A 144,179-nucleotide genomic window follows, 5' to 3' on the forward strand; every position below is an offset into this window, starting at 1 on the left:
AGGAACATGGATGGAGCTGGAGGTCATTATCCTTAGCAAACTATTGCAGGAACAGAAAACCAAATACTACATGTTCTCACTTATAAGTGGGGACTAAATGATGACAACATATGGACACAAAGAGGGGAACAACAGACATTGGGGCTTACCGGAGGGTGGAGGGCTGGAGGAAGGAGAGGATCAGGAAAAATAACAAATGGATAATAGGCTTAATATTTGGGTGATGAAATAATCGATACAACAACCGCTGTGACACAAGTTTACCTATGTAACAAACCTGCACATGTAACCCTGAACTTAAAAGTTAAAAAAAAAAAAGAACCAAAGAATCACATGAGCTCTCATAGGACCCCCACCCCTCCATGCCACCCTTGACGCCAGCAGCAGCATGGTGCAGAGCACGTCTCTGGGCACCGAGGGAGGGAGTACACAGCAGTTGTAAGGCACTGAACTCAGTGCTGTTCTGTTAGAGCAGAAAGGAAAACTAAACCAAACTCAGCCAACACTCACCTATTGGGGGAGCATTTAAACCAGCCCTAGCCAGAGGGGAATCGCCTATCCCAGCTGTCTGAGCTTGAGTTCCCACAAACCTCACCACTGAGGGCTACCGTGCTCTGGGACTCTAAAAATCCTTGCAGTCTAGGCCATAAGGACTGCAACTCTTAGGCAAAAAAAAAAAAAAGGAAATTTGATCATACCATGCCCTACAGAGTCCATCTTCATCTGACTCATCTTCTTTTTTTTTTTTTTGAGTTGGAGGCTCGCTCTGTCGCCCAGGCTGGAGTGCAGTGGTCGGATCTCAGCTCACTGCAAGCTCCGCCTCCCGGGTTTACGCCATTTTACGCCATTCTCCTGCCTCAGCCTCCCGAGTAGCTGGGACTACAGGCACCCGCCACCTCGCCCGGCTAGTTTTTTGTATATTTTTAGTAGAGACGGGGTTTCACCGGGTTAGCCAGGATGGTCTCAATCTCCTGACCTCGTGATCCACCCGTCTCGGCCTCCCAAAGTGCTGGGATTACAGGCTTGAGCCACCGCGCCCGGCCCATCTTCTTTTTTTTTTAAGATGGAGTTTTGCTCTGTGGCCCAGGCTGGAGTGCAGTGGTGTGATCTTTGCTCACTACAACCTCCACCCCCTGGGTTCAAGCAATTCTCCTTCCTCAGCTTCCTGAGTAGCTGGGATTATAGGCACCCACCACCACACCCGGCTAATTTTTGTATTTGTAGTAGAGACAGGGTTTCATCATGTTGGACAGGCTGGTCTCAAACTCCTGACCTCAAGTGATCCACCTGCCTTGGCCTCTCAAAGTGCTAGGATTACAGGTGTGAGCCACCACGCCCGGCATGACTTCATCTTCTACCCACTCTCCCCAGCTCCTCAACCCTGATCAGCCTGTAGTTCTTCTGACACAACTTCATGTCCTAGGGCTGAACTGGGCCCAGAGACAGTGGACTTGGTGGGAGAGCATGTGACATACTGAGACACCTGCTGGGGCGTCCCTCCCCTAACTCCAGGCTGCAAAGCCCTTAGCTCCATAAGACACTCCTTCCTTCCTCTTGAGGAGACGAGAAGGAAGAGTGGGGAGGACTTTGTCTTGCATCTTGGATACCAGCTCAGCCACAGCAAGACAGGGCACTGGTCAGAGTTGTGAGGCCCCTATTCCAGGTCCCAGCTCCCAGACAACATTTCTAGATACACCCTGAGTCAGAAGCGAACCTGCCACCTTGAAGGGAAGGACCCAGTCCAGCCAGCATGCATCATCTGCTAGATGAAGAGTCTTTGGGGCCTGAACAACCAGCAGCGATACCCAGGTACTATGTCGCGTGTGGGGGAAAGGAAGAAAGATCAGACTGTTACTGTGTCTATGTAGAAAAAGGAAGGCATAAGAAACTCCATTTTGGCCGGGCGCGGTGGCTCAAGCCTGTAATCCCAGCACTTTGGGAGGCCGAGACAGGCGGATCACGAGGTCAGGAGTTTGAGACCACCCTGGCTAACACGGTGAAACCCCGTCTCTACTAAAAAAAAAAATACAAAAAGCTAGCCGGGCGAGGTGGCTGGTGCCTGTAGTCCCAGCTACTCGGGAGGCTGAGGCAGGAGAATGGCGTAAACCTGGGAGGCGGAGCTTGCAGTGAGCTGAGATCCCGCCACTGCACTCCAGCCCGGGTGACAGAGCGAGACTCCGTCTCAAAAAAAAAAAAAAAGAAACTCCATTTTGATCTGTATTAAGAAGGATTGTTCTGCTTTGAGATGTTGTTAACCTGTAACTTTAGCCCCCACCCTGTGCTCACAGAAACATGTGCTGTACTGAATCAAAGTTTAATGGATTTAGGACTGTGCAGGATGTGCATTGTTAACAATATGTTTGCAGGCAGTATGCTTGGTAAAAGTCATCGCCCTTCTCCGTTCTCCATTAACCAGGGACACGATGCACTGCAGAAAGCCGCAGGGACCTCTGCCCGAGAAAGCCTGGGTATTGTCCAAGGTTTCCCCCTACTGAGATGGCCTGAGATATAACCTCGTGGGAAAGGAAAGATCTTACTGTCCCCAGCCCAACACCCGTAAAGGGTCTGTGCTGAGGAGGATTAGTAAAAGAGGAAGGCCTCTTTGCGGTTGAGATAAGAGAAAGGCCTCTAGTTTTCTGCTTGATGGAATGTCTCCGTGTAAAGCCAATCATTCATTCTATTCTGAGATAGGAGAAAACCGCCCTATGGCTGGAGGCAAGATATGCTGGCGGCGATACTGCTCTGTTACTCTTTGCTACACTGAGATGTTTGGGTAAAGAAACATAAATCTAGCCTACGTGCACATCCAGGCACAGTACCTTCCCTTGAACTTATTTATGATGCAGATTACTTTGCTCATATGTTTTCCTGCTGACCTTCTCCCCACCATCACTCTGTTCTCCTGCCACACTCCGCTTGCCGAGATAGTAAAAATAGTAATCAATAAATACTGAGGGAACTCGGAGAGCAGCGCTAGTGCAGGTCCTCGCACGCTGAGTGTGCTGGTCCCCGGGGCCCACTGTTCTTTCTCTGTACTTTGTGTCTTATTTCTTTTCTCAGTCTCTTGTCTCCACCTGACAAGAAATACCCACAGGTGTGGAGAAGAATACCCCCTTCAATTGAGGGCTTAGGGTGAGCCTCTGGAACTTGCTGGCCTCAGATACCAGCACAGCCACAAATGAGCAAAGCACCAGGCAGGCTCTTGGGGTCACATATTTCAGGACCTGGCTCGTGGATGACATCTCTGGACCTGCCCTGGGCCAGAAGGGAGCCCATTGTCCTGAAGGGTGAGTCCCAGGCCAGGCAGCATTCACCACCGGCTGCTTAAGAGACTTTGGGCCTTAAGAGAACACTGGCGTTAGTAGGGCGGTCCTTCCTGTGGAGTACTGCCTGTGGCCTGTGGTGGTGGTGGCTATGAAGTGAGGCTCCTCTGCCTTTGCAAAGGGGAGGGAAACATGGGAAGAACTGTGTCTTATGGTTTGAGTGCCAGCTCAGCCACAGTGCAATAGAACACCAGGAAGACTTCTAAGGTTTTCAATTCTACTCCCTGATGCCCAGACAGCACCTCTGGACCCACCAAAGGCCTAGGGGAGCTTGCTGACCTGAAGGGAAGGACACAGGCCTGACTGGCCTCGTCACCTGTTGATGGTAGAGCCCCAGGGCCTTGAGAGAACATAGGCGGTAGCCAGGAAGTGGTTACAGCAGGTCTTGGGTGAGAGCCAGGGCTGTGCTGGCTTCAGGTCTGACCCAACACAGTCACAGTGGTGGTGGCCACAGAGGTGCTTGTGTCACTCCACCCCCAGCTTTAGGTGGCTCAGAACAGAGAGACAGATTCTGTTTGTTTGGGAGAAAGTAAGGGAAGAGAACAAGAGTCTCTGCCTGGTAATTCAAAGAATTCTTCTAGATCTTGTCCAAGACCATCAAGGAAGTACCTCTACAAGTCTGCAAGAACCACAGTGTTGCTGAGCTTGGGGTATCCCCCAAAGCAGATAGCTTAGATTACAACACTCGAGACCTTTCAAATATCTGGAAACCCTTCCCAGGAAGGACAGGTACAAACAAGCCTAGACAGTGAAGACTATAATAAACACCTAACCTTTCCATGCCCAAACACCAAAGAACATCTACTAGCATCAACATCATCCAGGAAAACAAGACTTCACCAAACAAACTAAGTAAGCCGACATGGACCAATTCTGGAGAAACAGAGATATGTGACCTTTCAGACAGAGAAATCAAAATAGCTGTGTTGAGGAAACTAAGAGAGATTCAAGATAACACAGAAGGAATTCAGAACTCTATCAGACAAATTTAACACAGTGATTGAAATAATTTAAAATAATCAAGCAGAAATTCTGGAGCTGAAAAATGCAATTGGCATATTGAAGAATGCATCAGAATCTTACTAGCAGAAATGATCAGGCAGAAGAAAGAATTAGTGAGCTTGAAGACAAGCTATTTGAAAATACAGTCAGTGTACAGCCATACCACTGTGAATGCACCCAATCTTTTTATTGTTTGTTTGTTTTGAGATGGAGTTTCACTCTTATTGCCCAGGCTGGAGTGCAATGGCGTGATCTTGGTTCACCACAACCTCCGCCTCCCGGGTTCAAGCGATTCTCTCGCCTCAGCCTCCCAAGTAGCTGGGATTACAGGCATGTACCACCATGCCCAGTTAATTTTGTTTTTCTTTTAGTAGAGACAGGGTTTCTCCATGTTGGTCAGGCTAATCTCGAACACCCGACCTCAGGTGATCTTCCCACCTCAGCCTCCCAAAGTGCTGGGATTATAGGAGTGAGCCACCATGCCCAGCCTTCGAACACACCCAGTCTTGTCTGAAAATACACAGAGACAATAAAAGAATAAGAAACTGGATATCCATATGCAGAAGAATGAAACTAGAACCCTATCTCTCCCCATATACAAAAATAAATCAAAATGGATTAGACTTAAATCCATGAAACTACTACAAGAAAACTTTGGGGAAAATCTCCAGGACATTGGTATGGGCAAAAATTTCTTGAGCAATACCCCACAAGCACAGGCAACCAAAGCAAAAGTGTACAAATGGAGTTATATCAAGTTAAAAAAAAACTTCCTCACAGCAAAGGAAAAATATCAACAAAGTGAAGAGACAACCCATAGAATGGGAGAAAATAATTTGCAAACTACTCATTTGACAAAGGATTATAATCAGCATATATAAGGAGCTCAAACAACTCTATAGGAAAAAAGTCTAATAATCCAATTTAAAACTGGGCAAAAGATTTGAATAGACATTTCTCAAAAGAGGACATACAAATGGCAAACAGGCATACGAAAAGGTTCTCAACATCACTGATCATCAGAGAAATGCAAACCAAAATTACAGTGAGATAGCATCTCACCCCAGTTATAATGGGATATATGCAAAGACAGGCAATAACAAATGCTGGTGAGAATGAAGAGAAAAGGGAACCCTCGTATACTGTTGTAGGAATGTAAATTAGTACAACCACTCTGGAGAACAGTTTGGAGGTTCCTCAAAAAACTAAAAATAGAGCTACCATATGATCCCCCAATCCCACTGCTGGGTATATACCCAAAAGAAAGGAAGTCAGTATATTGAAGAGATATCGGCACTCCCATGTTTGTTGCAGCACTGTTCACAATAGCTAAGATTTGGAAGTAACCTAAGTGTCCATCAACAGATGAATGGATAAAGAAAATGTGGTACATAGACACAACGGAATACTATTCAGTCTTAAAAAACAATGAGATTCAGTCATTTGCAACAGCAAAGATGGAACTGGAGATCATTACATTAAGTGAAATAAGCTAGGCACAGAAAGACAAACATTGCATGTTATCACTTATTTGTGGAATCTAAAAATTGAAACAATTGAATTCATGGACATGGAGAGTAGAGTATGGTGACCAGAGAGAGGCTGGGGAGGGTAGTGGGGGTCTGCAGGGGAGGTAGAGATGGTTAATGGGTACAAAAAAAAAAACAGAAAGAATTAATAAAACCTACTATTTGATCACACAACAGATTGACTATAGTCAATAATTACTTAATTGTTGTACCTTTCAAAATAACTAAACAAGTGTAATTGGCCAGGCACAGTGGCTCACGACTGTAATCCCAACACTTTGGGAGGTGAAAACAGGAGGATCACTTGAGGCCAAGAGTTCAAGACCAGGCTGGGCAACATAGCAAGACCTTGTCTCTACAAAACAAAGGTCAGGCATGGTGGCTTACACCTGTAATCCCAGCACTTCGGGAGGCAGAGGTGAGTGGATCATCTGCCAACGGGGTGAAACCCCATCTCTACTGAAAAAATACAAAAATTAGCCGGCCATCATGGGTTCATGCCTACAATCCCAGCCACTCGGGAGGCTGAGGCAAGAGAATTGCCTGAACCCGGCAGACAGAGGTTGAAGTGAGCCGAGATCACACCATTGCACTCCAGCCTTGGTAACAGAGTGAGACTCCATCTCAAAAAAAAAAAAAAAAAAAAAAAAGAGTGTAATTGGATTTTTTTGTAACACAGAGGATAAATCCTTGAGGGGCTGAATAGCCTATTCTCCATGATGTGATTATTACATATTGCATGCCTGTATCAAAACAATCTCATGTACCCCATAAATATGTACACCTACTATGTACCCACAAAAATTAAAGATAAATTTTTTAAAATCTACAAAAAAAGATAATTTTAAAAATCAAAGACAATCTTTGGTCAGTATGGAAATCAGGCGGGTCTTGGTGGCTTACGCCTATAATCCCATTGCTTTGAGAAGCCAAAGCAGGAGGATAATTTGAGCCCAAGGGTTTAAGACCAGCCTGGGCAACATAGTGAGACCCCATCTCTACAAAAATAAACAAATAAACAAATGTAAATCACCTGTGCAGGCCGGGCGCGGTGGCTCAAGCCTGTAATCCCAGCACTTTGGGAGGCCGAGATGGGCGGATCACGAGGTCAGGAGATCGAGACCATCCTGGCTAACACGGTGAAACCCCGTCTCTACTAAAAAATACAAAAACTAGCCGGGCGTGGTGGCTGGCGCCTGTAGTCCCAGCTACTCGGGAGGCTGAGACAGGAGAATGGCGTGAACCCGGGAGGCGGAGCTTGCAGTGAGCTGAGATCCGGCCACTGCACTCCAGCCTGGGCGACAGAGCGAGACTTCGTCTCAAAAAAAAAAAAAAAAAAAAAAAAAAAATCACCTGTGCAATTTATTGGAAACACAGTGGGACATGGGTATCCCAACTTCCCATTCTGACTCAGAATGTCTGGGGTGAGCCACAGCCATCTTTTTTCTTTTCCTTTGTCAGCAAAACGCTTAGATGATTCTGATAAATGCCCTAATCCCACCTACTGGTGAAAGTAATAATAATATGGATGTGACAGGATTCAATTCGTGAATACTGAGTGCCTGGCACAGAGGAAGTGATCATTATTTCTGTATTCCCAGCCCTAGAACACCTTGCTTGCTATATTGTTCCGGTTGAAAAATAGTAGCTGAATGAACAATGGGAATAGTCCAGTAAAGAGGAATCTAAATCATCCGTGTACACAATAAATCCCTGAAGATTATGAAGAATACAGATCCTTGAGTCCTTCCCATAGACATTTTCTTGTCTTGACTTACCGACTTCTCCCCTCTTGGTTCGTCTCCTACCTCACTGTCTGCCTTCTCAGTCTCTTTTAAGCTCCTCTACCTTCGTTCAATCTCCTAATATAAGAACATCCCAGATTAGTCCTAGGAACACTTGTTCTTCTTTATCCACATACTAGTAGATTTCATCGTGTTCTATAGCTTTAAATATCATGTAAGGGATCCATGAAGTTGAATGGGAAAAAATATTCTATCTTCACTAATCTCTATCTGAAAGTTAATATTTCTTTCATTCATAAATAAAGCAGTGGTACTGCCATATCTGGGGCTCTGTCACCAAGCATGAACGTGTTCATATTGTATTACAGTTCTTCCAGACATCTAAAACTATTTTTATCTTTTTTACTGCTTGCAATTATGTTAGTTATTAGATATATAAATCTGTTATTTAATGTATTAATACAAGAGTTATTATATTACTTTATCACAATTTTTTAATATCTGCTTATATTTTAATATAGTTTTCCTTTGCAATCTTATGTATTTTATTTTATGCATTTAAAAGCATCATTCTGAGAAGGGGGCTGTAGGCTTCACCAGACTGCCAAAGGGGTCCATGGCATTTAAAAAGTTCATCACCTTTGATTTAAATGACAATCAGTCCTAAATTTATTTATTTATTTATTTTTTTTTTTTTATTTGTATTTTTTTTTATTTTTTTATGCAGAGTCTCATTCTGTCACCCAGGCAATAAGGGCAGTGGCCCAATCTCGGCTCACTGCAACTCCACCTCCTGAATTCAAGCAATTCTCCTGTCTCAGCCTCCCAAGTAGCTGGGACTACAGGCATGCACCACCACACTCGGCTAATTTTTGTATTTTTAGCAGAGACAGGGTTTCACCATTTTGGCCAGGCTGGTCTTGAACCCCTGACCTCAGGCAACCTGCCCGCCTCAACTTCCCAAAGTGCTGGGATTACTGGCGTGAGCCACCGCGCCCGGCCTAGTCCTAAATTTCTATCTTTAGCTCTGACTTTATTCTAGCTCTAGCCTCCTTGGCATCTCCACTTGGGTGTCCAGTAGCATCTCAATATTAACAGATGCAGCCCTGGGGCTCTCCCCAAAACTTGTCCCTTTCCCAGTCTCTGCCTCATATCAGCCTCCCAATTGTTAAAGCTCAAACTCTGGATTCAAGTTACTGCACTCCACTTTCACTCACCTTCAGAACAGCATCTGAAATTCTCTAGTCGACAAGCTTTAGTAACACAAAAACACTAATAAGTCAAGTTGTCCTGGGAAAAGTCAATTTGGTTCTTTTAATTAAAATAAGGGACACAAAGTACTGGAATTGCTAAGATGCATCTCCTCAGCAAACCTCCAAACCCTTTCCCTTAGTTGTTACTAGAAATTAATTTTATTTATTTATTTATTTATTATTTTTTAGAGACAGACTCTTGCTCTGTCACCCAGGCTGCAGTGCAATCATGCAATTGCTCACTGCAACCTCAAATTCCTGGCTCAAACGATCCTCTTGCCTCAGCTTTCTGAGTAGCTGGGACTACAGATGTCAGCCATTGTGCCCAGCTTCTTATTATTTTTTTCCATAGCTGAAAACTCAGAAGTTCGTATTGCCTCTTTTGGGGGGACTCTACCCTAGGGTGGGACAGATCAGGGTGGGATAGGCAGATCCTCTAAGATGGGTTTATCACGCCCAGGCGGAAGGACTCCCAAACATCCTCACAGGGGACAGAGCACTCTCGATGGAGAGCTGGGCCTGAATCTGTCATCCCAGGAACCTTTCACCTGACAAAGCAGAGCAGAGCCACAAGGGAGCACAGAGATCGCCTATGGCTTCAACGGTAGGTACAGAGAACTGCATTTCTTTTTCTGAAAACAGGAAAGGCATTTTAAGTTGGCAATCCTGTTTGCTGTCTTCTTTGTGTAACTCAATAAGCATGTGATGGCTCATATTCTGAAATAGCCTGTAACCCTATTTGCATGCTTAACCTTTTTTTGAGACGGAGTCTGGCTCTGTCACCAGGCCAGGGTGCAATGGCGCGATCTCGGTTCACTGCAACCTCCGCCTCCCAGGTTCAAGCAATTCTCTTGCTTCAGCCTCCTGAGTAGCTGGGACTACAGGCGCCCACCACCACACCCAGCTAATTTTTTGTATTTTAGTAGAGACGGGGTTTCACCATGTTGGCCAGGCTGGTCTCTATCTCCTGACCTCGTGATCCGCCTGCCTCAGCCTCCCAAAGTGCTGGGATTACAGGCCTGAGCCACCGCACCGGGCCTGCATGTTTAACCCTAAAAATTGTTCTGGTTTGGGATTAATTGTTGACAATCACCTCATTTAGCAAGTGTTTCTTGAAGGGAAGAAAACTAGCATTTATGAAGTACCTACTATATTCCAGGCACTGTGTTGGTTTATTATTATTATTTATTTATTTTGAGACAAGGTCTTGCTCTGTCACCAAAGCTGGAGTGCAGTGAGGCCATCACAGCTCACTGCAGCCCTGACCTCCTGGGCTTAAGCGATCCTCCCACCTCAGCCTCTTGATTAACGAGACTACAGGTGCGCACCACCATGCCTGGCTAATTTTTTATTTTTAGTAGACACAAGGTCTCACTATATTGCCCAGACTGGTCTCAAACTCCTGAGTTCAAGCAATCCTCCTGCCTCAGCCTCCCAAAGTGCTGGGATTACAATTGTGAACTACCGCAGCCAGCCTGTGTCGGTATTTTAAATGTCTTTTCTCATTAAATCCTTGTAATGAAATGTTGGACCTCTTATTAATCCTGGGCGTTTTTGTCTTATTGAGTCTGTATATCTAGCTTCCTGCCAACTCACATTTTTATCTCCCGCTTGGCTTCTAATTCCAATTATCTTCTTAATGCTTGAATGACCCCATGAGGACCTCAAACATCTCCAGGGCTCCCTATGGACACACAACAGCCAATCTGTATGGTTGGTTATCTCAGTAAGTGACAGCCAGGTTATCTTCAGTGGCTCTGTCTCTCCATCTGTCCCAATCTTCCTTTCCATGTTGCCACAACCCCTGGCCTAGTTATTAAAATCATTGGTCTGGACTCCTGCAAAAATCCTTCTAACTGGCATCCCAACTTCCAATCTGATCCCTTGACCATATCCGTCCTCCCCTGTTCAAAATCTCCCACTGGCTTCCCATGGCTCCTAGAATGCAAATGCCTTAAGGGTCACCCCTGGCACTTTTACTTTATTTTCTGCCGGTCTGTCTGGCCACAAAGCCTTATAGGTTCAAAGTTCCTTCCCACATCAGGGTCTCCTCCACACCCACAGAGATTTAACAAGATTAGTCCTAAGATTTTTTTTTTTTTTTTTTTTTTTTTTTTGAGACAGAGTTCCACTCTTGTTGCCCAGGCTGGAGTGTAGTGGCGCCATCTCGGCTCATTGCAAACCTCCACTCTCCTGGCTCAAGCAATTCTCCGGCTTCAGCTCCCAAGTAGCTGGGAATACAGGCACGTGCCACCATGCCCAGCTCATTTTCCTATTTTTTGTAGAAACAGGGTTTCACCACATTGCCCAGGCTGGTCTCGAACTCCTGGACTCAAAGCAACCTGCCAGCCTCAGCCTCCCAAAGTACTGGGATTACAGCCGTGAGCCACCACACAGCCTAGTCGTAAAACTTTCTTAATATTTAATACTTTATCTTTTCTCAGGCTCACACCTGTCTTGTAGCTTTCAGTTTAGTCCCAAAGATGTTTAAATTTCGTAATCCTTCTTTAAACTTTGATTTATATGTATGCGTGCTTTCCCCCTAATATGCCCACAAATGGGATAATAGTATAAATACTGTTCTGTACCTTTTATTGCCTCAATACTTTCCGAAATACTTTTGGGACAATTCTTACAGATGTGCCTTATTCTGCTATTTATTCCCTCATGGTGTGAATATACCATAATTCAACACTTTCTCTATAAGCTATTCTAATGTTTTTCTTTTATTAATACTATAATGAACACCTTTGTAGCTGTGTGTTTAGGATTTGTGTATTTCTATAAGACAGATTTCTAGAAGTGAAATCTTAGATCGTACAAGTCGTGCATTTTTCTAAGATCATCGGTTTGTCAGGTGCGGTTGCCCTGAACCAAATCCTAGATTTGGGAGAGGTATTAGAGGGCTCATGGCCCAATGTGCTAACAGGAGAGGAAAGCTTGGTGCAACAATGCCTAGGTGGCAACCGGAGATCAAAACAGAGCAAGGAGGAGAGGACGGGGCTAGAGATGCTGACTTGGAAACAGAAGTTGCTGTCATTCCAGCACTTTGGGAGGCTGAGGCAGGCGGATCACTTGAAGTCAGGAATTCGAGACCAACCTGGCCAATGTGACAAAACTCCATCTCTACCAAAAATACAAAAAATTAGCCAGGCGTGGTGGTGCTCACTTGTGGTCCCAGCTACTTGGGAGGCTGAGGTGGGAGGATCACTTGAGTCTGGGAGGCAGAGGTTGCAGTGAGCTGAGATCGCGCCACTGCACTCCGACCTGGGTGAGAGTGAGACCCTGTCTCAAAAATAACAACAAAAATAATTATTAGAAAATGTATTATTTCTAGTTCAGTATTTCGCTGAATCATTCAAAAAATTTATTCTTAACAACAAAAGTTGTTCTCCCTCATCATGAGGGTGGACTTGTATAGTGCTAGGCCCTGAGGAGAAAAATTTGAAAAGTATTTGCTTTCAAGAATTTCATAGACCATCAGAGGAAATTAAGTCTATGGTAAATGCACGGGATAGCAATAGCTTAGACATACCCTTAGAATGACCCTGTATGGCAGATGCACCCAAGTGTGTTCTGAGCTAGGGAATCTCAGAGTGGCCAACCTGAAGATTCATTCCTTGCCTATGAGGAACCACTCAGCCTTCAGCCCACCCCGTGGAACACAGGTCATACAGGGGATTGAGGTCCTGAGTTTTGGGTTACATGAAGGCTGCCAGGTGGGGGTCGTTAGGAGGAGGGTGTTAAGTGAAAATACTGTATAAACTGCACACTGTTTGCAAGCACTTGTGGCTCTCTTGTCCAGCTGCTTCCACTGGACTGTATGTAAGGCTGTGCAGCCCACGGCCACTGGACTCTCTCCCGTTTATGGAAGCCCCTAATAGAACCCCATGCCTCGTTTGCTGGCTCTGAGTCTCCTCTGGCCTCTGAACCTGGTGCCTTCTCTATTGAGGCTAATCGGGTTCAACACAACAGAAAGTAGATAATTGCCGTGAAGTGCATTTACATCTAGGAACAATTCCACCTTGCTATCTGGTTTAATCCTCAAAGCCACAACTATATCTCAGCATGTGATAGTGGAATCGATGAGGGGATGAAATGGAGTCAGCCCCCATGTGAGTTTTAGGATTCTCTGTACATCTGCCTCATTCCCCTTTAGCTTGGAAAGATTTGGATGCTCAGACCTCTGCATCTAGACCTGCCTTTTGTTCCTTCTGTTAATCTAGTTTTGGTTCTCTATACATCAAGTATACTGCCTTGCATAAGCCATTTTGGGTTTCAAGCCTCACTCCAGCATAAAATGAAAATGCAGCACAGGGCCGGGCAAGGTGGCTTACGCCTGTGATCCCAGTGCTTTGGGAGGCCAAGGCAGATGGATCACTAGGTCAAGAGTTCGAGACCAGCCTGGCTAACACAGTGAAACCCCGTCTCTACTAAGAATACAAAAATTAGCCGGGTGTGGTGGCCCGTGCCTGTAATCCCAGCTACTTGGGAAGCTGAGGCAGGAGAATCGCTTGAACTAGGGAGGCTGAGGTTGTAGTGAGCCAAGATCGCACCACTGCACTCCAGCCTGAGCAACAGAGCAAGACTCCATCCTAGGGGAAAAAAAAAAAAGAAAACACAGCATAAATGGGGGTGCGAAGGTTGGAGGTGTGTCTCTGGGTGGGTGCTCCCAGTAAGTAGGCAGATTCCAACAACCTGGCCTCTGTCACCTGGGGCAACCAGGATGACCTCAAAGAGGAGGCAGCCTTAGATGGATGAGGGGATTTGCCTGGTGGGCTGCGTGTGGAGAATGAAGGAGGAGGAGGGAGTCGTGGAGGCAATGTCCCATGCAGAGAAACAGCATGTGCAAACCCTAGCATTATCTAGAGGCCACAAGGAGTTCTGTACACTGACCAAATCATGTTGGAGAATGAAGTAATGAGGTGGGTTTTTCTTCTGTGAGCAATAGGGAGCCGTTAAGCAATGCTGAGCAGGGGAATGGCGTGATCAAATGTCCATCATGTGTGACATACCTTTTGAGCAGTCATGGGAAGAAGAAATGGAAGTATAAGAACAATAGGCAAGAAGTTGGCAAGGAAACTATGACAATGGTTAAGGTGAGAGGAGGTGAGTGCCTGAATTGGGCAGGCACTAAAGGGATGGAGAGGAAGCCAGGGATGAAGAGGTACAAACTGGTAATCGGTTGGGTATAAGAGATGAGGGTAAATTAACAAGTGAGACTCTCCCCAGGGTTCTGCTTTGGAAGCAGAGTGAATGACAATGCCACATACAGAAGAAACACAGGGATGGGAAACTGCTTGAGGAGTTTGTTTTCATTGTAGCCACATTGAATCAGAGGTGCCTGTGTGATATCCAGCTGGAGATGTCCAATGGGCAGTTTCCAAATACAGCTGCAGACCATCTGCATCCTTTCCTCATCTCCTGCCTTCTCTGCACTGGTTCTTACGGGGTCGTGGATACTTAATGATCATGAAAACTCAGGACCCTGTCTCCAGAAAACATGGACAGGAATAGGGAATGTTTGCATCATTTTAGGGGATTCCATTCATGGACCTATGTGAGAAACTCTAAGTCACAAACCCCTGTTAGAGCAAGAGGACACCCTCAGGGACACTAATACTTCACAGGTGGGCAAAGGAAAGGGAACCATGAGGGCAACTCAGAGGGAGTGGCCAGAGAGAGGAGGAGTGGCAGGAAAGGGTGGGTAAGGGTGGGGTCACTGCAACCAAGGCAGAGTCAAGACTCAGGACCAGAATAAGGACTGCCGAGGGCTCATGGATTGGCGTGAAGTCGCTGGTGACTTTAATGGGTGGTGGCTCCACGGAGACATCAGGGTCCAGCAGGTGACTCTGCAAGTGAATCCTGATGAAGTGGATTTAGCAAGTGTCCGATTACAGGTTGGTGCAAAAGCAGCTGAGGTTTTTGCCGTTGAAAGTAATGGCAATACTTTTTGCACCAACCTAATAGATAGATCTGCAGTCATTATTCACAGCACCCTGCACTGTAACTGCTTCTGCCCATTATAAATAACCAGTCACTAATTTTAGACAGTTAAAGCCCCTTTAAAAGCGAAAATCAGGTTTCAGACTAGAACGTAGATATATACTGATAAACTCATTGTCAGTTGAAAACACTGTATGTTGAAAATGCACAGCTGGGCAAGGAGGCCACCTATAATCCTGGCATTTTGGGAGGCTAAGGCAGGAGGATCACTTGGACCCAGCTATTTTAGACCAGCCTGAGCAACACAGTGAGATCCCATCTCTACCAAAAAAAAAAAAATTTAAGAAAGAAAATTTGCTTAAGACACGTAACCTACCGAACATCATAGCTTAGTCTAGCCTACCTGCAACATGGTCAGAACACTTATATTACCCTACAGTTGGGCAAAATAATAGATATATATATATATTTCCATAGAGACAGGATCTCTCTCTGTCTCCCAGGCTGCAGTGCAGTGACACAATTGTAACTCACTGCAGCCTTGAACTCCTGGGCTCAAGTTATCCTCTTGCTTCAGCCTCCTGAGTAGCTAGGACTACAGGTGTGCACCATGCCTAGCCAATAGTTGGGCAAAATCATCTAACACAAAGCCTACTTTCTAACTAAGTGTTGAATATTTCATGTCATTTATTGAATACTAAAAATGAAAAACACAATGGTTGTGTGAATACTCACAGTATGGTTTCTACTGAATATGTATGACTTTCACACTTTCGTAAAGCTGAAAAATTGTTAAATGGAGCCATGGTGTGTCAGGGACTGCCTTGCACTTTGGATAAGGGGTTGAGGAAATCCAGGAGGGGAGTAGAGAAGAAAAACCAAAGGTTTAGATAGAGATGTGAATTACAAAGAGAATTATTACTTCATCTGTGTGGACTCTTGAAATGTTTTCCTTTAACAACTAGAATCTGAGCTATTTGTTCCCCTATGCAAATGAAATCAGAAATTAATCATCTTGGGGAGGGAAAAAGTCATCTCACTTAAAGGCCATATACAAATGAAGTATTTTCTCTCAGCAAAGATAGCAGGAAGCACGTGGTTTATAAACTAATTAAAGGAGAAAGTAACTGTTGCTCAACTTTAAAGATATGCATACATTTAAATAATCCACATTCACAATATGGCTAATCCATGGCACATGTAAGTAGATGATAAGGGCAGCAAATAAACCTTTTTTAAAAAACAAAATTTTGGGGCCAGGTGTGATGACTCTCGCCTGTAATCCAGTGCTTTGGGAGACCAAGGTGGGAAAATCACCTGAGCTCAGGAGTTCAAGACCAGCCTGGCCAACATGGTAAAAACCCGTCTCTACTAAAAATACAAAAATCAGCTGAGTGTGGTGGCACACGCCTGTAATCCCAGCTACTCAGGAGACTGAGGCATGAGAATCGCTTGAATGCGGGAGGCGGAGGTTGCAGTGAGCCAAGATCACGCCATTGCACTCCAGCCTGGGTGACAGAGCAAGACTCCATCTCAAAAAAAAAGTTTCTATTGTATGAAAGGGGATAAAAGTGGCCTTGTGTCTTGCTTCTTGGAAATTGTGCTTCTTGAATATAAATAATTAATTCTTCCTGGAACCACAAGAAAGTGCCTTTTGTTCTGGGGTGTCCTGGTGAGCGAACTCAGGCAAATATCTTAGGGGTCCACATGGTAGGGCTTCCTCCTCTTCTCATGTGCCTCCACACACAAGGCATGTTGAGGGAGTCCTGGGGCCTTAGCAGAACTTACTTGATAATACTTGATCTGACTGATCAGATTTCTATGCAGTTATCAAAATCCTCTGAATCTTTTTGTTGATGAATTTGTAACTAATTCCTTTTTTTTTCTTCTTGAGATGGTGTCTCCCTCTGTCACCCAGGCTGGAGTGCAGTGGCACAATCTCAGCTCACTGCAAGCTCCCACCTCCCAGGTTCACACCATTCTCCTGCCTCAGCCTCCCTAGTAGTTGGGACTACAGGCACCAGCCACTGTGCCTGGCTAATTTTTTTTGTATTTTTAGTAGAGACGGGGTTTCACCATGTTGGCCAGGATGGTCTCAATCTCCTGACCTCATGATGCACCCTCCTCGGTCTCCCAAAGTGCTGGGATTACAGGCATACAGTAGGCGGGCGAGGTGGCTCAAGCCTGTAATCCCAGCACTTTGGGAGGCCGAGGCAGGCAGATCACAAGGTCAGGAGATCGAGACCATCCTGACCAACATGGTGAAACCCCGTCTCTACTAAAAATACAAAAATTGCACGTGCCTGTAATCCCAGCTACTCGGGAGGCTGAGGCAGGAGAATCCCCTGAACCAGGGAGTTGGAGGTTGTAGTGAGCCGAGATTGTGCCACTGCACTCCACCCTGGGCAACAGAGCAATATACTGTCTCAAAAAAAAAAAAAAAAAAAAGAAGGGAAGCAAAACAGTGCACACAGATAAACAACTCTATCAAGTACCCTTTGGCCACTGCCCCAGCCTTCCTTCAACAGTGAAATTCCATCTCAAAAAATAATAGTTTTTAATTTTTGTAGGCACATATAAGGTGTATATATTTATGGAGTACACTTTTTTTTTTTTTTGAAACAGTATCTCTCTCTGTCGCTCAGGTTGGAGTGCAGTGGTGCAATCTCAGCTCACTGCAACCTCCACCTCCCAGGTTCAAGCGATTCTCCTGCCTCAGCCTCCCTAGTAGGTGGGATTATAGACACCCACCACCATACCAGCTGATTTTTGTATTTTCAGTAAAGACAGGGTTCCACCATGTTGGCCAGGCTAGTCTCAAACTCCTGAGCTCAAGGATCCACACACCTCGGCCTCCCAAAGTGTTGGGACTACACCTACAGATTTATGTGTCACATCACTGTTAACTGAATGTGACTCTCACCGAGTGGGACAACTCTTTTGAGGAAGCAGTGCTGCCTGGGGCTCACGCCATCTCTTGCCGAGACTGTGCTAAGCATAGTCTCCATTTCCTGCCCACTTCCCCAGTCCACTCCCAAGGATTGAGGCTCTCAGCCTTGGTCGGCTCCTTTGTGATCAGCCATGCTTCTTTAGACCAACAAGAGAGGCATGCCTGAGAATCTGCTGTGAGCCGCTGTGCCCGGCCATATGATGTTTTGATACAGGCGTGCAATGCATAATAATCACATCATGGAGAATGGGGCATCCATCCCTTCAAGTGTTTATCCTTTGAATTACAAACAATCCAATTACACTCTTTTAGCTATTTCAAATTGTACAATTAAGTTACTATTTAACTAATTGACTATGGGGAGAAAGGTCACCAATTGCGCTATCAAATAGTATGTCTGGCTGGGCATGGTGGCTCGCACCTGTTATCCAAGCACTTTGGGAGGACAAGGTGGGTGGATAACTTGAGGCCAGGAGTTCAAGACCATCCTGTCTCAAAAAATAAAATCGAATTAAATTAAAACAAGTTCAGTAAGGTCACATACTGGTGATGAGAATTAATGTTGGTAAAACATCTTTGAAAATATCTATGACTAGCCTTGAAAAAAGAATAGTATGTCTTATTCATTTGAAATCCCATTCCTTGAACCAGGGATAGACATAAAGATGTAAGGGCTAATAGGGATCTGTCTGGAGAACAGGCGTTAATGCTGAGGCAGGACTGTGTGGAAGAAAATAAGGTAGGCAGAAAAGGCAAAACGTGCTTCTACAAATATTTAAAGAGCAGGACTTCCCTTCTGCTCCTAAAGTTGCCCCATCCATAGATTCCCCATCTCACATGACAGCAATTCCATCCTGGAGTTCAGGGCAAAACTCCTGGCATGACCTTCGGCTCTTTCTCTCGCATTCCACATCCCATCCATCAGGTCAGAAATCTTTGCTTTGTTCACTTATGACTTCCAGGCACCTAGAATGGTGCTTGGCTCATAATCAGCTCTCTGTACATATTTGTTTGGGAGCTGGAGATGCCAAAGGCAGACAGGGCAGTGGGAAAAGTCCACATCTTCAAGGCAGAAAGCCCTAGATTGGGTTATCCACTGCCATAGTTTCTAGCTGTGTGACCCACAGCTCGGTGTTCAACTTCTGAGTCTCACGGGCTAGTCTAGGCCCTGACAGAGTAGGTGTCACATTGCTGTTCACTGAATGTGACTCTCACTGAGTGGGACAACCCTTTTGAGGAGGCGGTACTGCCTGGGGCTCACCCCATCTCTTGCTGAGACTGTGCTAAACATAGTCTCCACTTCCTGCCCACTTCCCCAGTACACTCCCAAGGATTGAGGCTCTCAGCTCCTTTGTGATCAGCCATGCTCATTTAGACCAACAAGAGAGGCATGCCTGGGAATCCAGATTCCGCCTTACTTCCTGTAATTAACACAAGCAGAAGAATTATGGGAAAAACCCTGACCTTGCTGTGCCAAGTGACACATCACACATTATTACATCAGTCCTCTCACCCAAGCTTTTGACAGCTGTGACACTTCCCTGCCCCAAAACAGTCTTGGAAGGAGAACAATGGTATTCGTTTCACAGGCTGTGTACCTAAACCCCATATTTTTACTTCTTGTGGATCAAGATTGTGAAATCAAGCTTAGAGTAAATTTGCATTCAGTGAACAAATCAAAACCCAAGCTTGATTTTTGAACAATTAAACTGATATCTATCAACCCCCTGCCATGTACCAGGACTGCTATACATGCTTGAGCAGTGTTAAGGAACAAAACAAAGTTCCCGCCCTTCATGAAGCTGACAGTCTGTCAGGGGAGACAGGAAACCAATGGCATAAATGAATGCACTATAGTGTTTTACAGGGGGATATGTGCTATGGAATCTATTCTGGAAGAATTATAATAAAAAATGAAAACATTATATTTATCCTTTATAGGATTCAGTAAACAAACATTTGTTCACTAATTCCAGGAAATAGAATCAGGGCGGTTCTCAGTTTCATTCTGGTAAATTTATTTTATTTTATTTTATTTATTGTTGTAACAGTCTCACTCTGTTGTCCAGGCTGGAGTGCAGTGGCGCAGTCTCGGCTCACTGCAACCTCCACTTCCCAGGTTCAAGCGATTCTCCTGCCTCAGCCTCCCGAGTAGCTGGGATTACAGGTGCACACCACTAGGCTCAGCTAATTTTTTGTATTTTTAGTAGAGACGCGGTTTCACCATATTGACCTGACTGGTCTCGAACTCCTGACCTTGTGATCCACCCGCCTTAGCCTCCCAAAGTGCTGGGATTACAGGCGTGAGCCACCTTGCCCGGCCTCATTTCTGTAAATTTAAGAAAAATAGGATTGGTGTATTGTCTACTGAGAGCGGGAACCATCACATTTTATCTTAGCTGGATGGTGCCCCAGGGATTTAGCAGATAGTCACACTGAACAATACCTTCCTGCCCAAGTGTGTATCACCTTTCTCCCCATAGGCCACAGATTTGAGGCCCTGCCCACTTTTCTTCCAGGTTCATGAGGAAGCCCAGGTCCAGAGCCCTTAACTGACTTCCTCAGGCCTTCATGGGTTAATGATGGGAGGAGAGCCTGAAACTTGGGTCCTGATGCCTTGATGGTTCTCAAATTATCCCATGCTGAAAGTCTGGGATATCCCATGGGCTGAACTGGGTAGAAGGGGGAGGAGAGCTATATAGCTATCTATGGCTATTACGACAACAGTATGCATTTATTCAAGAAATAATAGGTGCTGGGTGAGGTGGCTCCCACCTATAATCCTAACACTTTGGGAGGCCGAGGCAGGCAGATTGCTTGAGCCCAGGAGTTTGAGACCAGCTTGGACAATATGGTGAAACCCCATCTCTGCAATTTTTTTTTTTTAATTAGCTGGGTGTGGTGGGGTGCACCTGTAGTCCCAGCTACTTGGGAGGGAGGCTGAGGTGGAAGGATCACCTGAGACCAGGGAGGTCAAGGCTGCAGTGAGCCATGATTGCACCACTGCAATCCAGCCTGGGTGACAGAGCAAGAACCTTTCTAAAATAAAATAAAATAAGAAAAGGAAGAATAGGGCACTTACAATGATAATAGCTAATGTATTGAGTATTGAGTGTTTTAAGTACCCAGCCCCATTCCAACAACTGCACAAGTATTCTCATTAGATCCTCACAAAATCCTAAGAGGCTCTGAGAGTTTGCATAAACTGCTCAAGATCCCAATCTAGAAATAGGGGAATTAAGATTAGAACCAGGCAGACTGACTTCGGCGCGGTGGCTCAAGCTGTAATCCCGCACTTTGGGAGGCCGAGACGGGCGGATCACGAGGTCAGGAGATCGAGACCCTCCTGGCTAATACAGTGAAACCCCGTCTCTACCAAAAATACAAAAAAACTAGCCGGGCGAGGTGGCGGGCGCCTGTAGTCCCAGCTACTCGGGAGGCTGAGGCAGGAGAATGGCGTAAACCCGGGAGGCGGAGCTTGCAGTGAGCTGAGATCCGGCCACTGCACTCCAGCCTGGGCGACAGAGCGAGACTCTGCCTCAAAAAAAAAAACAAAAAAACAAAAAAAACAAAAAAAAAGAAATCAAAATATATATAGACAAAACCAGAAATGACAATATGTACTTTATATTACACCACATCAGAAGTTCATGATATCTGATGAACCCATGTATAGTAAATTGTTGATTTGGATTAGTATTGGCCTGATGCCCTTCTTTCCCCCCAGACATGGTCTCACCCCATCACCCAGGCTGGACTATAGTAGCACGATCATAGCTCATTGCAATCTTGAACTCCTGGGCTCAAGCAGTCCTCCCATCCCAGCCTCCCAGTTAGCTGGGACTACAGGCATGCACCACTGTGCCTGGCTATTTCTTTTTTCAAAGGCAGGGGTATTACCATGTTGCCCAGGCTGATCTCCAACTCCTGACCTCAAGTGATTCTCCTGCCTCAGCCGTGACATCTTTATGATGCTGTTTTCCTGTTTCCCCTGTGGCAATATGTCATCTGCACACTGTGAATTTGGCTCCATATGATGTCCAGCACCCCATAAGCCACCCAACCAGTGATTTATTTCCAACTGATTATCCCTGCTCAAAGGATCACAAAATCATGCTTTTCAAATTCTATCATTTTTATATTTCTTGCTGGCATCGATATATAAGGTATAGCTTCTTCTTAACAACTGGGGCTATTTAGTTACCCTGAATTCAATTCCTCATGAACAATATAAATGCTTATTTTCTCCCTTTTTAGGCTTTTTTCAGAGTTTCCTTTTTTCTTTCTTTTTTTTTTTTTCTTTTTTTCTCTTTTTGAGACGGGGTCTCACTCTATTGTCCAGGCTGGAGTGCAGTGGCATGATCTAGACTCCCTGCTACCGCTACCTCTGGGGCTCAAGCCATCCTCCCACCTCAGCCTCTTGAGTAGCTGGGATTACAGGCACATGCCACCATACCCAGCTAATTTTTGTATTTTTAGTAGAGACAGGGTTTCGTCATGTTGCCCAGGCTGGTCTCGAACTGCTGGGCTCAAGCCATCTGCCTGCTGCGACCTCCTAAAGTACTGGGATTACTGGCATGAGCCGCAGTGCCTGGCCTAGAGATTCTGTTTTTAAGTATCATTATAGACTCATGAATTTTTGAAGGTTTCATATGTCTCAATCGATTATAAACATTGTTCTTTCCCAGGCCACTCCTACATCTTTTGGCTACAACCTTAGGTAGGTTTAAAAACTTCCTTGTTTCTAGCACAAGAAGTCCTAGGTGAAACCTGTGGGGTTCCTTTTAGAGGGGATGGTATTTACCAGCCAGGCTTTCAGAGCTCATAGATACCTACCCTCTGTATTGCCTCCATGCCCAGCCCTATGCCCCATGCAGGAGAGCCCATGGTTCACAAAACAGTGTCCTCTATGAGGGTTGGCTTGGCAACAGGACAGTGTGGTCTGGGAAAGCCTCACTGAGGAGCTAAGATTTGAACAAAGAGAAAGAGCCAGTCCAGGGGCCAGTCCAAATTCAAGTGAAAATGCCCTATGGCCAGAACAGGTCTGGAGGACTTGGAAGATTTGTGAGCCAAGAAGAAAGAGAACAAGATGAGGTGAGAGCCAGGCGTTGAGCCACATCCCTATGCTAACAAAGAACAATGACGCCAATATCTCAGTGTGTACAACCATCATAAGAGGAAGCCAAGAAGTTGGATTTTTTTCTTTCAGTAATTACAATTTATATTTTGAGTGAATGAATAGGATTTACCTGGAATGATTGGTTTTGATAATTTTTCAATCATGCTAATGAATGCCAACAAGGCAAATAAGTAAAACTAAAATTAACAGGAAAGCATATAAACTGAGGTTTTCTTACATAGGTTTACACAGTTTGGTGTATTTGTGATTGTGACTGTTACATTACATATGTAGGACATAGTCCTTTTCTGTTTATAATTTTTTTTTTTTTTGGAGACAGAGTCTTGCTCTGTCACCCAGGCTGGAGTACAGTGGCTCAATCTCAGCTCACTGCAACCTCCACCTCTCGAGTTCAAGCGATTCTCCTGCCTCAGCCTCCCAAGTAGCTGGGACTACAGGCACTCATCACCACGCCTGGCTAATTTTTGTATTTTTAGCAGAGACAGGGTTTCACCATGTTGGCCAGGCTGGCCTCGAACTCCTGACCTCAAGTGATCAGCCCACCTCGGCCTCCTAAAGTGCTGGGATTACAGGAGTGAGCCACCATGCCCGGCCTAGAAATTGTTTTTAGTGCAGTAGATGGAATAGAATTCAATATCAGTATTTCCCTGTGTTCCCAAGTTATCCTTCAACTTACAGATGTTTTACCATGTAGTTTAAGAGCCAAGACACCTCAAGCTTCCACCGGTATATGAAATAATTGAGTAGACATGAATGAGGCCTAAAATATGTAAACTTAAGATGCAATTTGAAACATTTACTTTTAGACTTACAGCAAATGTTAAGGACAACTTACATTTGAGATACATATTTGGGGTACATACCTAAGTTCTTTTTTTTTTAATAATCTCAGACATTGACAATCTTTAAATTTAATGTCACTAATAATTATTCAGCATTTTTATAATTCTGACCCAATAACTTGACCTAATAATGACAAATCTCATTGTTGTGTCAATAAATAAGAAGAAACCCCTAAATACTAAAAAATCTTAATCCTAATAATCTTAATCCACATCAATAGCAGAATTAAATATCTAAACCTTAATCTTCATACTAAAAATCTTAATAAACTAATAATCTTAATAAGCTTTTTTTTTTTTTTTTTTGGAGACAGAATCTCACTCTGTCACCCAGGCTGCAGTGCAGTGGTGCGATCTTTTTGGCTCACTGCAACCTCTACTTGCCAGGTTCAAGCAATCATTGTACCTAAGCCACCAGGGTAGCTGGTATTGCAAGATACTGCCACTATGCCCCGCTAATATTTTTTTTTTTTTGAGGCGGAGTCTCGCTTTGTCGCCTGGACTGGAGTGCAGTGGCCAGATCTCAGCTCACTGCAAGCTCCACCTCCCGGGTTTACGCCATTCTCCTGCCTCAGCCTCCCAAGTAGCTGGGACTACAGGCGCCCGCCACCTCGCCCGGCTAGTTTTTGTATTTTTAGTAGAGACGGGGTTTCACCGTGTTAGCCAGGATGGTCTCGATCTCCTGACCTCGTGATCCGCCCGTCTCGGCCTCCCAAAGTGCTGGGATTACAGGCTTGAGCCACCGCGCCCGGCCATATTTTTCTTTCTTTTTTTTTTTTTCTTTCTTTTTTTTTTTTTTAGTAGAGACAGGGTTTCACCATGTTGGCCAGACTGGTCTCAAACTCCTGGCCTCAAGTGATCTGCCACCCTTGGCCTCCCAAAGTGCTGGGATTACAGGTGTCAGCCACCACATCTGGCCATAATCTTAATAAATTTAATAATCTTAATATACCAAAACTTTTAATCCTTATCAATAGCAGAAGTGTGTGTGTGTGGTTAAATAAATCCACCTCAACTCTGAACTGAAATAGCAACATTTTGGCCGGGTGCAGTGGCTCACGCCGGTAATTCCAGCACTTTGGGAGGCTGAAGCAGGCAGATCATGAGGTCAGGAGTTCAAGACCAGCCTGGCCAACATAGTGAAACTCCGTCTCTACTAAAAATACAAAAATTTAGCCAGGCATGGTGGCAGGTACCTGTAGTCCCAGCTACTCGGGAGGCTGAGGCAGAAGAATCGCTTGAACCAGGAGGCAGAGGTTGCAGTGAGCCAAGATCACGCCATTGCACTCCAGCCTGGGCAATAAGAGTGAAATTAGGTCTCAAAAATAAATAAATAAATAATAACAATAAAGGTATAAAAAATAAATGAAAAACAATAAATAAATAAATAAATAATGGTACACCTCTGTAGGGCACTTACCATGGATGGCACTTACAGGACTAGGGTCTAGGTGAGTCAGTGAGTTAGTGGTGAGTTAATGTTAAGGCCTAGGGCATTACTGTTCAATAATGTAGACTTTATATAAACATTGTACACTTAGGTTACACCAAATTTATTTAAAAGTTTTCTTTATTCAATAATAAATTAATCTTAGCTCACCATAACTTTTTTTTTGAGACAGAGTCTCGCTCTGTCACCTAGGTTGGAGTACAGTTGTGCAATCTCGGTTCACTACAGTCTCCACCTCCCGGATTCAAGTGATTCTCAGGCCTCAGCCTCCTGGGTAGCTGGAACTACAGACGCACACCACCACGTCTGGCTGATTTTTACATTTTTAGTAGAGGCAGTTTCACCCTTCTGGCCAGGCTGGTATATCCTGACCTCAAGTGATCCACCCACCTCGGCCTCCCAAAGTTATCAGGATTACAGGCGTGAGCCACCGTGTCGGGTCTACCATATTTTTTCACTATACTTTTTCTATGTTTAGATACATTTAAATACACAAATACTTAACAGTTTGTTATAATTGCCTAGAGTATTCAGTACAGTAACTTGCTGTACACGTTTGTAGTCTAGGGGCAATGACTATACCATATAACCTAGGTGTGTTGTAGGCTATACCATCTGGATTTGTGTAGATACACTCTATGATGTTTGCACAATGACAAAATTGCCTAAGGACACATTTCTCAGAATATATCCCCATTGTTAAGTAACACATGACTGTGTTATTAAAAAAGACTCTCATCTCTGGAAATCTTCTAGACTCAAGAATGCACTTCCTGGAAGATTCTTGTTTATCCATAAGTTGTATGTTGCCATTACTATAACCCATATCAATGTTTGTTCTTTGCTCCCTTAGTTAACCTCATTCAACCACATGTAATGGTAACATACTTACCCTACTAAACACTGACAGAGCCCTAGAGGCTCAACTCAAGGTTTTCAAAAAACTGGCTACTGACAGGTATCCCACAGACACGTGAGTGTATGGAGGCTGTCTTAGTCTGTTTTCTGCCGTCATAACAGAATACTAAAGAGTGGGTAATTTATAAAAAACAAGTAAGCCGGGCATGGTGGCTCACGCCTGTAATCCCAACATTTTGGGAGGCCAAGGCAGACAGATCACTTGAAGTCAGAAGTTCAAGATCAGCCTGGCCAATATGGTGAAACCCCATCTCTACCAAAAATACAAAAATTAGCCAGGTGTGGTAGCCGACACCTATAATCCCAGCTACTTAGGAGGCTAAAGCAGGAGGATCCCTTGAACCCGGGAGACAGAGTTTGCAGTGAGCCGAGATTGTCCCATTGTATTCGAGCCTGGGCAACAAGAGTGAAACTCACTTTTGTGAGTGAATCTCAGCTCACTGCATCATAACATGGTGGAAAGGCAAGTGAGCACAGGAGAGAGAGTGAAATTCAGGAGAAACTCATCCTTTTATCAGGAACCCACTCCTCAGACAACCACATTAATCCATTTATGAGGGCAGAGCTGTCATGGCCTAATCACCTCTTAAAGATCCTACCTCTTTATACTGTCACATCAGTGATAAAGATTCTAACATATGGACTTTGGGGGACATATTCAATCCACAGCAGATGCTTACGACATGATGCTAGACACTCTCCTTGTGGCACCTCAGTTTATCCTCCTGGCAGACCCATGAGATAGCTATAAACACAAACCTCATTTTTCAGGCAGCAGTAGATGATTTCAGAGGTTACTGGTAACTAGCCCAAGCTTGCAGCTAGTGAGTGTAGAAGTAAAGCCTGACTTGGAAGCTGATCTGAGTTCAGAGCCTGCACTTTTTTTTTTTTTTTTTTTGAGATGGAGTTTTGCTCTGTCGCTCAGGCTGGAGTGCAGTGGTGTGATCTCGGCTCACTGCAAGCTCCACCTCCCAGGTTCAAGTGATTCTCCTGCTTCAGCCTCCCAAGTAGCTGCGACTACAGGTGTGAGCCACCATGCCCGGCCTGAACCTGCACTCTTAACAGCTATGTTATACTCATCTAAAACAAGCCCATAGATTATTCTTGACCAGGTCAGGAGTAGGGTGAGCTAGGCAAGGTGTTTATGATGCAAAATTTAAGGAGGAATTTACTTTCAGGTGCCAATCCTGCACTTGGCCCAGAGAGTGCCCCCTTAAATTTTGCACCCTGGGCTCTTTACTTACCTTCCCCTGGTCCTAGTGTTGGCTCTTGGAGAGAGCTGACCAGTGTAAACTTGTGCTCCCTAGAAACTCATTTTTGGTCTCACACATATTTACTGGGACATATGGGAATGTAGGGATTTCAATTTTCTTCCTTTGTGTACCTTTGGTCAATGAACCTTCAGCCTTGAGCTGATGCTATTCCAAGCACTACACTAAGCACCGGGAGACAGCAGAGACTAACATGGGTAGAAGTCCTGCCCTTCTATAGCTTTCAGTTCTAAGCATTCATTTCCGGTGGAATCAATATGGCAGCCCAACACTAGTGCCTTCTCAGGAGTCCCCTCACCTAAGCACTGGCACACTTTTTGGGGATTTCAAAGTGCACAGATGGATTAAACTCTGTTTTCCTGACAACCCCATATTATTAGGCTTTTACCATTTTATTAGTCTTTTTTGTATATACATTGCTTGTGGTTTGTTTTCCTCACTAATGGAGTGAACATATTGGGGTATTAATTCAGTTGTGCTTCATTTCTTTCCAGAACTGGGCTCTCGACAAGACTAGGTTTCAGAGGCATGGACTCAAATTATGGCTTTACCACTTATGAGTTGTGTTGCTAGAAAAGTCACTTTATCTCCCTGAGCTTCATGTGTTTCATCTGTGAAATGGGGATATTAATACCTCATGTGAAGACTTGTTGTGAGGATGAAATGGAAACAATATAAGTACCTTAAAGGTATGTTGCAGCATTCAACAGTCACTAGTTCTCTTCCTTCATTAATAGTCTATTTTTTTTTTTTTTTTTTTTTTTAGACAGAATGTTGCTCTGTCTCCCAGGCTGGAGTGCAGTGGTATGATCTCAGCTCACTGCAGCCTCCACCTCCTGGGTTCAAGACATTCTGCAACCATGCTCCTGGGTTCGAGCTATTCTCTTGCCTCAGCCTCCTGAGTAAATGGGATTACAGGTGCCCACTACCACATCCGGCTAGTTTTTTGTATTTTTAGTAGAGACAGTGTTTCACCATGTTGGCCAGGCTGGCTTGAACTCCTTACCTCAAGTAATCCACCCACCTCAGACCTCCCAAAATGCTGGGATTACAGACATGAACCACTGTGTCCCGCCCTTCCCAAGATTCTCACTAAAGTGATACAGACAGCCAAATCATCCTTTAATTGCAAACAGGTATGACCCATGTGGCAGATTCTATGGCCAGTCTTTGGCTGGGTTAAGTGCTCCGGCTGGCCATTCCTAGTATCTGGTATATAGTGTAAATGTCAGGGGAAGAAACCTAACTGCAAGGAGAATTTTGTTGAAAAACAAATCCTGAAGCATTTCCTATGTCAAATACACATTTTCATTGCTTTCCTTTTTCCCCTCTTGGATGATCTGAACAATTACAGTTAATTAGATTAAGCCTTGTAAACCTCCCAGGATTACATTTTTATTATTAACGTTAACATTATTTGATTTATTTAACTACTTCAAGTTGTATAGACAAAGGTTAATCTGCACTACATGAAATGTTCTTCAGGGAGGAAGACAGCAGGAGTCTGTAATACATAACACATCATGCTCAGAATAGGACAAGCGTTATACACAATTTAAAAAAATTTTCACTTGACTCCTTTTGGAAATACCATCATCAAGAGTGACTTCACTATGGAACTGCATGCATAAGGCAAGAAAAACAATCTATTGCCATGTAATTACTTTTTTTTCCTTTCACATTTTAATAAAAATGGAGGGCTTTTATGTTTTGGTTTTCTTTAATGAGCTTGTGTATAGATAGTCCATCAGTTTACAAATTTTTATAAGCTGAGTTTTAGAGAACAGAATGGCATATAGGAATTATTTGACTGAAAAGTCTAGTGACTTGGTTGCTACACAATGGCTTCAAAGTTTAAAATTGAGTTTCAGTGACAATGTGATGAAAATAATTCCGAGGAGTTAAGAGACAGATTTTTAGTTCTTGGTACAAGCTATTTCTCACAAATAATGACTCTGCATGACTGGGGAATTGTTTAAAATGTAGTCTTGTAAAACTGAAAAGGCCTTTCACCTCATTTTCTGATCACAATTTCTATTTCCTAATTGGACAAAATGAGCCATAGCTTCTACCAAGGTATTACCACTTTAAATGATAGCCCCATAAATCAAACTAATTCTGGTGCTGCAAGGAGTCCGAACTTTCATCGGTTCTGAAACCTCTTTAAAGATAGGCTTCAGAAACATACAATTTTAAATGACAAGTTCTCTGGATATGACCATTGTTTTGGCATTTTAGTATCATGGTTGTATATACAATTTACTCTAATGAGGTGTCAATTTTTCCTGCTGGCAGGTACAGTTGGAGGATGGATGAGGGAGGTCACTGTATCTTTTAATCGTCACTGTATCTTTTAATCAACACTGTCTAGTACTGTGGCTTGCACAATGATATGCTCCCAAACGTTGTTGCATTCTTTTCACATTTTGTCTGTAGCCAAGGAGAAGAAAACACATCGTTGCATTTTTAAAAGTTCCTACAGCAGTATCTGCAAGACTGTCAGGCACTGGAGTCACGTTTCTGCAATTAGAAGCTTTAAATGATAGGATGAAGATTTCTGTCTTTTGCTCCAGAAAGTAAGGATCGTCCATAACCTTCAACTAGATTGAGTCTTGAGTTGGTGAAGGTTTTAATATCAGGTTGCACCAACTGGTTTCTTCCAACTAACAATTTCTCAAGGAAAGTTTCCCAAATATTTGCTGTCTATTTATCTGTACTCCTCTTGCTCCCTTCCACTTGGATATTTTTTTTTTTTTTGCCTTTGGTAACACAATGACTACTAATTATGGCACACTGCAATGATGGGGAAGAACTAATGAAAATCCTCAAGTCTCATCAATAAGAAGCACTAAAGAGCTAAATCATAAAATTTGGGTGATGCTGAATTATGTGTCAGGCACATAATATTCCCTGCATATATTAACTCATTTTATCATCTCAGCAGTGTTTCTAAATGGGTATGTCGGTGAAAAGAGTTGAACTCTGTTAAATATTTGAAGATATTTATTCTGAGCCAAATATGAGTGACCATGGCCCATGACACAACCCTTGGGAAGCCCTGAAAACACGTGCCCAAGGCGGTCAGGGCACAGCCTGGTTTTATACATTTTAAAGAGGCATGAGACATCAAATACATTTAAGAAATACATTGGCTTGGTCCAGAAAGGCAGGACAACTCAAAGCAAGGGGAGGAGGGAGTTGGGCTTCCAGGCTATAGGTGAATTTAAACATTTTCTGGTTGACAATTGGTTGAGTTTGTCTAAAGACCTGGGATTAATAGAAAGGGAAGATTCAAGTTAAGATAAAGATTGTGAAAACCAAAGTTCTTTTGAAGTTTTATAGTGGCTGCCCTTAGAGACAAAGGATGACAATCTTTTCTTTTCAAAATATGGCAAAGAAACATGTTTTAGGGTAAAATATTTTTATTTTCTTCCTTGTCTCATAATGTTCTGCCAGAGTCAGGTTGGAAAGCAAGTCATGATATATACGGTTAAATAAAACCCATCTGGGCTGGATGCGGTGGCTCACGCCTGTAATCCCAGCACTTTGGGAGGCCAAGGCAGGTGGATCACTTGAGATCAGGAGTTCAAGACCAGCCTAGCCAACATGGTGAAACTTTGTTTCTACTAAAAATGTAAAAATTAGCCGGGCATGGTGGCATACGCCTGTAGTCCCAGCTACTTGGGAAGCTGAGACAGGAGAATCGCTTGAACCCGGAAATCGGAGGTTGCAGTGAGCTGAGATCTGCCACTGCACTCCAGCCTAGGTGACAGAGGAAGACTCTGTCTGAAAAAAAAAAACAAAAAAAAAAAACCCATCTCATGAGAATTTATGATTTGTAGGGCATGACTCCCCAGACCCCTTAGAGAGTAATTTGAGCAAGATAAAAAAAAAAAAAAATCAGAGCTTAGTCCTCAGGTGCTATTATCTCCATTTTATGGAAGAAGAATCTGAGATACAGAGAACAAAGTTACTTGCCCAAATTCCCATGGCCAGTAAGTCTTCCCACCTCAGCCTCCCAAGTAGCTGGAACTACAGGCACGCACCACTACACCTGGCTAATTGTTGTATTTTTTGTAGAGACAGGGTCTCTCTACATTGCCCAGACTGATCTCAAACTCCTGGGCTCAAGCGATTCTCCTGCCTTGGCCTCCCAAAGTGCTGGGATTACAGGCATCAACCAGGTAGTGGATATTTTGTCTTTGAGCCGTGTGGTATTCGTCACATCTACTCAATTCTGGCTTTATGGGATGATAGTAGCCTTAGACAATACATAAATCAATGGCCATGTTTCTGTTCTGACAAAACTTTATTTATAGACACTGAATTTGAATTTCATATAACTTTAATGTGTCATGAAATATTCTTCCTTTTAATTTTTTTCAACCCTTTAAAAATCTGAAACCCATTCTTAGCTCTTGGGCCATATAAAAACACCAGAAGGCTAGGTGTGAGCCTCAAGCTGTGGTTGACTACAGTTATGAGGTAGAGTCCAGGATTTGAACCCAGACCACAGGTTCCTGCAAGCCTTTAATCATTATGTACACACTGTACAGTCTGTATCATGATAACAAGAAAAGAAAAATAACTCCCACAGTCTGAGCTGTGTGAGATATGCAAAATCTATTAGGCCCAGAGAGACTGAGCCTCAGTCACTGATAAAGAGAAAACAAAAATAACTCACACGGTCCCAGCTATGTGAGCAATGCAAAATCTATCAGGCCCAGAGAGACAGAAGCCTGGACTTTACTCACCACCCAACCCTGTGCTCAGGGGCAATTTTTTTTTTTTTTTTTGAGATGGCATCTCGCTCTGTCACCCAGGCAGGAGTGCAGTGGCGTGATCTCGCCTCATCGCAACCTCTGCCTCCCGGGTTCAAGCATTTCTCCTGCCTCAGCCTCCTGAGTAGCTGGGACTACAGGCATGCACCACCATGCCTGGCTAATTTTTGTAGTTTTTAGTAGAGACGGGGTTTCACTATGTTGGCCAGGCTGGTCTCAAATTCCTGACCTCGTGATCCGCCCACCTGGGCCTCCCAAAGTGCTGGGATTACATATGAGAGCCACCGCGCCCAGCCAGGGGCAATTGTTTTAAAGGCATTTTGTTTCTGACTGGCTGCCTTTCTGTTCCTAGAATGTGTGATACAAATAACGATGTATGGCCAATCAATAACTTATGTTATTTTAATGTAAATAATTGGTAAACAACTCAGAAACTCCTTCTTTTCCTTTAAAATTCACTTGTGGCCAGGCACAGTGCCTGTAATCCCAGCACTTTTGGAAGCCAAGGCAGGTGGGAAGATTGCTTAAGCCCAGGAGTTCAAGACAAGTCTGGGCAACATAGTGAGACCCCCATCTCTACCAAAAAAAAAAAAAATTTAGCCATGGGCGGTGGCACATGTCTGTAGTCCCAGCTACTCGGGAGGCTGTGACAGGAGGATAGCTTCAGCCCAGGAGGTCAAGGCTGTAGTGAGCCATGATTATGCCATTGCACTCCAGCCTGGGCAACAGGACACACACACACACACACACACACACATGCACACACACACGCACACAAAAGAATCTACTTGTAACTGCTACTAAGTGTATATTCAGAGCAACTTGAATATGTGCTCCCAAGTTGCAATCTCAAACTCAGCCCAAATAAACTCTATACTTACATTAAGAAGAAAAGAAAGAAAGAAAGGAGGGAAGGAGGGAGGAGGGGAGGAAGGGGAAGGGGAAGGGGAAGGGAAGGGAAGGGAAGGAAGGGAAGGGAAGGGAAGGGAAGGGGAAGGGGAAGGGTCCTTTTCTGTTTTGTGCACCACAAGAGTTTTCTCCCCAGGAGTGCAAATAGGATGCCAAAAACGGGGATAAAGGAAAAGATTAATAAAGTGGGCGGGCCAGCACTAGATGCCTCCACCCCGCCAACCCGCCCGCCTCTCTGCCCCACCCCAACCAGGTATCAGCCCTAGTCATTCAGGAGGTTATTGCAGAAGTTTCCAAAATGAAGCAAGCAGTGCCAAAGTCCCTATAACAGCAGGTGGCTTTCTGACATCAGCAGAGACTGGTGCTTTTCCCCAGGTACAAAGGACCTCCAGACCAGAGCCAGCCAGAAGCAAAAACAGCATGGAGCTGAGGAGTACGGCAGCCCCCAGAGCTGAGGGCTACAGCAACACAGGTTTCCAGGTGAGCAGCGCTTTCCTCTTATGTTTAAGGCCAAGTCAGTGGAAATGCTGCCCTTTCCTTAGCACCTTGGCAAGTTTCTTACCTAAGCAGGGAGATTATCAGGACAGTAAGACTTTTAACGGCACACTTTAAGCCCATTATTTTTTCTTCTTGGGCTCTTCTGGGTTGACAAACCTGAAAAGTCTCTTTTAATCGATGTGTTGTGATCCCTATGGTCACTTAGAAACAAGATAGCCTTCTTCTCCTGCCTTTTTTCCCTTCTGCCTCACAGCAAGGGTACATTATTTATCTTCAGGCACCTTTCCAAAGAACTGGTGAGAAGGGAAGAATGAGGGAATTTAGATCCCGGCTGCGGTAGTGCTTCAGGGTTCCTTTTACTCAAGCCAAGTCCCGGACCCCCTGTCAGATGGCCCAGGTACCTGCCCCAGAGCAGCTGGATTACGCAAATCAGTCTCACTTCATCAACCAAAACTCACTGAGTGATTAATGCTGCTCAGCCCAAGGCTAGGTGCCCGCAGACACCCAGAAGGAGACCTGTCAGAAATACCTGGGATGGGGATTTCGAGGGCTGTTTTTAGGTGTGGTTCCTTTCCTGAGCTGACACTCAGCATGGGCGCTCTGGAGAAGATGGGAAGCCTGCACGAGCAAGTGTGAACAATCCCTCAGGCTTTATGAACTGCTAGATGGGCAAAAGGAAACTTTGAGGTGCTAACCAAGAAAGGAAAGAGGGAGGTAAAAGGACTTGGACAGGAGTCCGGACTCCAGCACCCACAAGTTCCTGTAACTTCCCAGAGCCCCAGGTTGATCGTCTGTCCCATGGTCACAGTGATGCTCATCTCCATGAGTAGGCATTGGGTTACCACTTACAGGTCACAAATGTAGGAGAGGAAACAACTTCCTCTACCCTTTTAGGCGGAGTGCCTGAGGCCCGCGAATTAAACCAACATAGGCCGGGCGCGGTGGCTCAAGCCTGTAATCCCAGCACTTTGGGAGGCCGAGACGGGCGGATCCCGAGGTCAGGAGATCGAGACCATCCTGGCTAACACGGTGAAACCCCGTCTCTACTAAAAATACAAAAACTAGCTGGGCGAGGTGGCGGGTGCCTGTAGTCCCAGCTACTCAGGAGGCTGAGGCAGGAGAATGGCGTAAACCCGGGAGGCGGAGCTTGCAGTGAGCTGAGATCTGGCCACTGCACTCCAGTCTGGGCGACAGAGCAAGACTCCGCCTCAGAAAAAAAAAAAAATAAAAAATAAATAAACCAACATAAAACAGATTAGCAGGAGAAAAGGCACGCAAATTTTATTCATATTTAAAATCTCACATGTGGCCAGCAGCAGGGCCTCATGCCTGTAATTCTAGCACTTTGGGAGGCTGAAGCGAGCTGATCATTTGAGGTTAGGAATTTGAGACCAGCCTGGCCAACATAGTGAAACCCCATCTCTACTGAAAATACAAAAATTAGCCAGGTGTGGTGGCACATGCCGGTAGTCCCAGCTACTCGGGAGGCTGAGGCAGGAGAATTGCTTGAAACTGGGAGGCGGAGGTTGCAGTGAGCCTAGATCATGCCACTGCATTCCAGCCTGGGCAACAGAGGGAGACTCAGTCTCAAAAAATAAATAAATAAATAAAATAAAATAAAATCTCACATGTATGAGAGCCTCACAGAAAAGAAGTGGAAAAACCTAGTAGACTCAGGAGCTTATATGCCATTATAACAAAGGGCAGCAAATTGTGAAATGACTAGACAAAGGAAAGGAGGGTTAGGCTTTTAGGGGCAATAAACTGGGGGTGTGGGGTGGAAGTAATGGAAGATAAGGGTTATTTTATCGAGATTTGTTTGTGCAGATTCATCTTAGTGGCATCTCTGTCTCTGGCGATAAGGGTCGCTCTCTTCCTTGCATGAGGGAGCAGGACACCTGTGCAAGGGAAATATCAGTAAATGTGCTGCTTTTAGGAAGATTGGGGATGGGGGAGGGCAGAGAGCTCTTTCTGTGCCTGCTTTCTTTTTCATAGCCTTCAGTTCAAAATATTCTTGTGCCAAAATGGTGGCATTTGGAGGGTGGCACATCCTGATCTCTTCTCTAAGGGCTAAGTGAGGGGGAAAAGCATAAAGCATGGGGCCCAGTCTGATTCCAGAGAATGGAAGGGATGGAAGGGGACAGAGTCAGAGGAAGTATGGCAGCAAGCAAAGATATCTGCAATAGAGAAGGTCCATGTCACAGCAACTGGCTGCTCTCAGGGAGGAAGGCACACAACAGTGGTGATCCCTCACTGTCTTCTAGCAAAACTGCTGTTTTGTGGGGGAAACATCCCCCTACACCTGCCCCAGTAAAAGGAAGGAAAAATGAAAGGAAGATTCCTCCTAGTCCTGTAAAATGTCCTGTCATCCTTACTCATTGGATTGATTTAAATTTGAATTTCTACATTTCAAAATCAACACAGTGAAGACAATTTGTCTTTCAAGAGAATCGGAGGCTTCATAACTCCTACCAAGTTAATAAGCATGAGTCCAGCCTTGTTTGACATTCAGCTCTCTGGCTACGTTATCTTCTTTAAGAAAAATTAATTGATTGTAAAATATGTGCTACTTCACTCACATTATTAAATATGCATTCCCATACCACCAGGGCTTCCAAAGAAGTTAGGATACTTACTTATTCATCTTGTCCTAGTCTGTGAATTGTTCTAGAAATTCATTTTTCTTCTTCAGATGTTAAGAGTGCCCTTGGTAGACCAAAGTTCTAATTTTACTAAGTAGAATTACCTTCACAGCTTGAAAAGCTGATGTGGGTTCCCAAAAGGCCTGTGCCTGCCAGACTCGGTGCAGGTACAATGATTACATCTGTCTATGGATTACCTGGACAGGCTCTCATCTGGACTGTTTCTCAGAGAAGTGAGCACCAATTGCTGTTTTCATGGAGCCAGTACTCCGGTGGGAAAGGTTAAACAAGAGCACAAAGTCAGTGATATGGGTTATAAGAGAGAAATGATCTCACATCCAAGAAAGGATTTCACAGCTAGAGCACATTTCGTACATGAGAGAGGATTTTGTAACCAACAGTAGAAAAGAATGTTTGGGGTTTTGTTTTGAAACTTTTGGGGTTTTGTTTTGAAACTTTTGGGGTTTTGTTTTGAAACTTTTTTTTGTTTTTTTTTGGTTTTTTTTTTTTTTTTTGAGACGGAGTCTCTCTCTGTTGCCCAGGCTGGAGTGGTGCAATCTTGTCTCACTGCAACCTCTGCCTCCCCAGTTCAAGCAGTTCTCCTGCCTCAGCCTCCTGAGTAGCTGGGAATACAGGCATGAGACACCAGGCTCTGCTTGTAGTTTTAGTAGAGACGGGGTTTCACCTTGTTGGCCAGGATGGTCTCAAACTCCTAACCTCATATGATCCACCCACCTTGGCCCCCAGAGTGTTGGGATTACAGGCGTGAGCCACCATGCCTGGCCATCAGCTCTCTGAGATTCACATGGTGTTGCGTGTAACTGCAGCTCATCCCATTTCATTAATGCATAGGATTCTGTCATGTAAATATTCCACAACTGATACATTTTGCTGCTAGTGGACATTTGTGTTATTAAATTTGGGGGTTTTGGAGCTTCTACAAACATTGCAGCTAGGGACACTGTTATCCATGCCAGGGGAAGTATCTGTAACAAATTTACTCTGGGGTTGTACTTAGGAGCGGAATCGCTAGGCCACTGGAATAAACATATGCTTTCAGCTTTACTGATAGTGTCAAATTGGTTTCCTAAGTGATTTTACCAATTTACATGTCCATCAGCAGAGTGAGTATTCCCATTTCTCATCATTATTCAGCTGGCCTTTTAATGTCAACCATTCTGGTGGGTGTGTAGCAGTATGTCATTGAGTTTAATTAAAATTTTCCTCTTATTGGTTGTTAGATGCCAACTTTTTAAATACCTGCTCAACTTTCTTGCCCTTCTCTACTGGATTTTTTTTCCATTTTTATTTGAAAGAGTTCCTTAGATATTCTGGTTACAAGCCTATGAAAGGAAATTAAATTTTGGGACCCCAAACTCATTTAGCCAAAGAGAAAAGTCAAGCTGGGAACTGGGTCATGCAAACCTGTCTCCCCAACCTGTCTCCCCCTTTTGGTTCCTAAATAAGATGGCTACAAGATGAAAAGCTACACACTTCCCCATGTTTTGCCCGCAAGGAAATTCCTGGTGAGTTGTTAAAACTTCACCATGGCAATGTAAATTGATAACTTATCTTTACAGGTACAGTCACCCCAGATACAAATGCATATCTGATTGCTCCCCTACCCCATTTTATCTGTATTATCTTACATAAAATGCAGATGCTCCACATTTTTCCTTTGCCCTCTTTGTTTACGTGAAAACTGTGTGCTTCTCAATATCCCTCCCTTTCTCCTTTAAATTTGGAGCCCTCAAAATCATCTTTGGAGAAAGGCATAGACCTGTCTCCCAGGCAGTTCCTTAACTTTGGCAAATAAATCTGCTAAAATGATTGAGACTTGTCATTTTCCTCAATTGACGAGCCCTTTGTCAGTTATGATTTGTAAATATCTTCTACCACTGTGAAGCCATCTTTTACTCTAATGGAATATTTTGAGGAACAAAAGTTAATTATACTGGTCCCATTTAGGAAACATTAGGACAAAAGTTAATTACATATGGTCCCATTTAGGAAACATTGCTTCTCTTTCCTGCATCTTGTCTAAAATATCTTTTCCAACCTGCAAAATCATGAAGTCTTTTTTCGAACAAGTGTAACTCTTTATTACGATAAAATTGCTTTTATTAAAGAAATAGATAAAAATGGTTAAGTACAATCAAATGGCTCCAAAAGCCTTACAATGAAAACAACAGTCCTGCCAGTTGTTCTTTCCAGAGGCAAGCACTTTTCATTCTCTTAGTTTTTCCTTCTGGTAGTTACCTTCATGGGTTTTTCCAAATTATTATTTTTTTAGTTTTTCAAGTGAATGCATATATTAATACATGACATTTTAAAAAGCCTCTTCAGTTTATAATGCATCCTAACAGTCCCCAGTGCCATCCCTCCTAATCCTCCAGAGCAATGACTTTTAACTCTTTTAACAATGTCTTCTATTTTTTCCTCACATAATTACTTAGTCATTTCTTGATCGTTTTATACATTATATAGTGACTTCTTGATATGACAGATGAGAATTTAGCTCTTACACCATCACTGTCTTCACTTTTCCTCCCATATTGTCCCAAAGTAGTTACCAGATTTAGGGGCTAAGCAGTCACCACATCATCATGACAATGTACATATTGCTCATTGTTGAGAAAAACAGTATTATGCTGTAAAATCCCGAAGATATTTTCTAAAAGCTTACTCTTTCATTCACATTAAGGATCTCTATTCCTGCTGAAATTGAGTTTAATGTATAGTGTAAAGTAGGAGTCAAGTTTGCTTTCCACATGAACATCCACTTATTTTGGCATTATTATTATTATTATTATTTTATTTATTTATTTTTTGAGACGGGGTCTCACTGTGTTGCCCAGGCTGGAGTGCAGTGGCATGATCTCGGCTCACTGCAAGCTCTGCCTCCTGGGTTCACGCCATTCTCCTGCCTCAGCCTCCTGAGTGGCTGGTACTATAGGCACCACCACCATGCCTGGCTAATTTTTTTTTTTTAATATATTTTTAGTAGAGACGGAGTTTCACCGTGTTAGTCAGGATGGTCTCAATCTCCTGACCTGACCTCGTGATCCACCCGCCTGGGCCTCCCAAAGTGCTGGGATTACAGGAGTGAGCCACCGCGCCCGGCCGGCATTATTATTTTTTTAATTTACTTTTAACACCACTCAGTGATCAACATTGCTTTAAAAAAATGTATTTCCCCCATTCCACAAATATTTTGCCACGTGTTCATATTTGGGAGAGGTTTTTTGGAACAGGGCAACTGAAAGATTTTTCCAAACTCAGAGGAGATGGGGAGGAATCCAAAGAGATGGAAGTTAACAGCAAGAGAGGTCAAATACAGTTGAGAATTTCTAAGAGGAAAATGCAGGAATTTGTTTTAACACATTTATTAAAGGGCATCTCTTGGAATCCCAACTCAAGTTTCCTCCTCCCTGTGAAAGAAGCAACCAGCCTTGCCACAGGTGCTCTCAGAGGCACAGAGCCCACGACTGCTCTGAAGTCAGTTGGGTAGAACCCACTTACCAAAGTCCTGAAAGTCCTGGGAGAGGACTAGGCTGGGGAAATGGGCCTCACTCTGCACGAACACACAGGAAAGGCTGAGTTACTCCATGAGGAAGCCAGTCAAGCAGGTTTGGATTCTTTGTTAAATGGAGGTCATCATTTGGGAGATCACGTAAGTGCAAGCCCCATTACGGATCCAAACCTGCTGGAGTATGGGCATAGACTTCTTGTCAAGCAGGTACTTTGAATACCAAAGTTTTGAGGTGGGAAGTAACTATGTTACATAGGGAGGAAGAATATTGTTTCTCCTTAACCCACTAGCCTGGGAGGCCAACATGAATCACATTGAGTACTTTTTCACATTGCTCAAGAGGTACTTGGCTGGAGCTTCCTAGATCCAATTAAAACACACACACATATACACACACAAACACATGACAATAATTTGCTTTGGGGAAGGAGGTTAAAAAAAAAAAAGCATATTCTCTACTTTTCTTCAAATTTGCATGATCACACCTAGACTTACTTTTAGGGGAAAACAGTGTAGGGGATTATAAACTAAATCACTTCCATGGCATCTCAGAGAGAGGATATAACGATTTATTTTTTCCTCATTCAAACATTCCTGAAGAGGTTCCCCTTAAAACTGAGGAGCCACTTACTCATCAGATTGACTAGAGAGTAAGATTTGTTTTTTGTTTTTTGGTTTTTTTTTTAATCCATCTGTAGGCCTAGACAGATTGCCACAAGGATGTCATGTCAGGAATGATTGGAAAAATCCCTGATTCAGCCATGAAGCCACAGGCTTTAATTGGCTTACAAGGCAATATGTCCTGCAAGCATATCCCCAACCTTCAGAGAGTAGGCTGCAGGGAGGTTTCGGAAAAATGCTCTTGCTTCAGTTAGGATAGAACCAAGACTAGTTTCCAAGCTCTAGGTTTTGTTTTTGTTTTTTTCTTTTGATAACCTTGGTACCAATAGGCTCCGGTTTTACTTTTTATTACTGATGATACAACCTCCACTCCAGTTAATTACTTTAAAACAATGGTGGTGATCCCTGCCGAACCATCTCATTCAGACACTGTTGATGTTGAATGGAGAAGCTGGGCCAGGATACTTCCTGAGCTCTTATTTGTCAAATTAGAAAAAAAAAGCTCAAAGGTGAGGGTCTCTGGAATTTTACATAGAATAGAAATGATTAAGCACGAACTCCAAATCTGTATTATTCCACAGAAGTTTGGAACTTGATTGCAGATATAGGCAGACAAAAACACAACACAATTTCCACTCAAAGCCACAATTCTGGATCTTTGAATAGCTGCTACTTCTACCCCACACAAGGACTAGATATTTAACTGTGCCCAGCCGGAGATAGCGATTTCTTAGCAAAATGCTGAGTCACCAGCCTAAGGAGTCACCGGTCAGTTTTCAGTAATGAAGGGGATGATTACCAGGAATGGGTGAGTCAGGAAGCCAGGAAATGCACCTGAAGACTTCGCAATCTTCCTTCTAATATCCTGGTTCAAAACTTTGTTTTGTTTACATTTTCTCTGAAAGCCAAAACTCTTTGACATAAAGTATGGCAATTATTGATTCAACAAAAAATTTATTGAGCTCTGACCTTGTGCCAGGCATTATGCTAGGAGCTGGAAACAGAAAGCTAGTTTGGTTAAAATTAATTAAACAATGGTAAACCAGCACAGCACAGTCTGTGAAAAGTCCCATTCATGGCAAAAGGTGACCTCACCTACTTTGACAGTCAGGGAGTCACTCCATTTTCCAAATATTCCAAATGAACATTTATTTTGTATGCTTTTATTATTTCATTCATTCATTCAACAAAGTATATTGAGCAACTGCTCTGTGCTAGATGGAAGGAAAATACTAGGTGGGGCACAAAAGATATAATTCCCCAAGCTACCATGTCAAGCACTGTTTTTTTTTTTTTCATGTTACATTATGTGGAGAAATCAAGGCCCAGAATGAGAAGGTAGGATTCCAAGTTAGGACTCCATTAAAACTAAAATAAAATAAAAGGTAGGAGAGGCATGAGCTGGGAGATAGAAAGAGTAGTAAAGAAAGGCAAAAAGGAGTAGACGCCGGTTCTCCTGATTTACCTCAGGGATCCTCATTGACTGCAAAATCTCAGTTCCTCAAATCCAAAAACAATGAGAAGTTAAGCTTACAACTAAATTTGTAAATTATATGGACTCAGGAACATTCCGGAATAAACTAGCCAGCAACCTCATAAGGGGTTGTAACTAAAGTGAATGGTAAACATTCCTCCATAAAACATGGCCCTAAAGCAAGCCATTAATGTGAGGCAAGGTTGCTTTACACCATGGGAGAGGGTCAGCTATCGCCCAAAAGGGGCCAAGACAGGCAAATCTGCTTATTTAATGATCCAGTTGCCTTACTCTCCTGACGCGCTCAACTCTGACAGAATACCAAAGATTCCGAACAGCACAACCTATGAAGTTGCACAGTCATTGAGTGATGGGTCCTAGTCCCCTGTCAGTATCCCTGCCTTTCAATCGCATCACTTTACAGTTTCACTAGCTTTTAAGACTGTTGTTTGTTTGTTTATTTGTTTGTTTGTTTTGAGACAGGGTCTCACTGTGTCACCTAGGCTGGAGATGGAGTGCAGTGGTGTGATCTCAGCTCACTGCAACCTCCGCCTCTGGAGCTCAAGCAATCCACCCGCCTCAGCCTCCTGAGTAGCTGGGACTACAGGTGCATACCACCATGCCTGGTTAATTTTGGTATTTTTAGTAGAGACAGGGTCTCACCGCGTTACCCAGGCTGGTCTTGAACTCCTAAGTGCAAGCAATCCACCCACCTTGGCCTCCCAAAATGCTGGGATTACAGGTATGAGTCACCGCACCCAGGAAAAAGCTTTTTTATTTTTCTAATTTAATTTACTGAGCCCTGATTTTCACATCTACCAGACTCCATCAGTTCAGAAACATTTGCAAGGAGGAAGTTGGTTAGAGAGTACTGGCCTAATTTGTGCAGCCAGGGAGGTTTGAGAGAAAAATTGCTTAATCAAGGATCTGACCCATACAGATAAAACAAGTGGCGAGCACAGGTCTATTTACATGATGTACTGGCTCCAGCAAGGAGGGGATAGAGAGACAAAGTTTCTCACAGTGACATGTTTAGAAGCCAGCAAATGTCAGGCTTCCTGTTGGCCCATATCATCACTTCCTTGTTCCCCTGCAAAGCATGAGGTCCTTTAGGTCAGAGAAGAGGAAGAAAGAAGCAGGGGAGGAAGGATTGAGAAAGCACAGGAGTGGGTAGGAGAGGTAGCTTGTAATGCTTCTAGCACTGACTGTACTGTACATGGCCTACACCTTGGCGAGAGATCAATGGCCTGTCATTAAGGAGGACATGGGAGAGGGAGGAAAGTGATGAGCTTCTTAAAAAAGCCAGATTTGGAGGGGCGGGGGATGTCAGTGGGGAAGGTCAAGGGAGGGTGATAGATGAGGGATGTTAAAAATCAAGCACTGGGGCTGGGCACAGTGGCTCACGCCTGTAATCCCAGCACTTTGGGAGGCCGAAACGGGTGGATCACGAGGTCAGGAGTTTGAGACAAGCCTGGCCAACATGATGAAACCCCATCACTACTAAAAATACAAAAATTAGTTGGGCACAGTGGCACATGCCTGTAGTCCCAGCTACTCGGGAGGCTGAGGCAGGAGAATTGCTTGAACCCAGGAGTTGGAGGTTGTGGTAAGCTGAGATCAGGCCACTGCACTCCAGCCTGGGTGACAGAGTAAGACTCTGTCTCAAAAAAAAAAAAAAAAAATTCACGTACTGAATCATAAAAATGACAAAACGTAGGTTCTTCAGGTGAAGAAATGAGGCTTCAGTCAGTCGGCCTGGATTTTCCAGGCCTACCATTTAGGTAACTCATCTATTTCTCTATACCTGTTTGCTCATCTAAAAATAGGTATACTAATAATCCACATCATATAATTGCTGGGAAATTAAGGTAATATACTGGTGCCTAGCAAATGTTCAAATATCAGCTATTAATCAACTATTTAGTTGCGGATGCTGGTACAGGCCAAACCATATCTTGAAACCTAGATGTAAAATCTGCCTCTTCCTATAGCAAATACTGCAATTCATTTATGTGAGGCCCGTGGAAGTTGCCAGCGTGCCGCTCTGAGTTGTCATCATGTCAGTAAAATAAAAATAAAAAATAAAAATAAATTTTAAAAACTCAAATCCCTTAGGTCCCTGCCAGCCCAGGAGAGCTTGGCTCTCCTTGGCTTGTCTCATCAAAGGACTTTCTAAAGTTATTTTTCTAGCATCTTGAGTCATTCTGATCTGTTTCCTATTTATAGTCAAATGCATTTCTTAAATGTTTTATATACTGTGAACTCATTCGGTTTTTTTCTTTTTTTTTTTTCTGGAGACACAGTCTTGCTCTGTTGCCCAGGCTGGAGTGCAGTAGACAATCTTGGCTCACTGCAATGTCCCCCTCCTGGGCCCAAGCAATTCTCATGTCTCCCAAGTAGCTGGGATTACAAGCGTGCACCACCACACTGGGCTAATTTTTGTACTTTTAATAAAAACAGGGTTTCTCCATGTTGGCCAGGCTGGTCTGGAACTCCTGACCTCAAATGATCCTCCCACCTCAGCCTCCCAAAGTGCTGGGATTACAGGCATCAATCAGCCACTGCGCTGGGCCTCATTCTCTGTGTTTCTGATTTGAGTAATTTACATTTATTTACTTAGCACACTTTGGAAAGAAGAGCTTGATGGTCAAGGTGATTTTAGAAATCACCAAAAAGTAACTTTTTTCCAAATGCAGACTTGAGTTCGATTTCACTGAACATGAAGGAAGATCCCAAGTTGTGATACGTGCTGCCTAAACCAATGATAGCAGAAGCAAAACATGTCTTTGAATTAGCTTAGGGACTATTCAAGATGTTCCAAGATGATGGTATCATTAATGAAGTCCAATGTCTCTTGACACTACCTTTATCTCTCCCTCTCTTTTTCTTCTTATTCTATCTTATTCTAACAATAGAATTTAATAAAGAGCTGAAGCCATATTTCCTGCTCTTGAATTTAGAAGTCAATCATTTCATGACCACTCTAACCAAATTGCTTCACAGACAGGTGTTGTTATCCTCTTCATATCTTTTTCTGTGCTGTAAATAATATGTAGTATATAATGTTTCTTTTGTTGTTGTTGTTTTTGTTGTTGTTGTTTAGACAGAGTCTCACTCTGTCTCTCAGGCTGGGGTGTAGTGGCGCAATCTCAACTCACTGCAACTTCCACCTCTTGGGGTCAAGCAATTCTCCTGCCTCAGCCTCCTGAGTAGCTGTGATTATAGGCGTTCGCCACCACACCCGGTTAATTTTTGTATTTTTATTAGAAATGGGGTTTCACCATGTTTGCCAGGCTGGTCTCGAACTCCTGAACTCGTGACTCGGCCTCCCAAAGTGCTGGGATTATAGGCATGAGCCACCACGCCCAGAAGTGTATAATGTTTCTTAATCTCACAAATGTTGAGGATCAGGAACCCTAAAGGAAAAAGACTTCCCACTATTGGTCTAGTGTGCCCCTGGTGAAAGCATTTTTATAAACAAAAAACAATCTATAATCACCTTGCAGTCTGAATGTTGATCCCTTCAGACAGACTAGGAGTTTGCCTATTAAAAACAAATCAAAGAAGCAAATGAGAGTAAGAACAATCTTGGTTTCAACTGACAGATTCAACGAGATTATATCCTTGTTCATCTTCTTTCTCATCTACTGGAAGGTGTTGTGCTGGTGAGAAGATTTCCAGTTCACCGTCACTAAACAGGTCACACATCTTTAGTACTTCAAACACAGTGGACTTTGTTCCAATTAATTCCTAGAAGTAGTATCTTGAACTTTTTAGTAGTCTTTTATCACAACTATAATTAAGTAATCAATTGTGTAGCTCATGGTTGAAAGCTTTTCTTTCTTTCTTTCTTTCTTTTTTTTTTTTTTTTTTTGAGACGGAGTCTCGCTCTGTCGCCCAGGCTGGAGTGCAGTGGCCGGATCTCAGTTCACTGCAAGCTCCGCCTCCCGGGTTTACGCCATTCTCCTGCCTCAGCCTCCCGAGTAGCTGGGACTACAGGCGCCCGCCATCTCGCCCGGCTAATTTTTTGTATTTTTTTAGTAGAGACGGGGTTTCACCGTGTTAGCCAGGATGGTCTCGATCTCCTGACCTCGTGATCCGCCCGTCTCGGCCTCCCAAAGTGCTGGGATTACAGGCTTGAGCCACCGCGCCCGGCCTCTTCCTTCCTTCCTTCCTCCCTCCCTCCCTCCTCCCTCCCTCCCTCCCTCCCTCCTCCCTCCCTCCCTCCCTTCTTTCTTTCTTTCTTTCTTCTTTCTTTCTTTCTTTCTTTCTTTTTCTTTTGAGGTGGAGTCTTGCTCTTGTCTCCCAGGCTGAAGTGCAGTGGCACGATATCAGCTCATTGCAATCTCCGCCTCCTGGGTTCAAGCGATTCTCCTTCCTCAGCCTCCCTAGTCGCTGGGATACAGGCATGAGCCAGCACGCCTGGATAATTTTTGTATTTCGAGTAGAGACGGGGTTTCGCCATGTTGGCCAGGCTGGTCTCAAACTCCTGACCTCAAGTGTTCCACCCTCCTTGGCCTCCTAAAGTGCTAGGATTACAGGTGTGAGCCCCTGCACCCAGCCGACAGCTTTTCTTCTAAACTCCCTGAGAATAGTGACCATGTATGCAATCCCCCACACCCAAAGCAGTGTCTGTCCCATAGTAAGTGCGCAATAAATATTTGTCAGACAGAGCCCCAGGGAAGCACATGTAACATGCAGAGTTAAGTATAAAAGGCTGATACAGCACAGGAAAGGGAGGAGGAACAGTTTAAGTGGAAGGAGAAAACTAGTAAAGTGTGATATCACGAAAGTCAGGGACAGATCATTTTAAAGAGGAAGTTGTCTATGGTGCATGATGAAAACTGAATTTAGGGACGTGGAAATCATTGTCTTTGGCAAGGGCGATTTCCATGGAGCAGTAAATATGCAGGCCAGACCAGACACGGTGGCTCATGCCTATAATCCCAGCACTTTGGGAGGCCAAGGCAGGTGGATTATTTGAGGCCAGGGGTTCGAGACCAGCCTGACCAACATGGCAGAATCCTGTCTCTACCAAAAATACAAAAAAAAATGAGCAGGGTGTGGTGGCGTGTGCCTGTAGTCCCAGCTACTCAGGAGACTGAGGCACGAGAATCGCTTGAACCCGGGAGGTTGAGGTTGCAGTGAGCCAAGATCATGCCACTGCACTCCAGCCTGGGCAACAGAGCGAGACTCTGTCTCAAAAAAGTGCAAGCCAGGCTGGAATGAGTTCAAGAGTAAACATAAGTAAAAAGTACAGCTAGAAGATGGAGAAAGGACACTTATCTATGAATTATTGGCTGCAGGGTAATAAAAAACTAATAAAGGTACAAATATTAGCGTTCAAGGGGGTCAGGGGTTAAGTCATGTCGTATATGGGAAAGCACAGCACCATGGCTGGCAGAGTTGGGAGTGAAGGCGTGGTCACATTGCTCTCAGGACCAGCTTCTCCACGGGTGACTTTAGACTTCTCTGGTCAACCTCCCAAATGCATAGGAAGTTCTTATGGCAGTGTCTTTCTCTGCGCAAATAAATCAGCCTAAGTCAGTAAAAGGCAAGGAACAGTAGTGGGAAACTAGAGCCAGTGTGAAATAGTCACACATTAACAAACACAAACGATCAACACAAATATCAAAGCAACAATAAGAGCGAAAGATCACCCAGCAGCCGCAAGGGTAATGGTGTCTTGGAGTGGACAATTCTGCATTTGTGACCTTTTACAAAATAATTTTTATATTTTTATTTGAAAAAATAGAGCGACAAAGCTTCACCATGTTGCCCAAGCTGGTCTCAAACTCCTGAGTCCAAGTGATCCGCCTGCCTCAGCCCCCCAAAGTGCTGGGATTACAGGTGTGAGTCACCCGCGCCCAGTTCATGATGACTTTTAACTAGCCCCCAGTTCTGGAGACACTGTATTTAAGGAAGAAATAAAAATATACATCAATGCATTTGGAACAATTTAACTCAGGCCTTTTGGTCTTATTCTTGATATGGTTAATGTCATAGATAAATAAAGCTGAACACTTGTTAAAGTGGTGAAGACGGATTTCAGTGAGTAATAAACTATTGCAGTAGGGAAGAGGGTCCAGCGTGACCTGAAGTAGGAAATTGGCCTACTTATCCTACCTCCTACCTTTTCTTTTCCTTCCCCTTCAAGTAGCCTTCTAATGAGTTTTTCTACATTGGCAGAGGATACAATGTTTATAATTTGTTCCAGAATCATAATCCCTGGAATCATCTTAGATTTTATTATCAAATAGATTCAAAATGTACTAACCCTCTTTTTGTCATAATTTCTCCATTTATCATTTGTATGGCTTCTTCCTCTAGCAATTACTTCAAGAAAGCTCATGGAAACCGTATTCTTTTTTCTTCTTCTTTTTTTTTTTTTCTGAGACGGAGTTTCACTTTTGTTGCCCAGGCTGGAGCGCAATGGCACAATCTCAGCTCACTGCAACCTCCACCTCCTGGGTTCAAGAGATTCTCCTGTCTCAGCCTGCCGAGTAACTGGGATTATAGGCGCCCGCCACCACGCCTGGCTAGTTTTTGTATTTTTAGTAGAGACAGGGTTTCATCATATTGGTCAGGCTGGTCTCGAACTCCTGACCTCAGGTGATCCACCCTCCTCAGCCTCCCAAAGTGCTGGGATTACAGGGCTGAGTCACCCGCCCGGCCTGGAAACCATATTCTATGAGTACTCACATGTTTAAACTTTCTTAAAACTCTTATTATAAATGTTCCGTTAAGTTTTCTCCTTCGGGTACAGCGCTCTCTCTGTCTTTCCCCTTTCCCTGACATTCTTATACATAGGGGTTTCCTCTGCCTCCTGGCTCACAAAGTTCCCAAGGGGAGAATGTTAACAGTATTCTGAAGCCATAGACGTTGCTAGTGTTACAGCCACTCACAGCAACATACAGACTTGACTTCTTGCACCCAATGCAAAGATCCCGCAGCATTAAGAGGTAACAGTGAGCCCCAGGCCGCCCACGTGTGTCTCTTGCCACAGGTACTGCTTGCTCCTTACCTGGCCTCTAAACCCACACAGGCAGGCAGGTGAAACAAGAACATCGCTGGGGAATGGTCTAGCTAGTGCCCATTAACTCACAATAAGGATTTTGCACACCCAAGACTTGAGCCAGAAAGTTACATGAACCAAGAGAGTCAAGACCAATAGATAAAGATCAAAGACTTCTAAAATACAATCTTTGAAAATGCAATCATTCCTAGGCAAAATCCATGCAGTCAAAGAATAACATTTAGAGAAAGGGACTTAAAACATTTGACATTGGTAGATGGTAAGAGTAAAAAAAGAGTTGAGGTGGGGGATGACCCCAAACAATTTTGAGAGATCAGATTCACCAAACAGATGTTGATTTTGATAAGTCTAAGTTCAAATACAGAGGACAACATGACTGTAAACGCCCCAGAACAAGTGAGAAGCAAACTAGACCATGAAATTAACTTAATAGGCAACGAGTACTTACTATGTGTGCCATTGGACGGAGCCACTCAACTTTGTTAGGTAGGTCCTGCCTCCATTCCCACAAGAAGCAAGACCACTGAATGACTGCAAGACCACTCATGCAGTCAGAGCAACCAGGCCAGAGCAAATTCTGTAGTGAAGAAAGGCTCTCCTAGCACAATGGTGGTGCCTCTGCAGCAGAAAATCCCCTGCCGCAAGAACTGAGAAATGGAAGCCAGGCTGTGTGATTACAGCACAGTGCAAGGGAGAGGCTGAAGAATGTGAAACCAGCCATGATGACAAGATGTGTCCACAGAGGCAGGAGTCCCCACCCATGTTACTCAAAAGATATATTCCACTTAAAACCAGCGTACAGGGCAGGAGGGCCACTATTATGGCTTGAGAAATGACCACAGAGCCTAGGTGTAGCTAAAAGTGGCCACAAGCTTCTATAATTCAACATTTCTATAATTTCTACCTTTGCCTTTTAATATCTGGAGATCAAATCAGGCTTTCTAATCCTAATTTCCAATAGGAATTTAATTCCTAGGCAGACTACTATGTCTTTTGATCTTCGCCAGGCCCAAAGAATCACCCCTCTAGAGGCACAAGATGATCCGGGGAGGGACAGTCTGGGTTGAGATCCTACCCCAGCCATTTCTGGCTATACAACCTAAGTCAAGTGATTTACTTATCTTTGCCTCAGTTTCCTCGTCTGTGAAAATGTGGATCATGGTACCCACCTCACAGGCTTCTTGGAGTTTTTTTTGTTGTTGTTGTTGTTGTTGTTTTGAGACGGAGTCTCACTCTGTCACCCAGGCTGGAGTGCAGTGGCAGGATCTTGGCTCACTGTAACCTCCACCTCCCCAGTTCAAACGATTCTTCTGCCTCAGCCTCCCAAGTAGCTGGGACTACAGGCGTACACCACCACGCCTGGCTAATTCTTGTATTTTTAGTAGAGACGAGGTGTCACCATATTGGCCAGGCTGGTCTTGAACTCCTGACCTCATGATCCGCCTGCCTCAGCATCCCAAAGTGCTGGGATTACAGGTGTGAGCCACCAGGCCCAGACAAGAGTTTTACACAGGGTCTCCTATCTGCTAAATACTGTATCATTTGGTGCAAAATAAAAGCAAAAACCAAAAGTAACAAGGGAGAAGTTATTTTCATCCCACTAAAGATGAGGTGGGTGGTACAGAGCTGGGGGTGAGCCTCCTGCTCAAGGCTTCCAGGGACCCACGTTCCTCCCAACTCAGCACCTTGACATCATGAGGATGTGGGCCTTGTATCCATGGTTCAGTTGGAATCAGCCTCACACTGGGCAGCAAGACAGAGGAAAGGACAAAAAGGACCAAGTGCACCTGCCAGCCATCCCAGCTGACCCCGACAGGGCACCCTTTCTACTTTCATTTCGTTGCCAGAACCTAGTTGCAAGGGAAGCTTGGAAATGTAGCCTTTTGCCTAGGTGACCATGTGTCAACTAACATTCTTTGAAAAGGAATACCACAAATAGAAAGGGGAGTAATTTTAGAAATCTCCAGTGTTCTAGAAATTATCATAGGTTTAGAAAGTGAATGAAAGGAAGACAATAAAAATGCCTCTGTCCATCTGTGCCTCCCTGTAATAGCCACATAGAAAGTGCAAGATCAAAGAGATGGTGGGAAACAAACCCCAGACACAATGTATTCCTGGTTACTAGGCTGTCCCTTCAAAGGGGGCTCAATCAGGACCCTCATCGTTTAGCACACCTAACAACTAAAGTTAACTAGAGAAATTAAACGTGGTAAGCTGTAAACGGCCTAGACATACTCACAACACAATTCCCTCACCTTTCTTACACTTTCAACAGAGGGATAGATTTTGCCATGAGAACGCAGTCATGGTTGTAGGGTGTTAAGTGTGCAAAGGTATTTAGTAATGTGAGTTGCTAAATAAATGGAAAGAAACAACGGGCTAAGACATTATCTGGGGCCCCATATCACAGCCCCATGACTCTAATTTGAAAAGTAGTAGAAAGACAGTTGTCTTAATGGTCATTTCCAGGTACCAGTAAATATCCACAATAACCCCATTAATTCTGCTGGGAATCTTCAAGTGGGGGACATTGTTCTTCCAGAAAATACTAAAAGGCCAAGGCGTATACTCTGCTGGCGGCAAAAATAAGACTATTACACAGTGAAAAACAAAACCACAGGCGCCCTTGTTGCCACTTAAAGAAGTGCCCACTCTATCCCTCAACACACACACACCTTCCACTTTCATTAACTTTAAAAACGAAGGATCCATCCCTGTGTTCCACCAGTAATTTTCAGATCCTGCCACCAGGGGGCAGGAGGAATCAACGTCAAGAAGCTGAATCTCGGAAAATGTCAGGATTCCGGAAGGATCCACAAGAGCTCCAAATCCAAACTGTGTTGTATGAATGAGGGAGTTGAGACTTGAGAGAGTGTGACCTGCTCAGTAGGGACCCTAAGGACTAGCCCCTTAGTGACCTGTGTCCTGTTACTCTACCAACTTATGCTTGGTTTTATTTTTAACTTATTACTAAGGAAAATTTTAGCATCCACCAAAGTAGGAGAATAATAAAATGATTCTCTAGGTACCTGTCAGCCAACTTCAACAATTAGCAACATTCTGTCATCTTCCCATACTATGTATATTTTTTCCTTTCATGCTTTTTTGTTTGTTTGTTTGTTTGTTTGTTGACTGAGTCTCGCTCTGTCGCCCAGGCTGGAGTGCAGAGTGGTGCGATCTCAGCTCACTGCAATCTCTACCTCCCGGGTTCAAGCAATTCTCCGGCCTCAGCTTCTCAAGTAGTTGGGATTACAAGCACATGCCACCACGCCCAGCTAATTTTTGTGTTTTTAGTAGAGACGGGGTTTCACCATGTTAGCCAGGATGGTCTCAATCTCCTGACCTCGTGATCTGCCCGCCTTGGCCTCCCAAAGTTCTGGGATTACAGGCATGAGCCACGATGCTCAGCCCATGCCGTATTTTTATATCAAGAACCCAGGGGTACTACACTCCTGTGCTAATGCAACATTAAAATCACTGTAGGTCATTAATTTAAAAAATTGTTAGTGTCTGCTATATGCAAAGAACTGTAGAATATAAGCAACTGTAACAAAAGAGGAAGTATGGCACAATACTTTGATGCATGAATCTTGTGCTGTAAGGTTTTTGTCTTTTTTTCATGTTTATTAATTCTTGTGTTTCTGTAAGTGGAAAATGCAGTACAACTCGGAATTGCAATATTTGCTGGATTCCTGGGGCCAGTCAGAGATCAGAGTTAAAATCAAAGTCATGCACTTGGTCTTTGAAGACGCAGTCATAGCACTTGGGCTAACAGAAGGCATTTCCTGACACCGTTTATCCATTACCTCACTCTGGAAAAGGGCAAGTTGAAATGAGATGGGAGAAATACTAGATACCCCAAAAAGATAAAAGAGACAGGAGACAGGTCCGGTGTCTGTCACTTCTGGAAACAGCAGCTGAGGGGTCCCGACAGCCCTACGAGAGCAAATCTCATTCAGTTCCTTAAAGTAAAATCAAGACAGCCTCACACACACACAAAAGGGCATTTTTCTTGTGATCATTACTCCCAGAGATTGCTTTAAACCAAATAAAACCCGTTTCAACATTTCACAAATCTAACATCTAAGAATAAGGTTATCCAGCCTATGGTTTACCACATTATATTTCATTTTATAAGGTGAAAATCAGTGTAATGTGATAGAAAGGAGAGTGGAAACCTGCCCCCAGTCCCAGCTCTGCCTACTGGAAAGTTATCTGGCCTAGATAAGGGCAATTGTCCTCACTCCTCTCTTCCACCGGACCACCTTTGTATCAGAACAAAACACAGCAAAAGTCATCTGTTTCTTTACTTTCTTTCTTTTTTTTTTTTCAAGTGGAGTCTTGCTCTGTCGCCTAAGCTGGAATGCAGTGGCATGATCTCGGCTCACTGCAACCTCTACCTCCGGGGCTCAAGCGATTCTCCCACCTCAGCCTCCCAAGTAGCTGGGATTACAGGTGCACAACACCATGCCCAGCTAATTTTTATATTTTTAGTAGACACGAGATTTTGCCCAGGCTGGTCTCCCCTCCCACTTCAGCCTCCCACAGTGCTGGGATTACAGACATGGACCACTGTGCCCAGCTGATCATCTGTTTCTTTACAAGCCCAGGATTTATCAGCTGTTTGTTGAATCAGATGCTTCACCTGAACACCTATTCTTTGCTTGTCTCATCCTCCAAATTCTTCTAGGTATTATTCATGAAAGAACATCTGTCTTTTGGCTGTAACTTTTTATTTTTTCAATCTGTACTTTTTTCTTAGAATGAAGAAAACTTTCTTGAGAACGAGAACACATCAGGAAACAACTCAGTAAGGAGCAGAGCTGTGCAAAGCAGGGAGCACACAAACACCAAACAGGTACAGCAAGACTGTGGTGCGTGACTCTGGTGCCATGGCAACCGCTGCGCAACAGGCACCTGAGAACAGTGGGCACAGAAAGCATGGCGCCCCGCTGGCACACAGAGGAACAGATTAAGTGGTAATTAAAGTGTGTGGGGCACGGTCGTAAAGAAAACACACACGCCCAAACAAAGAGATTTTGTTTTTATCCACCTGTCCTCAGAGTTCCCTGATGGGAAGCGTACACAGGTTTTCACTGACGCTTCGCTATTAGGAGTTCCAAGCTCCATTTCAAGGAAAAAGGCATTGGCTTAGACAAAAGCACCTGAGCTTTAAGGTAAACGACAGAAACAAGAGGAACACTCTACTGTGGTTCTAAATCTGTGTCCATCATGCCCTAGCATTCCTTAGTAGCTTTATACCAGTCCAAGGGACTCTTGCTTAATTTCACTTACATGTGGAATTCTGGACAGGAGTTGCAAAAAAGTTCCTGTTGCAAAAAAGGTGAACAAATTACCCACGTAGGTCATCCCTTAAAAAGTAATTCAGGGCTGGGCACAGTGGCTCATGCCTATAATCCCAGCACTTTGGGAGGCTGAGGGTGGATCACTTGAGGTCAGGCGTTCGAGACCAGCCTGGCCAACATGGTGAAACCCCATCTCTACTAAAAATACAAAAATTAGCTGGGCATGGCGGCGTGTGCCTGTAATCCCAGCTACTCGGGAGCCTGAGGCAGGAGAATCGCTTGAACCCGGTAGGTGGAGGTTGCAGTGAGCCAAGATCGCACCATCGCTCTCCAGCCTGGGCAACAAAGCGAGACTATCAAAAAAGAAAAAAAGGAATTCAGGGTGCCTACTAGTGTGTCATTTTGTGAGGAGTTTTCTCGTGGTAAAAGAATCACTTTTTAAAAAGCAGACAATTTGGAAAACTTATTGTAGCAAAATTTGGAAGACCAAAAAAAGACTCATAATTCAAGAAAAAAAGTCAGTGCCTAACATTTTGGAACACAGCCTTTTTTAATGCAAACATACGCCCACATGCATATGTCATCTGTATTGGAATCACACCATGCATAGTACAGTGTTTGGTAACTGTCTATTTTGCTTAATTGATTGTAAAAAAAAAAAAGTTCATGCCACTAAGTATTCTTCAACAAAAAAAGAAAACAATACTTATGTCCACATAAAACCCCACACATGGATGTTGAGAGCAGCTTTATTTGTAATTGCCAACACTTGGAAGCAACCGAAATGTCCTTCAGTAGGTGAATGAATAAATAAATGTGGTACATTCAGACATGCAGCGTTTTTCAGCACTAAAAAGAAATGAACTGTCAAGCCATGAAAAGACATGAAGTAACCTTAAATGTACATTACTGGGTGAAAGAAACCAATCTAAACTGGCTACATATTGTGCGATCCCAACTGTACGACATTCTGGAAAATGCAAAACTATGGAGACAGTAAATAGCGGTTTCAAGGCATCGGGGGAGGTGGACAAATAAGAAGTGTGGGCTTTATTTGTTTTTTGAGACGGAGTCTCACTCTTTCACCCAGGCAGTGGCACAATCTCCGCTCACTGCAGTCTCCACCTCCCAGGTTCAGGCGATTCTCCTGCCTCAGCCTCCGGCGTAGCTGGGATTACAGGCACCCACCACCACGCCCGGCTAATTTTTTTGGTATTTTCAGTAGAGATGGGGTTCCACCATGTTGGCCAGGATGGTCTTGATCTCCTGACCTCATGATCCACCCGCCTCAGCCTCCCAAAGTGCTGGGATTACAGGCATGAGCCACCGCCCCCGGCTATAAGATTTTTAGGGCCATGAAACTAGTATGCCTGATACTGCAGTGGTGGATACATGTCATCATACATGTGTCCAAATCCATAGAACGTACAAGACCAAGGGAGTCTCACTGCAGACTTTGGGTGATGATGGTGTGTCCATGGAGGCTCCTCAGTTGTAACAAATGTACTTCTCCGGGTTCATTTGATAGTAGAGAAGATGAGGGTGGTAGAAAAAAATTTTTTAAATATTTTTTCATAAAAACAAAAATTTAGATATTTTACAGTTATAAACGGGGATGTGAAGGCTGAGGAGTAGCTACTGGATTTGATAGCAATGGGCCTTGGGTGACACTGGCAGGACGCATTCAGCAGAAGCAGTGTCACAGGGGGTGGAGAAGTGGGCAGGGTGTGAGGAAGTGACCTCCAAAGAGTAAACGCCACTCTCTCCAGTGGCCTGACTGTGAGAGGAAAAAGGGGTAGTTGTCCCATGATTGTGGGAGCCAAGGGAGATTTGTAGTTGTTGATTTTAAAACATGAGAAAAGACGGAAAAATAAAAGACAACAATAGTAATGCTAGACATACCATAGATAGGAGGTAATTTGGGGTACTTTCACCACAAGACAATAATAATGATGATCATTTCAATCAAATATTTACCAAACATTAACTATTGGCTAAGCTGGGAATTAGATAGAAATAAATGAATAAGACTCAACCCCAGCTTCTCCAAAGAAGCTGCAGCTTGGACTCAGCTGGTCTCTCTTACAATTATCCTCACACCTTCCTAGTTCCTGGGGTCCAGCCCAGAAAATAAAGGTAATCCGAATCAGGAGAAAAATTGAGTTTGGCCTCGTGGAATTATAGGATTTTTGAGAATCCTTTCAGCTCAGACACACACTAATGATTTATTTCTATGATTTCTGTTAAAGAGAATCAAAGGCCACATTGGATATGACAGAAGACAAGTGCTGAGATTTGACATTATACTTCTTAGAGCACACTCAAACTGCTCCACCTCCATCTATTTCCTCCCCCACCAGCTTCTGTGCCATTGGTTACAAGAGCCAGGCTTATTATTTGAGACATTCTTGGAGACTGAAGACAGGTAGGAGATCCTCTGCCATCCTGGAAATAGGATGGGTCATGGATATTTGAGAGCTCAAACTGTACCTAGAAAGATTGGGTCCCTGAAAAAATGGACCAGAGATATCCTACACTCAATTAATTAGAGCAAGGGCTAGCTGAGTAAGGGAAATAGTCCTTGTTCGCCCAACTGATAAAAGGATCCTCGTTCCCAAGGGGAGATTTATCGGCTCTTGAAGGTGCCAAGCTAGTGTTCATATTCGCAGACCAAGCCCTGGGCTGCCAGGGAAATAAATCCAGCTTTGGTCTCAGTCCTTTGGAAACCGGGGCTGGCAGAGTACTAGGGGAGATTTATGCAGCTCCTGGTATTAACTTCATTTAGCACTTGGCTGAAAACAGAGCTGGAGCTGAATGATTACAGGAGAGACAGGAGTGAAAAGCATAAATACGAGCCTGTTCCCTTAAGAAAAGGAGAAAATACCAACCGCTCGTTTGGAAGGAAAGGAAGAGTTCAATGTGATCCTGCCTTTTTTTGTGTGAGATTATAAGCGGGGAAAAAATGTCTGTGCAGTAGATAATAGGAGCCATCTTCTTGCATAATAATTTAAAAGAACCTATTGAAAGTTCTTTGCCTGAGTTCTGAGCAATGAAACCAGGGTCCATTATGCCCAGGATGCTCATTATTCCATCTCTGCTCCAATGTTTGATTTCCAGGATGAAGAACAGGGCACAGTTGAGCAAGATTCTCCAAGAAACAAAGAAGACATGGAGGATGATGAAGAGGAGATGCAACAAAAAGGGTACAGTCTTTGAAACAGGGAAATAACCAAGCCTACCTCCCATTTGGTTCTATTACTTTGATTTTTTTTTTTTTTTTCCAGACAGAGTCTTACTTTGTTGCCCAGGCTGGAGTGCAGTGACTCACTCTAGGCTCATTGCAACCTCCGCCTCCCAAGTTCAAGTGATTCTCCTGTTTCAGCCTCCCGAGTATCTGGGACTACAGGCGCAGGCCACTATGCCTGGCTAATTTTTGTATTTTTAGTAGAGGCGGGGTTTCACCATGTTGGCCAGTCTGGTCTCGAACTCCAGACCTCAAATGATCCACCCACCTCGACCTCCCAAAGTGTTGGGATTACAAGCATGAGCCACAGCGCGGACCTCCCATTTGAATTTTAACATTTATTGTAATTTATTAGAGATTGTCACCACTCATCCATCTACCCTCCCTACCCGACATCCTTTCCAGAAAAATTAATGAAGCTCTAAGATGATCAATGTGGCCAATTCAAACTGCTGATGTTCTGGGAACACAATATGCAGATTTAAATTCACCCAGGACAGTCTTCTAATTAAAAGTGTAAATCACCAACTAATTGCTCCAGTCCATATGAATGCAGTTAATTCGTCTTCTCAATGTCAATCAATAGCAATTGATTGCTCAAAACCCAATCCACTTTAAATCCCAGCAAACTGTTACTCTTACCTTGTAATAGCCTCAAAGTATTCCAAGTTCTTACAACACCATAAGGTAGGAGACACAAGATTAGTATCTTTATTTTTTGGACCTGAAAAATGAACCTCAGAGAATTGACTTCCCTAAGTGAGCTAGGAGAGGAAGAGAGCTGGGTCACAATTTCAGCTGATTCCTAATCCAGGATTGTCTGCTACTCTGTCATAACACTACAGTATTTGTCCATCTTCTCTATTCCTACTTAAATTTGATTTGCATTCCTATGTCTCTGAGGAAATTTTTCTTCTTTTTTTTAGAGGCAGGGGCTCACTCTGTTGCACAGGCTGGAGTTCAGTGGTGCTAATTTTAAATCTAGAAATAGATTTTAATTTTTTTTTTTTTTTGAGGCGGAGTCTCGCTCTGTTGCCCAGGCTGGAGCACAGTGGCACAATCTCGGCTGAATGAAACCTCCACCTCCCTGCCTCAGCCTCCCTAGTAGCTGGGATTACAGGCATGCGCCATCGTGCCCACTTAATTTTTGCATTTTTAGTAGAGACAGGGTTTCACCATGTTGGCCAGGCTGGTCTTGAACTCCTGACCTCAGGTGGTCTGCTCGCCTCAGCCTCCCAAAGTGCTGGGATTACAGGTGTGAGCCACCATGCCTGGCCAGAAATATATTTTAATTTAAATCTATTCTGTCCAGCCTGGGCAACAGAGCAAGACCCTGTCATGAGATCTGTCAAGCTCACTGCAGCCTCCACCTCCTGGGCTCAGGTGATCCTCCCACCTCAGCCTCACAAGTAGCTGGGACTATGGGAGGAACTTTGTTTTCATGTATCAGACGATACCTCTGGAGTTGGCCAGAATTAGGGTTGGCAGGTCTTGTCACATATACATCATCCCAAATATTTACCATATCAGAGACATAGCAAAGTTTTATCCTTCATTTTACTTTATGAGTCTCTGACCCGGAGGTACTGAGAAATTCTCTTGGGTGGTCAGAGGTACTCAGGTTTCACTAATGTTAATGAGACTGAAACAGCCGTCAGGAGGTTGGGAATTACTCAGCCTAGATAACCAAATGACCAAAGTGTCTACTTGCAGGTACTCTGCTTTATGGGGAAGTCAGATTGCTGTAATGGACTACACACATTCCCTGCAATTAAAGAACCTGATAGAGTCAACCTGCAGTATGTGAATATACCCTATTAAATGTCACCCTCTGCTGCTGCTTTTTAACATATATTCAACTGAGAATAATACATCATTAGCCTTTCCTAAATTAGACCATGAAAAAATGTCTTCACTACACTTTTATTCACCCAATATTTTCTAGAGCACTGTTTCTAATTCTCAGTACACATATTCACACACATACATAATGATGAACGTTTCATGAAGTGATACCTATCATTCTTATGTATGAATGATACACTATGATACTTTTAATACTTTTATTCTTTCTTGTCTTTTGTTTTTTCTTTTTCTTTTTTGTGATGGATTCTCGCTCTGACTCCCGGCTGGAATCCAATGGCGCAATTTTGACTCACTGCAACCTCTGCCTCCCAGGTTCAAGTGATTCTCCTGCCTCAGCCTCCCGAGTAGCTGGGATTACAGGCATGTGCCACCACACTTGGCTAATTTTTGTATTTTTAGTAGAGATGGGGTTTCACCATGTTGGCCAGGCTGGTCTCAAACTCCTGACCTCAATGGATCCACCCGCCTTGGCCTCCCAATATGCTAAGATTACAGGCTTGAACCACTGCACCTGGCCTTTTTTTTTTTGTTTTTGATACAGGGGTGCAGTGGCACAATCACAGCCCACTGCAGCCTTGACCTCTCAGGCTCAAGTGATTTTCCCATGCAGCTGGGACCACAGGTTTGTGCCATCACACTGAGCTTTTTTTTTTTTTTTTTTTTTTGGAGAGACAAGGTCTCACTGTGTTTCCCAGGCTGGTCTTAAACTCCTGGGCTCAAATAATCCTTCTACTTTGTCCTCTCAAAGTGCTAGGATTACAGGCATAAGCCACCATACCTGGCCTCCTTCTATTTTAATACTGGTTACTATGTGGACTTTATAACCCACGAATGGATCTGCAACTCAGAGCCATAAAATACTGTTTCAGATAAGCAATATTTACTCCCATTTCATTCATCTATCAACCAATACATGTCTGTTGAACATCCTTAATATCCAAGGTTCTACTCATGGTGCTGTATGGCTCACAGGCATCTGTTCTCCAGGGTCTCTGGCCCTGGGGGACTGAGAAATTCTCCGGTGTGGTCAGAGGCACTCAGGTTTCACTAGGGTTAATGGGTTGGAAATTATTCAGCCGAGATAACCAAATGACTGGTTATTAACCAAATAACCAATATTTCCTGCTACTTGAAATAAACACAATCAAAGAAGACAGTAAGAATAAAGTTCAGAGGCATGTATCTGTCTGAGGAGATGCAAGAAGACTTTTTAGAAGCCAAAAGCTTGAGCTGTGCCCCAAAGCTTGAGAAGTGGCTCACCTGGAGGTGCAGGCGAGACTGTTGGAAGGCAGGAAAGTGAAGGCACTGGCCAAGGGGAGTGCAGGTCTCCCAGCTCGGGGCCACGTCCTTTGAGGTCCTGGTGTTTGGAAATCATCTATATGGGATGAGAAATGGTCATTTTTAGAAGTGCTGTCCCGAGACCTGGAGGGGACAATGGGGAAATATGCAAGAAGTTCCTTCCACCCAGACTCAAGTGGGAGAAGGAGAGGCCTCCAAAGAAAGAGGCATTTACATGGGAACAAGAAGATCCCCAGATAAGGAGAAGAGAGCCATGTGACTATCACCCTGGCCTCCCAGCTCACTCCTGGGGAACTGCTGGACACGATCGTCCTCCAAAGACATGACCCAACCTACACATTGCTCACACACTACCTACCCACCCCATAACAAAGCCCTGGATGGAAGTAAAGACAGTCCAACACCTCCAGAGCTTTCTGAGAAAGCTGTGACAACTTTTTTTTTTTTTTTTTTTTTTTTGAGACGGAGTCTCGCTCTGCCACCCAGGCTGGAGTGCAGTGGCACGATCTCGGCTCACTGCAAGCTCCGCCTCCCGGGTTTACGCCATTCTCCTGCCTCAGCCTCCCGAGTAGCTGGGACAACAGGCGCCCGCCTCGTCGCCCGGCTAGTTTTTTTTTTTGTATTTTTAAGTAGAGACAGGGTTTCACCGTATTAGCCAGGATGGTCTCCATCTGACCTCGTGATCCGCCCGCCTTGGCCTCCCAAAGTGCTGGGATTACAGGCTTGAGCCACCCCGCGCCCGGCCCCCGACAACCCATTGGTTAATAGCCCTAACATCTAGGAAATCCTACTTTGCATTTTAAGCACACCCCATGAAGCCCATCAGTCTTGGACTAATGGGGATGGTGACGGGGGACAGAGCGCCACCAACTTGCTCAGACTTTGCCAAACCAAGAGGGATGACAGAGTTCCTTGGCTTTTTATTTTCTAACAACAAACACATAATAACCATTGGTTAGAAGCTAACAGAAGATCTCGTAGTGTGCCAGAAACACTCTCTTCCTGTGACTATTTCAGCTTTAGTTAGTTATCCATCTCCCCTGCTCTGTTCCCAGGAGCATGTTGTCTGCACCTCTCTAATCCCTCAGGGGTTGGCACACTTATTCAGTGATGGTGATCAATGAATGGTCACGATCATGGCTGACTCTAGTCTAAAATGAAATGAGTTTCCCCTTTCTATTTTGTAAGACATATGCCTCACACATGTGTTTGTTTGCTTTCTTGGTTTACAAAGCCTAATCTAGCCTCAGCATACAATTTATTTCATGTTTTTGGTATTTACTTCTCCCTGCCTTTTTGCTTTTGTGTTGCAGGTGTTTGGAAAGGAGATATGACACAGTATGTGGTTTCTGTAGGAAACACAAAACCACTCTTCGGCACATCATCTGGGGCATTTTATTAGCAGGTAAATAACAAAAAGGGATAGAGATACCACAGTCTTTTTTTTTTGCAGGGGTTCTCACACATATTAACTTTAGGTGGGAAGAGATTAAACCTTTACTGAATCATCCAGGGAGGCTGAGAAGTAAATCAAGAAGCCCTTAATAGGTGAAGCCTTTGCAAATTGTTTCCCTACCCCATTTATGAGGCCAGAAGCTCCTTCCTTCCTTCCTTCCTTCCTTCCTTCCTTCCTTCCTTCCTTCCTTCCTTCCTTCCTCCCTCCCTCCCTTCCTTCCTTCCCCTCCCTTCCCTTCCCTTCCTTCCCTTCCTTCCCTTCCTTCCTTCCTTCCTTTTTTTGAGATGGAGCCTAGCTCTGTTACCCAGGCTGCAGAGCAGTGGCACGATCTCGGCTCACTGCAACCTCCGCCTCCCAGGTTCAAGTGATTCTCCTGCCTCAGCCTCCCAAGTAGCTGGGATTACAGGGACCTGCCACCATGCCTGGCTAATTTTTGTCTTTTTAGTAGAGACGGGGTTTCACTGTGTTGGCAAGGCTGGTCTCGAACTCCTGACCTCATGATCTGCCCACCTCAGTCTCCCAAAGTGCTGGGATTACAGGTGTGAGCCACTGTGCCCGGCCGGGAAGCTAATTTTCGGAGTCAGTTACTCTCCTCATTCTTATAGCCTTTGTTACTGTCATGTGGATTTGAGGGGTGCATTGGTTCACACAAATCCAGAAAACACAAGTGATTAATTCTTTATATGAATACGACATGAGTAGTCTAGGGCCATCTAGCCCATTCCGCTTGCCTGAAGGCAGGACAAAAATGTCTCCTGTTTTTACTCCCTCCAAAACAAAGAACTCCTTGGCTCACTTTATTTGTTTTTTGTTTTGGTTTGTTTTTGTTTTTGTTTTTGTTTTTGTCTTGTTGTATTGTTATTTTTTTTCTTGAAGCTCAGCACACTGAACTTGGCCCATTTTAAAGAACACTCCTGTCTATAAAACATAAGCACCCCCATCCAAGCCCACAGACATCAATCCAAGGCTGCTGCACCGCCAAGGTCAGTGGTTTTGCGGTGCTCAGACAGTTGGAATAGGAAACAGTAGGGTTGGTGAGCTTTCTGAATACTGGGCCAGATAATATTTTAGGCTTTTCAGTATTTCATACGTAAGGGCAAAACCATGCCATTCTGCCACTGTAGTAACAAAAGCAACCGTAAACAATACGTAAGTAGACAGACATGGCTGTATTCCAACACAACTTTATTTCTAGAACACACATACAAACTGTCAACTGAAGAATCAATCATGAGGTTCAAACATTTGGAAAGGAAAGTTCTGTTTCTCATAAAGGGTTGCAGCCTGCAAGGTGGCCACTCTGACAGGCTGGGAAGTGTAGTCTCCAATAGAAGCCAGAAACAAGTACTTTGAGGGAGACAAGAATAAGACAGGAATTTATGCTGAAAGGATTGGCTAAGCATAAATATTCAATAAGCTATGGGGGAGTCATGAATATTTATCCAAGGAGACACATGTACATGCACAACTGAGATCTATGCCTCTTTATGGAGCATGTATATAAAAAATAGCAGTGTTACCATGATCTGAGGGTGGAGTTATCAGCCCTGTGAAGTCAAAAGGTAAAGCAAAGGACACAGAAACCCTCACTGTGCATCCTCCAGGACTGGCCAGAACCACTCCATGGTCAGCAGCCTCTTATCAGGAAGAAATGCCTTGTGAAACTGGTGAGATGTCACATCAAAATTTTAAAGAGGCCAGGCACGGTGGCTCACGTCTATAATCCCAGCACTTTTGGAGGCCGAGGCAGGTGGATCACTTGAGGTCAGGAGTTCGAGACCAGCCTGACCAATATAGTGAAACCCTATCTCTACTAAAAATACAAAATTAGCCAGGTGTGGTAGCGCATACCTGCAATCCCAGCTACTTGGGAGGCTGAGGTAGGAGAATCGCTTGAACCTGGGAGGCAGAGGTTGAAGTGAGCCGAGATCGCACCATTGCACTCCATCCTGTGCAACAAGAGCAAAACTCCATATCAAACAAACAAAAACTCTAAGAGGGAGGGGGAATTTGGTTACCACCTCAGATGATTGGCTAAAGGCGATAGAGAAATGAGTCTTCCGTTTCTTGTTTTCCAGAGCTGGTTTCTGCTTACTCCTTAGGAAGGAATTCTGGTTAAAGGGTCAGTTCAGTTGGTTGAGTGAGTTAGGACTTTATTTTTATTTCTCAAAACACACAAATACAAATGTACTTGCCACCTGCAAAAACAAGTAGCAGGCCAGATTTAACCTGCAGACCACCTTTGCAGACCTTTAGGAATAGGAAACCTTGGCTCAAGCCTGTAATCCCAGCACTTTGGGAGGCCGAGACGGGTGGATCATGAGGTCAGGAGATCGAGACCATCCTGGCCTACACGGTGAAACCCCGTCTCTACTAAAAAATACAAAAAAAAAAAAAAAAAACTAGCCGGGCGAGATGGCGGGCGCCTGTAGTCCCAGCTACTGGGGAGGCTGAGGCAGGAGAATGGCGTAAACCCGGGAGGCGGAGCTTGCAGTGAGCCGAGATCGCGCCACTGCACTCCAGCCTGGGCGACAGAGCGAGACTCCGTCTCAAAAAAAAAAAAAAAAAAAAGGAATAGGAAACCTTATTCTTATCCCAGAATCTGCTCTTCGAAAGCAGCCACCTTGGTAATTGCCCCTACCTCTCTTCCTTAGAGACTCTGTCACTTAGAGAAGTAGTCTGTTGTTGGTAGGTCTGTGCCTTCACTCAAGTTTAGACCGAATCTGAACTGCAAACCACAAGAATCAGTACCTCTTTGCAGTGGTCGCTTCAACACTCAGCCTTTCTCTGATAGTAGTTCACCTGCCGAGACTGAATGCCAGGGATAAAAATGGCCAGTACTTAGAGGCCCAATGATTGAGCATCAAGATTCAAGAACTCAGAAGGTCCTGTAAGAATAAAAAGACCTAGCACCCTGTCCTCCTAGCATTCTTGGCGATAATTTTCCAGACTTGCTTTGAAAAATATCAAAAGCCCCCCATCAAATGAAGCCAGCAGCCATATCAAGAGCACTCCTGCATTCAATAATATCTTGATTAAACCTCCTCTCACCTGAGCCAAATCAAGGCTGGAGGCTGGAGGCGTGTCCCAGTAGTTAGTGATGTTCAATGTCTGTTTTTGCTTCCTGGACAGGTTATCTGGTTATGGTGATTGCGGCCTGTGTGCTGAACTTTCACAGAGCCCTTCCTCTTTTTGTGATCACTGTGGCTGCCATCTTCTTTGTTGTCTGGGATCACCTGATGGCCAAATACGAACATCGAATTTATGAGATGCTGTCTCCTAGCAGAAGGCTTCTAAACGGCCATTGGTTCTGGCTGAAGTGGTAAATGCAATCGGTTCTCTTACTTCAGTTAAGAGAGAGTCTTTTCCAACACCATTTCAAAAATTTGTTCTGAAATTACTTCCTCGTTTATGGGATATGGAAGCTAGAAACATCCTAGGGAGTAATCTGTTACAATGTCTTCAGTTTACAAACGGGAAATCAAAGCCTAGATGAGGCAATGGCTCATGAAATGTGTGCAAATGTCCTCACAAACTGCCTTCATGTCAAGTGTATTAAATGATAAAATGTTGTCCAAAAGATGATGAGCATATTACATTCCATGTGCTATATTAGGGAGAGACACCGCTGTGCCTACATATTAGGAAGTAGTTAGAAAAATAGAAAAGAGTGAAAGTTTTGTCCTAACAGGATGGCTTTCGCTCTCCCTCTGACCTGTCAGTGGAAGGGCACCATGATCAATCAGTAATGTCTGTCCTGGCACTAGATAGGGAACAGCACAAATGCCATCTAATCTCAATACCTGTAAATAAAGAATTGGGTTATAAGTACAAACTGATGGAGATTGCTGATGACGTGTCTTTAAAGAGCTTTCATTTTTACCAACGTTTTTTCTTTTACGAGTTATACCTATTCTCTTTGCAATTTATTTACAAAATGAGGATCATAGAACATATTCAATCTTGAATTTGATTATAGTTCCTGTATGGTTGACCATTTATTTTACCTACAAAATCTTTGCTATTTTAATTATTATGATGAACACAAATCTTTATATCTATTTATGATTTATTTATTTATTTATTTATTGAGAAGGAATCTCATTTTTGTCGCCCAGGGTGGAGTGCAGCGACGCGATCTCCTCTCACTGCATCCTCCATCTCCCGGGTTCAAGCGATTCTCCTGCCTCAGCGTCCTGAATAGCTGGGACTACAGGTGCCCACCACCATGCCCGGCTAATTCTTTTATTTTTAGTAGAGATAGGGTTTCACCTTGTTGGCCAGGATGGTCTCAAACTCCTGACCTCGGATGATCCACCTGCCTTGGCCTCCCAAAGTGCTGGGATTACAGGCATAAGCCACCACACAAGGCCTATTTATGATTAAGTCAACTGGTATTTCATCCTTTCCATTTCTTTATTGACTAGTGAAGCCAAATAATTTTTTTTTTTTTTTTTGAGACGGGTTCTCGCTCTGTCACCCAGACTGGAATGCATTGTTGCAACCTCGGCTCACTACAACCTCTGCCTCCCGGGTTTAAGTGATTCTCCTGCCTCAGCCTCTTGAGTAGCTGGGATTACAGGCACCCGCCACCATGCCCGGCTAATTTTTGTGTTTTTAGTAGAGACATGGTTTCACCATGTGGGCCAGGCTGGTCTTGAACTCCTGACCTCAGGTTATCCACCGCCTCTGCCTCCCAAAGTGCTGAGATTACAGGCATGAGCCACCACGCCTGGCCCCAAATAATTTTTCTATCAGGTTTTCTTTTCCTCTAATTTCTTCCCATGCCTTTTACTCATTAAAAATGTAGGGCTTTTAAAATTGTTTAGGGATGTTGAAGACTGCTAGCACTTTTTTCATGACCCATGGGGCTACGGTCAAAATAAAACTTAATTTTTTTCATTCATCATTCTTTCAATTTTATTCAATGGGAGATATCTACCCTATATTTTACAAAAATGCCAAAAGCCCATGACCCTTCTGAACACTCTTAGTAATAGTCCAAAGTTCACAGGCTTTTCTTTTTTTTTTTTTTTTTTTTTTTGAGACAGAGTCTTGCTCTGTCACCCAGGCTGGAGTGCAGTGGCGCCATCTTGGCTCACTGTAACCTCTGCCTCCTGGGTTCAAATGATTCTCATGCCTCAGCCTCCCAAGTAGCTCAGCCTCCCATGTGCTGCCATACCCAGCTAATTTTTTTGTATTTTTAGTAGAGGCGGGGGTTTCACCATATTGCTCAGGCTGGTCTTGAACTCCTGGCCTCCAGTGATCCTCCTGCCTTGGCCTCTCAAAGTGCTGGGATTATAGGTGTCAGCCACTATGCCCAGCCTATTTTTTAAATTTTTAATTGTTGTGGGTATGTCGTAGGTGTATATATATTTATGAGGTATATGAGATATTTTGATACAGGCATCATGGACATTTTTTAACATCAGAATATGCTGTCCCCTCCAGTAATGAGAACTGTGAACTTGACCCAGTGCCCTAGCTTTCCTCCCTAGCCTGGGCCTGAGTGTCCCCTTTCTCCTTGTTACTTGCTCCCCTGCCAGTCTCAAAGCCAGGATCAGCCTGGCTACCTGCTCTGGATATGAAGCTGGCCTTCTTGGGAGGAAGGGCCTGTGAAGTGTTAGAGTGACCCTTTCCCATAGGACCCTGTGTCCTGCAGCAACTGCTCAGAGCTTTTCCCTCAGCCTCTCTCTGAGGGACCTCCTCTCCCTTCAGGTGGCCCCCTGAGCAGGACCCCAGACCAGTTCTCTTCCTCAAGGCTAACATGGGATCTACCAGGAAACTTCACACATCCTTGGCCTAATAAACTGGGCTTGTGCAATCCCAACACAGCAGGCCTTCTGGCTCTGCTGTGCAAGCCGTGAGTCCTAAATCAGACTTGTCAGGCTTGCTGGGCTCCCCAGGGGAGCCAGAACTCGCCCTAATGTCTGATTTCCCTCTCGGCGGCTGGTGAGGTCCCCTAAGGGCAGATAACATATTCCAAGTTATTCCTTAAAGGGAAGCAGGTAACACCTCACCCACCCCACAAAACGAAGGTGAAGAATCCCAGTAGCTCTCTCAAAGAAATCACCAGACGTGCCTCTCCAAACATGCTTTCTCCTCTCTGGCCCCTTCATGCATCCTTGAACAGGTGAAGGGCCCAAGAGTTGTAGAGTAAGGAGACCCAGTACTTAATTTTTTAGCTATTTGCCTTGATAGCCACAACCAAAAAGATTGTTGCAGTTTCCAAAAGCACAACCTACTGGTGCCAGAGTGTATTCATCTTGTTTCTATGTTTCTTTGTTAATTTAAGCCTGATGGCTGGGAGTGGCGGCTCACACCTGTAATCCTAGCACTTTGGGAGGCCGAGGCAGGCAGATCACCTGAGCTCAGGAGTTCAAGACCAGCCTGGCCAACATAGTAAAACCCCATCTCTACTAAAAATACAAAAATTAGCCGGGGGTGGTGGCAGATGCCTATAATCCCAGCTACTGGGGAGGCTGAGGTAGGAGAATTGTTTGAACACGGGAAGTGGAGGTTGCAGTAAGCCAAGATCGCTTCAGTCTACTCCAGCCTGGGCAACAGAGCAAGACTTCATCTCGCAAAAAAAAAAAAAAAAAAAAAAAAAAGCCTGATTATGATTCTCAAGTTAGCACAACAAATGATGCCAATGCCTCCCTTCCCCTTCTCTTAGGGTGATCTGGAGCTCCCTGGTCCTAGCAGTTATTTTCTGGCTGGCCTTTGACACTGCCAAATTGGGTCAACAGCAGCTGGTGTCCTTCGGTGGGCTCATGATGTACGTTGTCCTGTTATTTCTATTTTCCAAGTACCCAACCAGAGTAAGTATCCAGCTGATCTTTTAGATTCTTTTTTTATTTTTCTCCCCATGTATAAATTGCTCAAAATACTGATTGTGAGAGAATTTAACTATTGTTCAGTACTTTTCTTACCTTGATGGGATTATTTAATGTGGCCAGGGTGCCCTATCTTCCTGAACTTTCATGATACTGTTTGTTACTATCTCATGTTCCATTCTCAGTAATTTTCCATTTACACAACCAGTGACATGTTCTCTCCCTGTCAAGTCTAATTTCTTCTCGCATACCCTCCATCAAACACACAGAGAAAACTCATGAATTTTGATCCAGATTTCCCCAGATGAAGTCTCATGCAGTTTGGGCATTTATACTCCAAAAATTTGTCCTTATACAATTTTCTTTTTAATATTGAACTCAACTCTCATCCTAGTTCTGTCCACTGGTAACCCATGAAATGGGCAAGAATTCTGACACATCAAAGCTCTCATATGTAACTCACAATGGCAAACTCTGGAAGACTTTACCATTAAAAGCTTGACCCAAGGAAAAAAAACATTAATCAGAGACCAAGTTCAGCTAATATGATCTAAGTTCTTTGCCCTGCTGAGGGGAACATCTCCATTGTCTGTGCTTCTGATGCCATAGTCCTTTTGAAGCCACTCAACCCTGCACCACCGATGAAAGCAAATGACTGTCCATTCCTACTGCACATCCTGGGCCTGCGTTAGAGTTTATTGGGCTCTTTTACAATCAAATGAGAGCCTCTTGACAGGGCAATATTTTACTTAATTCACTTACAGGTTGTCAGATCAACAAACCCTAGACACACAGAGAAATCATGTTCTGCCTTTCCATTTTCCAGACAGGGGAAATAATTATAAGTATCCAGTACTTACAGCTTGACTAGGATGGCCAGATCCTGCCTCCTTTAATGGTCCTTCTTAGACTACTGTTTCTATCGAAGTAATTTATCAGGACATAATTGTTACTTACATACTTTCCTGGACCGAAGACTTGAAACTCACTTTTAGGGAGAAGGAATGCAATCCTGAGTTTGTCTTTGTTTTTTTCTTGAGATAAAGTCTCGCTCTGTTGCCCAGGCTGGAGTGAAGTGGTGCGATCTCAGCTCACTGCAATCTTTGCCTCCTGGGTTCAAGCGATTCTCCTGCCTCAGCCTCCCGAGTAGCTGGGATTATAGGCATTCACCACCACGCCTGGCTTCTTTTTGTATTTTTAGTAGAGATGAGGTTTTGCCATGTTGGCCAGGCAGGTCTTGAACTCCTGTGCTCAGGTGATCTGCCCACTTTGGCCTCCCAAAGTGCTAGAATTACAAGTATGAGCCGCTGTGCCCGGCCTGAGTTTTTTGAGGTATGGTTCTATCAAAGGGTTCTCTGCTTATGGCAGCTTTAGCCTCCCAAAGAAGGTGGGTGACAGACCACATCTGAGAATGTGTCCAAGGAAATAGTGATCCATTAAATATTTATGCTGAGGCCTGCATTAATTTTCCTTCTAAGATATATCACTTAATCTTTCTGTATAGGTTTACTGGAGACCTGTCTTATGGGGAATCGGGCTACAGTTTCTTCTTGGGCTCTTGATTCTAAGGACTGACCCTGGATATATAGCTTTTGATTGGTTGGGCAGGCAAGTTCAGGTAAGTTTGATTCAAAAGAACATCTTGCTTTTATGGTGCTTTTAACATTGGAGGTAATCCTCAAGATGTGTCAGAAATGGGTTTATCTGTCTGCATGAGTTGTCTCATTTTTTTTTTTTTTTTTTTTTTTTTGAGACGGCGTCTTGCTCTGTCGCCCGGGCTGGAGTGCAGTGGCCGGATCTCAGCTCACTGCAAGCTCCGCCTCCCGGGTTTACGCCATTCTCCTGCCTCAGCCTCTGAGTAGCTGGGACTACAGGTGGCCGCCACCTCGCCCGGCTAGATTTTTGTATTTTTCAGTAGAGACGGGGTTTCACCTTGTTAGCCAGGATGGTCTCAAACTCCTGACCTCGTGATCCGCCCGTCTCGGCCTCCCAAAGTGCTGGGATTACAGGCTTGAGCCACCGCGCCCGGCCGAGTTGTCTCAAATTTTAATTCTGCATCAGGTTAGACAGATAGTTTTGCTTATACTGAATATGTTAGTCTGTCTGGTTTGTTAACATTACTGCTGTTCCGTACCTATATCATCACTCCCTAATTCATTGCCCACATCCTCCTCCCCAAGGACTATCATACTTCTTAGATGTTTCCACAGACAGAGAAACAGCCTTCCTTTGCATCCAGTGCTAACTAATGCCACCTACAATCTATGTATGACTCCCAACACATTGCCATGGTCAACTCATTCTGTAGCATTCTGGAGTCAGACTGAATGTCAGAAATGTCAGGAAATTTGTATACAGGAATACTTCAAAAATATGCTTCTACTACGCCATTCATTAGAGGGGGCAAAGCTGAGAACATTAACTTCCCAAGTCTATCCAACACATTTCCTGGGTCCATCCTCTCAGAGCCTAGCGTTCCTGTGCACTGTCTAATTTCCACTCATGTGGTTGGAATGAAATCTCTTTTTCTTTCTTTAACTCAGACTTTTCTGGAGTACACAGATGCTGGTGCTTCCTTTGTGTTTGGTGAGAAATACAAAGACCACTTCTTTGCATTTAAGGTAAAGTCAAACCTTTTTTCTATGTAGTCACTGCTATTTCAGTAGCTTCTCAGTCTTTGTAGATATTCAGATAGAACTTAACTGACCAAAAACCAGGTATATACCTACTGGGCTGGTCAGAGGTGTGTAATACATCACCACCCTTTTCCACTGACAATGTTATCTGAAGTTAGTGGACTGCACACATTTTACCTTGTTACTATGGCGTTAAGGGAAACATCTAGAGGAAGTTAGAAATATTCAAATACCAGGGGGTGGGGCTTGTAGCTTTATCTGCGATACTTAGGAAGAATCAAAAGGGTAATAACATCTTGGGCCTTCAGGGAAGAGAATATTATGCTCCCAGCAACAAGTAGACATGTGGCAGTGAATGGCTGATGGGTCCCGGATCAATGACAGCTCTGTATTCGGAAAGCCTCTCAGTCCCAGTCCCTGGGGCAGCCGGTCAACCACATCAACCCCTGTTTTAGAGCCATCCCCGCGCTAAACCTTTCTCATCTCTCCTTCAGCACAGCCTTTGCCTAGGCAGGACTAGAGGACAGGCCTTCTCCTAACTAAAGAAGGAACATTATTTTACAGGGGAAAGGCAGCTTGGCCCCATGGCTGGCCACAGTCAATTCCTTCTTGAGGCTCCCACAGGCCCCAGGAAGCCCATCCCCCCCTGGGAAGTCCCTGCAAAGGCTTGTCAGTGAGTCAGAAGCGTGCATTCGGGTTTTCCTCCAGCTTTTCTTGCGGTGTGTTGTTATTCATACACTTCTAAATCGTTTTCTCACCTAGAGACTCCAAATTTACCTCCAAATTACCCCAGCTTCAGTTAGGCCAACTTTTAGGCTGAGTCTTTTTTCAGCCTAAAACACCAAACCAGCAGTTTAGCGGCAGGCTGGAGAGGAGAACCGCTACGGTTTGTAAAAAGCCTGCAGTGTATACAGCGTTTCATTTAGCACCCTCCCCCAGCAGCCTCCACCCGGCAGTTTAGCTGGTTTGATATTTTAGGGCTGAGATAACTCAGCCATCTCTGAAGGGCCAAATGTTTATAGAGTGAGATAGAAATATGCTCATATCATGAAATGAATTCAGAATTGGAAAAAATAAAGTCCTAAAGAAGGAATAACTTGCTACCCAGACTACACAGGGGTTTTCAGGCCCTCCCCTCCCCTCTTCCAGGGCAGCGGCCCCTAGTCTTTCCTGCCAACACAGAATCCTCTGCTAACATTCCAGAGATGAGACTGTTTAACTCCCTCAAGCTTTCAGGAAGGCACTGCCTACCCATTAAAGCCAATAAAAAGGCTCATAGTGAGTGAGCTCTGAATACTGGCACAAAATGTCTTTTTATATATATTATTAATAGATTTTTTCTAAATTAGATCCTGTACAAATTGTCCTCGGTCATTCTGTGCCTCTGGTAGCAGCTTTCTCTGGCCAGTTAGCTGGGGAACAATGGGGAAGGGGTGCAGTAAGATGAGGCTGAGGAAAGACCCAGCCCACAGCTCTGTGTGGTCTATGCAGGGTAGAAACTGCTCTCTGTGGAAACACTGGCTACATTGAAGGCACCCAAAGAGCATCAGGAACATAGGATCTAGGAAAATACAATTTTTTTTTTTTTGAGATGGAGTCTTGCTCTGTCATGCAGGCTAGAGTGCAATGGTGCAATCTCGGCTCTGCAACTTCCGCCTCCCAGGTTCAAGCAATCTTCCTGCCTCAGCCTCCCCGGTAGCTGGGATTACATGCGTGCGCCACCACACCTGGCTAATTTTTGTATTTTTAGTAGAGACAGGGTTTCACCACGTTGTCTAGGCTGGTCTTGAACTCCTGACCTCAGGTGATCCACCTGCCTTAGCATCCCAAGGTGCTGGGATTACAGGTGTGAGCCACCGAGCCCGCCCAGAAAATGCAATGGCCTTCAACACAGAACTAAAGTAGCTTCCAAAATGCAGTCATTTTTTAGTAATTTGAAAAACTATAGGTAAAATCACTATTATCTTTTTTTTTTTTTTTTTTTTTGTTGAGACGGAGTCTCCCTCTGTCACCCAGCTGGAGTGCAGTGGCCGGATCTCAGCTCACTGCAAGCTCCGCCTCCCGGTTCACGCCATTCTCCTGCCTCAGCCTCCCGAGTAGCTGGGACTACAGGCGCCCACCACCTCGCCCGGCTAGTTTTTTTGTATTTTTTAATAGAGACGGGGTTTCACCGTGTTAGTCAGGATGGTCTCGATCTCCTGACCTCGTGATCCGCCCGTCTCGGCCTCCCAAAGTGCTGGGATTACAGGCTTGAGCCACCGCGCCCGGCCAAAATCACTATTATCTTAAAAGCTAGAAGAATGAATGTTTACTGCATAGAGGTCATGACAGATCCCTGTTGACTTCAGTAGGGGGGCACCATGTTTGACAGGCCAAAGAAAAGACCTGGAGCCAGCAAATGAGACACAGGGTTTACTGAGGGGACTCACATGCAGGGCAGTCCAGTGGCGGCAGGCTAGACAGGAGAACAGCTATCGTTTGTAAAAGGCAGTTTATATAGCATTCTCACTTAGCACCCTCCCTCAGCAACCTCCACCTCCCAACCTTCTTTTTTTTTTTTTTTGAGACGGAGTCTCCCTCTGTCACCCAGGCTGGAGTGCAGTGGCCTGATCTCGGCTCACTGCAAGCTCCGCCTCCCGGGTTCATGGCATTCTCCAGCCTCAGCTTCCCAAGTAGCTGGGACTACAGGCGCCCGCCGCCACACCCGGCTAATTTTCTGCATTTTTAGTAGAGACGGGGTTTCACCGTGTTAGCCAGGATGGTCTCGATCTCCTGACCTCGTGATCCACCCGCCTCAGCCTCCCAAAGTGCTGGGATTACAGGCGTGAGCCACCGCACCCGACCCCAACCTTCATTTAACCCAAAACCAAGGGCCTGGATCCCCTGTATGGCCTGCTTTCCACAGGATGGGCCAAGGGTTCAGATATTCCTTATAGATAAGTAATGAATCTTTGGGTTGGCCACTCCTAGTTTCCTTAGTTCAGAACTCCAAACGTACGTGCTTAGACCATAGGGTCATTCTCAGGACAAGCTGAAGTTATTGCTGTCGGGTGTGTCTGCCATCCAGTAGGAGGCACTGTGTATCAGCACCCACATGCCTTACCTGACCCCTACAGACACTCAGAATAAGGCTCTGAGGTTGCTCAAAATTTATCTTGACTTTGGTTACTCTGCTAACTAGTGGTGAAGCCCATGTCTTTTTAGCATCAGAACAACAAGACTATTTTCTGGCAGCCTTTAGTGTGTTGATCTAGTTATTACAAATCCCCCCAAACTTCATTCCTTGAGCAAAAAAAAGCCCACCATAGAAGAGAGGGGAGAAAAGTCAAGTCCTGTGACAAATTAGAATAAAAGACTGTAGATAGGGAAGTTGCCTGATTAAAGTTCAAGAGGAGTTTCCCGTATTTTTATGATGTTTCAGAGGGAGAAAAGGAGACAGAGAGGAGGCCTGCTATAAAACCTGCTGGTGCAACTGGACCCATCATTAATCCATGATTGTTTCTGTCCTCACAGATCCTGCCAATCGTGGTTTTCTTCAGCACAGTGATGTCCATGCTGTACTACCTGGGACTGATGCAGTGGATTATTAGAAAGGTACTGGGGCTGGGAGGGACTGGGTTACAGGTGTAGAGCTGATTATCTCAGACGCAAGTCCTCAAGGCCTTTTTTTTTTTTTTTTTTTTTTTTTGAGGCGGAGTCTGGCTCTGTCGCCAGGACTGGAGTGCAGTGGCCGGATCTCAGCTCACTGCAAGCTCCGCCTCCCGGGTTTACGCCATTCTCCTGCCTCAGCCTCCGGAGTAGCTGGGACTACAGGCGCCCGCCACCTCGCCCGGCTAGTTTTTGTATTTTTAGTAGAGACGGGGTTTCAGTGTGTTAGCCAGGATGGTCTCGATCTCCTGACCTCGTGATCCGCCCGTCTCGGCCTCCCAAAGTGCTGGGATTACAGGCTTGAGCCACCGCGCCCGGCCCCTCAAGGCCTTTTATGCAGGTATTTACGAAGTGCCTTTCTCTTCCTACCATTATCCACCACCACCACCTAAGTGATTAGATTCAAAAACCCCAATCCTAAATGTGTCCATAGAGGGAATTTTATCTCAGCAGCTTCTAATAGGGCTTTGATTTGCAAACCACTGGATATCTTCATGAAACTATAGCAATTACTTGTTTAGCTGAGGAATTGAGGTCAGATACTGCTGGGGGAAACGATTTGGTTCCTTCATCTTGGTTATCCACCCTGTGCTTACCTTTTTTTCTTTTTTAAGCTACTTCTTAATTATATGCTACCTTGCTTAAGGAGGTTACAAAAGTAGACACTTCTTGTTTTGGAGGTGCTCGAGAAATGGAAGCAAAAAGGAGAAACAGCTTTTCACTCCTGAGAGAGTTTCATTAGCATAAGCGTGCATGCATACACACACACACAGAGCTGAAGAGTTCATGTCCTTCCTGCTGCCCTAGCCTCTGGGAGTCCTATGTTCCTGTGTTAGATCAGAGGATGAGGAGATCTGTCAGCCAATTTGGATGCACCTCACCAAAGCACAGAGCAGTGCAGGCAGTGCTTGGGGCACAGCCACAGCCCTCCTTGATCCCAATAAATAAATCAAAATGTACAAAAAGAAAGAGAAAAGAGAGAAGAGAGAGAGGGAACCAGAATACAGGTAGCAGCAGAGTTCAGAATGACAGCAAGAACTCCAGGGCCCATAATTTTCTGTTTAAACCCCAAAACATTCAGAATTGCTACGCTCTTGTCTAAACTAAAAAGCAAGGAGAGAGAATGCAACAGGAAGTCCTCATCCACCATCTCTAGTTGAAAGGCCAGCACAAAAGTGGAACCAAAAACCATGTTCATTTCAATTAAGTAAAAAAGACCAAACCTCAAATACATCCCGCTACATTTGGGTGACCTTTGACAAAACAACTAAACTGTTCTGTTCTTTGGTTTCCTATTTAATAAAATGAGTATAATTATATAGGACCTCTCTCAAAGAGTTATTATAAGAATTAATTGCATTTTCTGGATCAAGGGCTTAACACAGTGCCTGGAATGCAGTAAAGCCTTCCATGACCATGTTAGCAATTGTCATTTATTACTTGTATACAATAGACCTATAGAAATTGATTTGTATAATGTTCAAAGTATATGCAATGACTCAGACTTACTACTCCAATAAGAGGATTTGCTTGGCCTGCTCTAGGGGCTCAATAAGTTAAACTTACCTTTGGCACCATCATTAGCCTGCTGACAATTGTTGAAGCCCTCAACATTTTACTCCAGTTTAAGGATTTTAATCCCTACTTTGAAGTTTTGGGTATACAAAAAGTTCTTTGTCAACTTTGTCCCTTTCTTCCTTTTAGGTTGGATGGATCATGCTAGTTACTACAGGATCATCTCCTATTGAATCTGTAGTTGCTTCTGGCAATATATTTGTTGGACAAGTAAGTTGTAATATCAACAAAATAAAACATCTGTTGAAATGGATCGTCTCTTTCCAAAAAGTCAAATTAGAAAATAACACAATGTTATATTAGTGTAGAGAGAAGGGTGTCAAAATAAGAAAGCCCCAGTATTGGCAATGTCCAGATTTCAGAGGGAGAAGGCAGAGCGAGAGAAAGAGAGAGAAATTCCTTTTAACAATCTGGGCATGGTATTGTGGAATTGGGTTCTTGAGAATGTTTATGAAGAGAATAGAAGGTTGTCATTTTATTAAAGCATAGACATAGAGCTTCTCATATAGATTCTCAATAAATCTGAATTTAGTGATTGTGAGGTTTCTGGTCAACTCTTCAGAGGCTGTTAGCTCTTCCACTTGAATGGATTTCACTATTTCCAAATCTCGAAGCTGCAAACATGGAACAGTCAGCCTCCCATTCTAAACTATAATGCCTGTGGCAATGGAGGAGACCAAAAAGCCTTTCCACCAACAACCATGCAACTGTGTAAACACTTGAGCGTATTCTCAACTTGTCTGAACTGGTCAATATTCTGTCTTTGCTGAGCCTGAAAAAAATGCTTTTAGGTTTTTCTCTTCTCATCAAAATTAAGCTTTTAGGCTGCAATTTTCACCTCCCTGTTCCATCACATGGAGAAATGCTCTTTTGCCTGAAGCCCATTTAAGCAAATAACTATAATGCCAAGGAGTGTCCCTCAAAATAGCAGCATTGCTAATGGGTGGATCAGTAAGAAATTGTAATAAGTCCCTCATCACTCCAGATATGCAGCTTCAGGTAGAATGGAGTCACACGCCACGAAAACCAGGTGTGAATGCTTGCCAGCACCACTGGCAAGGAAATTGAATTTGAAGCAAAAATCAAGTCACTCAGAAAAACACATAGCCCCAAATCCCAGGCTTACAACTGCTCCACGCAGGCTGAACCTTCTTGTTGGTAAGCCAACAAGAAGCATGGGCCTCTACTCTAAAGACTATGCTTACGGCCGAGCGCAGTGGCTCATGCCTGTAATCCCAGAACTTTGGGAGGCCAAGGTAGGCAGATCACCTGAGGTCGGGAGTTCGAGACCAGCCTGACCAACATGGAGAAACCCCGTCTCTACTAAAAATACAAAATTAGCTGGGCATGGTGGCGTATGCCTGTAATCCCAGCTACTCAGGAGGCTGAGCCAGGAGAATCGCTTGAACCCAGGAGGTACAGTATGCAGTGAGCCGAGATCATGCCACTGCACTCCAGCCTGGGCAACAAGAGCAAAACTGTATCAAAAAAAAAAAAAATCTATGCTTACTAGCCTGGAGCATAGTCTTTAGAGTGGGGGCCCACGCTTCCTTCCCTAGGAGTTGAAATAATTATAATTACAGTCATAAAATCTCCCAGGACAAATTAGGGCACCATCTTGAGTTGATTGCTCCTACCTGCGGGATAAGAGGGCTCATGCACAGGGTTCCTAGTTGATAGATCGAGGCACCACACATTCAATCTTATAGAACAATTAGAAATAATGAGGAGAAAATTGTAAAATTGCACACAAGCTTCTGTGATGTTCAATTTGATACTTAATATGCTAAAAGTACAGCTATTATCTATGGAGAGCCCCACGCCGCAGGCTGCCTGTCCTCCTTAATGGGTTTCAAGCCTTTCCAACTATAGTCCATCTGCTTCTTCCTCTCCACCCATCAGAGAGGGCTCTCTGACTCCCAGTTACAGAAGGGCCTGCAGCACCTGTCCTTGTTATTGCTGAGGTTGTTTGTTTGTTTGTTTTTAATGCTTGTGTCTCTATTTCCCTGATGTATCAGGAAATAGGTTTAGGGTCTGTCAAGGTGAAGTTGGAAGATTGGAAGCCACAGTGGCTTAGAAATCACCCATCTAGAAGTTCAGGCCACAGGGTAGAGTCAGTTGACCCTTAGAGAAGGGCACCAAGTCATCACAGCATCCATTCCTAGGCTGGGTGGAGGCTTTCTATGTCTAGCCTCACAAATTTTGCAAACTTTACACATGACCACATATGGAAACTGACCTAGAGTTCAAATAACTCAGAGGTCGATGGTGTGGGTTCTCAAATTTGAGCATGCATTGGAATCACCCAGAAAGCTTGTGAAAATACAGATTGCTAGCTCCCGCCCTTGGAGTTTCTAATTTAGTAAATCGAAATAATTTGCATTTCTAACGAGTTTCCAGGTGACGCTGATGAAGCTGGTCTGAGGTTCACTCTTAGAAACTCTCTGCTTTAAAGAATAAAATTATAAGTAGATTGGCACCCCTTCCCCCACCCCCGCACAGATTTAAAAAGCAACCTGGTCACCCTTCTTTGTCTCCAGACGGAGTCTCCACTGCTGGTCCGACCATATTTACCATACATCACCAAGTCTGAACTCCATGCCATCATGACCGCCGGGTTCTCTACAATTGCTGGAAGCGTCTTAGGTGCATACATTTCTTTTGGGGTAAGAATATTTTGGAATTAACTTATGAAAACGTCAACCTCTTCTTTCTTTGCTCTTGTTATTTTTTTTTCTTTTCCATTCCTGGTGGGAAAAGGAGGCCAAGAGAGTGTTTTTTTGTTTTGTTTTGCCATGGCAAAAGTTGGTCACAGTTGCTTTGGCATTTGAACATAGGGACCCCAAGGAGTTTTGGGGCTTCATATCCCTGCTGTCTAAATGTGAGTTCTATCTGCAGAATAAAAATAGAAAAATGCAATCGTATGATGAAGTTGCTTTGGTTGAAAATTTAAATCTGTTAAAAAAAAAACAAACTGTTACCTCAGTCAAGGTGATCTGGACTGGGAGTCAATGAACTATGGCCCATGGGCCAAATCCCAATTGCTCCTGTTTTTGGAAATGAATTATTGGAAAGCAACTACTTTTATTCATTTGTCTATGGCAGCTTTCGTGCTACAGAGTTGAGTCGTTGTGATCCAAAAAGCCAACAACATTTGTTCTCTGGAGCTTTACAGAAAAACTTTTCTGACCCCTGGTCTAGAGCAGTGATTCTCAAACCTTTCTGCACATTAGAATCACCTGGGAGCTTTTAATTCTCTAATGCCCAGGTCCATATCTGAGTAATTAAACCACAATTCCTTGGGATGAGACCCAGGCATCAATATTTTTTTTAAATTCCTCAGATTCTAATGTACAGCCAAGTTTGAGAGTTGGCAGTCTGTAGTATAAGGCTAGAGAATGTTATAACTGGTGCATGCACCCTGACCCATAGAGTTTACAAGCCACACAGAGGCACAATCCCCGATACTGAAACTGAATAACACAGCCCAGTCACTGTGTGACTCAGGAGGCTAGGATTTCTTACAAGATAAGTGGGCTTCATTCTAGGTCTTCATCCAGGCTTTGGAGTGCCAATTAGTAGGAAGAGACAAGAAGAAAGGGGCAAAGGACACCTGTGGAATGGGCAGCTTGAGTGGATCATCTGGGGAATGCCATCCCCACTGTAGAAATGCTGCCTCAAAAATGTTCCGGGGGGAACAGGAACAGGCAGGGAGCTGCTGATCCTGGAATTCTGAACATATGTGGAAGAGAATCCAGAAACCATGTGAGGGCGGGCGGGAAGGGGAACGAGTGGACCTGCGATAAAGAAAACAGAAGTCATGTACAAATTAAAGGGCCTCCAGATCAATGAAGATTGTGTAAAGGCACCGAGGATCTCAGGAAAGCAAAAGGAAGATGGAGAGAGGAGAATATACACATCTGCAAGTGAATCATGAGTCCCTTCTCCACTCCCCATCCCCTATCTAAAATGATGTAATGAGGCTGGGTGTGGTGGCTCATGCCTGCAATCCCAGCACTTTGAGAGAACGAGGCGGACAGATCACCTGAGGTTAGGAATTCAAGACCAGCCTGGCCAACATAGAGAAACCCCATCTCTACTAAAAAATACAAAACTTAGCTGGGTGTGGTGGTGGGCTCCTGTAATCCCAGCTACTCAAGAAGCTGAAGCAGGAGAATCACTTGACTGGGGAGGCGGAGGTTGCAGTGAGCCAAGATCGCAGCACTGCACTCCAGCCTGGATGATGGAGCAAGACTCCATCTCAAAGAAAAAAAAAAGTTGTAATGACATACATTCTTTAGGGGCTGTCTGAGCGTTCAAAAGGGCAACAGAGAGGTTGAGGAATCTTCCTTGAAAGTTTCCACAACATAGGATTCATTCTTTTCTGAAACAATCAGATTTCATTTTTATGCTTCTCCCGAGGGATGTGGTCAGTTAGCACAAATGTCTCCCTTATCCCTCAGCCTCTCAAGGCGATGCCCGCAACTTGGCTCACTGAGCGAGAGTGGCTCTTCCAGACCTCCAAAGAAACATTGTCTTCTGTCATAGAAGCAACCCCCTGCCCTGTTTCTTCCCTTGCAGAGCTCTTGGACCCTCCCTCTGAACACAAGGAAAAAGCTAACCCTGGGTTTGCCTTCTTTCTTCTGAAATTGCAGGTTCCATCCTCCCACTTGTTAACAGCCTCGGTTATGTCGGCACCTGCGTCATTGGCTGCTGCTAAACTCTTTTGGCCTGAGACAGAAAAACCTAAAATAACCCTCAAGAATGCCATGAAAATGGAAAGTGGGTAAGTGTGACACATTCACCTAATTAATGACTACCCAAGCTGGGGTGGGGGACTCCAAATTCAATGTACAGCAAAAAATCGATAACCGGAAAGCACAGTGAATTACGATATTTAAGTAAGTCCAAAGACTATTTAGACTTCACCAAAAAGAGTCTTATTTTATTTCCTTTTTTTGAGACTTGCTCAAAAAAGCCTTTTGTCAAAGTTTTACCCTGTCTCTCAAGCTGGAGTGCAGTGGTATGAACACAGCTCACTGCAGCCTCGACCTCCCAGGCTCAAGTTATCCTCCCACCTCAGCCTCTTAAGTAACTGATACTACAGGCATGAGCCACCACACTCAGCTAATTTTTTAAGTTTTTTAGAAACAGGGTCTCACTATGTTGCCCAGGCTGATCTCCAGCTCCTGGGCTCAAGGGATCCTCCTGCCTCAGCCTCCCAAAGCGCCAGGACCTGGCCAAAATCTTGTTTAATACTTGACATCAACCTCTCTAAATACCTAATGTCAATACATTTCCATATCTGTTTGTTGTAAAGATATTTCTTTGTAAATATAGCAGAGTGTTTATGGAGCCTTGGTTTAGACAGTCATAGGATGACCATTTCTGGAGGTTCCTCTTATAAGAAAGCTGGTTCCTTTTCTTTTGCTCTATGAAAAAGAAAGAAAAACAGAGTGGAAAAGACTAAGGAATTTAGGATGTTCAAGAGTATTTCCTTAAATAACAGAATTCATCAGCAACCAACATGTGTCTGAAATTCACCCTTACTTGTTGTAGATAAAGTCAACCATGAGTGAAAAAGCAAGCTGCCAAAGAATATAGCCTAATTCCACTTATAAAGTTACTCAGTGTGCAGACTTGCACAATTTTTGTATGTGTGTTTCTTTTGTTGTTGTTGTTTTTGTTTTTTTGTTTTTTTGACAGGGTCTCACTCTGTCACCCAGGCTGAGCTCAAATGATCCTCCCACCTCAGCCCCTTGAGTAGCAGGGACTACAGGCATGTACCACCACACCCAGCTAATTTTGGTACTTTTTGTAGAGACAGCATTTTGCCATGTTGCCCAGACTGGTCTCAAACTCCTGGGCTCAAGAAATTCACCTGCATTGGCCTCCCAAAATGCTGGGATTATAGGGTGTGAGCCATTGCACCTGGACACACAATATATTTTTTAGGGATACAGACATGTAGGAAAACGGTAAAGAAAGGGGATGATGAGTGAAGTTTAGGAAGACAGGTACCTCTGAGATTAGAGGGGAGGATGGGATCAAAGAAGAGTACACAGGGGGATTCAAAGTGATGATGGCACTCCATTTCTAAATGAGGTGATGGATTTACAGCCTTCCTTGAATCGTTGGTTTGTTACTGTTTTTGAATCATTAGTTTTTATAGCATTTATATTTTATAACTATTCTCTGGCAGCTACTTGTAATAAAAATCATTTTTAAACTTGTAATATTTTTATCATTTTCCAATTTTTTATTATAAATGTTCCCAAATTTAAAAAGTAATGTAAGTTACCCAGACTCTGGAGGCTAAGGTAAGAGGATCGCTTAAGCCCAGCAGTTTAAGACCAGCCCGTGCCATGTAGCATGACCCTGTCTCTTTTTTTTTTTTTTTTTTTTTTGAGACGGAGTCTCGCTCTGTGGCCCGGGCTGGAGTGCAGTGGCCGGATCTCAGCTCACTGCAAGCTCCGCCTTTCGGGTTTATGCCATTCTCGTGCCTCAGCCTCCTGAGTAGATGGGACTACAGGCGCCCGCCACCTCGCCCAGCTAGTTTTTTGTATTTTTTAGTAGAGACGGGGTTTCACAGTGTTAGCCAGGATGGTCTCGATCTCCTGACCTCGTGATCCGCCCGTCTTGGCCTCCCAAAGTGCTGGGATTGACCCCGTCTCTTAAAAAAAAAAAAAAAAAAGCCAAGCATGGTGGCACACACCTGTAGTCCCAGCTATTTGGGAGGCTGAGGAAGGAGGATCACTTGAGCCCAGGAGTTGGAGGCTCCAATGAGCTATGATCGCACCACTTTACTCCAGCCTGAGACACAGAACAAGACCCTATCTCTTTAAAAACAAGAACATACGTGGTTAAATACCCATATGCATACTTCATGAAGTCATGTGATTCAGGTGAATATTCTGAGCAAGGCAGGGGCCTGATAGTTTGTCTCTTGTCTAAGCTCTGATTCTGCTACTTCTGCACCAATGGTGTCCATCCCCTAACAACCCTTTGGTAATTCTAGAATTGCTATTTCTTGATAAAGCGATTCAGGGAATCTTCTAGAAGCTGCAACACAAGGAGCTTCCTCCTCCATCTCCCTGGTGGCCAACATTGCTGTGAATCTGATTGCCTTCCTGGCCCTGCTGTCTTTTATGAATTCAGCCCTGTCCTGGTTTGGAAACATGTTTGACTACCCACAGCTGAGTTTTGAGGTATAATCATATCACACCCCTGCCCTCTGTTTTGTTTCTGCCTATCTTTGTTTAAAAATAAAATAGGTTTGTAAACAGCCCACCCTAACAACCTAGTGGACTCTTCCATGCTGTAGAAGCTTCTCATGCATCCCCCAACTTCCCACCCACCTTTTCTCTGTCTCCTATCACCCTCCTTCCCCGCAACGACCGTCAGTCTCTCCTGGCCCCTTCCCCAAGAATCCAGCTTACTTCAAATGACCGATTTCTAGCTCTGATTCCTGATGGGTAAAAATGGGCAAGGGAAGAAGGAATTTCTGTGCCTAAAGGAGACAGAGGGATCAGAAACAGTGTTATCACCGAGGAGGCAGAACTGAAAGCAAATCACTATTCTAATCAAGTGTCTACTTTTGGTTTCTATAGCTAATCTGCTCCTACATCTTCATGCCCTTTTCCTTCATAATGGGAGTGGAATGGCAAGACAGCTTTATGGTTGCCAGACTCATAGGTTATAAGACCTTCTTCAATGAATTTGTGGCTTACGAGCACCTCTCAAAATGGATCCACTTGAGGAAAGAAGGTGGACCCAAATTTGTGAATGGTGTGCAGCAATATATATCAGTGAGTAACTATTTTAATTCCTCGGTACATTTCTTCATCACATACCTGCATTCATCTATTACTTATGCCTCTGTGCGTCAAGCACTATGCCAGGCACCTGGGATAGATCAGAGGGCAAAACAACCTAAAATCTATGGCTCATGGAGCTCATAACGCACACAGAACTTCCTAATTTTCAGTTATGCTGAATTAATCAGAGAGAGTGTGTGTGTATGAGTGTGTAGACACAGCTAATCATTGCCATTGTGATCATTTACTTTTGAGGACTGTGGACACAGACCCAGAATCACATGAGCTGGGACTGCAATCAATCAACCAAAATTTGTTGAATGCCTTTTATGTGCAATGTGCTGAGTACTGAGGCCATAGCATTCAGCAAGTCATGGGGCCCCTGCCCTCATAGTCTAGTGGCTGACAGTCTAGTGATCATAAAGACCTCTCCCTTTGAACTTAGTGGATTCTGTGAGCTCTGAGAAACCATCTAAAAGTAACATCATGCCTGGACATCCTTGAGAAAGAGTGTAGCATCATCACTGCTCTCCACGTGGATCAGGGAGAGAAAAGACTCAGAGTCTGTAATCTGAAAGCCTTGAGACAAGCACCCATAATTACGTCAGGACTTCAGGTCAATAGCCTGCAAGGAGACATTCACATCTGCCTGGCCTTTGGTGGGATGAGGACCTCAGGTGAGGTCATGTTTGTAGTTGAGTTTGCAACTTTCTCCCCTGGAGAACAGAATTGTCACTCATGGAAACTCTTAAGGAAATGGTTAACATTCCTGAGCACCCCTAGTACTCATTGAAACAATCCATTTGGATTTAATGTTCCAGGCATGTACTTGGTTTAAAAATGAAAGGGGAGGAAAAGTAGCCTGCCCAAGGTTCTGAGTCTGCTCACCCACAAACAACACTACCATCCTTCCCGGCCTCCCAAAGAACAAGCCTGCAGATTTACTCCCACATAGCACACCAGTGTAAAAGCCCACTCCTGGGGGAGCACTGATTTATATTTTACAGCTAGGGCATTTTGACCCACACCTCTGACACGAGCAGGGGCTCTGCAGATTTCCCCGTTCTCGCATGTTCATTCTTCAACTAACCTCCCAGTAAAGCTTGGCCAATTATTCTCATTGTTTAGATGCCACCAAAACCAGTCTGTTTCCCTGCCAAAAGTAAACAATAGGCTAAATTAAGTGAAATGTTTTCTATCCTCAATTGCCAGTTGCCAGGAAAGAATCGTTTTGTTAAGGAGCAGGCCGGGCTCTGCGCTCTGGCAGCACGAAGCAGTTGTGTGGAAAGGTTATTGTGAGGATAGTGACAGAACAGTAGAGCTGATTGAGTTTAGGGGTGAGCCCAACCAAAGGCAGGCACAGAGAGAACATTTGGAAACAGGAGCTCAGTGGCCTCTGCTATTGTGGAGTCACGATGGGAAAGGCATTTTGTTTCTCCAAATTTCTGATTTGCAATCAACAAAATGCAGATGAGTTTCAGCAATTTTTGCTCACAACCTAGAAGTGGAGGAGGGTGTCCCAACAGTCTCCTCGAAAAGGTGCCACAGAACAGAACGTACCATGTGGGTCCGTGAGGCAAAACACCAGTGATATCCACTGAATTATGCCCATGCTGACCTCCATCTGAGATAAGAGGGAGAATACCATGCCCCATGCCCCTAGGAGGAGCCCTTTATTCCATCACTTTCTCTTTCCTAAAGATAATACTTTGTCTGTTTTTATTCATTTGTTTACATGTAACACATACCATAGTATAGAATTCAAAAGGTCCAAAAAAAGATAAAGGAAAAAGTAAGGCAATCTTCTTTCTCTGGAGCTCTTCTCCCTGTAACATATACTCACTTTTTAACCTTTCCTTTGCACTTAATAACGTGTCTCAGGTGCCTTTCCATATCAGCACCTGTGACATAGTATTCTATTGCACGCCATAATTCATCTTAACTAGTCCCATTCTGATAAGCAGTTATCTGTTTTTTCACTATCAGAGATAGTGCTATAATGACCATCCTGTACGTATGGCATCCTGTGCAGACACAAGGAGAGTTGTAAGGTGTGTTATTAATCTTTTCCTAGTACGGTGCATCTCTTTTCATCACATCATCTTGCACATTTGTGGGCAAAGTCAGCGTGGAATTGTCCCAGCCTCCTTTTCCTCTTCTAAAACCCATCACGGCCACATCTGTGTGCCCCCTTCCCACGTATCCCAGGAAAGGGGAAAGAGGAGTTTCAAGCCCCTTATCTTTCTCCCCACAATCTCTTAATAAGCATGCCCGGTTTTGAAGCCAGCTGAACTAAATGAAAAGCACTAGAAAAAAGTGGGGAACAAGGACAGCTTTTCCAGGAACGGTGGACTGCATACCTACTTGAAATTTCTTTTTTTTCCTGCTGGCTATATGCACGCTGATGGAAAATATCAACAAAGGAGAGCTCTCAGAAACCATGAGAGAGAAGAGAGGCCTTGGAATCAACAAAAATCTTACCATGGCCACTTGAGTCTTGAATGAGTGTAGTATTGCTCGGTTTATTCTTTGAACAAAATCATAGAGTTTTGAGGATATTGGAAAATTATTGCTTTAGTCACGTGGGTACCTTTGTCAGACTGGGTGTGCCTCTGGGGAACAATAGAGTAGACGGGATCTTCTGAGCCTCAGTTTGAATCAGTCCTCAAACTGAGAAAAAATTGTCTGGCCTGGCCGGGCACGGTGGCTCAAGCCTGTAATCCCAGCACTTTGGGAGGCCGAGACGGGCGGATCACGAGGTCAGGAGTTCGAGAACATCCTGGCTAACACGGTGAAACCCCGTCTCTACTAAAAAATACAAAAAACTAGCTGGGCGAGGTGGCGGGCGCCTGTAGTCCCAGCTACTCGGGAGGCTGAGGCAGGAGAATGGCATAAACCCGGGAGGCGGAGCTTGCAGTGAGCTGAGATCCGGCCACTGCACTCCAGCCCGGGTGACAGAGTGAGACTCCGTCTCAAAAAAAAAAAAAAAAAAAAAAAAAATTGTCTGGCCTAAGCAGTATCTCTTGAGTCACAGGGCCACACCCATGCTTTCATGAATTCATCTTCCATCCTCTGACTGCCCCGTGAAAGGGATGTTCCTTCTCCTACTTCCAGCTGGGCGTCCTGACATTCCCATGGAGTGGTCGGAGCTGCAGTACACACACCATGGCCAGGCTATCAGGAAGCTCCTGTGATAGCTGAGAATTTCCTTTTTATTAACATAATTATTTTAAAATTATATCCTTTTCACTGAATTATAACTTAAATACCAAATTAAGGGCTCAGTTTTGATGTCACCTGTGTAACCACAACCATATTCAACATATAGAGTATCTCCATCACACCTTTAAAAAAAAAAAAGTTTTCCTCATGGCCATTTGTAGTCAACAACTCCACTCCCATCCCCACCCAAAGACCTAGTCCCAGGCAACCAATATCTATTCTTTCACTGTAAATTATTTTTGCATATTCTAGGATTTATTCTTATTCTTATTCTTATTGAGATGGAGTCTCACTCTGTCGCCCAGGCTATAGTGCAACGGTGCAATCTCAGCTCACTGCAACCTCTGCCTCCTGGGTTCAAGCGATTCTCCTGGCTCAGCCTCCCAAGTAGCTGGGATTACAGGCACACACCATCATGCCTGGCTAATTATTTATTTATTTATTTATTTATTTATTTTTAGTAGAGGCAGAGTTTCACCATGTTGGCCAGGATGGTCTTGAACTCCTGACCTTAAGTGATCTACCCACATCAACCTCCCAAAGTGCTGGGATTACAGGCGTCAGCCACTGCACCTGGCCCTAGAATTTCATATACATGTGCTCACTTAGCTTTCATGTTGTTGGATGTATTTCCTTTTTATTGCAAAGCAGCATTTCATTTTATGAATTGTTTATCCATTTGCCTACTGAATGACATTAAAGTTGTTGCCAGCATGAGGCTATTTAATAAAGCTGCCATAAGTATTTATGTACAGTCTTTTTGTGGTGTTTTTGTTTCTCCTAGAAAAACTGCTGGGTCATTCAGGCACTGCATGTTAAGAAGAAACTTCCACACTGTTTCACAGACTATGTCATTTTACATTCCCACCAGCTATATCTAAGAGTTCTAGTCACTTCACATCCTTGTCAACACTTTGTATTGTCAGTTTTTTTACTTTAGGGGAGGTATAGTAGTATCTCATTGTGGCTTTATTTTACATTTCCCTGGTGATCAATGATGTTGAACATCTTTTCATGTACTTTTTGGTTATTTGCAGAGCTTTTGTCAAGTATCCAAATCTCTATTCATTTTTCCTTGGCTATTTATCATCTTATTGAGTTATAACAGTTCTTTATATAGTCTGAAGAAGTCTTTTGTCAAGTAAATGTAATGTGAATATTTTCTGGGACCAATTTTGTATCTCCAGCACACTGTAGCAGATGGCCAGGTCATATGGAATATTAGAAGGCATTATTGACCAGGAAGCAGCATTTGTGGAAGCCAAGGCTACCAACTGTAAGCCTTTTGTAGAGAGTCACTGAGTCCACACAGTCCCCTTCCACTTTCCCACAAAATTCAAGTGGAGATGGTAAAAGGGGTCTAGGAAGTAAAGGGCATTTGATACCCTGGACTGTGCATTTATTTGTCAATATTGAATTTATGGTCAAAGTGAAGCCCAGTTGGATGTCAGATTTATTGAGCCAGATCAGATTGTGTATACATATGTGTTTATGCTTGCTTACAGATTCGTTCTGAGATCATCGCCACTTATGCTCTCTGTGGTTTTGCCAATATCGGGTCCCTAGGAATTGTGATCGGCGGACTCAGTAAGTGAAAAGAACATTCTTCAACAACACAGATGTGACATAGACATACTTGGATCTCCATTTTGCTCTGTGATGTTATTCATGTCAGGAAAAGAAAAGGCCCTTTCAACAGTCATGAGTCCTCTGGGGTCCATTTTTTTTTTTTTTTTTTTTTTAAATCTCTACTCTGCAATATAGTTTTCCCATGCACATCCAAGCTGACCTCAGGAAGCATTTTCTCAAACATACAGGTGCTTCTCCCAGCCCAGGGGTGACCTGTAGGCTTCACCTTGCATGCCGATACCAGTAGATTTATGATGGGCACCTGGAGAAGGATCCTGAGAGCCATCGGAAGTCCAGTGGGAGAAGGCTGTGATTTCTTAGTGGTGTCTGCCATGGGCATAGAAGTAGATGGTGACAGTTGAGTTATACATCATCTCCTTAGTCATCCCTCCTGCCACTCATTTGCCTTGCCATGCCTTCAATGAACAGCCCTTTGGATGAAACATAGGAGGTGTTTCTTCTGTGGAGAATGAAAGCCTTTGAGCCTTTGGGCAAACAAGCTTCTTCCCTTCTTCCCACAGCACAGAATTTCTCTGTATGTGGAGTTTATTACTAAGTTCTTGAATCTTGAATTTCCCAGTTAAGTTAAAAAAAAAAAAAAAAAAAGGCAGCTGACCTGAGCCCAGCCCCAGAACAATGTTCAGAGGCTAAGGGTTTTAATCAATACTTCAACAATGATCTCACATCCCTCCTTCCATGTTTCCCAGCATCCATGGCCCCTTCTAGAAAGCGTGACATCGCCTCGGGAGCAGTGAGAGCTCTGATCGCGGGCACCGTGGCCTGCTTCATGACAGCCTGCATCGCAGGTACTACACCCTGTCCTTTGTGTCCTGGTGCCCACAGGACGAATGGCAGCTTTCAGGACAGGCAGGGCCTCTAGCTTGCACGTGCAGCACACATCGCCACAGAAAGCTGAGAGTCAGAGCTGTCCTTCGGCATATTGTGAAGTTAAAGGTGTGCAGTGTGGTAGAGAAGCTACGAACAGAATGAGGGTTCAGGGACTTCTTTAATTAATAAAATTAATGGGGCCAGGTGCAGTGGCTCACACCTGTAATCCCAGCACATTGGGAGACCAAGGTGGGTGGGTTACCTGATGTAAGGAGTTTGAGTCCAGCCTGACCAACTTGGTGAAACCGCCTCTCTACTAAAAATACAAAAAGTAGCTGGGCACACACCTGTAATCCCAGCTACTTTGGAGGCTGAAGCATTTGAATGGCTTGAACCCGGGAAGCGGAGGTTGCAGTGAGTTGAGATCATGCCACTGCACTCTAGCCTGGGCAAAAGAACAAGGCTCTGTCTCAAAATAAATAAATAAATATACAAATACATAAATGAAACTAAAAAATAAACAAATAATAAAATAAATGGGACTCTGTTCTGCTCCTAGGCATACTCTCCAGCACTCCTGTGGACATCAGCTGCCATCACGTTGTAGAGAATGCCTTCAACTCCAGTTTCCCTGGAAACTCAACCAAGGTGATCTCTTGTTGCCAAAGTCTGTTGAACAGGTATTGTATTCTTGATTATAATTTCTTTATACTTCATTATTAATAATCAAATCAGACCTAAATACCCCATCCACTTAATTTTATAACTTTATGACTCTATTTAAAAGTGGCTGGGCGCAGTGGCTGACACCTGTAATCCCAGCACTTTGGGAGGCCGAGGCAGGCGGATCATGAGGTCTGGAGTTTCAGACCATCCTGGCCAACACAGTGAAACCCCGTCTCTACTAAAAATACAAAAAGTTAGCTGGGCGTGGTGGTGGGCACCTGTAGTCCCAGCTACTCGGGAGGCTGAGGTAGGAGAATCACTTGAACCTGGGAGGCGGAGCTTGCAGTGGGCCAGATCGTGCCATTGCACTCCAACCTGGCGACAGAGCGAGACTCCGTCTCAAAAAAAAAAAAAAAAGTAAGAACTTATGCAGTGATTCTAACTACCTTTCACTTTGACTTTCCTCAGATAAGACCAGCAACTATAACACTAGCTAGTGCTACTCAAGCATTTAATATGCACCCAGCTGTGTGTTAGGCACTTTGTATGAATTAGCTCACTTAAACTTTGCAACCACTGTGTACTTTGGGAACTGTCTCTCTCTCTGGTTTTTTTTTTTTTTTTTTTTTGCATTCCTTAAAATTAAGGCTTAGGGAAGCTATGCCTACTCCAGCAAAATTAGCACAAGCACAAGTGAGATACAAAATTCAGGTCTATCTGCCTGCTAAGCCTATGCCCTTAACTGCCGCCTTCTGCTGCCTCCCCTTCAAGGGGATCCAGACTGTCCAGACAACATGATGATCGTCTATGGTGAACAAGAAACCACCAGTGACCCATGGCAGCCACCCCTACCCCATACAGTTTGTTTGCAAAATCAATGTTCCCACCCAAGATACCATCCTTAATGTGCAAGTGTTTTATAACGATTGATTCTATCCTATCTTTGCTTGTTATGGAGCAAACAGGGAAAGTTCTTGAGGACACCCAGAATTTAGGAGCCAAAATGAATTCCCCAGTGCCTCTGTCCTTTAGTCCACCCTAACAGAATGTGAGCGAGAAAATCAGCTTCCTGCCCTGAACTATTTTTAATGTCATTGTCTGCTCACCTACTGTTTCTGCCATCTATGGCTCATGTAACTGTTCGTTTCCACTTTCCACCAGCACTGTTGCCAAGGGTCCTGGTGAAGTCATCCCAGGAGGAAACCACAGCCTGTATTCTTTGAAGGGCTGCTGCACATTGTTGAATCCATCAACCTTTAACTGCAGTTGGATCCCTAATACATTTTGAGGTCAGCCACTTCTCCAGTGGAACTCTTAAGTACAGATGCTGAATTTTCTACTTTGGAGAGAAAAAAAAAACTACTGCCCATAGATTGATATTTCCATCATGGAATCAGCTTTAATGGCAAGGAATGAAGAAAAACAAGAGTGGACCTTCAGAGCTACAACATCTTCCTCCTCCCCTTCCCTCCCCACCAGCCCCTTCCCCACGGAGAACTTCTATGATGTCCCAAAGTGAGGTGGTGTGGTTTCCAGTCTCAATGGTATTTTCTGACTTTAATGTTTCCAAGGCATTTCACCAGAATACAGCTATCAATGGCAGCTCCCAACAACTGGGCTGTGACTCACCCACACCCACTTAGTGTCCACCAACTAGTTCAGGGTGACTCAGCTTAAGCACATCTCAGGTGAGGTCACTCTGCATACACCTTGGCTTACCTGAAATAGCCTGAACTTGAATCTCACATAAGGGAAAACTAGTCATCAATCACAACTCATTGACTACCCTCAGGAAGTCCTCCAGAAATCAAGAATCCTTGAGGAGAACACGTGGACCATACCAAAACCAGGGTTTAAATCCATTCTGCTTAAGAGTTCTATCAGTCACTTTAAGCATAAGTTACGCTGCACTAGCAAACAACCCTAAAAACCTCAGTGGCTTACAGATTTATTTTTCACTCACATGTTTGTAACGATCCATGTTGGTTGTAATGCATATTGCTTCAGGACCCAGTCTAAAGGAGCAGCCTCTAAGCGGAGGCATTTTGGTCTTAAGAGGGAAAAGAAAGGTGGGAACCACATGATGGCTCTTTCATCTTCTGCTAGGAAATGATACCCTTTATTTCTATGACATTCCATTAGCCAAAATAAGTCCTGTGACAGGCACGATGTCAGTCACCACAGTTAAATTATTCTGTCATAGGGAGGGATAGTGAATATTTTGCAGAAGTAATATGATACACCACAAGGGTATATGACATCCTTGTCGCCCTTCAAGGAGCCATCCTGTTGTAGGCCATAATGGTAGGCCTATTCATGTGCACATTTGGTAATGTATTCCTGGTGACAAAGCAGTTACTCTTCAGTCAAAAGCCATGTAAGAAGCAGTTGAGGAAAAAAAGTCCTGGTTGAGCTCTGAAAACCTTGCATTGATAATTTCACTGACCAGGAAGGCATCAGTATCAAACTTGAAGAATGGGGGTCAGAAATTCCGGAGACAATGGTAGTGTGCTCTTTAATGAAATGCCCGTCACCACTGCTCTTAATAGCAAAAAGACCACATGCTGTGAGAAAACACAAACGTCAATTACCAAGTCAAGAAACAGACACTGAATGTGAAAAAGGTTTTGAAATACCTTGAGTAATTTATTTTGTTTCTATTTTTCCTTCTGTTTGTGTACAAGAGTAACTTAAAAGAAAAATCTATGTGTAAATAGTTGTGGTTTTTTGTGTGTTTTGTTTTTTGTGGTGGTGAAGGAGGAGCCTAAATGTCCAGAGGACTGTTTATCCCTGAAGTGTGATATACTAAAATATTTATCATTATTTGTATCAATTTTCCTTGGAGTTCAATGTGCCCTTGCAGTCTTCAGACTTAATTTTAGGAAAACATATTTGCATGTTTTCCCCCCATTCTCAATGTTTGGTGTCCTAGTTGATCATACCCTACAGAATGTTATGTATATGTATTATACCATTCCTCTGTGGACATTCGTTTATTTTGTTTACAGGTTTTGGTTTGGGGGTTCTCTTTTTCCTACTTTGGACAGTGCATGTACATTTACTTTGCATGCTGGTGCTTTTTTTTCTATAGCAATGGTGTCTGATAGACATATGCAAGTCACATGTAATTTAAGATCTCATAGCCACACTAAAAAACAGGTAAAATTAATTTTAATATATTTAACCCAATACATTGGAGATATTATTTGGGTGAGATATTTTTCATTCTTATCAAACTAAGTCTCAGTCTGGTTTGCATATCTCAGTTGAGACACTAAAGTTTTACTGATAATACTTAACCCATGTTTAGATTTCATAAAATCTAAATTTGCAAAGTAAATTTACATACCCATGTTGGTCTAAATGTGCTTAAAACTTTTCCAATAACTGAAATGATTAGCAGTTTAAAATTTAAAATTTTGTTACTCCATTACTCCATATTTCAAGTATTAGTGGCTACCATATTGGTCAGAGCAGCTTCATAGGATGATTTCCTAGGTTTGAAGTGTGTGTATATTTCTGGTATGATAAGATGTCAGATTAGTTTTTGGATAAATATCTTGTCTTAATTTTTACCTGCTTTGATGTGCCCTTTCTGATGTGTTTTTTCATCTACCTCTGTGTATATGTGTGACATTCCTTTATAAATGCAATATGTTCGCATAGGTCATACGCTGGTTCCTTATTAATACTGTGCATCCTTGAACTGAGAAAGCGGGTGTTATTCCCGAGCTATATTATGGAGGATAGTAAAGGCCAACGACCAGCAGAATGAGCTGGTTAAGTCTCTTGAGCTTGTTGCCTCCAGAAACCTCACCAATACCCTGTGAAAGTTATAGGTGGCCCTTCCCCCAGTGAAACAACCTAATGGAGGTTTTTGGTGCATGGTGATTTTTTTTTTCTTTTTTTTTTCTTTTGAGACAGAGTCTTGCTCTGTCACCCAGGCTGGAGTGCAGTGGCACAATCTTGGCTCACTGCAAGCTCCGCCTCCCAGGTTCAGGCCATTCTCCTGCCTCAGCCTCCCGAGTAACTGGGACTACAGGTGCCTGCCACCACGCCAGGCTAATTTTTTGTATTTTTAGTAGAGACGGGGTTTCACCGTGTTATCCAGGATGGTCTCGATCTCCTGACCTCGTGATCCGCCTGCCTCGGCCTCCCAAAGAGCTGGGATTACAGGGATTACAGGCGTGAGCAACTGCGCCCGGCCGGTGCATGGTGATGTTTTTGTTTCCCTTTAGCAGACATAGAAGCAGAAGGCTGCTTGTTTTCCCCAGTTTCTCCTTCACCCACATACCTATAGTGGGCAAAGATGGCATGCCTATGTTTTTCAGCTGTTTGAGCCCACTCGCTGCTGACAGATTGTTGCTCTTGGTCTGTGCTCCCCAGCCTTGCTTCAAGCCAGGGCTGCAACATCTCCTTGGGAGAACTTCCTACGTTATGCAGTCCACCCATGAAATCCAAAGCCCCTAGCCGCCTCTGTGTCTTCCCACTGGTAGTCTTCCCTAACCTGAAAGCCCCTTTTGTATACAGTATTATGGTTCCAGATATCAGTGTTTCCTCGTTTCAGTGAAGATGGAAGTTTACTTTACTGCTGCTTATTCTTCATGTTGTTCTCTATTGGTTTGCAAAAAAGGGGAGGGGGCAGAAGTGATCTTTCTCTTCACAGTCCAGAAACTGGTTATAAACAAATTTTCTGACCCTGGAGAGGCCTTTGGGTCTCAGTCAAAAATAGATTGGAGTCATAGGATATGGAACATTGATTTTTTTTTTCTCCCCATTGGTAAAGTCCACATATCCCAGCAGTTAGGTCTAAGTGACAGTCTCTGTAACTATGCAGATTACTAACAGGCATTCATTTTGCACATGTTCCCACTTGATTACTTTCATATTTCTGTAGTTTAATTAGGCTGGTAGGGCACTGCGAAGAGCTTAAGACGTGCACTTGTCCAGTGAGGCTGATTTCCAGTTACAGAACAATTCCAAAAATCAAGTATGCTTATAAAGAAGGTATTATAAGCCCACAAGGACACAGTGTGCCGGGAAGGATTAAGCTACCCTGACTGTACTGGTGTGGGGCAAGGGGAGGCAATCATTCACATGTTAAACAGGCAGGAGCGCAGGACTCAATAACTATCTCTGGTACAGGTACACCATGTGGTGCTAATGAACCATATGGTCCTAAGAAAGGCTGCTCTTTACAGCCTGTTACTTAATTTTGTTTTAAGCTCAAGCAGGAAGAAAAGCGTAGACTTTTCTTTTTCTGGCACTAAAAACCACGCAACCTTGTTATAACAATGATACTTTCCTTTATATCACAAAGGCAGTGTGACTGCCCATTGGTTATAGAATGAGTAGTTTCAACCTGGTTATTAGTGGGCTACTTTGCATTTTCATTCCAGGAAACTCTGGAGATTAAACAGTGAACCTACATCAAGTCAGCCCTTCTTAACCATTATGCAATCTGCAAAATGGAAGGACAGTGGCTGGTATTAGGAATATAGCCTATAGCCACAGAACAGAGAAAAGTACTCAAATGACAACCTTTAAATTTAGACCTCTGGCCACTGACAACCAACAACTTTGCCATGAGAAACTAGAATTAGGAAAAAACTGAAGTCTTACAAGCCACATTAACATGAAGAATGAAAGCCTACCTCTTCCAAGTACTGGCCATGCTTCCCATAATATTCATAAAATAAGAGGATAGGAAAACCTTAGGTCATTCAGAAATGCTTCATCTCTCCTTCCACCTTCTGGTCATGCAGAACTGGCAAACCCACAGATCACTATGGACAAGAACAGAGTTGGGGCAGTATTCCTTGGTCTAAACTAAATCCTTTCAACTGCAGGGTGCCTATCTCTTATTTGTCCATATGTGTAACCTCTAGAATACTAGTTCTTATGTCTCTTCAGTACCTAGTAACTGGCATTCAGTAGACATTCAGTAAATATTTGTTTAACAAATGAATGAATGAATGAGGACTATAAAATAGCTAACCTTCACACAAGCAAGAACAGTTGACTGTCTAAGTTACAGAATCTCATTAAAAATGCATACTTGTCTTAAACATTGCAAACTGAGAAACTGAAAATCTTTCTCTCATCTTAATCTCATTTCCTATAGTCGATCACAGTTCATATTTTGATGTCCCTGTGAATTTTTCTCTCTATATGATAAACAATACAGTAAGTTATAATACCAAAATGGAGTGGATGAATCTTCTTTCTAGCCCAATGCCTGAATCACTTTCACATTTCCCAGTTCCTCTTAGCAAAATCAGGTAAATAATTTTGCTTGTGTTATAACATCGACTGTGTTGTACAATGATTAGCAAACAAAGTTCAGGAGATTGGCCTTCTTGATCATGTGCAATGCAAGCCTACAGTTTAGTAGTGTTGATTATGTTGAAGCTAAATGGAATTATTAGAAGTATCCCAATACCCAACATAAATAAATGCAAAAATAAGGGTAGCTGGATTCTCTCTGTGTATATGAGTAATTGTTCTGCTATCATATTTGGAAAAGCTCTTCTAGGAAACAGAGAACAAGCTGGTTGCTACTTCTAGCAGGTATGGAAATGTGATCCAGCAGCCAAAAGCCCAGCTCTGGAGCTGGACTGCCAGGTCTCAAATCTTGGCCCCACCAGTCACTAGATCCATTACCTTGGAAATTTATGTAACCACTCTGTCTCAGTTTCCTCATGTGTACAATGCAAATAAATATACTTCCATATTTTTGCAAGGATTAAATATATTTGCATGTAAAGCACTTAAAAGAATACCCCACAGAGAAAGGCTATAAGATACATTCTTTTTATTCATTGAGATATAATTTATGTATGTAAATGCACAGATTTTATGTAAACAGTTTGATGCATCTTGACAAATGTGTACACTCACATGACAATTACCCCAGTCAAATGTAGCTCATTGACTTTCTCAGAAAGTTCCCTAGTATCCCAAACTCACCCCTCTCCCTCCAGGCAAGCCTGATTACTTTTCTTTCCCCTATAGATTAGAAAGAATTTCATGTAGATGGAATTATACAACGCATGTTCTTTTGTTCCTTGTTTTCCTCACTCAACATAATGTATACGTTTTATCCAGTAGGTCGTTCTATCTTTATTGCTAAGTCGTAGTTCACTGTAGACCACAATTTTTATATCCATTCTACTCTTGATGGACATTTAGGTTGCTTTTAGTTTTTGCAGAATATTTGTTTTTGAAGAACTTTTATTTTCCACACATTCTTTAGGTGTTTCAGAATATTTTACACTCTGGAAATATGAATTCGGATGTGCAGCTGTGATTTACCCACACGGTAGTTTGTTTCCTATGGCCCTTTCTCTCCCTCCTAATCTTCAGAGCCTCTTTACTTATCTGTTGTTCTTCACAGGGATTTAGAAAATTGTTGGCTTCAAGCCACAAAATGGGGGACCAGTGATGAGTCTCAAAAGGGAATAACAGGGCAACCAGAGCACCATGAGGTCATTGGTGGTTGAATAGGATTTGATTAGCTGGGCCCTGTGCCACGTAACAGCCCGTTGCTGCATTTTGAGAAGAATCACTTAGCTTTTCTTAGACGCCAATAAAAGCAAGAGTTACATTCACATTTGACTTCATATGTTTAAAGTACAGGAACGTGAATGAAAACATAAGAAACAAGAAATGTGACAAACACTTGGAAGTTTGAAAGTAGTCCAATAAAGCCTGACGTGCGTGAGCGTTGCGCGCTGCTCGCTCTGAAACCGATTTTGCCTCAAGCAGCGTGCAAGTTACAGAAGCGTCTGTCGGCTGAAAATTTCGTTATTCAGTGGCTACAATAAATGTAATCCCATTTATGGCAAAGGCTGGCCGGTTCTTGAAAGCACTTGTGCGAAACAAAGACCCTAATTCTCATTAGAATTCACCCATCAAAACTCAATCCCGCCGCCCGTTCTGACAAGGACATCTAGAGTTGAGGATTATTTGCTGTCTTTAACCGTCTATTTATCAGTGTCTGGCCCAGGAAAATAGTTTATCCAGAAAGCGAGGGTCTCCGCCGCTACTTAAACCAAATGGAACCAAACAGAAGGAAACAATTTGTTCTCGGGGACTCGGGAGAGTCCTCCGTCGCAGTCTAATTTGACTACTCTGTTTCTATAGCAACAGACGAGGCGTCCTCGAACCAGCGAGACGTGCGGAACATGATGTGCTCGCAGGAGGCTGCAGCTGGACGCTCAGGAACGCTGTTTTGTTTTGTTTCTCAAAAGCTACTGAAGTATTCAGAAAGAATCCAATCAAAATTGCATTTAAAATGGGTGGGGGAGTTGCTCTTTTTTGGTCTTTCAGATGACATGAGGATGAAATTAATTTCTGAATTGCATTCTCCTTCCTCTTACCAGCAATACCAGGAATATGCTTGAGGGGAATTTTAATCAGATTAAAGGTTTTTACCTGTGCCTCTGCTGAGGTGTATAAGCACAACAGCGGCCAGAAATGAATAGCAAGGAAACACTCAGATCCGGATAGTCTCCCCAGCAACTGGCTGGGAGTCTGCATGGGCCTGAGAGGACAAAGGCAGAGATTTGGAATCTGGAGGTGACTCCGTAATATCCTGTGTTGTCCAGTGAACTAGATTAGGAGAGGCACTCAGGAAGGCATTTTATCTCTTCTTCTTTTTATAATAGCTTTTGCAAAATGCTTCATTGCAAACGTACTCATATTTTTGTAGAAAAATTCATAATCTTAAGAAGAAAATCAGAACTTTACCCATGTCCCATTACAAAAATATATCGAGTGCTAATAATCCATGATGTATCGCCATTCAATGTCTGTGTGTGTGTGCGCGTGTGTATGTGTAACACTTTTTAAATGAGATCACACTACTGTGATTTATTTTGAGGAAGCTTTTCCCCTCTCCCCCTTAATATGTTAAGAACATTTTCCCACATTAAATATTCTTTTACATCATCATTTAAAATCACTGAAGGGCATTCCATTATATGAGGTACCATAATTTAACTTATCCCCTATGATTGACCATCATGGATATTTCCTATATTTTATGATTATTAACAAATGGGCAATAAATGTTGTAGTCAAATATTTGCACAAAATCATGACTAGCGATTTTTTTCTTTTCTTGCAAGACATACAAAAAGTGCAGACACACATAGAGATTTGTCTGCCAACAGCATGTTTCATATCTTATGCCAGGCCTCTGGACAAAACCAAATGATCAATCATGGAATAGATAACGTATTTCCAATATAAAGTCAGTCTACTTCCAGTAATCAAAACCTCAGATTCTGTTAGCAAGGAAGAAAGTCATTGACGCTGTACACAACAAAGACATCCAGTTATATCTGTCCACTTAAACCAAATCAAATAAAAAGAAGGTAGTTGAAACAAGTCAGCAAGCCTGGGGTTATGTGTGATTTCATACACTAACCACTGACAACCACTTTGTATTAGTAACAACCTTTGGCAAATGACATACCAGGTTGTCTTCATTGGATTAAAGATGAATTTTCTAGTTTCAGTGTTGGAACTATAAACAGTTTATGTCTTCAGTGGACTTTTACACTGACAACACAGATGCATCGGGTATGAATAAGACAAAAGTAAGTTTGCCCAACCATCCTTGCCCTGAGTCCAGGAAGAAAAGGGAAGTCCCAGCCCTCAGAGAATCAAAAATTATGGTACCAGTACAGTTGGATACAAGGCTGACAGCTGGGGAGGGGTGAGCACTGTGTAGATCTCTGAGGAACTGAGTTTGTTTACCCAGTCAGAGGATAGCCAGCCATTTTACCAGCAAAAGCAGAATCCAGAACTGTGTGTCCTATACCATCAGCTTACCCACAGGGGCAACCATAGATTCTCCTTTGTGGGGAGGAGGGTAAACTCGCTATACTCATGGTTCACAGACAGCAGCATACTCTATACATGGTTCTGTTCCTTGCTCTTTTTTTTCTTTTATGTTTGTTTTTTTGTTTGTTTGTTTTTGCTTAACATATCCTAGGGCTTTTTCCAAATCACTACATAGAAACTTTCTTCATTCTTTTGTATACATCACATGCCTCTATTAGAATTTATTTAATAGTCTTCTATTTATTTCGTGTCTCATATTTTACAAAACAACAACAACAAAATGCTGCAGTGAACAGCCTCTACCTATGTCGTTTCCCACAGGTGTGACTATATGAGAATATTGCACGAGAGGGAAGTAGGCAAAATTTTCTCCTATAAGGAGAAATTGCTAGAAATGGAACTTCTGAAACTTAGTGCATGTACATTTGTAATTTTGAAATAGATTGACAACTTGTCCTCCATGAAGATTTGACTAATTGATATTTCCACCAACCATACACAGTGCAGTATTTAACTCAACTTTTAGTTTATAAAATGCGAAGGAAATGGTACCTCAGTGTTGTTTTAATTTACATTTCTCTTGTTTAATAAGGTTGGGCATCTTTTTGTACGTTTAAGAGCCATTTGCATGTCCTCTTCTTTGAACAGTCTATTCCTACCCTTATTCATTTCTGTATTGGTAAGGTTGTCTTTTCCTCAGACATTAATAGGTGCTATTTATCTGTTAGGAAGCATAACACTTTATCTGTGGCATGAATTGCAAATATTTCCTCCATATTGCCATCTGTACTTTTACTTTTTTGTGGTTCTTTTTTGCCATGAAGAAGTTTCCACATGTAAAGTAAATTTATATACTTAGGCCAGGAGCAGTGGCTCACACCTGTAATCCTAGCACTTTGGGAGGCAGAGGAGGGAGGATTGCCTGAGCCCAGGAGTTTGAGACCATCCATCTCTACAAAAAAAAATAGCCAGGTGTGGTGGCATGCGCCTGTAGTGCCAGCTACTCAGGAGGCTGAGATGGGAGGATGGCTAGAGCCCGGGAGATGGAGGTTGCAGTGAGCCATGACCCCACCACTGCACTCTAGCCTGGGAGACACAGCAAGACTCTGACTCAAACAAAAAAAATTCCATACTTAAATATATCAATCTCTTTTATTATGGCTTCTAGAGTTTGTGTCATAGGAAAGCCATCCCCACTCTAAAGTCATGAAGACATTTTCTCATCTTTTCTAGTAGAACTTTTGTGGCTTCACTTGTCGTATTTGTCTTTGATTCATTTGGGATTTGTCCTCCTAAATGGTGTGAGATATGGCTTCAGATTTTTTTTTTTTTTTTTTACATTATTTCCTAGATGGTTGTCCCAATATCACTCATTGAATACTGGTACAGCTGGCCTCAGTATCCATAGATTATGCATCCTTGGATCCAACCTTGAATAGAAAATGTAGCTAGGCCTGCAATGGTTATGTCTGTACTGAACATGTACAGACTTTTTTCTTGTCATTGTTCCCTAAATGATACACTACAACAACTATTTACATAGCATTTACATTGTATTAGGTATTATAAGTAATCTAGAGATGATTTACAGGAGGATGTGCCTATCCCATTTTATGGCATCCTGGGGTTTTGGTGTCTGAGGGGATACTGGAACCAATCCCCAGGAATACCAAGGGATGACTGTCATCCCTTTTATCATAAAGTCCCCTGTATTGGGATTATGCGGACTTTCTGCTCTGTTCTATTGGTCTGTTTGTTTGCTCCAGTGAACAGTAACTGTTTGATCTTTAAAATGAAGATTATAATATCTGCCTCAGAGAACTGGCCTTAAGAATTAAATGAGGCTGGGCATGGCAGCTCACACCTGTAATCCCAGGACTTTGGGAGGCCAAGGCGGACAGATCACCTGAGGTCGGGAGTTCAAGACCAGACTGATCAACATGGAGAAACCCCATCTCTACTAAAAATACAAAAGTTAGCCAGCCGTGGTGGCACATGCCTATAATCCCAGCTATTCAGGAGGCTGAAGCAGGAGAATCGTTGAAACCCAGAAGGCAGACGTTGTGGTGAACTGAGATCGTGCCATTGCACTCCAGCCTGGGCAAAAAGAGAGAAACTCCATCTCCAAAAAAAAAAAGAGAGAGAGAGAGAGAAAGAGAGAGAGAGAGAGAGAGAAAGAAGGAAGGAAGGAAGGAAGGAAGGAAGGAAGAAGAAGGAAGGAAGGAAGGAAGGAAGGAAGGAAGGAAGGAAGGAGGAAGGAAGGAAGGAAGGAAGGAAGGAGAAAGGAAAGAAAGAGAAAGGAAAGAAAGGACAGCAAGAAAGAAAGAAAGAGAGAGAATTAAATGAACGTGTAATGTTTGGCCCATAGAAGAGTTCAATAAGTTTCTGCAACGACAACAAAGAGGAGGAAATTTTTGCCTACTTCACTCTCGTACAAAGAAACGCAGATACCCAGAGTGTTCACAGATAATCATGGTTCAAAGATTAGCCTTTTCATTCCACTCTGAACTAAAGGCTCCTTTACATAAACTAAAGGCAGAAAATGATTTTTATCAATGATCTCCATAATAGGTTTGAGGTGGTTTTAGTGAGTTTTTCACTAACCTACTTTGAAATGAAATTCCTAGGGCCATTAATCCCCTGAAATTTGTTTGCCAAAGAAAATCACCAGACAAGACTGGGTTTGAATCCTGGTTTAGTCACTCATCTCTGAGATTCTACTTCCTTATTATCAAAAGAGGGATAATTATATCTCCTATTCTGACAAGTATTGAGATAATAATATAAGTAGCTAGTACTGTGCTTGTCATATAGTATATGTTCAGCAAATGTAGCTGTAACAAATCTTTGTTAGCACTGTCATGTTCTTTGTTGTAACCATTAAAGATGATGGCTTTGGGTGGATGAAGACAAAAGGAGGGTAATAAACACTAAAACAGGAAAGAGAAAGAAAGAAAGAGAGAGAGAGAGAGAAGGAAGGAAGGAAGGAAGGAAGGGAGGAAGGAAGGAAGGAAGGAAGGAAGGGAGGAAGGAAGAAGGAAGGGAGGAAGGAGGAAGGGAGGAAGGAGGAAGGAAGGGAGGAAGGAAGGAGGAAGGAGGGAGGAAGGAAGGAAGGGAGGGAGGAAGGGAGGGAAAGAAAGAAAGAAAGAATAATCAGAATATTAAAATCAAAGCTACTTCCAAAACTAAGGTGTATTGATAGAAGGATAGAGGAATATACAACAACGATAAACAATAAGTGATAAGTCAGGTAAAATGTTAATGACAGAGTCTAAATTTACACTATAAAACGCCTTCAAATTTGCTGTATGTTTGAAATTTGTTACAGTAAAATATTCGGAAAAATTAAAGGCTTCCATTGCTTCCTCCCTCCAGTCCTAGTTTTGTCATAACCCCCAAAATGCCTAAAGGTAAAGGATGATTGATTTTCCTTGAATCTTGATATTTCATATAGAGTGGAGAACTTGTCATTTGCCTCCTCGCCAATTTTTCAAGCTGTCTTTGTGAATGTGATTCACTCCCTTCCCCTAAGATTCATACTTCTTATTTCCTGCTGGTCCAACTGACAGCTCCAATTTATGCACACCTGCCATCAATATACTAATGTCCCAGAATCTCCCCTCCCTCCTGTTTCTCTCAAGCCACCAACTCCCAGAGTCCAAACAGCTTCGTACCCAGGAAACCACAGAGTGGAAGTTAGGGTTTAGAATTGAAAGCCCTGTTTCCAAGACATTTGGAAAGCGAAAGTCAACTGCAGTTTTCTCCTGTTGCTATGACACAGGTGACCATAGAGTCGCTAGCCTGGAAACTGACAGACAGGGATCAGGATGCACTGGTTGCCATGGTGAGGAGGAAACTAAGGATGTTTTCTCCATGCCCATTGGTGCCTGGCATATCAGGTGACCAGAGCTGCCAGAGAGTGCTAAAAGCCCCTCATCAAATCATTAACCTGTAAGTTCACATTCAATTGTGTGCAATGGGTCTGCAGGCCCAGCTTCATAAGAGATTGTTGGGGGAGAACAGAAATGCATTTCAGCATCCTAGACAAATAAAGTATCTAAACCAAACCCTGTATTTTTTAATGACTTGTTCATATTCTTTTTTCAAAGGAAGGTTTACCCCGTTTGGAAATGTTGTTCAACTTTGGGCAATCAGCATCCGCTAGTTCAATATTTGTCAAAATGCTGTTCCCAAGCCATCTGTTGAATCAGAATATCTGGGGGGTGGAGCCCAGGCATCTGCAGTTTTAACTACATTCCTAGGCAAACCGATGTGTGACAAGTACTGCTCTAGTCTAGCTATCTAACTTTAAAATCTCAGAGCAAAATAACTCGAGCCAGTAGCACCCAAACTTTTCACTGCCCCATATCTTCTGTCATGTCCCTCCATCCCCAAGGCACCTCAAGAGTCCCATTCTTTGAGAGGTGTTTGTCTGCCAAACAAAATGTGTATACTGAAGAGATCAGCCAGGCACGGTGGCTCATGCCTGTAATCCCAGCACTTTGGGAGGCCAAGGCAGGCAGATCACCTGAGGTCGGGAGTTCAAGACCAACCTGACTAACATGGTGAAACCCTGTCTCTACTAAAAATACAAAATGAGCCAGGTGTGGTGGCACATGCCTGTAATCCCAGCTACTTGGTAGGCTGAGGCAGGAGAATCGCTTGAACCCAGGAGGCAAAGGTTGCAGTGAGCCGAGATCGTGCCATTGCACTCCAGCCTGGGCAACAAGAGTGAAACTCTGTCTCAAAAAAAAAAAAAGAAAGAAAGAAAGAAAAAGAAATAATTTCCCCCCTTTTTAAATCAAATACTTACATAACTGCCAGCCTGATTGGATGAGAGAGGCAGTATTAAAATATTATATTGACAAAAATTTACTTCAAACCAAGGAACGTTTATCTTCTGCTGCAGATTCAGCTCAGGTGGATGTATATTGCTCATTAGAGTTTCAGAGCTAAAGAAAGCAGCTCAAGCTCAACGCCACTGTCTTTTTGGAGACCAAGTGATCTGGGAATCTCAAATTGTGATCTACAAAAACTGTTAAATAACTCCATTGCATCAGAGAGCCTGTTCTGAGATTCTGCAGACTCACGTAAAACAGAAGCAGTAACAGGATCCATCCTCCTCCTAAGGAATTTAAACTTATTTGTTCATTCATTTACTTATAACCACCCTTCCCCCAGTGTGGACAGAATTTAAAGTGATTTGCAAAGATCCATAAAATAATCTGAATTACCAATTGATACAGCACAGCCCGCTACTTGTCTCCTAATAGCCCATCTCCATTTCCTCTACAGTATTGAGACTGCTCATTTTCAGCCAAAATACATGGTTGACCATCTTTCCCAGCTGTTCTCATAGCTAGGTGTACTCAGGTGACTAAGGTCCGGTCAATGGGATGTAAAAGTCAGTTGCATGTGCAACTTCTAGACAGCATCCCTTAAAAGGAGGATTAATTGTGACCCTCTTCTCTCCCATTCTCCTTCCTACTGGCTGGATGATGGACATGATAGCTGGAGCCACAGCAGCCCATCTTGTACCATGAGTTGAAAGCTGGGTGTTGAGGATGGCAGTGCAACACATAAGAGGTCTGGGTTCCTAATAATCCTGGAGCTGCCATTCTAAACTTGGACCCCTACTCAGAATCTTACCCGAGAGAAAAAGAAACTTCTCTCTTATTTAAGCTACTGGTATTTTGCGTTTTCCATTCCCCACAGCCAAGCTTAATCTCACTACTAATGCAAGTGAGACAAAAAAAGAAAATGGCAACATATAATAGAATAAGAAATAAACAACACAAGAATATATACCATAAAAACCATATATATTTGCTATTAATGAGTTGCAAATTTAGATTCGAGCTTTCCAGAGGTTGACATGGCTGTAAAACGTTTTAAGAACACAGCTCTTGGGATCATATGCTTATGTTTTAAATTTCTCAAAAGAAATACTACTGTTCCTGATGTTAAAAACAAACAAATTAATTCTGAATCTTTATAAAGAGGGCATCTATCATTTGCTGTAATTAACAACAACTGAAACTACTTCCTTATATTAGAAACAACGTGTTTCATGATGTTCTTCAGTACAGGTCAGGAGAATCAAAGTGTAGATGATTTGAAATTGCCCCATGTAGCTGTCCATATGCTACACTAAATTGAATGCTTGCTTTCTTCATCCCCTGCAAACACTAGCTAGGCAGTGACTTTCAGAGGTAACTGGTGGGAGGATAAGAAAGTGACTACAGAAGCCAAATTGTTATAGAATCAACCCACATCAGTGTTGTCTACCACCAGCTCCAGCACCAGTATCACCAATGAGAAAAGGATAGAATAGCCATGTCCTCCCTTGCACAAAGGATACCCCATTCAACCTTTCCATTTTTGGCTTATTTTCTCCTTTAATACATTCAATGTTACTTACGTTTAAATTTTCTAGGTTATTTTAAATGTATTAAAAGCTATGTAGGCTAGGCACGGTGGCGCTTGCCTGTAATCCCAGCACTTTGGGAGGCTGAGGTGGGCAGATCACCTGAAGTTGGGAGTTCGAGACCAGCCTGGCTAACATGGTGAAACCTCTTTTCTACTAAAAATAAAATAATTAGCTGGGCATGGTGGCGGGCGCCTGTAATCCCAGCAACTCAGGAGGCTGAGGCAGGAGAATTGCTTGAACTCAGAAGGTGGAGGTTGGAGTGAGCTGAGATCCTGCCACTGCACTCCAGCCTAGGCAAGAGAGTGAGACTTTGTCTTAAAAAAATAAATGAATAAAAATAAAAGCATGTGTCTTTGCATGCACATGCATGTACTAGGAGGAGAAACTCAATGTGTGATATTTTACTTCTGCTCTCTGCATATTTCTAAATACAAAATACAGATAGATATGAACAAAACTCAGATACATAAGGCATAGGAAATAAAAAATATAAATATTTAACTTAGGAGTCATGCACCTCAACTGTGAATACAAAGTGGCAACATTGGCAATTTATGTCTCATAAAGGAAAACAGAATGGATTCCAACCCAGAGGCAGTGACAGGCATCCCTGAAGCCACGGGATACATTTTCAGCAAATTTAAGCACTTAAGTGAGACGCTTGCTGATATAGATCCTCCTATTTGCTCCATCGATTCTAGGGCATTTCAAGCAGGATCTTGCCACAAAGATTCGCTGGTTAAACCCGGGTCTCTTTCTTACCTTAACCTGTTGGAGGGATGATTCACGAACACGCTGTGTGGGGAATGAGTGGGGAATTTGTACCACCTATGGCCGACAATTACACACTTTGCATCCAACATGGTTCCTTTATAACTTATGACTAGGTTTTGCTAACATATTCTTTCCTATAACCTAACACTGGCTTTGAGAAAAGAAGTCTATGCCAATTTTTGTTTGTTTTTTACCTTGAGCATTACTTATTTTCATGATGCAAATACCGGACTTACATTGGTGAAGTAGAGGGATGCGTGGATATCTTCAGGAGAGCCAGTCATTCTGAATAATTCTAGTCTCACCCAAACAGAACACAAAATGAAGTCTTCTTTATCCCCCAGTAAGAATGCCTGAGCATCTTTTCTCACCTTTAATCTAAATTAACTGCTCAATTCACCTGGGCAGCCACAGGCTAAAATCTCAGAAGTTTATCACACTGGTTTAGTTATTATCTCCCTTACTATTAAAAGCCACCTTTTAATTTACATACTGAATGCACACACGTTATTTTTCCTACAAATGGAATCTCTAATTAGGATCAACTTCATCTGAAACCGGGCAACAAATGGGAAAATAAGAGTATTAGAGAACACCATTAATAGCAACTGCAAATAACCTTTTAATCAATTTTGAATATTTCCCTCTGAGGACTCACTCTTCCATTTATGAAATAGAAAATTTTGGCCTGCCATTAACAATCATCTCAGCAGCATGCATAACAATAGTAATAACGGGCATTTTAAAAGTTAACCAACACGTGGATAGATATTTTTCATCACGAAATGCTTTCCCTTGCATTTTTATCTCCTTCAATCTTACACCTGCCTTGTGTGTGTAGTAAAGTGTTTTTACTTGATTTCGCAGACAAAGGGCAAAGGGGTTAAGAGTGTGTCAGGTTACTTAGGTTTGGGTCTCAGTTCTACTGTTTATCATCTGCATGGCTTTGGACAAGTTACTCAGTGTCTCTGAACCTCAGCAAACTTATAAGATGAAGACAAAAATGTCTACCACAGACAGATGCTGTGATATGCAGTCACACTAGTAAAATGCTCCATTAGTGGAGGATGGGTTCAGTGCTCTTCCCAGGGATGAATAGTTTAATCTGCAGAACCAGGAAGAGCCTGGGATCCAGATCTGGGGCTTGCCTGAAGCAAGAATCGATTTCAGAGCAGAACAAAGATTGACATTTCCAACACTTAACCTTTTTCCAGTTCTGCTGTCCCATCAGCTACGTGAGCGCTCTTAAAGAATAAAAGGAGTATGGACACTCCTTTGGGACGGGGCACAACGCAAATATTTTATGATCAATGGAAGAATCTATAAATAATGAATAGAACCCATAGAATTGTGTTGTCAGTTCAGAAGCCTGGAAATGGTTGTCACAGATTGCTTTTGCAGCTTGGACACAGCGGAAAGCAGCCTGGCCACTTAGGGAACGAGGCCTAATGCTGAAGTCCAGAGCTGGCCACAAGGTGGCAGGATGTCACCAGCCAGCATGATCAAGCCCAAACTTCCTGGAGCAATCTCCTTGTTCCCGCCCAGGCTAGGGTACTGATTGACGCCTGAAGCTCAAGATGACAACCTGAAATATTCCAATCAATATCAACCTGAAATCTAATGCCCAAAATCCCATAAATGCCATTTTTCTGCCTAATTGCTCAGCTCTTAGACAAGACAGCAAAACAGGCACATCATCCTCCACGTACAAAAAGAAACTTCAAGGTGACCGTGAACTTATTCCAATATAAACGATTAACTCTTTTTTTATGAATTCCAATTTTCAAATGCACTAAAAAAAGTGAGAAGCTTTAGGTGTCGGAAGCAACCCTCCAGAATTCCTGGAGTTCTCCTGTTATAATGTTTTCTTATAAAGACGAATATATCCGGCCAGGCAGTGGTTCATGCCTATAATCTCAGCACTTTGGGAGGCCAAGACAGGAAGATCACTTGAGCCCAGGAGTTTGAGACCAGCCTGGGCAACACAGTGAGACCTCATCTCTACAAAAAATAAAAAAAATAGCCGGGCATAGTAGCATGTGCCTATAGTCCTAGTTACTCAGGAGGCTGGGGCAGGAGGATCACTTGAGCCTAGGAGGTTGAGGCTGCGGTGAGCCATGATCTCACCACTGCTTTCCAGCCTGCGTGACACAGTGAGACCTTGTCTTAAAACAAATGACTATATATTCAAAAAATAGTCAAATCTAAATTATTTCTATATAACTCAAATGCCACCAGCCATTTTCAAAACCTGAATTTTCCTACCAACCTATTTCTGAGCCATCTTCTCTCTTTTCCTCTCCACAAAAGTGAATGCTTAAGGATGATGCAATCATTTAAATAACAGCCTAACTTTAAACAAGGTTTTATATAGACTTGTTTCAGAATCAGACAATAACTGGGAGATTATCTATGTTAATGCTTTCATTTTCTTAAGAAAGAAACTGGTGTTGCCAGAGGTTAATAAATTTGCCAAATATGACACAGCGAGTTAGGTCAGAACTGAGAAACTTTGGTCATCTCTCAAGACACTTTGGACTAACTATGACCATTTATTTAACTGTGCCTGGAAAGTCACTACGTTCCTTTAGCCTATGGAACAGCAAGCCAGTAACAAGGAAGAAAATACTCGTTCAGTATTTTGCTCCATAATTCCAGCAGTTCACCTTGGACTCTGTACTAGAAGCCATGATTAGGACAAACACTATACGAGGAGCATCAAGATGAATACAAATAGTAAAGCCCGAAAAATCAAATAAAATCCCTAACAGGTCACAACCATTCAAACAGGATAGATGATGATTGAGGAAAATGCAAGCAGAAGGAAGAAGATGCCTCTCCAGGGATGCTGGAGACCCTGAGCCCTCTCTTACAAGGTGTGACTATAAAGTAATGCGATTGATTTTAAAAGAAACACAACCAGAGCTTACACACCTAAGTGAGCCCTGTGTCCTCTGGCGCAGTCACTTGGGGAGATGCATTTTTGTGGCAAGGATGTTGCAGCGGCTCAGATATTAACTCTTGTTTGAGAATTATCTTCAGTGTCTTCTTTAGCACGTTCTTCTAAATGTTGATCATGCACACAAATCTTGGTCGTGCGAGGGTGGAGTTTTTTCTAGAAAACCTCCAGTGTCAACTCTTGGAAAAAGGTGGCTGGTCTAGGTAGATCATCATATTTTGGGATAAATTGAGTTGCATGTACTAAATAGTAACTGGGTTCATTTTCCCTTGTGGCTTAAACATTGGACAGTATGGTTCATTTAGAGAAAAAGATTCACCCACATGGAGTCAGTCAAGGAAAAATCTTAAGGAGCATGAACAAATCTGTGTATTATTGACTTCAAAGCAAGGCCTCTTAATTCTAGTTCTTAATCATTTTGTGTCTGTTGATAAGTTACTCTTATGTCTCTCAACTCACATCTAAGCTCTTCTAAAGGAAAGGTCAATTATTAGATCAAATAGTATGCAATTACTGCTACATGACCATATTTAATGTATAAAAATCACATCATTTAAGGTAATCAATTTAACAGCTTAATATCTTAGTAGAGGCCAGGTGTGGTGGCTCATGCCTGTAATCCCAGCACTTTGGGAGGCCAAGGCAAGTGGACCACAAGGTCAGCAGTTCGAGACCAGCCTGGCCACCATGGTGAAACCCTGTCTCTACTAAAAATAAAAAAAAATTAGCCAGGCATAGTGGCAGGCACCTGTAATCCCAGCTACTCAGGAGGCTGAGGCGGGAGAATCGCTTGAATCTGGGAGGCAGAGGTTGCAGTGAGCCAAGATCGCGCCATTGCCCTCCAACCTGGGCAACAGGAATGAAACTGTCTCAAAAAAAAAAAAAAAAATCTTAGTAGAGTGGTAAAAAGGAGTTTAAATGTGTTAGCTAACATCACCCTGCTGCGATGGACAATACTGAACATCGATATTGAGATCCTAGAGCCTGTGGTGCTAAACAGCCTCACAAGAGCTGAACATCAGTTTTCTCTCTTAATAGTCCTATTTTTTATGCATTTAGGTTTTCCTCACCATCTAATTTACACTGCACATCTTGAGGGTATAAAATATTCAGTCAAACACACCCACAAACAGCCTTTCACAATCAGGGCTATTCTGTACAAACCATCCGTCTTACCCTAAGCAATGATGATAATGTGATTACCTACATATTGGAAAGCAGGTTTGCCAGTTTGGTCCCTCTAGGTCCTGGGACTCAGCCAGCCAGGCCAGCTGATCTGATTTGTGCCTAAGCGATTTCAACAAGGAACAGAGTGTACCCTCCGCCTTTTCACCTCCCTCCTGCAGGGCAGATGTGACCTGGCCGATCACAGTTGAAGTTACTGTGCAGTGAGCCTTCTTTCCCCCTCTGGTTCTTCTCTTTGCTTTTCATTTCTTCATTATCCTGCATTTATTATCAAAACGTGATAAGAGAAGCCCCTGGCCAGTTCTGCCCCTTTCCCCCTCGCTACACACCAGGGTGGACATTCATTTGAATATTCAAATTCATCCTCCAGTCTCTCTAATCTGCCTGGGAGAAAGGACTCATTGGTTAGAGCATAGAACTTTCTGGTTATTATTTCAGCATACAAATGTCATTTAACGTTCGGGTGGGTCTGCAAAAACTGTGTGCCATTTATTTAACTCTTACTTGATACTCTTCTCAATGAAGAAAATACATCTCTGATAAAACCTGGCCCCATGGGATTTACCCAGTGATCAGCAGAGCTATCAAGACCCAGCGTAGAAGAGGCCGGCTCCGTGCTTCCCACCCAGGCAGGACTCAGCTTCGGCCCGAGCAGAAAACCTGTGCCTCCCTCCCAATCCCCTCCCTCACTCCTTTTCAGCAATCATCGCCAGTGGGAAGTCACTCTGCACATTCAATTACATTGTGACGAATCTTAAATTGTTCACCTGCGCCTCAAAAGGAAAAGAAGTGGGACTACAAGGCTGTGGAATTATGGTCTCTGCTGGGGTCTTCCTAGTAAGTCCTAGGCCTGGCAGGAGGTGTTCGCACGTCTTTTGTTAGCAGCTGGGCTGACCTCGCCTCAAGGCTCCTTTTCATTATTGCTGCCTGGAAAGGTATTTCTTGTTTTGGGTTTTTTTTTTTAAATCAATTTTTTAAAGATTTTTCTTAAATCAATCTTTCGTGATCACAAAAGCAATCTCTTTTCAATATCAGAAAATTAGAAAATGTTAACTGGGCCCAGTGGCTCATGCTTATAATCCCAGCACTTTATAGGAGGTGAAGCGGTGAGGATCACTTAAGCCTAGGAGTTTGAGACCAGCCTGGGCAACATAGGGAGATCTCATCTCTACAAAAAATTTAAAAATTAGCCAGACATGGTGGCACGCATCTGTAGTCCCAGCTACTCAGGAGGATTGCTTGAGCCCAGGAAGTTGAAGCTACGGTAAGACATGATTGTAGCACTGCACTCCAGCCTAGGCAACAGAGCGAGACTGTCTCAAAAAACAAACAAAAAATTAGAAAGTGTTGATAAGTAAAAAAGGAAAATCAAACCATCACATTCTTATTCCCCCAAGATTACCCCAGGTAACCCCAATGTACAAATCCTCCCACACTTTCTCTCTGCACCTATAAATGTATTTCATATATACATATAGAGGTATACACTCACATGTATATATATGTATACATACATAAAATCAGTCATCTTTCCATGCCAATCAATTTTCTTCTCATTTAATACCTTTCAAATTTTCTCCATTGTCCCCAAAACATGTTATTTTAGGAGTTTAGCTAAACCACATCCAATCCAAGACCACACACTGTATCTGGTTGTAATGTTTCTTAAATCTCTTTAAATCTAGAACACTCGTCTCTTACTGCTCATCACTGATTGAAGAATGCAGGCCAGTTGTCTAGTTAAAGATCCAGCCTCTGGATTTATTTGCCTTGTTGCTTCCTTAGATGCTCAGTTTTTTGGGGTGGGGGGTGCTGTTTGTTTTGTTTTGTTTTGATACAGGTTTTCTGTTTGTTTTGTTTTGTTTCTTGCTCTGTCGCCCAGGCTCTAGAGTGCAGTGATGCAATCTCGGCTCACTGCAACCTCCACCTCCCAGACTCAAATGATCTTCCCACCTCGGCCTCCTAAGTAGCTGGGACCACAGGCTGGAGCTACCACACCCAGGTCCTCAGTTATTAAGCTTGTTCTTCCATCTCTATATTCCCTGTGAACTGGAAATCAGACACAAGGGATTAGATTCCAACATTGCTAGGCTAGAATCCATCCAGAAAGATGTGGAATGCTTTACACTGTTCCACATCAGCAAACACTTCACACTCAGTTGCTCACCATTAGTTACACTGCCATTGTCCACTGGGTGGGGCGATGATAGCCTAATCTATCTAACCCGGAAGTATCCTTTGGGGTGTTACTTTGGCAAATTATTTTCCAGACTTTAAACCTTTGTGCCAGTATCCTGCTCCAAAAACTATACCATACATAAGTAAACAGTAAAGAACAGACAGGACCAGTTTGAGATCAAAGCCAGGGAGGGGTAAGTAAGCGGGGAAGAGCGAAGGTACGAATTTGCTTAGTGTTCATAGCTGGAAGCAAGCCTCACTATTACAGTTTTCATGGTGCTCTCTACTTTCCAAAGTAATTGATAGACATTACTGAAGCTTGGTGTAAATCACAAGCCCCGAGGACTTGAGGGAGAATGAGCAACTGGGAAAGTCAGCACCAGGTGTTGTGTAATTTTTTTTTCCTGAATAGCTCTTCACAGGAGGTCCTCGGGGATTCTGATGTCTCTTTTAACACTCGCTAGTCAAGGTGATAATGCCAGGCTTACACATGTAAGTTCTTCAGAAATAAGAACTGCCTGTAATCCTCCCCAGGGGAGCCTGACCTAAGTATCTACTTGAGCTACAATCCCACGTGGTTGGATATTGTCACAACGACGAAGCACCAGCAGGGACCTTGATCCCATCTCCCCACCTACCTACTTTAATCTCTGTCTCGGTCCTGGGGGACAGTGATTCTGTGATAAGGACGTCATGCAGGTGAAGTTGTTTACAGAGCTATGGTTGCTGAGTTCAGTGCTAGGTAGGGGACCCCAGATGGGGCTGTCTCAGGTACACATCCCATCAGGCACCCGCTGTCACTGTGATCTGGTGGTCTTGTTAGTTATGCACAGTATAGGTTGTGCTGTTTGCTTTTTTGAGGTAAGAAGGACACCATATTTCAGACAACAGGAAAAAACCTGAATTTGTCAATCCTATAAGTACAATTGCATTTGTACTCAGAAGAAAGATACCTCTGAAGAGGTTTGCCTCTGTGCCTTTAAGGAAGACATTTGCAGAATAAATCAGAGCTGAGGTGGCTCTGTCTGAGACTGTCAGGATGGCCCAATTTCCAGAATAATAACAGAGACATGAGAGGCAGAGAAAATACATAACACAGCCCTTGGCCAAGCGGAAACTCAATAACTTCTGTCTAAATGATGCAGCCAGGTAAATCTTCTCCTAATGGACATCAAGTTGAAAATTAAAAGGAATAAGAAGAGCACAGTGTTTAGAAAAATGGGTCCTACAGGCTCTTCTTGCTGCTGCTTCAACTCCGGGAAGGTTCTTCTAGACTGCTTTTTGTACAAGAAGCTCGTACAACCCGTTCAGCTGGAAGTGTGCCCACTGCCCTGTCATGGCCTTCATTAGATAACTCTGACCTGTTGAAAAGCTGAAAATAGAACCTTGAGCCATTTTCTCTGCAGCTCAACTCTTATAATTGTCTGTCTTTCTAAATATTAGCAGTACCCTAGTTATACCATCATTTTTAAAATACTTGTCCATTTTTACCTTTTCTTAACGCCCCTGACCACCACACTACTTTTCTTCAGGAAAAGGTTTTTTATGTAAAGAGAGGCGTGATTTTCTTTTTATTTCCTTTCTCCCTAGACAGCTAGAGATATTACTTAAAAAAAAAAAAAATTCTTGAGGGCTTTTATCCTTGGTTTAAATCACCTGGAAAGATCAATAGGGAAGAATAGAGTATTTCCTTAGTTACTCATTTGCTGTAGTAACTAAAGCCCGCAAAAATCCATCTCCCACTTCCTATTAAAATTTTATAAGCATTAAAAATATTCACTTGGATGCCGTATGGTGTTTTTCTTTTGCATCCAAATTGAACTTTTTTCACTCTGACGTCTATAGCCTGGCTGATTTTTCTTAATTTATTTACTCACTTAAAATTTTTTTAAATTAATAAGTGAACTCCTGGCAGGGAACAGGGCTCACAAATGTAATCCCAGGGCTTTGAGAGTCTGAGTCAGGAAGATCACTTGACACCAGGAATTCGAGACCAGCTTGGGCAACATAGTGAGATCCCACCTCTAAAAAACTACTCAGGAGGCTAAGGCAGGAGAATAGCTTGAGACCAGAAATTCAAGGCTGCAGTAAGCTACGATCACACCACTGCACTCCAGTCTGGGTGACAAAGAGAGACCCTGTCTCTAAAAAATAAATAAATAAATAAATAAATAAGCTCTCAGTTCTGTTCAATAAACCAATGGCCTTTGAATTTTCCAACAGAAGTCTCTTCTGAATCTGGAACCAAGCCTTGGGAACACAGGGTGTTGGATGGACAACACACATAATAAACTGTTTACCCTGAAACGCATGTTACAAAGGCTTCTCTGCATTAGATGACAGGCTTCCTACAAATCATAACTAATATTCACGTCAACTTCCCTGCTCCAGCTTTAAAGCTGATACAAATGGCCTCTCTGGTATCCGTGGACTAATATCTCCCTAGCCCCCAGTTCTTACTTTCTATGTGCTTAGCTTAAAGGGCCTGACCCCAACTGGACTGAACTTTTTTTTTTTGCAAATCTATGGGCTTTTAAATACCGGCCTTTTCAGGAATCTTATTTAAAACACAAATTCCCAGGCCTCACCTTCCACAGACTCTGATCTGGTAAATCTTAGTAGGATCCATAAGTCTGCATTTTCAACAAGCTTCTGTCCCCACCCCCAAGTACATGGTCCTTGGAATGCACTTTGACCAACACTGCTCCAAGAATGTCAATCTCCAAAGCTTTTGATTAATGCTGTTTTCATTCATTTATTCAACAAATGGTGACTAGGTACCCACTATGTGCAGGATGTCACTTGAGGGACAGATGAATTTCATATGGGCCCTGCTCTCAAGAAACTTACAATCTAACGGGAGAAATGAGACATGAACATCAATAACTAACCAAAGGGAGTAAGAGGTTGTGCTGAGAGAGACATATAAAATATTATAAGGGTTCAGAGGAGAAAGAGGTAATGTTGAGATAGAAGGGATAAGGCGTGGTTTTATGGAAAGATGAGGTATGCATTAAACCTGAAAGTACGAAGTATTTGGGCACATGGAGGTAGAAAAGCTGAGTCACTGTCAAACATAGCAGGTGTGAGCAAAGCCACAACATGGGGGAGGATGAGGCTGTGTAGGGAAGAGGGAAGCATTTAACTTGCTTGGAGCACAGGGTGCAGGCAGGGGCAGAGAGGCAAAGGAGCTTATAAAAGAGAGTTGTAGCCAAATTCTGGAGGACTTTGAATGCTAAGCCACAGAGTAGGGTCATGAGTAAGAGCTTTAGATATACCCGGAAAACGGGTGACTGTGAGCAGAGCTGCAAGTAGCCACAAGCTGCACTAAGCAGGTAGCAACATGGCAACTATGGGCATTCTTCCTAGAAGGAGGGAAGAAAATCTACCGAGCTCTTCTCTGCAAGAATCCCTCAACCCTATAGTCCATCCAGAGCCTCCTTCATTATTTTTCAAAATATGATGTCCAGTGTAAGCTCACCCTTGCCTTGTAGTAACCATTAATGTTAGAAAAGGGTTAGCGCTTTTGCCTGTGGGTTTAACCATCACAAAGCCTGTAAGTGCTCCTTGAGAAGGAAGGATGAGAACAAAACGCAGGGTGACAGTGCTCCATGCTCTCACACTTTTCTCCTCTCGAGAACACTGCTGCTTCTCCACACATGCTCCAACACACGCATACACACACACAGCCAAAGCTTAGGGGAGCTGGCTGGCTGAAAATAAGGGCACAGTGGTATTAAGACTAGACCTTCTCTGGTTAAATTTTCCATACCCTGTTTAATGAGTAAGTTTTATTTACAGTGGGCCCAGTGTAACCCAGGTTCTTCATCTGTAGATTCAACCAGTCATGGATCAAAAATATCCAAGAAAAATAAAAATAAAAACAGCAATACAACAATAAAAATTATTGCAAATAATAAACAATACAGTCTAATGACTATTTATATAGGATTTACATCGTATTAGGTATTATAAGTAATCTAGAGATGATCTGAAGCTTATGAAAATATGTACAGAGATTATATACAAATACTATGCCATTTTACATCAGAGACTTGAACTTCTAAGGATTTTTGTATCCTCAGAGGTCCTGGAACCAATACCCCATGGATACAGAGTGTATTGCAGCACTATGTATGACTCTTTGTAGACTTGTAAGGGTTTTACAACTTCCCCGATATCTACCCAGGAAAAAAACAGACCATAAATACTAAACATATCATTCTTTCTGCAGTCAAAATAGTTCTACCTCCAGCACTTTGCCACCAACACCGCTAGATCGAGGTCCCCAACTCAGGAGTTGATTGACCATCTGCATTTCAAAGAATCACATGAAAATCCATAATTAGGAGGCTAATGCCTTTGCATGCATTTCCGAATCACCAACAGCATAGATTACATGAGCAAATGGCATCAGTAAATTCAGCTGCCACCCTATTTTTCACCCGAGTCTTATCAGAAATACAAAACAACATGTGCCAGAGGTAAATGAATTACAACCTGAAGCAGGGACCCAAGAAAAGCAGGGGGACAGAGGGATTATTTGCTCAGGTGAAGGGTCATTTCTCCAGGAAATCGAATCAGAGGCAAACAGCTTACACTTTTTCAGGGAAGGGGGAGGGCAGGAGGGTTTTTTTCCCGCTTGCTTTGTGACAGCAGCACAACCTCTAGCAAGTGCAATATGTCTCCTGTGAGCTTCTTGCACATCTAATATTCTAAGCAGCCACTAAATGAGTGAGGAATCCAGTGCCCACTACTCTCCTCTGGGTTTCCTCCCTACAGACAGGATATGCCAACAAATGAAACAGATGGATTAGCTGCCTACCCTGCAGCCATGCTGGCCCATTCCTGTGTGACCTGATTACTGTGGAACTTGCTTTAGGAGAGGGCAGGAGGAGCGATCTGAATGCTTGTCACCTTGGATGAAATGTGAGTCTCATCACAGACATATCCTTGACTCAGGCCTCCTCACAACAAGCTCTGTCTGCCCGAGTTGCAGCTGCTCTGTGCGGCCTCCCTGCAACCTAATGCAGAGCCAGAGGACATGCAACACCCCTGAAAATCTGACCCAAGGAAGATACAGCAAAGGTGTTTCTTGCTCCGCCTCGGTGGAACACAATAGTGTTGTCATTCCTCTTTCAGTCTCATTCACACACTGTCCCCACAGTGGTGCTGCCATCCTGGGGTGACTCCAATGCAGGTACAAGCAATGGCAGATCAAAAAGTAATGTTGTCTCCATACAAACCAACTCCTTGGAGACCCAGAGGCAGCCACTGGTCAAGGAAATAGCTGCTGGCTTAAGCTGACAGATCCAGGCACAGTGATGAGAGATCTTTAGCAGGAGACCAATTTGCAAGCTGGTTTTTGCTGGGGGAACAACTAGCACCTGCAAAAACTGTCCTTGTCTCCTGGGATACCTGAGATTTCAGCCAAGGCTTCCTCCCACAGGCATAGTGTAAGTGCTCATGAAAGTAACACCACACATACACACATACATATGTGGGCATATATACACACACAGACTCACACAGACAAACTGCCTCTGGATTGAATCAGGGCTACTCTAGAGTGATGCTCTGGAGGGATGCTTCGAGCTGGGACCTCAGATTTCAGAATCCAGGGAAAAGGCTCAAGAACTGTGCTGTTCACTAGTCACATATGGCCACTGAGTGTGTGACATGTTGACTAGCCTGAGCTGAGATCTCAGATCTGCTTTAAGACTTAGCATGAAATAATGTAAAATATCTTGTTAATAATTTTTGTATGATCAAATGTTGAAATGAGAATATGTTAGATTGTATGTTTCCTATTGCTAGTGTAAATTAGTGGCTTTCAACAACTTTTAAAACATGTAAAATAAATTTAAACAAATGTATTATCGCACAGTCCTGGAGGTCAAAAGTCTGAAATGGATCTCACTAAATTAAAACCAAAACATCCACAGGGCTGCATTCCTTCTGGAGGCTCTGGGAAGAATCTGCTTTCTTGCTTTTTGCAGCTTCTAGAGGCCACCTGAATTCCTGGGCTCATGGTCCCCCTTCCTCTGTCTTTAAAGCCAGCAACATCCCATCTGTCTGACCCATTCTCTGACATCAAACCTCCCTCTAACCACAGCCAGGAAAGGTCATCTGCTTTTAAGGACCGTGATCACATCAGGCCCAGATAATTTGGAATTATCTCCCATCTCAACGTCTTTAACTTAGCTCCATCTGCAAAGACTCTTTTGCCATGTAAGAGAACATATTCGCAGCTGGCAGGGACTAGGACGTGGACATCTTTGGGGGTCATAATTCTGCATACCACACGGATATATTGGGTTAAATACCATATGCCATTAAGATTACTTCCACCAGTTTCCTTTTCAAAGGGTCTCCTAGAAATTTTTAAAATTATATGTGTCTTAGATTACATTTCTGCTGGGCAGTGCTAGCCTAGAATATTTCTGATCACTGAAATGCATTACATGGACCATTTTAGGGTGCCCAGACTCTCTCTGGAGAACAAGGGCACCACCCTAAGGTGACCTCCATTCCCAGAACACAGCCTCATGGCATATACTCAGGGCTGTGCGAGTCTCCTATGACTGTTTGCCATGGAATGATCACTAGTTCCCTGCGTACTCAAAATGTCCAGTTTGGATAATCCATTAAATGATCACTCTACTCCTGTGTTATATTTGAAAATGGAGATGCTCAATCATCCATCAAAGGGAGCTTCGAATCAATTTTCTAGGGGTGGTGATGGGTTTGCATTGATCTCCACTGCCCGCCCCTGGCCTTCCCCAGGTCTCCTTGTATGTAAGGACTCCATCAGCTTGCTGACAGGTACACCCACATCGACAGGCCATAAGCAAACTGATTGGATGCCAGCTAATTCATTTCTTTTTTTTTTTTTTTTTTTCTGAGACGGAGTCTCACTCTGTGTCCCAGGCTGGAGTGCAGTGGTGCAATCTCGGCTCACTGCAACCTCCATCACCCGGGTTCAAGCAATTCTCCTGCCTCAGCCTCCTGAGTAGCTGGTGTTACAGGCACGCACCACCACTCCCAGCTAATTTTTTTGTATTTTTAGTAGAGGTGGGGTTTTACCATGTAGGCCAGGCTGGTCTCGAACTCCTGACCTCAAATGATCTACCCACCTCAGCCTCCCAAAGTGTTGGGATTACAGGTGTGAGCCACCACACCTGGCCTGCTTCTGAGTTTTTAATGACACTTTGTTGTTGTCATTTTATAATTAAAAAAATAACACATTAATTATAAAAATAAAATAAAACATTACAATAATCTATAATGTAGAATATTTTAAAGTTTCTTATCATTTTCCACATATACCCCAGTAGATAACCACTATTCACAGTTCTCTATGTGACAGGATTGGTTGAAAAGTCTCAGTTCAGTGACGAACAAGCATGAAGCTGGTTTTCAGCTCTTGGACAAGTTCTCCAATCCCATTCACACCAAGAAGATTGCATTTAGCCCAATCAGTTTACACTCCATCTTCCAGTTATATATATATATATACATATATATATAGACTCAAACTGAAATGTGTGCTTTCCTGGGTCTTGAGCCTGCCAGTCTTCAGACTAGAACTAAGCCATCAGCTCTTCTGGGTCTCCAGCCTGTCAACTCACTTTACAGATCTTAAGACTTGCCAGCCTCCATTATCACGTGAGCCAATTCCTTATGATAAATTTCTTGTATGCATATTCACAACCTATTAATTCTGTTTTCTCTGGAAAACACTAACACTCAGGGTTACCCTTAAGCCTCAGGAGCAATTTCAGCAACCTCTCTTCTGAGGGGTAACATGTCAACCACCACCCCTCCCCTGGAGGGCTAGAGGAAGAATATTACCACCCCAGGAATCCTGCAGTCTCTGCCTGCTCCCCTCTCAAGCTGTCTTTGTAAACGGAGGGAGTGGTGACATAAGTTCTTCTGAAACCCATCTCAGAAAGCCTACATGGTCACTCCACGCTGAGCTCCCTCTGCTGTCAACTGAAGTTGACTCCCTGGTAATCAGGTAAATCCAGAAGAAACAGAAAAGATTCTCCCCAAGCATTCACACCCTCCTATGTTTACCGAACACATTTTGCTTTTCTACAGGCTTCCTTCTGGGTCCAAATTCTCTTAAGTCTTAGCATTTAGAGTAATTACACACAATTATTTCCATTGTTAACTAAAATATGCATATAATTCTCCATATTTGTGTAATTGTGAGTTAAGGCAAAAAACTTAAAAAAAAAATAAAAGAGTAGTAAAGGAAGAAATGAAACTAGACAAATCTTGCACAGATTATTACCATGATAGACAAGCTAGCTATAAATTGTTCACGGGGAAAGTGATGCCCAGACCACTAGAAGACGGCCTTTAGCAGCACTCACTTGCTGGCAAGACCAAAACAAAAAAATAACATTCCTGAGAAATATCAGAAGATGGAGTCAAAAAAATGCCCAGAGAATACTGAAACAAAACAAAACAAAAAGATGGACTAGGAGAGGGAAAGATAAGTCTTCCAGGAAACCAATCCAGGAAGTCAAAAATTCGATGAATAAAGGTTCTAAAAAGAGAACAGAAAAAGTAGAGGGCATGAAATTATGAATAATCATGACGATAACGGTAATACATTTCCAGCTGAAAATTCTCCGCATAATGAATGAAAAATAAGAGTCATGAAAATGCAATTTCAAAACCAAACCTTGAGATTCTAAAAGCTTCCAGAGAAAAATAACAACTCACGTGTGAAGAATTGCCCATCAGAATAACATCTACTTGAAGATGGAAGATGGAGCAATGCCTTCCAAATTCTAAATGAAAATCATCCTCGGCCTAGAATGCTATCCATACAAATGATCAATCAAGGAAAATGGAAGAAACTATATTATTAGATACCTTCTCAAAACTTACTTTCCCTGCACCCCTTCTGAGGAAGCTAATGGCAGATGCAGCCTAACAAAATAATGGCTGGTCCGTAGAGAGCACGTTCTGCACCAGGCATTATTCTAAGTACTTTATGTATATTAATTGGTTTACCCCTCGCTATACCCCCAGGAGGTGAGTACTCCTATCATCTCCATTTTACAAAGAGGAAACTGGCATTTGGTGATTTGCTCATAAATCTCACAGCTCATAGTGGTAGAGAAAGAGGGAACTAAGCTAAGAATGAAGACATGGGACGTAGGAGAAAAAGATTGTACCAGGAAAATGCCCAGCAAAGTCACAGGATGATGCAGAGCGTAGCTCGAGGTACCCACTGAGTACTCCTCATCCAGTTTGGAGCTGAAGGATGAAGACAGAGAGAAGTCCGATACAAGGAGGAACTGATTGATATTTAATAAATTTTCTGATATAGTTGACTTTTGGAAAATGAAATTGAGCAATGTGCAACAGATCTGCTGGGATATAATCATAGAATACTCTTTGGCTCTACAGCTAAGACATAATAATGTCAATGTCAATAATGGATTTTGTAAAAAATCCATGGATACAAATAAAATAGGAAGAAGGGATAAAGCATGTGGGATGACGGGCAGAGGTGAGACACCATGTAAGAAAGCTAAATCCTTCTTAGGATTTAGAGACAAACAGGAGGCAATAGAAAACATCGAAAATCGATAAATCAAGAAATGACAGTATATGCATATTCTTCAGTTAAACGACAGCAAATAGTGGAATAAACAGTTAAAGATTCTTTAAAATGTTTGTCTTTGGGAAGTGGGACACAAGAGTGGAAAGGGATGGGAAATTTTACCTAGTTTATAAAAACATACATTATGAATCAAATTTTATATTTTTTCAATTATATACAGAGAAAAAGATGACCCATAAGAAGTATGCAAAAAGACTACCAATTTCAAATCAATGGGGGTATGACCTATTCTGGATTTCCAGAATTCAGATATGTTAATGACTTTTTTTTTTTTTTGAGACGGAGTCTCGCTCTGTCACCCAGGCTGGAGTGCACTGGCTGGATCTCAGCTCACTGCAAGCTCCACCTCCTGGGTTTACGCCATTCTCCTGCCTCATCCTCCTGAGTAGCTGGGACTACAGGCGCCCGCCACCACGCCCGGCTAGTTTTTTGTTTTTTTTAGTAAAGATGGGGTTTCACCGTGTTAGCCAGGATGGTCTCGATCTCCTGACCTCGTGATCCGCCCATCTCGGCCTCCCAGAGTGCTGTGTTAATGACTTTTAAAAGATGTTTACGTAAAAGTCTGGCAAGACATTAAAAGGCTTAAAACATATATAGTCACTAAAAACATTTTACTTAGAATAAGTATATCCCACAAATCAATTGACCAACTATATGCACGTGGTCTACGGAGTTAGCATTTAGGTTACATGAGGCATGTTAGGTCTAAATTTTTCCTTTAGACCTTTTTTCATTTTTCAAAATTTTCTTCCATCAAAATGGATTGCTTTCTAATGAGCCAAAAAGTTTAAGGGAGTTTTTGGTTAGGCTTTCCATAATGTATTTGTGTTTTAAAACTAGATTCAGACACTCTTGTGATAGAAACAAAAATTTAATTAAAAAGGAAAGAGTTGAGAACAATTAATATTTTAAAAGAATGGAAAGGAAAAATGTCCCTGTATCATACTAGAATATTTGATTTTTCTGAATGAATCAAACCCAACATAACACATACCAAAAGAATTGATTTCACATGTTTTGTGGTTCCACATGTTGCCTCAAATTGAGAGGCCGCAGGCTGAGGACTGGAACTCCTGTTACCTAGAGACTGTTCAGTGGGATGGTATATGTGGTATATGTGGTAGCAGAAAATGGAAAGAAACACTGGGCTGCCCTTACCCAAAGTACAATTCAAGAAGAAAGGGAGAGAGAAGAGAGTGAAGGGAGGGCAGCGCTCCCTCCCTTCAGAGCTGTTCCCTATGCACAGACAATGGGCCTAAGAAAAGCAACCAAGAGGCCCCATAAATGCATCATTCCACTTTCTGGTCCTGCGGCATGGCTGTTCCACAGAGGACTGAAGGGAGTTTCATGTTAGAAGGTGACTTGATTGATCCCTCTTTCCTCACTTGTAATTTACTTAAATGCCAAAAATCTTAAAGAAGGCTGTCAACGGCTCCATGTAACATTTAAAGCACATGACCTCACTTGTGTCTCTGACTCTCCTTAAGTACTTTAAAAACACATTATCATCTCATCTCATTTTACAGCCGAGTCTTAAAGAAATGCCATTTCTTGAAATGAAATGTTACATGAGTCACAGCTGCAAAGTGCTGTGATGGGGCCAGCCTGATTGCCTGACGCCCCACAGAACACACAAAGGCAAGAAATCTTCTGCTCTCAAAACAAAGGGAAGACATATTTGTCTGTTGCAGAATTCCCAGCATCAAGGAGTACCCTGAAAGGGACACAAAAGTTCCTGCTCAAAAGTAGAATGCAGATTTCTGAGTCATCCTGGTATGTTCCCCAAATCACCACACAGCTACTGGGTCCAAGTTTGGGGAAGACTTTGACAATGTTCCTGGGATCTGGGTTGTCTTTCAGAACCATGAGGCTGCCTGTCATGGAGGCATGTGGCTTAAAATTGCCCCTATAGAGTCTGGTCCAACAGTCAAGAGTACTGACCTTAAAGTACCTTGGTTAAGAGTCTGAAAAAATGGCAGAACTGAGCCTGAAGCTGATCCTCTGGTATCTTTTTTTTTTTTTTTTTTGGAGACAGAGTCCCGCTCTGTCGCCCGGGCTGGAGTGCAGTGGCCGGATCTCAGCTCACTGCAAGCTCCACCTCCCGGGTTCACGCCATTCTCCTGCCTCAGCCTCCGGAGTAGCTGGGACTACAGGCGCCCGCCACCTCGCCCGGCGAGTTTTTTGTATTTTTTAGTAGAGACGGGGTTTCACTGTGTTAGCCAGGATGGTCTCGATCTCCTGACCTCGTGATCCGCCTGTCTCGGCCTCCCAAAGCGCTAGGATTACAGGCTTGAGCCACCGCGCCCGGCCTGATCCTCTGGTATCTTTAGGCAGAAGCTTTCACAGGGGGTCTTCAGTGATAACCCATAGCAACACAGGACAAGGGCAGGCTCTGAGGAACCCCCCAAAGCACTGGAAAATGAGCAACACCAGCCCCCATGGCATAAAACCACAGCAGATGTCTTCTGCTTTAAGCCATCACACCAGGCCCCACAGTAGCCTGGTGATTCCCGGGCTCATACCTAGCTCCTGAACTTGTCTTCCAAAGCCACCATATTCTGACATTGATAAAATGTCAGATATCTGATATTGATTAAAACCTTCCCCTGAGTCTTACCCGTGCCCTGCATCAAATTCAAATGTCTTGCCAAGGGCCTTCTTCCCCAACACTCCCTCCATCCCTACCACCCATTATGACCCACCGACTGTCCAAGGCAGCAGCCTGGTTGACTCTCCACAACCCACATCCTCCACCGTCTCTGAGCTTGCTTTCCCAGGCTGTAGTCTTCCAAACTACACAGCAGCTTCCATAGCCGCCTTGAGTAGGTAGGAAGTACTCACCTGTCCACGGAGTCCCTGTGTTCCATGGCATTAGAGGCATTAAATGGTGTCACAGGTCATGTCTTGATTGTCTAATATGAATACAATCCCTCTCAGGCACCCGCTCTCCTGAGTTCGTGGAACATCCAATGTCTGTCCCTTCTCCAACCTCACTTTCCTTCCCTCTGACCATCAGGGGCCTACCGGTTCCAGAGGTGGGTGTGGAACTCTCAGCATCTGGCTTCTCCACTACCCTTGCTCCTTGCAGAGGGTTGGGGGATCCACTGTTGTTCTGTCACTGGTGGGCCCTATAACCAGCTTCCTGAGGCTGTGAAGCCCCACCCCAGGCTCCCAGGCCACTCCAAAACACTCCCTGTCACCCCAGGTCCTGCCACCTGAGGGGCCAGTTCAGTATTCCTTAGGCTCTTTCCACTCACACCTGAACCCTGGTCCTCTGCAGGCTCTAAATTCCACCTCCACCCTGGGGCCAGCCTGCTTTTCCAACCCTGGAAATTCAAAACCTTCATTCACTTGCCTTTTCGTTAATAAATGGGCTTAATTGCCACTGAAGAAACATTTGATGGTCCCAAGGGACCAGATCATAGACCCTAGAATAGGAAAGAGTTGTTTATATTTCTTAACGGAGGAAGGAGAAGACAGAGTTAAGTTTATTTAAATGTATCATAAGTGCAATGGGGGCCATCTCGGCTCACTGCAAGCTCCGCCTCCCAGGTTCAAGCCATTCTCTTGCCTCAGCCTCCCAAGTAGCTGGGATTACAGGTGCCTGCCACCAAGCCCGGCTAATATTTTTGTATTTTAACAGAGAGGGTTTCACCATGGTGGCCAGGCTGGTCTCGAACTCCTGACCTCAAGTGATCCTTGGCCTCTAAAAGTGCTGGGATTACAGACTTGAGCCACCATGCCTAGCCAGTAAGTGCAATTTTTAGATAACACTTCTATAAAACAGAATTCTTTTGTAATGCATATATTTATTTGTCAAACATTTATGGAGCCTGCAATGAGCACAGCAAAATGCTAGATGGTAGGAATACAGACAAGAGAGACACAGAACCTACCCTCAAGACAGGTCTTGGGAGTATCTGGAAAGCAGCCATCAGAGAGATTCCTCCCACCCACCACGATGAAAGCCCGTTTATTATCGTTTAAAACCACTTATTACTTGTCTGTATGCAGATAGCATATACTTCCATGTCTTAAATTACCTGTTGGTTACTTTACTTTTAAAAGAGAGGATTGTAGGCAGAATTTCTTTAGGGAAAAGCCCCTTAGTACCCAACACCAATAATCACATGAGTTTTCACAGGCTTGTGGTTGTACAACTTAAAACTCCTTCACTCACATCATTTGATCCCTCTTATAGAATTACAGGAGGCAAGCCTGCAAGTCCCATGATTACATTTTATGAAGAAAGCAAGCCAAGCCCAGAGAAGTTAATTAATTTCCACAGAAGGGGCTAATCCACAGGGAAAAGGCCCAGGTCTCTCACCAGTGAATCATTTACATCCATAAGCAGCTGCTCACCCTCAATTCAAAACTGTGTTCCTTACTGGAAGCTGACAGGAAGCTGGAGCTGTTGAACTGCTGGGAGAAGGGGAGTGAATGCTTGGGGGTATTGCGGTCATCAGAATGAGATTTACCCAGGAAGCTGAAAAAGCTTAAGCTTTCAGCCGTGCATTTGTGCAAGCTCCTTAGAAAGGTAACCCTTCCTATACATTCCAATTAGGAGACTGCAGTTTCTCAATTTGTAATTTGTTGGGATCTGTTTTCTCATTAGCAACCAGTATTTGTTGTTTTTCAGATACATTTTTGCTGAACTTTAAAAAATTCTTTTTCTTAAATAGGGTCCCCCAAATTATATAAGCTTCAAGCAATCTGGTTTCTCCTCTGGTTCTCAGTCCTCCAGTTCTGTGTTTGTTCAGTGAGGTGAGGGTGGTTACAGGGCACTGAGACACGGAGAAGGGAATCACAGGCCCCTAGCATCCCTCATCTTGTTGGAGTAGGTAGATAGACGGATAGGGGTAGGGCAGGATAGGGCCCCGAGGAATGTCAGGCAACAGTCAGGTGACTGCCATGCAATTGTCAGGTGACTCTTCAAGAATGATAGATGGTCCTTGCTGGTGCTAGAGAGGGGAAATTTTCCTAACAACCAGGAAACATTTTGAACTTATGGGCAACAACTTCCCAGTAAGATCCTGAGAACTGAGCAAACATGTCCAGGCAGGTGCAGTAAGAGGAAACATGGCAGATTGACTGGTGTAAGACCTTCCTCTGGGGGTGCTTGACCAGTAACGAAAAATTGCCCTAAAAGAGCATGTGCATAGTGTCAACCACCAAACAGTGCATGCGGTAATTAGCCAACAGCCCACCCAAGAGGAAGTCGAGGGCAGGAGACTAGGAAGAACCAGGAAATAGTGACTCTGTAAGAGCCTTAAGCCAATAATCAGGTGGGGCACTCAATCTTTTGAGTTCCTTGTTTGGTTTCTTCTATATGTACTTTTCTTTGCTTCAATAAACTGTCATCTCTGTCTTCAATCTGCTTCTGTCTCTTGGCTGAATTCTTTCTTCCAAGAAGACAAGAATGGAGGACTGAAGACATTCACCACCAGAAAGAACCTCACTCACTCCAGAGGGAAACCTCCATACACATAGGACCTAAAGTTAATAAAAACACCTATTCATTCACTTCCTATATGTCAAAGAATAAAACAAAGACCACTAGAGCTTAAGGGAAAAATTGCCAAGCTAGGGAAAACCCACCAGTGAGTAAATTAACTGAGGAACTCACAGAGAAGGGAAAGTCAAGGGATTCTCAGTGTGAAAAAGGAGGTTTTATGATGGTTATGCTAATTAGGGATTGAAAATTCTGCAGAGAACAGAATGCACCCGTCCTTTGGATGCCCCCATGAAGGCTCCAGTCTCAACCTTCCACTCCCTCCTGTATTCTGCCTCCTGACCACCCAGTGTCTTTCCATGTGGCTCTGTGTGTCATGGTATGCCCTGCCTCTGTCTGTAGGACCTACGGGTATAAGAAAACTTGTTTTCCTGAGCCTCTCCACTGCCTCCTCTTATGGCCACACCTGACTACCATTACATGAAAGAACATGAAACACCTCTATTATTAATATCTGGCATTGGTGGAGTACACTTGTTACAAATATGAACCAACTACATTATCATTCTAGGGGAATTAACACAGAAACAGAAAACGAAATAGTGCATATTCTTTCTTTTTTTTTTTTATTTTGGAGACAGAGTCTTGCTCTGTCACCAGGCTGGAGCGCAGTGGCACGATCTTGGCTCACTGCAGCCTCCACCTCCTGGGTTCAATCAATTCTCCTGCCTCAGGCTCCCAAGTAGCTGAGATTACAGGTATGCACCACCACGCCCAGCTAATTTTTGTATTTTTAGGAGAGACAGGTTTTCACCATGCTGGCCAGGATGGTCTCAATCTCCTGACCACCTGCCTCAGCCTATACTGCATATTCTTTCTTATAAGAGGGGAGCTAAACACTGGGGACACACAGACACAAAGATGGGAACAATAAATACTGGGGATTCCAAAAGTGGAGAACAAGAGAGGAGCTGAGAAGAGGGAAGAGTTGAAGAATCACCTATTGGGTACTACATTCACTACTTAGGCATAAGTGACAGGATCATTAGAGGTCCAAACCTCAGCATCATGCAACATATCCATATAACAAATCTGCAGTTGTATCCCCTGAATCTAAAATTTTAAAAGTAAATTAAAAATTAAAAAAAAACAAAAAACATTAATTGAGGCTCATGATTTACATCAGGGGTTGCTTCTTTTGTTGTATAGTTCTAGGGGTTTGACAAATGCATGTCATATATTATAGTGTCATCCAGAATGGTTTCATGCCCTAAAAGTCCACTCTGCCCCTATTTATCCCTCTTCTCCTCTCCCTGAAATCCTAACAACCACTGATCTTTTTACTATCTCTATAGTTTTGCCTTTTCCAATAAGCAATGCAATTTTAATTCTTCTCCCGTGGGGGAACTGAGCTTATGTCTGCCCCTCTTAACTCTTTTTTCTCACTTGAATCTGGGTGGGCTGTGACTAGGGCAGAAATGACATTATGTGGCTTTTGAGGCTACATTAGGAAAGGTCATTCAGCTTCCACCAGCTTCTCTTTAGATGATCACGCTTGGACTCTGCCATGCTGTGAGGAAGCCTAAGATGCCTGAGGACAGTCCCTTGTGGAGAGGAACTGAACTCTCAGGTGACCCCAGCACCAACTTGCCAGTCATGTAAGAGAGGCACCTTACAAATGAATCCTCTAGCCCTAGTTGAGCCAGTCGAGCTGATGCTACCTGGTACAGAGATGGGCTGCCCGAGCCAAGCCCTGCTCAAATTGCAGATGCATGAGCAAAATAAATGTGTTGTTTTAAACCACTAAGTTTTGGTGTGGTTTGTTACGCAGTGATGATAACCAGAACATCCAGCTATCCTCTAGGGACAGAAGATATGTCATGTGTATCTTTGTATTTGAAGCTGCAATTGGAAGGATGAAAGGTTCTTGATATTTGTTGTTAATGATCATAAAATCAAATGTAGTAAATCCCCAAATCCAAGAGCAAAAGTATCATAGAACTTGGAATCTGGAAGGAGCCTTAGCAATCATTTAGCCCAGTTTCCCCTACATGATGGAAAGGCTGAGGCCAAGAGATGCTAAAGGACTTACATAGGTCATATCACAAGTTAGTGGCCAAACTGAGACTTGAGCCTGGTGCTTTATTTGGAAAAAACAAGATTAAAGCAAATAAAAACAAATTCTACTTCATGAAGCAAGCCATTTACGTATGGATTCACCAACCCAAAGGGTGTTCACCTAACCATAAGTTTAAAAATGTTAAAGAAGAGATCAAATTGGAGACCGCAGGGTCACATAGGATTAAAGGAACACTTACATATCTAGGGACCCTTTCCCTAACACCTACATTGATATTAAAGAGGTTTTTTTCCCCCCTTACTATCCATTTTTCTTAGGTAATAAGTCGACTAATATCAGCCAACAGGAAAATAGTTGTTTTATATAGCACCATTCTAAGCTTTGATTCTCACTAACAAAGGGCCTTTAACTGTATTGGGAGATGATTCTCCATGAGCCTCTAACGATTGTATATCTCATGACCAAGGCATTGATCACCCTTTGCTCTAAACTATCTTTTCAGGGATGTTTAGTGAACAGCCTTGGGAGACAGAGGTAGCACCTTCCTCCAGAGCAAAGGGCAATCAACTTACTGCTGATTATAAAAGATTTGTGTTCTCTGAGCTCAGGGCTCCTTCCCTGCAATGCAAACACTCCATGTGCGACATCCATCTGGGCTCATCTGTGTCACCCCCATGAGACTCAGAGGCAAGGGGCACTGAGGCAATACGCTGCTCATGCTGCATTGCTGTGAGTAATGAAGTCCTTTGTCTCTGGCCGGGGAGTCCCACAACTGCTGCCACCATCCATGAGTTTATTAGCTCGAAAGCAGGGTACAATCTCAGACCCTTTGCAGTCTTGACATGCTTTCTTTTTGTGTTAGAAATGAAGCCAGATCAACAATAAGAGAACAGAACTTTGCAGGTGGAAAGAATGATTACATTCATTGGTGGGTATAATGAATCTCACAAAGTACTAGCCCCCTATTTTAGCATCTGACAAACTTGTACTTTCTTTCTCAAGGATAAGCTGTACCTGTACCTTAAATCATTTAAATCTAATAGGGCTAAAATGTCAAGAACACTAAGAGACCAGCAGAGGAGGTTTACCATGGAGTGGTAAGCACCACTTAAGCTCTAGTGGCTTAAGCTGCCTAGGCCCTTCCAAGGTCCTGAGAAAAGCTCTAACACACATGGTCATGTGTTTTATAAAGTTTGCAAAAGTAAGATTTTTAACCTCGGTTGTTCAATTCCATGGGCTTTTTCTACTCTGACTTTTCCTCCATCTCATTATGTTTCATCTAGGGTGGCTTTGAAGTGGCCACAGGTATTTTGGGATACCATTGAAAGGGACCTGGCAATACACATAGCTTGTGTTTAGCTTGAGACATACTTACGTGCTTCACAGTCACATCCTGCATGGTTTAACCATCCTCTGTAGGGATGGCTTCTGGGAATACTCTTACTGCTCGCTGTGCTAATACACCTGACATCATGGCATGAGGCTGCTGGCGAGACACTGCCAGGAAATGGAATGGCCCCACAGCACCTGGCACTGTAAGGATGAAAGTAATGGAGGAAAAACCAAGACTGAGGTTCTCATAGCCAGAAGCCAGTCTGAGAAAATCTTCTAATCATCAGATGTGTAAAACTGTAAGCAGAAGACTGTTGGTCAAATTCCTCTTATTAGGAATATTAAGTGCAGCAGATACAGTAAAAAATCTATCGTACAATTTTTTGTGTATTTATCGGAAATTGTGCAAAATGGAATTTATCAGGATTCTTGCATTTTGGGGGCACAAGCAGTGGTTGTGTGAGATATTACAACCAGTGGCTGTGTGAGATATTACATTTAATACATCCCAAGGTGTCAGATTGTATCTTAGCATATCCTGTGTATCCTATCCCGACAAAGTCTGACAGTTCCTGATGAGATGGCATGCAAATTTGCCACCAATGTTCAACAATGGCCTGGGAAAAAAAGAAGAAATTAGTGCTCCAGCAACAAAACTCCTGCACATATTCATCAATTGACCAATGCATGTAGTCTAAATGTAATTTGACTACCTAACTATGTAGCACTGTTCAACTTAGTGGCAATTTCAAAATGCATCTGAATCAGTCATGTGGAATTTATTTTCAAATAAATTTTATACATTGTACATATTGTGTTCAGAATTACCGATTACACCAAAATAAATACAGCAGGAAGGAAACATCTTGGCGAAAGTCAATAACGTAAATTAAAAAATGAAAATTAGGCCAGGCACAGTGGCTCATGGCTGTGATCTCAGCACTCTGGGAGGCCGAGGTAGGCGAATCACCTTAGCTCAGAGGTTCTAGATCAGCCTGGCCAACATGGTGAAACCCTGTCTCTACTAAAAATACAAAAATTAGCCAGGCATGGTGGCGCATGCCTGTAATCCCAGTTACTCAGAAGGCTGAGGCAGGAGAATAGCTTGAACTCCAGGAGGTGGAGTTTGCAGTGAGCCAAGGTTGCACCACTGCACTCCAGCCTGGGTGACACAGTGAGACTCTGTCTCAAAAAAAAAAAAAAGAAAAGAAAAAAGAAAGTTAGCAAAATCAAAGCATCAACAATTCTCTTGCCATTATAAGATAATGGATATCAAAGAAAATATTAAAATCCTTTAGTGGTCAAAATCATGGAAATTCATAAAATGAATCACAATAGCTGATAAAATATAGATGAAAAATTAAAATAGAAAAGGTAAAGATGATTAGGAGAATTGGGCCACTCTAAAATGGAAAAACAAAGGAAGAAAGATGGAAGATATAGAAAGGAAAAGCAATTTGTACAGACAATGCAGCAATGTGGGACCCACATCTGCTTCATTTTAATGAATTTGGTAATTCTGCTATGTGGTCTTTGCAATGAGTATGTAGCCAAAAACATAGGGGAAAAAGTATTGTAGAGGTGTGTCAGCCTATTCAGTTATTTTCTGCACTTTCTGAAGTTTGTGTTATTTTTCAACTTTTTAAAATTTGTAATTTGTTGTGATTTCTTTTCCAATCCTAAGTATTCACTTTGATCTAATTTTGTATTTGTAGTTTTGTACTTTTTCTTCAAGGAAGCCCCAGAATTGCATAAGCTTCAGGCCCCATCAAACCCTGGATCCTGCTCCAGAGGCAGTGCCCTTTATTTCCTGTCAATCAAAGCAAAAGAATATTCAGACATTATCCTCTGCCCAAAGAAGAGGAGATGTGGTTGTCTGAAAGATTCTGGGCCAGAAGAGAGGTAGATCCAGGTGGTCCCAGAGGCTCACTTTGTAGGAGTTTGATGAAAGGTGCCAACCAGATTAGTAGCTTTAGGAAAAAATAGAGTATATCAGCAAGTGGCAGCTGCTTCTGGTACCTTTCAGGAGGACTCAACAACAAACAGTGAATTGAGGCTCAGGCTGGCTGGTTTGAAAGCAAAGATGGGGAGAAAGAAAATTATGTCAAAGCAGGTGCTTTCTGCTGTTTTCCTTAATCTCCGTCCACCTAGTTGTCTCTCAGGATTGAAAAAAGGCAACTCTTTCCTGCTAGTGAAGTTTAAAAGATAGAGAGAGGGAGAGGAGAGAGGGAGAGGGAGGGAGGGGGAGGGAGGGAGAGGGAGGGAGGCAGGGAGGGAGGGAGGGAGGGAGGGGGGAGAGAGAGAGAGAGAGAAAGAGAGAAAGAGAGAAAGGAAGGAAGAAAGGAAGAAAGGAGGGAGGGGGAGGGAGGAAGGAAGGAAGGAGAGGACGAAGGGAAGGAGAGAGGGAGAGAGGGAGGGAGAGAGAAAGAGAGAGAAAGAAAGGAAGGAAAGAAGGAAGGAAGGAAGGGAGGAAGGGAGGAAGGGAGGAAGGGAGGAAGGGAGGAAGGAAAGAAGGAAGGAAGGAAGGAAGGGAGGAAGGGAGGAAGGGAGGAAGGCAAAAACAAAAAAACCCCAACTCTTCCTCTACCCAGATTCTAGGTCCAATTGCTTTATTAGTCAGGGCCCTTACTGCAGACAGCAATATCCAGTTTAATTAGTTTAAATGCAAAGGAGTTGCTAAGGATATAGAGCGCTCGTAGAATTGTTGGAAAGGCTAGAGAAGCAGGCTGTAGCTTTGGGGCAGCTGCCTGGATCAGCGATTCCCACTTGTGGAGGAGCAGCTCCCTTGGTGGCTTGGTTTGGTGGTGTGATTTTGGAAGGTGTCCTTGAATCCCAGTCTAGGGTCATTTTCAAGCAGAACTGTGATCAGTGTATCTCACCTAAGAGCAGCGGTGATAATCTGGAAATCTCATCTTTTGCTGTTAGAATGGAAAAGATCTTTCCAGAGTTGTACCAGTAACCTCTGACCCCCTTTGTGGATTTTCTCAAGGACTCCTCATGATAAAACCCAGCAATACTGAGCAAAATGTGTCTGGAAAACCCCAAAGAATCAGGCAGTGCAATAGGCAGGAATATTGGTCCTGACTGAGACGGGAAGTATTGTGGGGACCGATAGCCATAATAACAACAAGGATACAAAGATAGAGTCATTTGAGTTCCACTATCTACGTTATTCTGGCTCTGCCTTCCCTCATTGTCTTTTATCAGGCTGTCTCTGACACTGTCACTGTTGTCAACAAAGCTGAAAAAAATTATGCCATAAACAGGAAAATTTTGAAAATGTTCATGTTTACCACTGGAGGTGTCTTCCAAAGCAGGGAGATTCAGTAGTTGACTACTACCATTTTGAATTCTTTTTTTTTTTTTTTTTTTTTTGTCGCCCAGGCTGGAGTGCAGTGGCATGGTCTCAGCCCACTGCAACATCCGCCTCTGAGGTTCAAGCAATTCTCCTGCCTCAGCCTCCCGAGTTACTGGGATTACAGGTGTGCACCACCACGCCCAGCTAAGTTTTGTATTTTTAGTAGTGACGGGGTTTCACCACATTGGCCAGGGTAGTCTTGAACTCCTGGCCTCATGTGATCCACCCACCTCGGCCTCCCAAAGTGCGGGGATTATAGGCGTGAGCTACCATGCCCAGCTTGAATTATTTAATATTATAAAGCAGATTTTTATTGCCTGTGTTTGGAACATATGACAAATATCCCATAAGAGCAATAAAATACAATAGGTTCTCTGGGTTGTGAAGAGGACTGCTGTTACAGACAAGTTCAACTTCTGTAATTGTATACATTCTTCATGATACAAGATTAGCAGCATCTCCAATAACAATAGCTTCTAATTATTGAGTGGGGGTATTTTCATATCCTTTACAGACATTTTTATACATAGGTTAGCTCGAATTACTTCCTAAGTCTGTTTCAGAGAAATGATACAAACACATGGTCCTTCTCTGCTTGGCTCATCAATGCCTCTACCAATAGAACTGAGAATATTCGGTTCAGTAATTCCTTTCATGGGCTCAAAGGTATAACATTTCATTGCAGAATTCCGTCCTCAGTGCTGAGCTTGTTTTCCCTTCTGGGAAACTTCTTCCCTTACAGAAAAACACATCAGCAAAATTTTTCTGGCTTTGCTACCTCTCTAAGCCTCCCTGGGCAGTAGTAAATACCAGATTCACTAGAATTCACTTTTCTGTCCTGGCACTGAGTCCTACAGGCACTGCTTGTGGTGGTTTTACTCTGTCAACTTAGCTAAGCTGGAACTATGCTTCCCAAAAATCCTTTCCCCAGATGGTTCCAAGTGGGACTGCACACAAGGAAGATTTGCATGTGGTTTGGAAGCTACATAACAGCAGCTGTTATGCTTTAAGTTCAGTGCAGGCTGATCTGCTGGTTAGTCTTGTTAGCATGGGGCAGGGGCAGGGCATGCAGCTCCTTCAGCTCCCACCAGATCAGCTCCTTCAGCTTCAACTAGTCCTGGGCCAGACACATGCACAGTTCCATAGCAAAAGGCACCGATTCTTTGATAGGTCATTAGCACCACTGGAGTTAGACATCAGTGAAACACAGACCCAGACTCCAGTTTGCCCTTTTGTGTTCTACTTGTCTATTTCCTTCTGCTTCACAGCCAGCTTTTCTTCCCAACTGCCTGCCCTGCTGACCTACAACACCCTCAGGCCACCCACAGCTCCCCTTCATGGTCCCTTGTTGGTGAGTTTTCTATGATCCCTACCCAATCTCCTTTCAGAACTATACTTGCTTAGCCCTTGCACAGTTGTGTAAAGTCTAAGCTTTATAACAAATCTCTTATTCATACCACTCATAGTGGTTGTACTTCCCAGACAGAGCTCTGATGCTCTACTGCCAAGTACGCTGACAGGTAACAGAATAACAAATGAACCAGAGGAATTTTACTCGAAATCTCAGCTCGTTAATGACTGCAGTCAAATCAACATTGACTTGCTCTCAAGAGCACTGGCAGAAAGCAAATCAACACACCTAACACCCTTGTTCCTAAGTCATCAAAAGCATTCACGTTCTTTATGCTTTCTGATCCAGTCATTCCACCTCTAAGAATTTATCTCGAGGAAATAACCATATTACTTTGATAAATTATTTGGTGAACCTTTCAAGGGACATATTTGAGTTAAAATCCATGGTCCCTGAACTGCTACGTCAAGATGGTTCGTTCTGCTGACCGCAGAACTTTTTGCTTTGCTGAGTGTACAGAGATGAATGACTCTGAACTCTGGACGTCATAGGGGACATTTGGAAACTGTCTGGGTAAGAGAAAAAAGAGAGAAGAGGCCAGTGTCTGGAAAGGAGAATGGGTAGAAAGCACAAATATCAAATGGCTAAGTTTCTGTTTCTCCATGAAACACTCATGTCTTCTAATTCACAGTGGGGTTGGCTCTATTTGGAGGTAAGTCAAAGCTCTGAGTCCTGCTTCAAAATGCACATAAGGCAAAAATGGGAAAAAAAATAGAGAACTTTGGGAAACAGTCTAAGTGGTGAACAATGGGGAATTATTTAAATGAATTGTGTCATTTCTACAAAAAACATGCCAAGACACTATCAACTATATTGTAAAATAATGTTTAATGATATGAAAAAAATGTTAAGTGAAGAGAGCACATTTCAAGTAAAATGTAGAATATTAATCCAGAAAAAAGACAAAGTGACCAATGAATGCTGGTAGTCACTAAGGTACATAAGACTGATTTTTATTTTCTTCCTTTTATTTACCTATAATGTCTTAAATTTCTATCATAAATATGTATTTCCCTTGTAACAAAAAAGCAGCTGTATGCATATTTTTGTAAACTGGTTGAGATTTATTGAGATGGAGCACAGACACCCCCTTCCCTTTTAGGGGCCTGTGAGCCCCTCAAGGATGAAAATAAAGGAAAATCTGGAGTTCCTTGAAAGAGGAATTCCAGGTACCTAGCTAGTTAGCCGTGAGAAGTAAATGAACAACTCAGTGAGCAACGAGAAGTAATTAGTGGCCTAAAACAATAGCAAAGGAAGTTGGAGTCAGGAGACATTTGGTGCCCCTATCGAAACTAAAGGTAACATCTGAACCTATGACTCTGAGTTGTTTTTCAGAAACTCAGACTCTCACCAAACAGATCCAAGTAGCCCCAGATAAGAAGGAGGTGAGGACTGAACTCTGACCACCATTCTGTGTTCTAAATTCTTCCTGAGGGATCCAGAGGGAGTCATACCCATAAGCCAGAGCTAACATTTTATTTTCTGCTGACCTCAAATATTTAAATAGAGCCTGTCTTCCTTAACCCATTGCAAATCAGAAAAGCTCTGAACCTGCCCATGACCTGTAAGTCACTGCTTCAAGATCTCCCACCCTTTTAAGCCAAAACCGGTGTGTAACCTCATGCATTGATTTCTAATTTTGCTGGTAACTTCTGCTTCCTGAAGTTTACCCCTGCCTTTAAGCATCTCTTCCTGCAAGATATCGGGGAGGTCAGGATTTGAGCATTATGGCCTGGTCCTCCTTGCTTGGCACCCTGCAAACCAACAGCTTCCTTTCTATCACTGCAGAACCTCAGTGTGCATGTCTGGTCTTACTGTGCTGGGTGAGCAGACCCCAGCTCAGTTTTATAACTTGATACCCAGCATAAAGGCTCAAAGGTAGGAGAAAAACAGTAAGTTGACTTAGGCAAGGATTCATGGTCCAGAAATTGCTATTTGGATCCAGCTGCATCCCCTCACGGTCCCATCGCCCTCAGGAGTCGAGGCACCCTCCTCTCCAACCCCAGCAGAATCACAATGGGAACTGCAGAAAAGACTTAACACAAGAGAGGCGGTTCACTGTCCTCAAGGGAGGCATCTGAGTTCCTACTGGACTCTGTCAAAGACTGACAGTTGACTCTGGGGAGCAACTTGGCACTCTCTAGTAGACTGAAGACGCACTTCCAAGTTTATACCCTAAAGAAACATGTGCTTAAGGAGTTATGCATTAGAATGTTTATTCACTTTGGGGTCTTTTTATTGGATTTTTTTGTTATTGTTGCTATGGAAAAATCTAAACATGTATAAAATTAACAGAGCAGTTTAATAAATCCCCACATTCCTGTCACTCTGTTTCAATAACAACCAATTCATTGCAATATCATTTCAACTAAACCCCGCCCACTCATCACCATTCCTGTATTATTTCATACCACACCCCAGACATTCTATCATCTCATTCATAAGTATTTCAGTATACATACATGTGTGTGTGTGTGTGTATATATATATATACTGAATATATATATATTCAAAATTCTCATATATATCTCTCTCTCTCTCAAAAATACAGAATCTTCTAAAAAATAACCAAAAATAGGCTAAGCGCCGTGGCTCACGCCTGTAATCCCAGCACTTTGGGAGGCTGGGGCGTGTGGATCACCTGAGGTCAGGAGTTCAAGACCCGCCTGGTCAACATGGTGAAACCCCGTCTCCACTAAAAATACAAAAATTAACCGGGTGTGGTGACACGCGCCTGTACTCAGGAGGCCGAGGCAGGGGAATCGCTTGAACCTGGGAGACAGAGGTTGCAGTGAGCTGAGATTGCACCATTGCACTCCAGTCTGGGCAACAGGGCAAGACTCTGCCTCAAAAAAATAAAATAAAATAAAATAAAAAACAATAACAAAAATAACCAAAATATTAATAACCATAAACTACATAACCATACTAACCAAAAAATAATTTCATAATATTTTTAATTATCAGGTCAGAGTTCAAGGTTTTGATTTTTTTCATAAATGAGAGAATTCTTAAGACAATTGGGACTCTGAAAATGATGAGATATTTTACGATATTTTTATTTGTTTTGAGACAGAGTCTTGCTCTGTCACCCAGGCTGGAGTGCAGTGGCATGATCTCAGCTCACTGCAACCTCCGCCTCCCAGGTTCAAGCAATTCTCCTATCTCAGCCTCCCAAGTAGCTGGGACTACAGGTGCACACCACCACGCCTGGGTAATTTTTGTATTTTTTTAGTAGAGATGGGGTTTCACCATATTGGTCAGGCTGGTCTCGAACTCCTAACCTCAGGTGATCCACCTGTCTCGCCCTCCCAAAGTGCTGGGGTTACAGGCATGAGCCACTGTGCTCGGCCTTAATGATATTTTTAAATGTTACATTTTTTTAGATATAATAATTATTTTGTATTCTTTAAGCCTTATGCTGAAATATTTATGGCTAAAATGATATGTTATCTGGAAGATTTGCTTCCAATTGGAGTAATAGGGGTACAAATGAAACAAGACTGGTCATGAGTTGGTCATTATGGAAACTGATAGACACGTGAGGGTTTTTTTTTTATACTGCTTTCTCTGCTTTTTTATATATTTTAAATGTTCCTTCATAAAAAGTTTTTAACCAGCCTGGCCAACGTGGCGAAACCCCGTATCTTCTAAAAATGCAAAAATTAGCCAGGTGTTGTGGCACACGCCTGTAGACCCAGCTACTCAGGAGCCTGAGGTAGGAGAATTGCTTGATCCCAGGAGGCAGAGGTGTCAGTGAGCCAAGATCACACCACTGTACTCCAGCCTGGGCAACGAAGCAAGACCCTTTCTCAAAAAAAAAAAAATAGAAAAGTTTTTAAAAAGCATATTTAAACAACATATTGTTTACATATAGTAAGATTAAAAGAATAAAAAAGAAGAAAGGGAAAGATAAACACAAAATTAAGGACATGGTTACCTGGGGTTGGGGAGGCAGAGGGTTGTCAAATGTAAATTATTGGAAATGTTCTAGCTCTTAGTTGTGAGTGACTTTTATGTTATTTTCTAAATGAAAATATTACATGATAGGTAAAAGACAGTGGTCACTTACGCATCATGACAATACTGTGGTGTCCTAAACCAAGGATTATAATTAGTTCAATTCTGCGCACCTGAGGGCCAAAGGAAAAAGAGAAAAATTGCATAGTGACCAGTACACACACACGCATACACACACACACACGCACTCACACACTGAAAGAGTAGCTCCAAAAACAATGCTTATCTCTACTACGTGTAACACTCTGAAGTCTCCTATTTTAGTTCACTTGTTTTAAAATGCCAGTCAGGATTCAATAAACTGGTTTTCTGACCTTGTATGACCCACAGTGTGCAAAACACTGGACCACGTGATCATGAGGGCCTCTTCAAATTCTCACACTCTAAAATGCTTACGTTGGTTTAATCCATTCAATAGGCATTACAGCTAATTACAAATAGCAGCAGTGAAAAGGGGGCTTCTTCTCTATTTCTATCTCAGAAAATATAGGCGACTGCTCTCTTGCACTGGCCTCCTTTTCCAGATCTCTAAATGGTGAAGGGTCTCGGGACTCAGAACTCTCTCTGCACCCAAGCCCAGGGGATATCATCCAGTTCCTCGACTTCATAAACCATTTACCTCCTGGTGACTCTCAAATTGGTATTTCCAGCCCTAACCTTTTCCCTGAACTCCAGATTCTGACATCCAGTTGCCTACATAACATCTCTACCAGGATATCTATTACTCCTCTTAAATCCAGACTCTATATTCTTTTTTTCTTTCTTTTTTTTGAGATGGAGTCTCACTCTGTTGCCAGGCTGGAGTGCAGTGGTGTGATCTTGGCTAATTATTCTACCTCAGCCTCCCAAGTAGCTGATATTACAAGTGGGCGCCATCATGGCCAGCTAATTTTTGTATTTTTAGTGGAGACGGGGTTTCACCATGTTGGCCAGGATGGTCTTGATCTCCTGACCTCGTGATCTGCCTGCCTCGGCCTCCTAAAGTGCTGGAATTACAGGCGTGAGCTGCCGCGCCTGGCTCCATACTCCATATTCTACGCTGAATAATAATGACTCTGTTGCTGATCCTCAGGCACAGACTAAAAGCCTTGCAGTCATCCTTGACTTCTCTCTTTCTCTCACACCCCACATTCAACTCATCAGCAAATCCTCCCCCTCTATACCTTCCAGGCATATTCCAGATCTGACCACAACGAACCACTTCCTACTGACCACTGCAACCACCTTGGCCCACTATGGTCAACTCAATCTCAGAGTTCCTGGAAGGAACTTACCTCGAATGCATTCTTTTACACCTAGAATGTTTTTCTGCCCTTCAGACTTCATCTTGTGCCCCTCACATCTTCAGAACAGAGGCACAGGCTTCTGCTTTTTAGCAGAGCAGTAAGAAGGCCTGTCCTAGGTAGAATTCCCCAAGAAACTGAGATGGAGCAGGGCCTCCCTCTTAGGGGCCTGAGAGCCCCCCACCCAAGTATGGAAATAAAAGAATATCTTTAATTCTTCCTAGAAAAGATCCAAGCACATCGCTAGCCCTGAGAAGTAAATAAGCAACTTCATAAGAAACAGGGTACTCTAAAACAACAGCCAAGGAAGCTAGAATTATGGGACATTTGGTTCCCCTAGAGAAACTAAAGATAACATTTTAACCCATGTCTCCAAGTTGTTTTCCAGAAACCCAAACAGACTCTCACCAAACAGATTTGCAGGCAAATGGACCTCCGCTAAGGGAAACTGAAGCCTGAACCCCGACCACCTTTCTTTGTTCTATATTTCTTCCTGAGGGGCCTGGAGGAAGTCACGCCCACAGGCCAGAGCGTACATTCTTTTCTGCTGTACCCAATGTTTAAACAGAGCCTGTCTTCCTTAACCAATTGCAAATCAAAAAAGCTTTGAATCTACCCATGACTTCTAAGGCCTTGCTTCAAGATATCCTGCCGTTTTAGGCCTGATAAAAGAAAAACTGTAGTCAGATTAAATTTAAAGGAGTTTAATTGAGCAATGAATGATTCACGAATTGGGTGGCCCCCAGAATCACAGCAGATTCACAGAGACTCCTGCACAGCCACATGGTGGAAGGAGATTTACAGACCAAAAAAAAAAAAAAAAAACGGTACTGATGTACAGAAATTGGACATGGGGTGCAGAACAGCTGGATTGGTTACAGCTCAGTGTTTGCCTTATTTGAACACAATGTGAACACTCAGCAGCGTGAGTGGTGGAGGCACAGCCGCTGGGATTGGCCAAAACTCAGCTATTGTTACAGGTGCATACTCCTAACTTAGGTTTTCAATATTGTCCACATATTAAACTAGGTTGCAGTTCATCCACAAGGACCCAACTACAGAAGGACGGAGTCCTTCTCAGGCCATATTTAGTTCACTTTAACAGGCTAAAACCAATGTGTAATCTGCATGCATTGATTTACAATTTTGTCTGTAATTTCTGCTTTCCTGAAATTTACCCCTGCCTTTATTGCGGTGGCGCAATATCGGCTCACTGCAACCTCCACCTCCCGGGTTCAAGCGATTCTCCTGCCTCAGGCTCCTGAGTAGCTGGGATTACAGGCACCTGCCACCACACCTGGCTAATTTTTGTATTTTTTAGTAAAGACA

General features: G+C 43.3%; 1 protein-coding gene and 1 long non-coding RNA gene across 3 annotated transcripts; one reads left to right on the forward strand and one right to left on the reverse strand.

The window, feature by feature from the left end:
- Positions 1-22,481: 22,481 nt before the first annotated feature.
- LOC117098412 lies at positions 22,482-38,846 on the reverse strand. Its single transcript, XR_004443398.1, has 3 exons — positions 38,691-38,846; positions 37,449-37,462; positions 22,482-22,492 (listed from the first exon to the last, which is right to left on the reverse strand). It is a non-coding gene; the product is annotated as an uncharacterized LOC117098412 (long non-coding RNA).
- SLC28A3 (solute carrier family 28 member 3) lies at positions 33,166-94,557 on the forward strand. 2 transcript variants are annotated; one of them, XM_033236939.1, is made up of 19 exons: positions 33,166-33,312; positions 33,435-33,539; positions 53,625-53,720; positions 57,286-57,371; positions 61,891-61,982; positions 65,166-65,355; positions 68,710-68,854; positions 70,374-70,487; positions 71,413-71,490; positions 75,019-75,099; positions 76,858-76,938; positions 79,269-79,394; positions 81,384-81,514; positions 83,768-83,936; positions 84,339-84,536; positions 89,273-89,354; positions 90,104-90,202; positions 90,784-90,904; positions 92,052-94,557. In XM_033236939.1, the coding sequence occupies exons 2-19, from the start codon at positions 33,480-33,482 to the stop codon at positions 92,176-92,178; spliced, it is 2,076 nt and encodes a 691-aa protein (XP_033092830.1). In that variant the 5' UTR covers positions 33,166-33,312; positions 33,435-33,479; the 3' UTR covers positions 92,179-94,557. The 2 variants fall into 2 exon arrangements, with proteins under 2 accessions (XP_033092830.1, XP_033092831.1); XM_033236940.1 differs by lacking the exon at positions 33,166-33,312 and adding an exon at positions 56,418-56,593 and having other exon boundaries at positions 33,337-33,539.
- Positions 94,558-144,179: the final 49,622 nt, after the last annotated feature.

Source organism: Trachypithecus francoisi, unplaced genomic scaffold, assembly GCF_009764315.1.
Source record: "Trachypithecus francoisi isolate TF-2019V2 unplaced genomic scaffold, Tfra_2.0 Lachesis_group16, whole genome shotgun sequence".
NCBI classification, from domain to species: domain Eukaryota; kingdom Metazoa; phylum Chordata; class Mammalia; order Primates; family Cercopithecidae; genus Trachypithecus; species Trachypithecus francoisi.

Bases quoted from the DNA above. Each gene is read 5' to 3' on its own strand.
- SLC28A3 (XM_033236939.1), top strand. From the start codon at position 33,480: ATGGAGCTGAGGAGTACGGCAGCCCCCAGAGCTGAGGGCTACAGCAAC. The intron at 57,372-61,890 runs GTACAGTCTTTG...TTTGTGTTGCAG, and splicing joins GAGGAGATGCAACAAAAAGG to GTGTTTGGAAAGGAGATATG. The intron at 90,203-90,783 runs GTACTACACCCT...TTCTGCTCCTAG, and splicing joins CATGACAGCCTGCATCGCAG to GCATACTCTCCAGCACTCCT.